The sequence below is a fragment of the Urocampus carinirostris genome, chromosome 11 (genome assembly GCF_059441175.1).
Source record: "Urocampus carinirostris isolate Australia breed hairy pipefish chromosome 11, RoL_Ucar_1.0, whole genome shotgun sequence".
Classification (NCBI taxonomy): Eukaryota; Metazoa; Chordata; class Actinopteri; order Syngnathiformes; family Syngnathidae; genus Urocampus; species Urocampus carinirostris.
In genome coordinates, this window is record NC_142359.1 from 34840952 (window position 1) to 34985130 (window position 144179).

The 144179-nt window shown below is 39.7% G+C and overlaps 5 protein-coding genes and 1 pseudogene across 10 annotated transcripts; 4 read left to right on the top strand and 2 right to left on the bottom strand.

The window, feature by feature from the left end:
- Positions 1–7041: 7041 nt before the first annotated feature.
- Positions 7042–45561, top strand: prickle1b (prickle homolog 1b). Its single transcript, XM_088348576.1, has 8 exons — positions 7042–7231; positions 38020–38202; positions 38948–39061; positions 40649–40786; positions 42341–42544; positions 42629–42815; positions 42904–43875; positions 43955–45561. Exons 2-8 carry the CDS (start codon positions 38032–38034, stop codon positions 44881–44883), a joined length of 2715 nt encoding a protein of 904 aa, XP_088204702.1. The 5' UTR covers positions 7042–7231; positions 38020–38031; the 3' UTR covers positions 44884–45561.
- Positions 11001–77826, bottom strand: pphln1 (periphilin 1). 5 transcript variants are annotated; one of them, XM_088348582.1, is made up of 11 exons: positions 77719–77826; positions 77287–77327; positions 74499–74569; positions 74226–74417; positions 73143–73204; positions 72725–72832; positions 70574–70719; positions 70225–70308; positions 66725–66780; positions 63516–63656; positions 11001–11250 (listed from the first exon to the last, which is right to left on the bottom strand). In XM_088348582.1, coding segments are annotated over exons 2-11 (867 nt in total). In that variant the 5' UTR covers positions 77288–77327; positions 77719–77826; the 3' UTR covers positions 11001–11244. The 5 variants fall into 5 exon arrangements, with proteins under 5 accessions (XP_088204708.1, XP_088204706.1, XP_088204703.1 ...); XM_088348580.1 differs by lacking the exon at positions 11001–11250 and adding an exon at positions 31432–32009; XM_088348577.1 differs by lacking the exon at positions 11001–11250 and adding an exon at positions 49180–49704.
- On the bottom strand, positions 59111–59323 carry LOC148357188 (U2 spliceosomal RNA; annotated as a pseudogene).
- On the top strand, positions 77824–80234 carry zcrb1 (zinc finger CCHC-type and RNA binding motif 1). Of its 2 annotated transcripts, XM_088348583.1 has the most exons (7): positions 77824–78123; positions 78216–78244; positions 79206–79317; positions 79386–79493; positions 79564–79673; positions 79739–79814; positions 79895–80234. In XM_088348583.1, the coding sequence occupies exons 1-7, from the start codon at positions 78040–78042 to the stop codon at positions 80042–80044; spliced, it is 669 nt and encodes a 222-aa protein (XP_088204709.1). In that variant the 5' UTR covers positions 77824–78039; the 3' UTR covers positions 80045–80234. The 2 variants fall into 2 exon arrangements, with proteins under 2 accessions (XP_088204709.1, XP_088204710.1); XM_088348584.1 differs by lacking the exon at positions 78216–78244.
- A 3487-nt stretch (positions 80235–83721) lies between these two features.
- Positions 83722–115226, top strand: yaf2 (YY1 associated factor 2). Its single transcript, XM_088347166.1, has 4 exons — positions 83722–83942; positions 84266–84391; positions 104366–104521; positions 109219–115226. The coding sequence occupies exons 1-4, from the start codon at positions 83917–83919 to the stop codon at positions 109469–109471; spliced, it is 561 nt and encodes a 186-aa protein (XP_088203292.1). The 5' UTR covers positions 83722–83916; the 3' UTR covers positions 109472–115226.
- A 3822-nt stretch (positions 115227–119048) lies between these two features.
- gxylt1b (glucoside xylosyltransferase 1b) lies at positions 119049–133198 on the top strand. The gene is made up of 7 exons (XM_088347146.1): positions 119049–119242; positions 121673–121874; positions 121961–122092; positions 123397–123648; positions 124515–124638; positions 125973–126145; positions 131472–133198. Exons 1-7 carry the CDS (start codon positions 119061–119063, stop codon positions 131646–131648), a joined length of 1242 nt encoding a protein of 413 aa, XP_088203272.1. The 5' UTR covers positions 119049–119060; the 3' UTR covers positions 131649–133198.
- The last annotated feature ends 10981 nt before the right edge of the window (positions 133199–144179 follow it).

The window sequence follows — 144179 nt, forward strand, 5'->3', positions numbered from 1 at the left end:
GCAGTGTATCCTGTGGAGAATGATGCACTGCATGACTTCTCTATTGTAGGATACATGCTCAAGTTTAAAGTCATTACAATATTGATGAATTACAGGATGTTTCTTTCTTTGATAAAATTCAAAAATGCAATACGGAAATCTAATTTTAGATGTCATTTTCATTTTGAGGATCAAAAAAACAACAACAAAATTGAACGTGCATCACTAACAGGAGAAACTAGAGAAAATAATAATCAGGACCAAAATAGACGGAAATAAAACTGCAACCCGAAATAAAACAGGACAAAAATAAACAATACCGGACTGAAGAAATCAACAGGAAATCAGGACCGAGTCAGAACCCACGTCTTGTGGGGCAGAAGTTCGTTTGACGGGCTGACACTGAAGCAAGAGAGCGCTGAGCTTTATATAAACAGAAAGTCAATCTCTCAACGAGCCGCAGCTGGCACCACAGGGGCCAATTGGGCACCATGGCAACCGTGACACACACTGGCGCGGCCAATTGGGCGCCATGGCAACCCTGACAGTGACGCTGCTGCTTTAAAAGAGGAGGAGCTTCGGTCTGCACATCTCTAACAGGAAAGACCAGAGAGAGGAGAACACTCAAGGACCTGATTTCCCTCTCATCTTATAGTCACGTAGTAACACCTGGAGTTGAAATGTAATATTTATTCTACACATTTTTACAGCATTGGAAAACGTTATCTTTTGTCATGTTTGTCTTACTAGAGAAACTATATTAAAAGAAAAAATATTTCCTTCCTCCTTTTTTTATCAATTTGTACAGACACTCCCATACTTACGAACATTCGAGTTAAGAACAACGGTACGTACAAACATTTTTTTCGGGATGTCGAAAAATATCCGGACATTGCTTTGAGTTAGATTTTGTATTGTGTGCACCTTTTTCCATGTAGAGGACAGTGTTGTGGTGCTTCTTTCCGCTGCATGGCTCTGTGAGAGGTCACCCAGCATCTACCCCGAAGAAGAAATCCGGTTTCTACTTCCTGGTTCGTGTGTAATGTAAACACACTGTACTGTTTCTCTATCCTGCTAAGAACTTTGACAGTTTTATAGTTTAATATCTAGTGCATCCATTCGATATGGTTGTTGTAAAGTGTAAAGAAGAGGCGAGCCGTATCTTTTGAAATGAAAGTGGAGTAAGAAAGCTTTATGCGGTTGAGAGAATAGTTGGATCACTTTATTTCTTCCACTTTTTACCACGGAGGAGGAAGTCATCTAACTATTCCAAAAGTAAGTTAAACTTAACTTCATCTTTATAGTCAAGTCAAGTCATGTTTATTTGTGACGCCCTCAATCACAAGGAGTCTCAAAGGGCTTCACAGACCACAGAATGTCAACGCCTATTGTGTAGCTTTGTTTTTCAGTACTATGTTTTATCATTCAGCCTGCTTTGTAACCTTATAGAGCATATTATTTTACGAAACGTTTATTTTTCAGTTTCAAAGCAATACAGGTTACTTACAGGGTTGGGTAGGGTTACTTTAACTTAATTACTTTCAATTACTTTTGGATTACTCCAATACCAAATATGCTAATAAAAGACAAAAGAAACTAAATATGAATAAGATTACTAAATTTTGTGCAGGCTTGGGGAGTAACGGAATACATGGAACGGCAAAAATGGAGTTTGGCAAGCTGTTTGGATTTATTTTCATTTTGTTTCTGTCGCATTTTATGTTAGTTTTGCCGGAGATCAAAGCCAGGAGAGAAAGCTTACCACGTGTTGTGAGTCATAATTTTATTCATATTTAGTTTCTTTTGTCTTTTATTAGCATATTTGGTATTGGAGTAATCCAAAAGTACCGTATTTTCCGCACTATAAGGCGCACATAAAATCTGATTATTTTTTTTAAAAGCTGACTATGCGCTTTATAATCCGGTGTGCCTTATATATGGATCAATATTGAATTGCAAGGTCTCGCAACTAAGAGAAGCAGCCACCGACTCCATTTTTCGTGTAGAAGAAGTGCGCTGTGCATACTGGGAAATATTAAACAACGATTCTCTTTTATTTGTGCGTTTGTATAAAGACCCTGAAATGGCTCCTATTAAGAGACACGCTTACAACGCAGAGTTTAAACTCAAGGCGATCAGTCACGCAGTAGAACACGGAAATAGAGCAGCAACAAGTGGAGGAAGCATGAGGATAAGCTGCGCCAAGTAAGGAAGACTAAACAAAGTTTCTGTGGCAATAAAAACGAGATGGCCACAGTTAGAGGACACACTTGAACAGTGGGTTGTTGAACAAAGAGCAGCAAGTAGAAGTGTCAGTACAATAACTATTCGAATGAAGGCAACAGCGCTGGCACGGGAACTTAACATTAAAGAATTCAGAGGTGGTCCTACTTGGTGTGTGTTTACGTTTTACATTTTACAGTTATTAAGTTATTGCTTTATTGTTATTGTTTTGCACTTGTTGTTTTTGCACATTACGAGTGTCACTTTATTGCGATTGCGTTTAATTTAATTTACCATAACAGTATCACTTTTTTTTGCGTGTTGACTAAATGGAGGAAAAGTAAAATGTTATGCCTTGCTGTTGTTCAAAGATGTTAAAGATGTGTCACGAAAATGCTTTACCTCAGAGAAAATAATAAAACAGCTGTTTATTTATTTTGGGAGTGAATGAAGATTGTGGAAAGCTTGTTTGTTATCTTTTAATAAAGTTTGACTGACCTATCTGACTGTTTTGTTGACGTTCCCTTTAGCGCGGCACCATCTAATGGTTGCATAACGTAACTACATCCTCTACTGTAGCCAAGTCAAGTTAAGTCACATTTATTTATATAGCCCTTAATCACAAAAATGTCTCCAAGGACTGCACAGGATTATAATTACAAAATTGCACAATTACCTGATCTTAAACCAGCATGCACTCATAGCGCCTTATAATGCTTTGCGCCTTATGTATGGAAAAAGTTTAAAAATATATAATTCATTGAAGGTGCGCCCTATAACACGGTGCGCCTTATAGTGCGGAAAATACGGTAATTGAAAGTAATCAAGTTAAAGTAACCCTACCCAACCCTGGTTACTTATACAAGCCTTAAACATTCTTATATAAACCTTAAACATACATTCCATACAAAATATAGCACTGGAGCAACTTACGAACAAATTCAACTTATGAACTATCATCCGGATCATTCGTAAGTAAGGCAGCGTCTGTACACATATTTGGAAAAGCACCAGAGAGCCACTCGGCAGCATGTTGCTCCTGAGCCGCGGGTTGCCGCCCCCGGGGCTAAACAAATAAATGTGACTTGACATGATTTACAAACATTTGGAGGTAGTTAAATCAGGTAGCGTGTGTTTAATTTTTTATTTTTAGGTTTCTGGCATTTTTCAGACCAGGCCCCTGTCTGAAAAAAAAAAAAAATACAGATCTCCAAGAGTTCACACGTCCTTTCCACAGTGACGAATGACGACAGCCTGCGCTGACTAACCGGTCGGCGGCGTGACAGGAGAGCCTGGCGAGGCTCAGAGATAAGATCAACAGCGTCGTCTCTTGCTATGAGCCGATCAAAAAGGTATCCTTCTATTGCTCGTGACATCCAACCCGGCCCACATTAACTTGGTTTTGTTTTCAGAGCAGAGTCCCAATAAAGCGGTGACGAAAGCATGTAGGGAAGTGCGGTGCAGTGGCATGCCCGACTATTACCGGGCCTTGTTTTCACTGGCAGGATTTACTGACCCGGGGCCCCTCATTTTGTTGTAGCCATGCCGCACTGATCCTCGCTTCCGCTCCGACTGCATGCGTAGGCCTACGGGGCTTACCTTTTATATCCCTTTCCCTCTCTGTCTGCTGTAAATAGGCTTAATGTTACAGTTTTCTGTGGGGGCACAAAAGAGGCGCTGGGCGCGTTCTGTTCTGCAATGGTCCCGGTTGGGAAATGAGAGAAATGGCCAAACAAAAGCCGATCAAATTTCCCCCTTTTGATAAAAGCTCGGCGTAAGATGTTAAACGGCGCGGCACGAAAGTGAGAGGTTGACAAGCTCGGCGATCAAGTTTGGAATCGTGCAAAGAAGTTTTCGTGGGCGGAAATTAGTTTTTACAACAATGCCACTTTGAGCTCACCCCACAGAGATAGCGCCCATGCTAAGCTTAAAAAAAAATTGATACTCCATGATACTGGCAAGATATAGTTAATGCGATATGAATGTATATATCATTTTGATGTTTTACGCTAATTTTTCTAATCATTAGGTCTGGTGCGTCATCTCAGGTGTCCTTAAAAAGTTGAAAGTAGAATGTTTTCTCCATTGAGTATGTGTTAACAATGCCCAACTAAGTTCAAAGAGCCCTTATAAAAAAAAAATTACGGAGCCTATCTGCTTTAATCTTACTTTTATCAGAGCTGTTCGGAATGCGCAATACATTAGGAATCCGGATAATGAGGCGGGAAGGAGGGGGCTGAAGTAATACCATGCTTGTCATTAGTTTTTTGTTAGTGTAGGATAAAAATGGCAAAAGAAGGAAAATGCTTGTTTTAAAAAAAGTCCAAATGCTGAACCAAACCCCTAAAAAAATGAAAAAAAGGAGTTTATTTGAGCAAGTCTACGTACTTGCACGTAGCTGCACTCAGGGACTTTGACAGAGGCTGCAATGATGACTTAAGACAGAAGATGGCTTCAGCGAGTAGAACCTTTTCAAATTCCGGACAGCACCTTCAATAAGATAATTTATTTTTTTTTCAAATTAAACTATAAACAAGCACAATGCATTCTTCATTAATGCAGTACTGAGAATAGCAATGCTAAACCTCATTCTTCTTTACAATATGCATAATACATGGCCCGAACATTTATCATTCATCATCATTTGTCATTGAAAATGCCTACGTTTTTTAGAGATGACACTTTTTGAGATGTATTCGATTTTCCAGTTTGACAGCCCAATATAATATTAATAACACAGACAGCAGGAACCATTGTTGCATATCACTTTCCTCTAAAAAAAAATAAAGATATTTTCCTTAATATTGAGTTAACCTAATGTAAATTCAATATTCTTCTAATTCTTAGATCAGGATTGTGTCACAAGACAAGAACGGGGACAGGATCCAATAGCGTTCGTTTTACTCAGTTTTTATTAAGAAAGAGAGCAGTGCTTGCATCCACGATCAGATGATCGTCGGTCACGGGTAGCAGATGGCAGGAACGCGGAAGTGGCACTTCCGTGTCGAGCGAAGGTAGTCGTTGACAGCGAGAAAACAGGTCGATGGCCAGGACGGGGGAGCAAAACAGAAACGGGTCCAAAAAAGAGGTCGGCAACAGGTATCAGGCAGGAAACAGGGCAAAACAGGTCGATGGCCGGGACGGAGGAGCAAAATCAGAAACGGTCCAGAAACAGGTCGGCAACAGGTATCAGGCAGGAAAACAGGGCAGGATAATGTCGGAGAGTACAAAGCTTGCCTAGCTGAGAGCATAGGTTTCCTTTCGAAAGACGGGAGTTTAAAAAGAGTCCAACAGTCAATCAGGTCCCGTGGCTGTTGGCGCCAACGGGGCAGCCGCAAATGCCCCGAATCAGTAATCATGACAGATTGTTAAACAGCCTTGAGAGAGCGGCTGACACGGTGTCAGGCAATGTTGCGCATACCTTATCGCCACCAATATCTAGAATCTGTACTCACCAGTTCCTATTTTTTCCATTAGTCAAGTTACATTTACTTGTCTAACTCTGAATCACAAAGTCTCAAAGGGCTGCCAAGGCCTACAATTATGGTAGTTACGACATCCCCTGATCTCAAAACTACCTGAGGGCAAGGAAAAACTCAAGAAACCCACCAAGGGGGAAAAATGAGAAACCTTGAGAATGGACCCCACCTGAGGTTATCCCCCTTCCAAGACAAGCAGGTTCCAATGACTGTTGATTGGGCACCAATAGAAATAACATAGTCAACATCAACAATAAAAATAAGTAATAACTGAAATTGTGTTCAAGTCCAAGACAGCAACAAGGAAGGTTCCCATCTCAAACACCCGGTCAATGCAAAAGGCTCCAGGTGTTGCAGGTATATGATTAAACCATCTTGTTCCAGGCAAAAGTCTTGATGCAGCATTTGATGATAGACAACGGGAGAACAGGAGCCATATATTACAGTAATCAATATGAGTGTTAAAAATCGAACGAGTTATAATCTCAGCATCAGATTGACACAACATCGAGCAAATCCTTGCCAAAATGCGTAGATAGAAAAAGTTTTTATAGTAATACTTTTCACATATAATTCAAACAACAAATTCATTATAACACCTACATTTCTATTGAAGTCACTCTGGTTGATATTTGATTTGTCAAGGTTCAGAACAGTGTTCAAGAACACGTCACACCAATGAGCTCTACCAAGATATAAAAAATTAGGTGACATCGATATTTTTTTCTCAGTGAAGCAAGCCTCCAATTTTCCACAACAAAATGTAGTACTTGTCGTCAATGGCATAGTAATGAGAACTAATATTACACTTGCAGCCCTTTTAGACTCTTTGTGATTAAGGGCTATACAAATAAAAATGACTTGAAATGACTTAATATTATACTTGTGAATAATATTACCAAGCTGAAGCATATAAATACTTAAAAGAAGGGGACCAAGAAGTGAACCCTGTGGAACACCACGACACCAAAAGCCTGAGGTCACATTGCCATAATAAAGATATAGATCTTATACCAGGTTGAATCAGATTGTTATTTTTTAACTCAAAACTTAAAAAAATGAAAACTGATGACATGTCAGTGAATTGTGCTCAATAAAAAAAACTTCTCTCAGGACTTTCTGTGCTTTGGACACTTAAATGACCTTTTCGTATTTTGGTATATCCATGATATTCTAATGCAGACCATTATTATGATTCAATATATGCCCCAACGTTTTGTTTATTGGGCGGAATCGAAAATACTGCGTGTGTCGCTTGACCCAAGTGAGGAGAGAGTGCACGTATTAGAAGCAGAGGAGAGGAGGAGAAAAAGGAAGGGAGGGGGTATTTTCTTCTAAGCCAATGGACATCCAGTACTGCTAATATCATTCCTCGACTCGCTCAGAGGTTGCCAGAACTGCGCAAACTGCTCAGTCTTGGTCAATTGACTCGAGTCAGGGATGATCCTCCAGAAAGTCTGCAGTTACTTTTAGTGGCTGGTGCACGGATACCCCCAAGGTGAAGTCTTCCCCAAGGAATATTCAAGCTACGTCAACTATTGCCCTCTTGGGTGAGTTCTTTTGCTTTTTTTCCTGCGGTTTCTATGTGCCATAACATGGTTTTAATAATTGTAATGAAAGAAATGAGGTTGAAAGCAAGAGAAGGAACAAAATAAGAGCTGCCAAGTGTGTGTTTCTTTTAAAAAGTGGAAAGACGCACTGAGTTGGGCAGGAGAGGTGAATGAGATCTGCTTTCCAGGTGTGTGGACTCAGCTTTTGCCTTTCACTCAGGTTTACAATAGCTGAACCGAGCATACTAAAACACACACACTCATAATAAGGTCGTGCCGCTTTCAGTCCATCAATGAACATGAAGTCATCTGAGAAAATGAGAACACTATTCACCGGTCAGTATGATGAAGCAAGCTATGCCCTCTAGTGGAAGTTTTGGAAAAGCAGCCCGGCAGGAGCATTTAATTCCACTTTCCCAGGGGTCAGCAACCTGAAGGTCCAGGGCCGCATGTGGGATTGTAGCGCTGCCGTGGTGGCTCCCAATATGTTTTTCAGAAATGTTTGAAAATGGAAAAAGACGGGGGAAGGAAATTTATACAGTACACTATTGTTCAAAAGTTTGGGGTTAATATTAATAAATGAGACAGCAGGATCGGATATCATTAATACATATCACTTTCCTCTACAAAACCCCCCTGATATTTTTCCTTTAATACAGAGGTAACTTAATATAAATTCAATATTCTTCTGATTACTAGATCAGGATTATTAAACAGCCTTGAGGGAGTGTTGAATACTGGTGTCAGCCACTGTTGCGAGTAAAATCTAGAATCTGTATTCAACAGTTTCTATTTTTTTCCCAATATTCAAGCTCCATCTACTTGTATAGCCCTTAGTCACAGAGTCCCAAACGGCTGCCAAGGCCCACAAACTGTGGTGGTTACAACATCCCCTAATCTCAAACCTACCAAAGAGCAGGGGAATACTCAAAAATACAGCAAGGGGGTAACATGGGAAACCTTAAAAATGGACCACACCGGAGGCTATCCACTTTCCAGGAAAAATTGGGCTCCATTGGGCGCAGTTGTTTCGGATTTTGGTAAAAAAAAAAAAAAAAAACCTCAAATTTCTACTTGACCTGGAACGGGCAGCCCTCACATTCAACTTTCTTTTTTATTTACAGTTGCCATGTCAGAAACTGGGTGGGCTGAAATTCTCACAGAAATGCAAGGGCAAGGTGGCTAAAGGGCTACTGCCATCACCTGGTACTTTATTTGTTGTTGCAATGAAAAGTAAATATTTGAAATTGACATTTTGTGTTACGCAGGGATTCCAGTTGCTTGACTTTAAATTTGTTGGCATAATAGATTAAAAATATGTTGATTCATTTTGAGCAGAATGTTAAATTATTATTATTCTATACGGATCAAAGGGAACCCCATAAACCCTGTCTTTTTCTCTTGTTCTTTATTTCTTTGCTTATGTCTTCTTTTTTTCGTTTTCTTGCATTTTCCCCTTCTTTTCTGGCCTTATGCTTCTTTTTCCACTTTTTTTTCTTTTGTTTTATTTTCCTTAGGCTTGTATTACTTTTTTCGTGTTCTTTGATCTTTTCTTATTTTTCCTGCTTTTCTCTTTTACCTCTGTTCTTTTCTTTTATTCTTGTTTTTTTTCCTGACTTGTTTTTTTCCCTTTTTTTTGCTTTGTTTGTAGGCAAGGTCATGTTTCATGGGGACTGGGCAGACAGTGTGTGCTGTATGATGTGGCAGAGTCCACTCTAGTGTCTGCTGACATACACAATACTACAATATTATATAAATCGAGTTATACTATTGGGATGGTATACGCATGGACTGCCCTCATTACTACATCCAATTTTCTTTGGTTGGGCAGAGTATGTACCTGGGTGGGCAATTCCCCTTTTCTATTAACTCATTGACTTCCAGCCCAGTTTCTCATATACAACTTAATTGATGTCTAAATCCGTCTAAGGATTTAATTCAGGAAATATACTTAGTCGTTATTGGTAGTGAATGGGTAGAAATAAAAAAAAATGTGATGAATTGTCAAGAAAATTGAACTTAACTTAATCAATTGACTTCCAGCACAATTAATCAATAGCCTGCCAATTTAAACAAATATTTGACATGCGAAACTGTCAATTTCACTAAACTCAGGACAGATTGAAGAATTTAGTATACATTGGTAGCAAATGAGACGATAAGGAGCAAAATGTGAACCTTTTGTGGTGCCACTAAAGTATGAATTCAACCTACCTAAATAGAAAAACGAGAATTGACATCTGAAGCAGTCAATGGCATCTTGTCGTCCTTGGTAGTGAATGAGTTCAATTAAAATGGGTCTTTATACGTTTTTTTTATGTTGTTGCGGCTCCAGATACGTTTTTATTTTTTTGGTCCCTTACGGCTCTTTGCAAATTTTGGGTTGCCGACCCCTGCACTTGTAGCATTTATTTGGGACTGAGCAGGCCTTGTGCAAAGTTGGAAGGGTTGGGGAGTGGGTGTGGGGTGCATTTAATACCAGCTGATACTCCGAGCAGCGTTTTCATTGCTGATTCGGGTTTAGAGCAGTCAAGGTTGAGGATCAGGTGACAAAAGCAGTGTGTAACCTCCCTCCGACGTGGGGGGGCTGTTCTTTGCCAAGGGTAAGGGGGCGCTAAGCCTTTGTTAATGAGTATGTATCTGTGTGTATTTTCTTGCCCGTGTGTGGCGCTGGAGCGTCCCGTCCGAGCGTGCAGAAAGGTTCTTTGGATCCAGTTAAGCTCCAGTTAATTGGTCAGCCATTTTTTGATGCAGTGAAGCTTAGCATGCATACACAAAGGTCCACCAAAGCAGAAGGTGGCGCTACAAACATGGACCGTTGTAGGCGTGAAAAAATAAGAGTACAAATAAAGATAAAACTTTAATTCATTCAATGCCAGACATCTGTCAAATGGGAAGTGCTGGCGCCAGCCAATTATTTTGCCATTTTGAGACATTTTTAAAGCCCTACAGGAAATGTAGTTCTGTAGCTTTAAGGGCATAGGAAATATCAAAAGAAAGATTCGACCCTGATCTTTCATTTGAAAAAATAGTATGTTTCTAGCTTACCATTGTTTAGTAAATCACAGTTGAACATAGCTAAGTTACCAAATAATCCATAGTATTTAAGAAAACTTCTGAGAAGAAAAGGGCTGAAAGGATGCATTTCAAGCAGATCTTTAACTTCGTTCTTTCTCTGCATTTGTGATACTTCCTATATCCAAACAATGCTCCCCATAAACACGAGGGCACCTTTCTTGCAAAATAATATTTTTTTGCAAGAACACTACACTGATGCATGAACTATGCATGAACGATGTATGAACTGTCGGTCACCATGGCGATCGTATTCCCTCGGCCGATCAACGCGATCGACAAAAGGTGTCACAGCTTGTAGCTTGGGTTTTACCAGCTTTGAAATAAACTAACAGAAATAACAAACCAGAAAAAAGGAGCCTGAGCGCACTGGAGCAAAGAAAGGAGTTCAACACAAGGTAAGGGTGTAACAAAGAGTTACACATACATTGAGTAACTAAAGTAAAGTAACAAAATTTATTCAAAACTCACAAAAAAAGGCCAAGGGACAACCAAAAGTATGCCAAACAAAAGAACCTAACAGAACGACTAAAAAAGGGAAGCAGATGTACTGTCCAACTAACTTCCCCCCAGTAGCAACAAGCTACTGACTGTACTTCTCTAAACAATAAGGTACAAGGTTGGCACACCTCCTCAAACCTGATGTGCCTAAGAATAAAATCCTACATGTTTCATGTGTAGAGTCCTCTTTTTGACCTGCCCCAGGGCCTGGCTGTACTTAGGTACTAGTCGGTAAATGTGTGCATCTGATGTCTGCAAAATAAGGAGTAAACAAAAGAGTCAACAAAAGAGAATTGACAAAAGACAGAAAAGAGTAAACAGCAAAAAACAGGGTGCTTTTATACTAATGCTGATTGGCTTTAGGTGATAGGCAGCAAGTTGTTATCCGTAGGCAGAACCAGGAAGTGAGGTAACCGATTGGCAGGAAACTGAAGTCTTCAGATCTGAAAAACAAAGACAGTGCCACCCACAGTTACAAAGGGATGTGCATGAAACATCATTCCTCTCTGACCTGAAGATGCCAATGAAACATCGTCATCTTTCCTTTAAAGGAATAAGCTCTATTGAGGAGTTACAGCTGCCTATTACTATTTGTCTGTTTCTTCGCTACTTTTACAGTACTGCTTCAGTATGCTTAGTCGCTACGCCCATACACTCTCATTCGCCGGCAAAAGGAAGGAACATGAGAAAGTGGGGGCTTCCTAGTGCGGATGAAGTTTTGACGAAAGCCACTCCTGCCATCTAATGGTGATTTATCATGCTGAAATCATTCCCAGAGGCTAGATACTTACTGGTGAGCAGAGCCGAACCCTTTAAAATAGTGTTTTTAAACTAAAACAAGAAAAACCTTTTTTAACGTTTTGGCACTTGGACGATGCTCCTGAAAACATATTTTTGAATGAGTTAAAAGATCATTTGCTTGAATTTCCATCTACAAAAATCACTATAATTCACATTATGACAGGGATGTCGAACTCAGTTTGGCTCTGTGGCTGGATCCAGGCTATTGGTGGTGAGGCAAGCCGCAACGATAGTTTTTCACTATGATGATTTATTATTCAGCCTACTTTAGTAGCCTACCCTACATATTAACATCATGGATGACAAGGGATCCTTTCAAACTACTACACATTTATTCTCATTAATGGAAAAACATATTTTCATATTTGGCATTAAATGCGTCAACTGGTTTATTTTAAAAAGTTAATGAATGTAGTTTTACACCTGAACCAACTCAACACGCTAAATTAAGTCAAGTAGGAGCTATGAAAACAAAAGATTTCGACCTGGTTGAACTCTAGTAAAAATACGTACTATTGAAGTCTAGTAGAAATTCTTAAATTCTTAAAAAATAAATACAAAATAAAAGTTTTAGCATCGTAAGGGCAATAAGATTAGACTACATCAGTTCGAACTACTAGGCTGGGCCAACTGAAGCTGAGACACTTTAACTGCCAGATGGTGCATTTGGTTTGCATTGATCAAAAAAACAATAAATTTTGATAAAAATGACCCAGAGACGCACTTCTTCTTTTGACATACAATCTATGGCTAGCCGCATAGGCCAAGTACAGCCCGCGGGACGCACATTCAATATGGTTGCATCCAACTGCTCGGATCCTAGTCATCCCTGCAACTGTTATCAACCGGCCTCCTTCAAAAACACATTCTAGGATCGCTACTTGAATGAGAGTTTTCTTATGTGTGCAATGATTTCCCCAGTCGTCCGATGCTTGATTAATAACAGCATAGGGCGGCACAAATAAGGCAGTGTGTACACATCTTGGTCTTAAATTCGAGATTGACAGATGCACGCACAGTGGGGACAGTGTGGCGCAGGGATGGGAAGGTCTCACTCACACGCACAGACGCACAAAGACACATATAGCTCACATTCATGTTTGTGTTTCTTATTAGCTCAATTTGTATGATCTAATTTCAGTCTGTGTCCAATGAAAACATCTGACTGCCTCGTCCCTTAAATCCTTAAGACAGCCAGCTGTGCAACCCCTGAAATGTTAATCACTAACATACAAGTCAACTTCCAAATGTTTGGATGCAATCATATTGAGATGATTTGGGCAGGTTTCCACGCTCTTAAACATGCTGTGCCTTAAGAAGCAACTTGATGATGTCACTGCTGTTTCCTTTAAAAACATGCGAATTGTTCAGTCTGGCGAAAGCCGTGACACGAATATCACAGAATGTCTCTGACTCCTTGCTTTATCTTTTTTTGTTGCGCGTAATCGACTCTGCACGTACGCTAGTTTTTCATCTCATAGTTCAGCATAAATGAGAGTCTTGAAAAAAAATGAATTTCTGCCTTTCCTTTGTTAACAGCCTAAGTTTGGATTTGTTAGTATTTAGGGAGCTCTTGTGGAAATTCTCCGTAAAAGGTCCTTGCAGATATAATTAAGCCCAGTTTAAGGGTCGGAAACCTATGGATCACTAGCCATATATGCTCTTATTCATGAATCCATCTGACTCGGAGAAAAATCCGGGGATAAATCTGTGACAATTTAATTTTGAGTCAAGCTAACCAACCTTTACCGATGTAACACAAATATCAGGTTCAGTCCAGTATATATTGGTTATAGTCTTGATTACAATTTAGGGTTAAAAAAAACTATCTGGCTCAGACTTCCTTTTGGGCAGTACGTCTCGAAAAAATCCTTTATATAGAAGCTCATTATTGAACAATGTATGTTCACTGTTGGGACACTTTAGAAGGAAAACCTACAGAACAAACCATAAACACGCAAAAAGACAGTAAAGCACACAGAGTAATTCGATTGTGTGAGCGGTAGGGGTGGATGGAGCAGTATTGCAGTATTTTGTGACATTTTGCCAAAACTACTTTGCTTGCACCTTGTTTTGAAATCATTATTTAGGACAAAAATGAGACTCATCATTCTTAAATAACTGAGGAAGGGGGAGACAAACTTTCAATGTTATTTTTATGGTATTTATAATCAAAGTTTATATTCAAAATGTATATATTGATATAGGACACAGGCTCTGGCGTTATTATTATATCAAAAATTCATCAAATCATTAAACTTCACATTGTGAAATAAAATGTGTTGAAGAATTAGCTCTTGTCTTAGAAGCGCGTTATGGTGATTTCGTTGAATTTTGCCTTCAAATGTGTGTATGGTTTGGGTCTCTCTCTAATATATAAAATAAATATTTTTGCTTTCATGTTTCTTTCGGTCAAATAGGTTCCCGACCCCTGACCTAGTTGATTAAAACATGACTGTGAACAATACTCTCTGCCACTTTTTAAGTGTACTTTGAATATCTTACATTTTTGATCAGATCCATTCTTTATTGGGTTGTATTGTAAGTAATTGGTATACTTTTTATTTCCTACAGTGAACAGCACGCACGCATACAAACAAACCTAAAAGTGCTGCTTCATAGTATTACCGCTTTTCTTCTCCTAAAAATGGCTACCGATTATTTTTTATTTAAAATGAACTGATTTTTAAAATTTGAATGACAAAAAAACATCTTGACTTAAGGCTAGTATTTTAGTCTAGAGCTGATTTATTTTGAAGCTAGTAATTATCAAGTCTCTGTGCATGAATAAACCGCTCCAACGATCCCATTGGATTTCAGTTTTGGTAAATGTTTGCAACTTCCGGTTTTAAACTAACACACGTTTAGTTTTGTTTTCAATATTCTGGAGACTGATTTTCTTTCATGCGTAAAAATAGAGTAAGCGATACATCTACCGCTTTTTAGTGTCAAAAGGTTAGCATGTAGGATATAGTGCAGTCCCTAAACAACAATACAATAGAGAAAGAGAGAAACAAATACAAAACAAGTCCTGGTGTACGATACAGTAATGAATCAGGGGCCGACAAAAACCTTCTTGGAGGCCAGATGAAGCTCGTGGGCCTTGACTTTGACCTACTTAGCATTTTTGGTAAATCTGTTATTGTCAGGACCAGGACAGGAAACAGGAAGTAGAACCCACTCGCGTAACGTTACTCACAGTTTATTAGGGGGAAGAGGAATGAGCGCACACTCGATCCGGGGATCGTTGGTCGCGGAAGTAGACTGATCGGAACGAGGAAGTGGTCAAAATCAAACAGATCGCGGCGAGAACAAAACAGGAGCAAAACACGGGCAAAAACGGAGATTCACAGGGCTTGGCAAAACAAGAGCAAAAACACAGGCAGAACGGGGATTCACATGGCCTGACGTATCACAAGAGAGTTTAGCAGGGGTTTCGCAGACGCTTTGACACCAGGCGACTCATAAGACAGCGTTCAAGTAGTCAGGGAGCAATCTGTCAAAGCGTTTCAGCTGGCGTCCATGGGGGGGGCCAATTGGGTGCCATGGCAACCGTGACAGAAGCCCCCCACCTTCTAATGCCCTTTTGAAATGTTGATTCAAATATTAAGGCACAAAAAAATAAAAAAAAACTATCTGGCTCTACGTGAAAAAGTAATTGCCCCCCCTTGTTGAATCACAAAGTAATCGTGACTAAAATGCTCAGTTCAGTTTCACAGGCCACGCCCAAAATTGATTTTCACCGCCTGCGTTGAATCGAGAAATCATAAATAGACAAAGTGAAGCAGGCTACAAAAGCTCAAGCACACAATTGACATGCCATGATCTAGAAATTCCAAAACATATTGGAAAAAAATGCTTAAAATCCATCAAACCACTGTCAGAGCCATTATACACATATAAAGAAAACTGTAAACGGTGGCAAACCTTCCCAGGGGTGGTTGACCAACTATGATTACTCCAAGTGTGTGAGTAATCCAGGAGGTTACAAAAGTACCTTGAAAAACATCTAAGGAACTGCAGGCCTCACTGACTTCAATTAAGGTCAGTGTTCATGACTTCACTATAAGAAAGACACTGGCCAAAATTGGCATCCATGGGAGAATTCCCGGGCAAAAACCAGTGCTGTCACGAAAGAACAAAGACTCGTCTCACATTTGCCAAACAACATCTTGATTATCCTTAGGACTTTCCGAGAAACATCCTGTGGAGTGATGAGTCCAAAATTGAAGATTTTGGAAGGTGTGCAGCCTGAAGTAGCCAATTCAAAGTCTAGATTCAAATCCAATTTAGATGCTATCGTTCATGCTAGAAAATCCTCCAATATGGCAGATTTGAAATAGTGGACAAAATTCCTCCACTGCGTTATTACCAATTATCGGAAATGTTTGATTTCTGTCATCGCCATCAGGATCGGGGGCAATTACTTTTTCACACAAGGCCAGGCTTTGATTTTTTTTGTGCCTTAATAAATGGAATCAACATTTCAAAAGTGCGTTTTTTAGTTGTTCGGGTAGTCTCTGTGTGATATTAAAATTGGTTTGATGATCTGAAACCTTTGAGTGATAAATGTTCCAAAAACACAGGAAAGGGGTACTGCACTCTACATGGAGGTCATGCAGGCCACTGTGGCTGCACAAGGCTGGCATTATGGTCAGTTTGCAGCCAGACGTTGAATAAATGCTCTACACGGATTGCGTGACCGCAGCATGAAGACTCCTGACTCTAAGGGAGTCCTTTCGGCACCGACTTAATTACCTGTACACACAAGTCTATTTGATGAGGATTAAAGCCCACCTCCCCTAAAGAACACACACGTACGCTCCCAAAAGTAGACAGTTGCGTCTCCAGCCGTGCAGACATAAAAAGGTGATGATTATTAGGTGATAATAATTAAAAGGTTTGTTAGTCGTTGAGTCTAGAGAATATCTCATTTAAGATGTTGGCGTGACAAGCGTGTAATTATTCCCAGTTACCACCCAGACCAACAGCATAAAGATAACTTTGGAGTTTGGGTTGGTGTCAAAGTCAAAATACGGAGGATGCCGATTTTAGCGACGCTTTCGGAGGACTTAAGTCTCGATAGAAGTGAAGAGACAGGGTTCGAACACCTCTTTTGTGGGCAAATTCAAGCACTTTTTGAAGACTTCCAAAGCCGATTTTCCAATTTATCCAGTACCATTAGAACAGGGCTGTCAAACATGTGGCCCGCAGCCCCGCCAACCGATTGAATCCGGCCAGCGAGAAAACTTTTAAAGCAGTGTAAGAGAAAAATGAGCTGCAGTTTTGAATATATCCAATTGATGTCGCCAAAGCCAGGCACCACTCACAAACACAGGGTTGCTGTATTTGTTTCTCTCTTTTTCTATGTTTTCTCTCTCTCTCTTTCTCTCTCTCTTGTACTCTCTATCACTCTCATCCCCTCTCTCTCTCTCCTTCTCTCCCTCTCTCTCTCCCTCTCTCTCTTCCTTGCTCTCTTTCTTTTTCTTTATTTTATCTGATATCTTTCCCTGTTTTATCTTTCTCACTCTTTCCCTCTCTTGTACTCTCTCTGTCTCTCTTTTAATCTCTTTTAAGCTCTCTTTTTTCTCTCTCCCTCTCTCTCTCTTCTTTTGTCTCTCTTTGTCTCTCACTCTCTCTCTCTTTGTGTTTCTTTCGCTCTTTGTCACTGTGTCTCTCCTTTCTCTCTCATTATCTCTCGCTTGTCTTTTTCATTCTCTATATCTTCCTTTTCATTCTATCTCTCTTTGTCTTTCTCTTTATCACTCTCTTTTTTCTCACACACTATTTCTCTCTCACTTTGTTTCCCTGACCCCTCTCTTAGTCTGTTGCTCTCTATCTCTTCCCCTTGCTCTTTCCTTCTCTTTATTTTTTTATGTAACTATTGTTCCCTCTCTTTTTCTCTCTTTTGACCTCTCTTTCTTTCTCTTTATTCCACTAGTTTGGACCCCCTGATAGTTTTCATTCTACTGTGGGGCCCCTGATCTCAAATGAGTATGACGCCCCTGCATTAGAAGAAGAAATTCGGTGTGAATTGTTTATTTTGTAGAGCAACAAATATATCTGTGATTTACACATACCATTTTTAATCTTACCTGTGCAATTATCAAGACATATAACTTTTAGATCTTTAGTAAATTGCAAATATATTTGTAGATCTGAACAATATGTGTGTAAATATTTTTGAGGCAAATCTCCCCTCCTGTAGGCATTGGGTGAAAATGGGTAATATGTAGCTTGCATTTTCTGCTTCAAGAAGTTCTTCCAGCTACAATTTACCATTTGGAAAGGCTACCTTAACTTTTTGCATTGACCATTATAAATGTCCATAATTGTTACGCAATCGGATGCACCTGTCCTCTTGGGCGCGACCTAAAGGTGCGATGACGCTTCGTAGGACAATGCGATAGAAACTAATGCCAGCAGCCGTTAATAACGAGGGAAGAAAAAGGGCAATGGCAAAGCGTCATTTTCAAGAAGACTTGTTGAGAAACATGACAATCTCAAGCATTTACAAGCACTTCAGTCAAAATTCAAGCACTTTTCAATCCTCGAAAACCCAACAAGAATTTTCAAGGTTCTTAAGTACCCGTACAAACCCTGAAGATAACACGCCAGCCTCACAGCTGTTGAGTGACTTCAGACATGCGTCGCCATGGAAGCAAAAAAAACAATGTCACTCGAATTACTACACTATTTACGGCTTGTCTGTTTGGCTATATGCAATCAAAAACATGAGGTTTGCTGAGGTTTGGTATGTTTCCCTCGTAACCATTTTTCCACAAAACTAAGACGAAGGCTCCATCATAACAAGCTAACAACTGTCACACCAGAGAGAAAAACATGTGCAAGGGTTAAACGGACAGCGTATAGTACGTAGTGTCTCCTAGTGGTATAAACCCATTTATTAAAGACAAAACAATCTTAATTTGATTAACAAGCAATACTTCATGAACTATCATATAAATGTGTATTTTTTTAATTAATTTACAGTTGGCGAGGGGTCTGGAACCCTTTTTACCCAAACAGCCGGAAAAGCAAAAATATTTTGATTTTCCTTTTGAGAGAGCAAAACCATATGTTTTAAGACAAAATTCAACAAATCCGCCAAACCTGATCTACAGACAATAGCTAATTCTTCAACACATTTTATTTCCCGGTTTGACATTAGATGATTTGATCAAATCTATGAAATGATAATAATGCCAAATCATGTGTACATCATCAATAAAAATATACCAATTGAAAATGTTCGCCCTCCCACAGTTACTCAGAGTCTTGAGGCTCATTTTGGCTGTCATTTCTGTCCTGAATAATAGTTTCAAAACAAAGTGCCCGCAAAGTTCTTTTGCAATAACCTGTGCAGCCCTTTGAGACTCTTTGTGATTAAGGGCTATACAAATAAAAATGAAGCGAAATGAAATGATCTGCATTTATATAGCGCTTTTCAAGTCAATGACTTCCCATAGCGCTTTACAATGTGCTCCACCAATAGCGGCCTTGCAGCCATGTAAGGCGCTAACCTGCTTATTGGGGGTATTAGGGGTTCAGTGTCTTACCCAAGGACACTTCGACATGTGACACGGACGAGCCGGGATTCGAACTGGGATCCCTTGATCTGCGCTCTACCTCCTGAGCTACTGCCTCCCCAAAATGACTTGAGTTGACTTAAAACTATCACAAAAATACTGTAAACGTGTTTACCTTCAGTGCAGAAGGCCCCGGGAGAGGGGGAGAGAGAAAGTGTGTGCGTTGTGTGTATAGCTCCGCCCACTCCCTTTTGGGGTCCTTTGAGTTTTTGTGTGTTTACTGTTTGTTCTGTGGGTTTTAATCATAAAGTGTCTCAAAATATAGTGTTCAATGAGCTTTCATATAAATTATTTTTTAGCTATTTACAGCCAAAATAGGGTCTGTTGCTGTGACACCTTGATTGAATTCCCTAGCCTGTGTTGTCTTGGCTTCGCACGTGCTACAATTGGCCTTGCATATAACAATACAGTAAACATTTTGCGCAAGTTCTATTTTATCCCCGAGCCAGGCGTACTCAAAAAAGAGCCATAAATGGCTCGCGAGGCATTGGCTGCTTTACGCAAAAAAAAAAAATGTTGAATGAAAGGAATATTTTCCCAAAAAGTTGTGTCAAATACAACTAGACAGCTATACAAGCAAACATAATAATCATGAAATCTTTGAACGCTGGGTGGTCATCACTGTCTGCAGACTGTATCTTATAGTCGCCCCACACGGTCCCGTAGGATAGAACCCGGAGGGTAAATTGTTTCATCCCAATCTGATAATACTCAGAGTCAGGAAGTGAAAAAAATTAGGAGAGCGAGGGTATGGGGAAGCACTTTTAAGACTGGATTTATTCATCTCATTTTTTGATATGACATGAAACAGGTTCAACCCTAATCGACACACATCATAAGTGTATACATATATATATATATATATATATATATATATATATATATATATATATATATATATATATATATATATATATATATATATATATATATATATATATATATATATATATATATATATATATATATATATCCTGCGACTGGCTGGGTGTCCCCTGCCCACTGCCCGAAGATGGCTGGGATGGGACCCTACTGAGGATAAGCGGTGCAGATAATGGATATATATATATATAGTTTTAAGCAGCAATATTTGATATTTATTATCTTTATATATTATATATATATATATATATATATATATATATATATATATATATATATAATATAGGGCAGCACGGCGGCGCAGTGGTTGGCGCGTGTGCGGCACAGTTCTGAGGTCGTGGGAACCTCCTGCGTGGATTCAAATCCAGCTACCGGCCTTACTGTGCGGAGTTTGTATGTTCTCCCCGTGCTTGCGTGGGTTTCCTCCGGGCACTCCGGTTTCCTCCCATATTCCAAAGACATGCATTTCAGGTGAATTGGCCGGTCCAAATTGTCCCTAGGTGTGACTGAGCGAGTGAGTTGTCTTTCCCCGTGTGCCCTGCGATTGGCTGGCAACCAGTTCAGGGTGTCCCCTGCTCACTGCCCGGAGATGGTTGAGATGGGCTCCAGCCCCCCCGCGACCCTAATAAGGATAAGCAGTACAGCTGATGAGATGAGATGAGATATATAATATATATTATCATTCGACCTATAAAATTAAGTTCCGACATCAGCAATAAAGAAATTTTGATTACACACAAAGATAATCTTATATTATGAAAGAATATATACTCAGCGTAAAATTACAGCTGATAAAGTGAAATTTTTATGAGGGTTAGGGTTAGGGTTAGGGTTTGGGTTAGGGTTAGGGTTAGGGTTAGGTTAATAATTTTCGATCTTAGTATGAAAACAATTATTTTATCAGGAAAAGTTGTAGATATTATTGTTATTATGATTTCCATCCACAGTTAATTATCGTTTAATCGACGTAGTTGCAATTTAATCCTCTTCTGTTTAATGATGAATACAATTTCTAGCAAGTTTCCTGTTACTAAGAAAACAATTTAGAAACTTTAGAGCAGGGGTCGGGAACCTATGGCTCGCGAGCCATATATGGCTCTTTCTATGAGTATCTGTGGCTCAGAGACCAATTTGATTGCATGCAAAATTTCTCCATCTTGTTCAAAACCGGAGTTGTCTATCCTATCCAAATACACGTAAAGCCAAACCAAAGCCTAAAACAAGGGTAACACTTCGCAGTATATATACGGCACGTTTTTCACTACAATTTACAGTCAAGGTGTCACACAAAAAAAGGGGGAAAAAAACTCGTTTTGGCTGTACAACGCTAAAGAATCCTTTATTTAAAAGTTCACTATATAATCTGTGTTCAGTGTTCAGATACTTTATGATGTATCCACAGAACTGTAAATACGCCAAAACACCGGAAGAGAACTTAGTCATTTGATTGGGTGAGTGGGAGGGATGGGTGGAGCTATGCAAAAAGCACAAGCATTCCCTCCCATCTCTCGCCAAAGGTAAGCACATAAGGCTCCCTATTCTCAGAATGTTGTGACGTTTTTACAAAATAAATGCTTGCATCTGGTTTTGAAACCAATATGTATGAAAAAAAGGGTCAAAAGGAGTTTAACCGATCTTGAGTAATTGCAAGAAAGAGACAAGTTTAAAGTGGTATGTTTGTTGAATTTGGGACAGGGGCTCTGGCATTCTCTTTTCATAATTTTTATCAAATCATCAAAAATAAATGTGCTGAAGACTAAGCTTTTGTCTGGGGCGCCGGTTTAGCAATTTAGTAAATTTGTCTCATAATATATGGTGTGGCTCTTTCCCAAAATAAAATTAATATTTTTTGCTTTTATGGCTCTTTGAGTCAAAAAGGTTCCCGACCCCTGCTTTAGAGGAAGATTGGACAGACCGTCAAAACTGTCGGGCAATTGCTGCCAAACAGCTATTTTGTTTTTCATAGTATCCAACTGAAAAACAGGACGGTGGATAAAAGGGTGTGAATGAGATATGTTTCAGTCCAATCTACAACCCAACCAAATATTAAGTTTTTTATTTCCTTGGCTGAATTTAGCCGCAAGTCACATACATGAAAACAGGTTCAATTTAGCTTTGCTCAGTCACTGAGGTCATTTATGCTCTAGTCTACAGCTAGTCACGAATGGCAGCCACTCCAGCAGCTCCCATGTTATTTTCGATTGTTCTCGATTGTTCTCAGCTCAGGGATGCTGGAAATGTGAATTTCCCTTCGGGGATGAACAAAGTATCTATCTATCTATCTAGTTAGCTCCTGGACAGGCTAACAACTAGAGTAAGACTATCCCCAAAGATACATCTGGAAGTTCTACAGTCTATCGTTTGAAAAATGATTGGTGTTTATAACTGCCCCTACCTCCCTCAAATATTTTCTCATTGGATCTCCACAATTCACTTAGGTTACCCTTGTGACTTCAAAAAGGTGAATTTCTCCCAAAGGTGAGAGATTTTAATGACTGCAATTACCCAAGGCGCTGCGGCAGTAGCTCAAGAGGTAGAGTGCTCGATTTTAAAACGAGAGGTCTGAGGTTCGATTCCCAACTCCTCCAAGTTGAATGTCAAAGACAAGCAAGAAACTGAATCCCATTAAGCAGGCAGGCGGCTGTGTGTGCGAGTGAGAGAGAGAGCCTGGGTAAGGTTGAAGCACATTGTAGAGTGCGCTGCAGTGACTAAAAAAGCGCTATATAAATGCAGACCATTTACTACGAAGAAAAACATGTAACACTCAGAGTTAACAAACAAAATAAAGCTTAATTTTTCTGGAAAACTCTACAAAGCACCTGTTGGAGTAGTCTTTGTACTATTTATTGTAATTAGAACAGCCATAGCGATTAAATTGGTCCCACCCAACCTTTGAAGGATTGTCTACCGGCATGATGAAAGCTTGGGGCTTTCCAAGTGACTGGCCCAAGTGCTGCAAACAGCAATTTGACTGTTGTCTGTGTCACAGTATAGGAAGGTCTGCGTCTTGCTTTGTCGATGAGAGCTTTAAATTACCCTTGCATTAAAAATTCCGTGTTTACACAGTTGACTTGAAAAAAAAAGGAAAGATGCCAAACTGTAAGCGCGGGCATTCATTATCCCCAACGTGTAGGGACTCATATGACTTCTTATGATACATACGTCCTTGGTTATTTAGGCAGATTCGTAATTAAATATCAAACGTCAAAATGGAATAATCTCCAGGGTCCTCTCAGACATGTGCTTAGAGATGCAACAACTAATCAATAAAATCGAATAAAATCGATTATTATAATTGTTGGCAACAAATTTCAACATGAATTGATTTTCGTTGAAAAGTTGGGGGTTAGAGTACAATTTTGGTCCAGCAGAGGATTTCTCGAGACTGTTTTTATAAATAAATAAGGACCCTTAAATTGTTTTAAAATCTTTTGTTATTGAACATTGCATCATTACGAAAAAAATTGGCATTAAACAGTCAAACACTACCGAACAATTTTCAAGGGAACAGAAAGAGCAGCAGAATTACAGAGGGGAAACAAATCTGAAAACAAATTGATAAAATAAATAAAGTTAAAAAAAAATAATAATAATAATGATGACATGTGGTTAGCGCGTGTGCGGCACGGTTCTGAAGTCATGAGATCAAACCTTCCTGTGTGGAGTTTGCAGGTTCTCCCCGTGCTTGGGTGGCACTCCGGTTTCCTGCTACATTCCAAAAACATGTGTGTCAGGATAATTGGCCGGTCCAAATTGTGCCTAGGTGTGAATGTGCGAGTGAATTGTCTGTCTGCCATGCGACTGGCTGGCAACCGTTTCAGGGTGTCCCCTGCCCACTGGCCGAAGATAGCTGGAATGGGCTCCAGCATCCCCCACGACCCTACTGAGGATAAGCAGTACAGATAATGGATAGATGGATGATGACATGTTTAACTCAAAAACAAGGGACACATTTTCTTTGTTATTTGACATCACTTGGATTTTTTATATTGTTGTATATTAAGTAATTCTGCTGTTTTGATCACTATCTTACTATCTGTTCAAAAATTAAACATATAAAAGAGGTGGAAATTAAAAAAAAAAAGATTAAATGATCAATCAAAAAAAATAATCGACGGATTAATCGATTGATAAAATGATTGTTAGTTTCAGTCCTACTCATGTGTTTATCAACTTTCACTTTGTAAGTCATTATACGTCCAACGGTTCCCCTGGGGCAAAATTTACAGACCATGTTACGTTGCCTGAAACCATCATTTGTTTCCAAGAGCTTCAAATATGTTCTTGTCTTTAAACGACTTCCTCTTGCCTAGCCTCTTCCATCTGTTGCAGATTAGAGTTGAACGGGTTGTGAGGGGATCTTAATAAACCCAGAGGAGGGTTTTTAGTTGAAACAATCAACTTCAGTCTAAATTAGGAGAGAGGCCATCTAAGGATATTTCATGGTGGGTTGAAAGAGAAAGGCCATCTAAGGATATTTCAGGACAGGTTGAGACAATTTAAAAACTATAAAATATTACACAGGGAATGCTTTTGGTTCGTGTTGCATTATCTGTAAGAACTGCATCCAATGTATCCTGAAATATAAAACCTGTTTTGTTTAAACTCATTCAACACCGCATGTTTTTCTCAAATTTTGTGAGCCTTTGGCAGGCAATTTTTGCTTTATTCACTTATTTTTAAAGGTGCACAGAAAAGTTCATCTTGTAGCTACAGAGCAGTGAAAATGTATTTTCCCCCTTACCATTTTTTTTTTGTCTTTTGCCTATTTAGGTTTCAGGCCATCAAACCAATTTCAATATCACACAGAGACAACGTAAAGAAATACAAAATGCAGTTTTGAAATTCCATTTATCAAGAAAGAAAAAAAAAAATCTGACCCAACGTGAATAAGAACAGTAATTTCCCCCTGAACCTAATAGCGAGTAGGGCCACCTTTGGCAGATTACAGAAAATCAAGCCAAGTCAAGTCACGTTTCTTGATCACAACATTTCTCAAAGGACTGCCTAAAACTCACTTCTACTCCATAGCATATGAATAACCTACTCTTCTTGTCGGCTGAAAAATAGTCTGTGTAATATAGTGTAATAATCTGTGAAGCCCTTTGAGACTCTTCTTGATTTGGGGCTATACAAATAAAAATGACTTGATTTGACTTGACTTGCAGTTATACCATCCCCTGATCTTAAACCCACATTTGGGCAAGGAAAAACTCAAAACCTGAACACGAGGAAAATAAAAGACCTTGAGAAGGGGTCTTAGAAGTTGTCATCCCCCTTCCAGGATGACCAGGCCGCAATAGATTTAGCAATATATTTACCATTGGTTAACAGTACATGAAGCATGGTGAACATCAATAAAATAAAATAATAGGTAATCTGTAGAAATTTGTCCAGAAAGTCCCTGACGGCATCGAAACCTCGAATCCGTAAAATTGTCTAAAAAGTCCATAGCAGCAACGACGCAGATTCCCATCTCCGTTGGCTGGTCGATGCAGATGTTGACATGTTTCGGGTCCAGACGCTGGTCTGTTGACTCATCCCGAATCGTCCCTTTCCCTCGTATCACCGCCAGCCAGGCAGTCAGAAATCATAGCATTTGAATAGAAGTCGGTCTTAAGTCTAGATTTTAAAACTTATCTCCGAAGGCAGAGCATTCCACAGCACTGGAGAATGCTCTCGGGCCTGACTTCTTCTTGGTGCTAGGAGTCACAAGTAGACCAGCAAAAGTAATTGCCCCCTGAACCTAATCATGAGTAGGGCCACCTTTGTTAGATTACAGAAATCAAACGTTTACTATAGTTAGTAATTAGTCTTTCACAACGCTGTGGAGGATTTTTGGTCCTCTCTTCCTTTCAAAAGTGTTTAAAATATGCCACATTTGAAGGTTTTCCAGCAGCAACTGCCCAGTGGAGGTCACACCATAGCATCTCAATTGGATTTAAATCTAGACTTTGTTTTGGCCACACCCGGACCCTTCATTTTGTGTGTTCCTCAATGAGTGGACAAAAGTCTGATCAAATTTATCATACTGAAACCATTCCCAGAGGCTTGATACTTAGTAATGAGCAGTGCCAAACCCTATAAAGTAGTTTTTTTTTTAAATCAAACAATAAAAACATTACATTTTGGCACTAAGGGACAATGCTTTTGCAGATGTATTTATAAATTATAGGATTAAATGAATTAAGGAATAATCTAGTTTGACACAAAGGCTAAAAAGACCATAGAGGACCTGATTCAAATGCTAACCAAAAAATAAACACCTACATTGGAAGTTGTATGTCTTCCAGCTACGAATATTCGCAAGCAAATGCTGTGAAAACACATATAGGTAATCTAACTAATGGCCGGCGTCAGAAACAGATTCCAAGAGAAGCTAACTGTTCAGAGACTACAGGATAACTCAAGCACTTCACGTCCCCTTACAGTTGCTTACCATTTTCTTGACAATTTCCTGCATTTTACGACACTTTTTACGACCGCCCCGATTGCCCCAAAGCCGTTTCAGTAACACCCAGCGGTGGTTAGCATATCTCAACGCTGGCTTTTATGGTGACGAGCCTAAATCAGACATAGCCGAGGAGTGTCAGGGTATATTAACACCGAATTAGCAATAGGGCGAGACTTCCACCAAGCTGCTGGCAAGGGCTAGTTTTGCTAGCATTGAAAGTGAAACGTTGGAGGTCTGGTAGATGAACAGCAGCTGTGCACCAGGCCTGAGGTTGAGGTTTATGGTGTATGAAATAGATGTGGCAGATATACTTAGCTTTGATCGTAAATCGGGATTGTGTAGTGATTTAGAAGTTGAGGCTTGTCAACATAAAAGAGACGGGGCCAAGTGTTTCTAGGTTGTACCGTTGATAGCAAAACCAATTTAGGCATAAATATGGTTCATTTCCGAGTTTAGGGTTACTGTTGATTGTTGTGCAAATTCTGACTTTTTGCGTCAATATTTCATCATGCTTTCCAAACCACTAAAACAGATAAGTTACTTCTCCTGGCTGATAAATGACATACCATAAATCCTTTATTTCCGTTACTTGTTCGGTCTTTGTTTTATTGTTTAAAGCTGAATGTTTAACGCAGATCTTGTGTTAAATCCATCATCCAAGGCAGGGGTAGGCAACCCAAAATGTTAAAAGAGCCATATTGGACATAAAAAGAAAGAAAAAAAAACAACATTTGTGCTGAGCAACAAAAAAATCAAAAGCCTTTTATAAGCTTTATAACGAATGCAGCGCATGCTGTATGTACTGTATCTATTTTTAACTATGTTAGCCTACAATCAAAATGACTACATTGGATGCATCCTGTGGATAATGATGCACCACGTGACTACTCTGTTACAGGATACCGCCCCAAGTTGACTACAATACAATAATAATGTATTACAGTATGTCTCACTGCTTAGACAAAATTAAAGAAATACAATAAAGAAATTGATAACACCACACGACTCATCTAAGGCAGTTGAGTATTCTGAAGCTGAAAGTCCTTGATATGTCTTTGATTTTCTGCGTTATTTCACTTTTGTACTTGAAGTCTGCAAAAATGAGTTCGCATATCTTTATGAACGACTCCTTCATTTAGTCACCATATGGCGGCAGGAGTGTAGTTTGGAGATGCAATCCACTTCTTGAATCTATTTTTGCCCTCATCTAACGTTTCCAGAAATTGCACTTTTCCTCTTACTTCCAACCAGGTACCCTATTGCAAATACAGTATAGCATGCTTTCCCTGGAAAGTTTTTTCCACTTTACTCTTTTTGTTATTTGACCATTTCTCTCTACAGAACAAACATCCGGCAATCCATGCACATTGCAATGAAGCCAACTAATTTGATCCAAGAAACGTTGACCCCTCTGTTCTCCTCAGTTATATTTCTCTTTCTAACATCTACCCACAGCAATTTTTCTCAAAATGGCCCCCAGAGATGGTCAGAAACAGCGGATATTGATTCTTAACTTATATTCTACAAACAAAAAAAATCTCTGTCGAGGTTTATAGATCCATAATACAGTATTATTAGGACATCCTTAAGCTTAACTACCAATTTAACCGGCACTTAATTAAAACACAATTTCTGAGTCTGGTCGCAAACTGCTTTTTGGTATAAATCCAAAGCACTTCACTTTAGTTTTTTTGCTACACTAGTGTCAGATACAAGCCTCTGTCATTTGCTTTTTATGACACTGCAACAAGTTGAGACTCCTCACCGCTGCCCTTGTAATTTCAGAGAAAGCTGGGGGTTGGGGGCTGCTTGCGATATTTACATTCTAAGGGCATTTAACTGTCGTCATCCCTCCTGGGGATGTAGTGCTGAGGTGAGAATGACTATAACAGATCAAGATTGAGCACTTTGTTTCGGAAAATGGAGCACTTTAGGCTTTGCAAAGCCTCCCCGCAGGCTTGGAACAGGTCCAATTAATTATTATCTGTATCAAGTCCAATTTTGAATTTCATTTAGATAGTGAAAGTGTGAAGCCATACTGAATTGTGCAAGAGGTCAAAGGTAAATGCATACAACTTCCATAAGTTATGTCTGTGCTCATGAGTAGACATGCAAATTAAACCAGAGAGTAATCTATTCATCACTTGTCACTCAGTGGAACGCTTCTGCTCAATGCTCTTATCATTGGGTAGGAATTTCCACAGGTAATTCAAAATATTGACGGGAAAAAAATACCTGCTTTTTGAAACAGATTTGGTCGTTTTTAGCATTGTCCCAAAAGATTCTCAGGGGTGGGATTCTTAGTATACTTACAATTAGAATAGAATAGAATAGAATATACCTTTATTGTCATTGTTACAAATGGGCTAACATATTGTGACAACGAAATTGGGCATGACACTCCAGTTTTACACATAGTGAGGGTATGAGCAAGAAGATAAAGGAACAGAGAAGATAATGTTATAAAACAAGGGGAATAAGGCTATAGTTATAATTTACATGGTATTTACACAACAATGTCAGCATGTGGGATGTTACATACAGGGTTGTCGTGATAACGTTGTATCGTAACGGTTGTGCAATATTGCATTTGGTGCAAAGTCATCATGGTGCAAAAATAGTCCGCATATACATTGGTGCAATTCAGGTTGAGGTTGCGATTCAGATTACAAAATAATGAATTAAGTATTTTATTATTATTTTTTTATACTCACAAAGATTCAAGCATATGTTGTTTTAAATAACTGTGAATTAGCAAAACAAGGACTAAATTGATTTTTGCCAGTTTATGCAAACTGCAAACTCAAAAACAAGCAGACCAACACATATTCAAGTCTAAATGACAATTTCAAGAATGTGTCTTGCTGCTTTTTTTTTCTGTTTCCCAGAGTTTAATTAGCTTGTTCAAATTTCTGTGCCCCGGCTGTTATTTTTTATTGTTTAATCTGGATGCAAACATTCAGTTTTTAATCGCCAGTTACAGTAATAAATGACCTGTTGAATTTAAATTAAAGGAAACTGCCTACCATCTCATCTCATTGAATGTGATTGTGGTTGCCTGAAACAGCGCGTCCATTACCCGTACTAGAAGTAAAATAATTTTCTGTTGTATTAACTACCTGATATCACGAGGTTTGACCAAGCTGCCGGTTTTCTGGTTAATGAATAAGTCGATGAGTAACCAAAAGTTTTACTCAGGTAAAAGTACTGTTACTTCAGAATAATATGACTCGAAGAATTAAAAAAAAACACTCATACAAAAAATTAAAATAGTACTTAGTGAAAAAATACTCAAGTACTTAGTAACTGTAGCAACATCTTATGTGTTAGTTTTTTTTCCAAACAACCATCAAATAAGATCATCAGGTATTTAAATCATCAAACTCCATCAAATCAACAATAAATTATGTTTTATTTAAAAGTAGATTATAATAATCAATTTAAATTTAATAACTTTAATAAACTTTAAACTAATCATGTTATAAATCAAAGAAATAGATCAAGCACAAGTAGCCTGTTTAAAGCCCCAGTAATTTCTTAACAGGGTCGGCAGGCAGAACAAAAAGCTAGCCCGGGTGTCGGCAACCCAAAATGTTGAAAGAGCCATATCGGACACCAAAAAAAAAAGACTCCGTCAGGAGCCGCGATAAATAGAAATAATTGTATAAGCATTATACTGAACACAACGCATGCTGTATGTATCTATATTAGCCTACTATCAAAATAACTACCGTACATTCACAAACACATCAAAGTCTAAGATTTTCTCCAAATTGTGCGGCACGCCCTATAGTGCAGTGCACCCTGTGTCACGTGCAGAGCGGTGGACATAGACCAGCTCGGTGCCCTTAGGATTCGAACCTTAGCAAAGTCAAGACTTATAACACTTTTGGGTGAAATCCGATGTTTTTTGTGAGATTGTTCACATTTCCAACTAAATGCTATCTCCTGTGACTTCTATACGTCTTTTCTGTAAACACCAGCTCGTCCCACTTGCACGAAAAAGGACATGTGACATCAAGACAGACTGAATTGTTGGCGCAGGCACTCTGGATACAAAGTGTATCTGTCAATTTAGAAGTTATTGTTATCGTCTCTGTGCTTTTCGTTTCATGAGACGGTGTCATTTTTCCACCCAGACTACGGTGCCGCAGAAACTTCCAGTGGATTATAATGAAAAGAATGAATTGTTCTCGCTCATCACTCAAATAACAAAAGGGAAAAACACCATCATGGAACTATGAATCCTTCAAAAAAAAAACACACACACACACACAATCACACTACGTCACTTCGCTATAGTGATTAGATTTCTGTTAATCGAAGAGCCCTAGCGGAAACACAAGATCACTTCTAAGTTCCGCTTTAACTATAACAGTTTGTTTTTTCCAAGTTAAATGACACATATTAAATCATCAAAACTTGGACGTTTACAAATTGATTTAGATTCCTTTACGTCAGAATCATGATGCATTTGAGAATCAGAAATTTCCCCAAACCCTAATTCCCAAATCCATACCCGGTCGGTGTAAGACTTATTGTCTCGACTCTGTTGTGCAAGACAAGAACACATGCTCTATTTAGCTCATAGTATTCTCACTTTTCTATCATTGTAGCTTTTTATATTGAACTGAATTTTCTTTATTGTCATTGATATCAACTTAGTGAAACATCGTATATAACAAGATTTGACATGGCATCCCGGGCTAAACATGTAAACCACTTTAAAGAGAGTAAAAAATAGAAAAGACTATCAGGCTAAAAGCCCAACAAATATTCAAAACATCGTGTAATGATAGTGCAATGTTTGTGAATGATAAAAACAATAGTGCATCGTAACAATAGTGCAATAAAAAGAAGTACAATAACATTTAGTAGCAACAAAAAAAACAAACAAATAAGTCATAAGCTATATATTTTTACAGTTTAGTGCGGTAACATTTAGTAGCAACAAAAACAAAAAAAAGTCTCAAGATATGTTTTCACAGTTTTGTGCACTCCTTTAGGGTGGTGAGGGCCCTGGGGAAGGAGCTGTCTCCGAGCCTGTCCTTATAGAGCACACATGGAAATGCTTGGACATTTCACTTAGCAACGTACAGCTGAAATATGACTATTTTGGTGATATATCTTGAGGGCATTTCCATTAATTTTACAAACAAGAAAAATAATGCATTCTACCTTACAGCAAGATCTCGTTTATGAAGACGTATATAATTGCCAAAGCATTCCCCATAAGTGAGTTAGCAAAAAAATCGAGTCATCCCTCAGCTTTGGCAGCAAATTTGACATGTGACAAACAGCCCCAGCGTCCCCTCTGTTAAGTCGGTTGTCAGGGAGGAGAGGAGGGGCGTCTTTGTCCCGCCAGACAATTGAGTAAACTCATTTTTCATCCGGGAGCGTTTTCAGTGATTCCCGCTTTGCAGGCCTTTCACCATGACGGATGGTCGCGACCTTGTCCAAATGAGTCACCTCAGAGCTGCGCCAGGACGACAAGAAGTCACAAATATTTATTATTGCTTGAGTCTGGGATCAAGTAGATGTGCCCTCATTAGCTAGCGAATCTTTACTCCATGTGAGAATGCTCAAAACTATTTAAAAATTGATAACAGAGATTTCATGTGATAGCACTGACAAATCAAATTTATTTGTAAAGAACTTTTTAGGCAATAAATTGCCATTTAAAGTGCTGTATAAAAACATGTAGTGTACAATAAGACAATAAAATCTCCCGCCCCCGTAATCCTTGCCCAACAACTCAAAACAAATAATCCAGAAACACACAACGGTTAAAATACAATAAAAACAAAATAAACGGTAATAGAAATAAAATGTGATTATGGCAAGGCACGAACTAATCATGTGAGGAAAGGGACCTAAGGCAGGGTTATCCACACTGATAGGGATGGAAGCAGACGGTCTCAGGATTACAGCCTTTGAACCACACCCTACAAGGGTCTTGAGCCTCCTCTTAAAAATATCAAGGGTCCCTGCAGAACTGATGTCCTCCGGCCGACTGTTTGGTCCTCACTCTAAGAACAGTCAACAAATCCCTGCCAGAGGACCTCAGGGCTGATACAATAAAAGCAAATCAGACAGACTGCTGCTCTTATGCTTTTTGTTTTACGTATTTTAACTATATTTTCTAGTGTGTTTTTCAGAGGATCTGCGTCCAAATTAGTTGAAATAGAATTTTGAATAGTCATTTTTTTGCATTTTATTTACATTTCCTTTATATTTATTTAGAGCACGAAGAGTTAACATTTGTACTTTTTTAATTTATCAGTTTTTAATTTTCAGGGATTTCGTGTAATTGTTCGACTTTAAATTGGTTCGGTGAGTAAAAAGCTAAAATTGTTATGTATTTTATTTTTTTTTGTAGATCTGTGAATATTTTAATCTATATTTAATGTGTTTTGCAAGTTTCCCCTTAAAAAACATCAAAATACTAATTACTAAATAAATCAGTGAAAAATGTTTTATTATTATTATTGATTACGTAGACATATAATAAGAAATAGAAAAACAAAAGTTTTGAGCTGAGCCAAATAAGCTGGTTTTCTATATAGAGCTGTCCTCTTGGGTTCAACCAATAGGGGGCAGTGACAATTCACATGACAACACCAACCACCAGAGCAGGCATGGCAACATCATTTAGTTGCACTTTTAAAAACATTTTTTTCATTTATTGCGTAGTCTATAGATAGAGTCTGTCGGGAAACTTGGTAGTGGCAGCACTTTCAAGTATTTCGATGCACTTCAGCCAAATTTCAAGCATTTTGCGGAACTGGAAACCACATCATTAAAATGCAAGCCTTTTTAAGGATTTCAAACACCCGTTCAAATTAGGGATACATGAGCAGGACTGCTTGTGCACAGATGTCAAAATTAGAGTCAATATCTAATCTTTTGGATGAAATCTCATTCTGGTTTTGGCTGATATCAGACCGATCCAATATCAATATTGGATCGGGGCATCTCTAATCTGAATGATTTTCTAATTTGTGGATTTAAATCTACCATTGAGAAAAGTGTTGGGAATAATGCAGTTAATGACGCCGTTGTTTTTTCAGTAACGTGGTAATCTAACTCAGCTTTTTTCAACCAGTGTGCCAGGAAGACTTGTCTAGTGTACCGCAGAAATTTTCCCAATTTTATCTTTGCAGAAAAAAAAGCATGCCGTTGTTTTTTTACTTCAAATGACCAGCTAAATAAGATTACTATTTTGATATAGTACTGTCATTATAATCTGCTCAAGAAGCAGTACAATTAAAACAATTTATATTGTTTAAAGAGGTTTGTTATTTATAAGATAACAATGCAAAAAAAAACAAAAACAATAAATGAATACAAGTAAACATTTTGCACATCATTTACTGATTATAAAAATGTCCTTATACTAAAAATTTCAAACATCAACAAAATTTAAACAAAAAGGAAAGATAGATTGTTGTAAAATAAAAAATAAAAATCCACTTGGCAGATAATTCTTGTTAATTTTAAGTATAATTTGGAATGTTTTTCTAGAAAGACGAGATAAAAATGGCAACTGTAAGAAAGTATGATTCCACTGCATAGATGGTCAAGTCAAAGATCTTGTACATAATTTTGATGATGTAGTTATTCTTAAATTACAAAAAAAATTGAAAAGAAAGTCGTAAAAAAATGTTTGTTCCCCTTGCAGATAGTATGTTTCCCATTTTAAGTTTTTTTTTGTCTTTTTTGTTTTGTTTTTCTAGAAAAACAAGATAAAAATGTGTAACATGAAAAAAACACAAATATAGTAAAACCCAAAATTACAGTAAAATTGTGAACCAAAATTAGGTGACATTATTTAAGCTTAAAAAAACAAAAAATGCCGGGAATTAATTTTCAAACCTCAAGAATTTTCAACAAAATAAATCCCTGATCGAACACATATTTTTTCCGGCGTTACTGTTCGTGACGGTTCAAAAGTGGCGCAATACTTAAATATAACAGTTTTCTGCTCTCCTTCGAGTTGTTTATGTCACTTATTTTTGGATCACGTCACCATACAAAATAGCGACAACTATATCGTTAGATTGCGATTACCAATATAGTATTTACTAATGGTCAGGAGCTGCAGTCCCCTATTTGGCCGCTAGAGGGCTTATAAGGCGGCACGGCGGCTGGATGGTGAGCGTACAGCCCCACGGTGGGAGGACCAGGGTTTTGATTCCAGCTACCACATCATCCTAGTATGGAGTTTGCACATTCTCCCTGTGCCTGCGTGGGTTTCCTCCAGGAACTTGGGTTTCCTCCCACACCCAAATACATGCAATTCGGATTGATTGGCTCGTTCATATTGTCCCTAGGTGTGAATGAGCGAGCGAGTGTTCTGTCTCTGTGTCCCCTGCGACTGGTGGACAACCAGTACAGGGTGTCCCCTGCCCACTGTCAGAACAAAGCTGGGATGGGCTCTGTCTAGCACGACCCTAGTTAGGATAAGCGACGCAGAGAATGGATGAAGGGCATTAGAGACCTCATGATAAGAGACCACACAAAAGCAGATCATTTTTTGGGGTACTTATTGGCGGTTGCCTTGGCACAAAACATAGCCAAAGACACAGAGTACAGTACAACTCTTTACATGACTGTTGTAATATTGGAATGTGTCACTGCATTTGAGTTATTCATTACAATCTTTTTATAATATCAGTCATTTATATCTCCTAATAATGGTAGTCTGTGAAGCCTATTGAGACTTTCTGTGATTAAGGGCTATACAAATAAACGTGACTTGACTTGACTTAATGCGCCGAAAGAAAAGGAAAATGAGGGCCGACTTGCAAAAAATGTGAGCTCTATATTTGACAGCAATCGACTCGTATCATTCACGGAACAGCTGAACCAAGGGAGCCGGCTGGTTCCTTCCGAGAGGCCTTTTTTCTCTATGCTTGGTCAATGAGCATTCTATTGGGATTCCGTGTTGTTGACTATAAATTTGTTGAGCATAAAAAGTTTAAAAAATTTCAAACCACAATGTTGGAAGTTCAATAGTTTTTGGAAACAGAGGGGACATGTCAACTAGTACTCCAGAAAGCTGGGGGAAGGTGTGTGTGTGTCCCTTGTAAGTCTAGTTGAGGAAAGGGTGTGAATGATTGAAGTGCAGTGCTGGTGAGGGGAGGAATGAGGGAGGGGCCCGCAAGTGCGACCTGCCCACACGCATGCATTATCACTATTCACTCGGGATCTTGAGACACTCCAGATAGAGACATCACCTCTCATGGACCTCGTCTCAAGGATTTCTGGATCCCTAAATGAGTTGTTCAAAAAGGCTCTCATCTGACTTTGAGACATTTGAAGCTTGGAGGAGTGGGTGAGGGAGTAGTTGGGGCCACTTCCTGACCAAGATCTGGAACTGATTAAAGCAAAGACGCTCCAGCCTTGGCGCTGCAGATATGTAGAACAAGTGCTGTGTGGCTGAGGGCAAGAGAATTAACGTTTGGATCCGATGGGAAGAAAGATTCTTTTTCTGCAGGTAAGGACCAAATGGGAACATATTGTTTCTATTGTTATATGAACAGGGCCTCAGTCCTTTAAACACTTTGTGGACCCTGTGACACCCATTTGGCCCTGAAAAAACAAACTCCCTCGAAGAGTGAGATGACTTCACCTTTGAACTTCACTATTTAATGTTTCCCCCAACCATTTTGTGAATGTCTAATCATAAGCAAACCTAACAATTCTATGTGTTCCCCCAAAACTAAATATCTTCAGTCCAAGATCATCAGTTAAAAACCTTCTTAAAGTGTCAGTCAAGCGGGGGAGGAGTATGCAGTTAACCGTTAGCCGACTACATCTGGCCTGTGTTTACACAGGCCCCAATGTTGTGACTCCTAAAATGCATTTTTTTAAGTGCAAGAAGGAAGACTGGGTGGTGATTTCTGTTTGTGTTCCCACCCCTACAAAGACAACCATTGTGTCATTAACTAGAGGTAACGTGAGTTGACCGTGTGTGTTGCACAGAGAATACTGCAACCTCAGGGATGCAGGACGAGGCACGAGGTTATAAAGTGTTGTGGAAATTGGTTCAATTAAGTGTTTTCAATAGAGATTAAATGGTGATCTTGGGAATTTCCTCTTTTCAATATTTTGGTCAATTTAAGACCTCAATCCCAAAACTGTATGATGCAATAAATGCAAAGATGTGTCACAAAATTACGTCATGTAATTGTGCTGATAACAAGGTTACACAAAGACTTGTGAGGAGTGGGTTGAATAAGAATTCACAGTGATAAGATTATCTATTCGACCATAAAACCTGATAGATTAGCCTACGAAGAACAAAGCGGCATTCAAATACTCCTTTGTCTCGCAGCAGCACTTTTGGTTCGGCCTTTAACAGTATTTCTGACGTGCAAATTTGGTGTTTTGAGGCCTTGGGGTTTCACAGAACTGTATGCTAATAGGGAATATGCTAATGCTTGCTCATGCTTGGGTTGAATGGATAGCCTGGAGAGCTACAGACATTCGCAATGAATGGAAAACAAACAATCTGTTGCCGTTTCTGTCTGATGCAAATCCACATTTTCCAATCAAGATTGTACTTAAAAACAGTCAGCAAGAGTACTTGGCTTTTAGGGTTTCACACAACTAACCACTGGCGGCAATCAAGATCTTAACAACTGAGACCTCAGACAATGCATGTGAAAAGAGCAGGCCGACGCTCGTTCTGGTTTGCATGTCAAAGTTGATCAAAAATCAGGTCACCCCTTGGAATGTCCTGGGAATCAAGCTCCTCGCAAAATCTGATTCAAGCTTTTCCCTAAATGCTCTTCCCTGCACCAGTTATGCAATCACCAGTTAATGGTCTTATGTTTTACACATAATATTGTTGTTATAGGGTGAGGAGGAGAATGATATGAAAAGAATAATTTTTCCGAAACTAAAATACTGCATACATCGAGATTCAATAATGTGGTCTTTTTTAATGGACTAAAAAATGATTGTTAGAATGATGTAAGATACGTTCTTTTGTTTATATGATTGATTGAAGAAGCGTCCAAAGTTATTTGGGGAACGGGTCTCTTAAAAGCCTCTGTCACTCCTTTTTACTTTTCAGATGATTTGTTCATTTTGTAATGTGAAGTTTGTTGCAACATGGCTGGAAAGAAAGAATAAACAAAATACAGTACAATATGTATATTATAAAGACACTGGGCTTCCAGGCCATGGTGGACATGGATGTGTTCTTACACAACAAATGTTCATTCCATGGCAGCATCTGCTTTTAAAGCAAATCATGTGCAGATTTATGGAAGCGCAAAGCTTTCTCATTGATCGAAACATCCTCGGTTTCACATAAAGAGCCCCGCACTGCAATGCGACCCCAATGGAAAAGTCTTGGTGGATTTTCCATAACCAGTCATCTGAAGAGTGTCTTAAGTACAATGTTTTTATTTCTCATCAAGCAGAAAGAGATTACGAACTGACCGAGAATGTGACGTTGCCTTTTTTACCCACAGCCGCTCCGCACGATGAATTCGGAGCGCAGTGAACCTCACCGAGGCCAGGAGATGGAGCCTCTTCCTGTGGGGAGGAATGGCAAGGTGTCCATGAGCTTCCAGAGGAGCTCTACGTCCGACGACGATTCTGGCTGCGCCCTGGAGGAGTACGCGTGGGTGCCACCAGGACTTCGGCCAGAGCAGGTACAGGCCTCTTTGTTAACTTTTTCACTGGTTTAAGGAGACGTGTTTCCATCACACCCATTTTGTGCAAAATCTAATTCCTGCTAAAGTGTTTTCTTCGATATTTGCATCTTCTTCCTCTGTCGGTAAACAACATGCGCTAATTACTCTTTCGTGATACGGGATGCAAATGTCTCGTCAATGAAAACACTGACAAGTGCAAAATTTTCTTTATCAAAATCATGCAAAACTCATACCTCTTTTGGAAAAAAATAAACTACTGCTGCGACTTAAGTTTACTAGCTGTACAGCAAAGGATTTAGCATTCATCCTTATTTGTGACAGTTAAGCATGAACATTGATCAAAATGGATCAAATCATTCACTTCCTTATTAAATTTGGCCGTGTTTGCAGGTAAATTGGGAGCAGTGTCGAGCCCTAAAAGTTTACTCGCGGTTTGTTGTGGAAAGTAGGCATCTGACTTGTACCTTGTTTCATACTTTCCACCGTAAATGCTCAGAACTCGCAAACATTGTAGAGGGAATTGGTTCAAACAAACATTATTTACATGTCCAGAGAATTTTCACAGTCGTTGCCTTTGACAGGATTGAGATTGACATTTTGGCTTGATAAATTAGGGGGGAAAGGGAACACAGTGGCTGCTATTCTTCATTTACACCATATTTGCACTCTGTGCCCAGCTTTATCACAAACTAAATACTAAACCCATCTCTAATTTTAAGTATGTATTGATTTTCACCTGCAGGTGCAGCTGTACTTCTCCTGTCTGCCAGAGGAGAAGGTGCCGTACGTAAACAGCACCGGTGAGAAACACCGGATCAGACAGCTCCTTTACCAGCTGCCGCCTCATGACAACGAGGTAAACGGGGCGAAACCTTTTACCGTATTTTCCGCACTATAAGGCGCACCTAAAAGTCCTAATTCTTTTCAAAAGCTGACCATGCGCCTTATAATACAGTGCGCCTTATATATGGCTCAATATTAAATCGCAAGGTCTCGCAACTTACGCAACAGGCGTCGACTCGATTTTCCCCCGAACGTGGAGTAGTCCGCGGTGTATGCTGGGATTTATATACCGGCGTTTCATTGGCTAACCAATGTGTCAATCATCATTTGAATCGATCGCTATTGGCTAAAGTTATTCGGAGCCTCGGATAGGCTTGAGGGCCGAAACAAACCCTGCAATTGGCCGAAAAAGATGTGTCAATCATCAGTTAAATCGATCGCTATTGGCTGAAGTTATTCGGAGCCTCGGATAGGGAAGAGGGCCAAAACAAACCCTGCAATTGGCCGAAAAAGATGACTGACTAGCAAGCTTGCTAAACTACGCCATAAAGAAACATGTTTCATTAGTCAGTATTTGTAAATATTTTACTCTCCTGGATTTACTACACTCACGGTTGTAAGAAGACCATGGTTGCGTATCATTATTGAACGTGAGAACTTAGGTGAGCTATGCGGCTTTATATTTTCTCGGTATCTTGTTTGAGAACAATCTTGATGTTGCTGTGATGAGTTGAGTGAATTAAACTCAATTCCAAGTGTTTATTGTCATATGCACAGTAAAGTTGCGAGCGAAAAAGAAAATAGAAACTAAGGAATGGTTGGCATTTCTTGAATCCCAAGACTTTAACCTTCCAAATGATCTTTGAAATGACGCATTTGAGTGACATCCTACGGACACCGCATCCGCACTTGTCAACGACACGTATTTGCTTCTTTGCAAGCTTTGGGAATGTTAAGGGGGAAATAAGTTTGACTGATCTATCTGACTGTTTTGTCCACGTTCCCATTGTAGCGCCTTATAATCCGGTGCGTCTTATCTATGGAAGATATAGGACCAAAAACTATTTTATGGGGGTGCGCCCTATAGTGCGGAAAATACGGTACATGCAAAACTTTAACATTGTAATAAACCAGGGCCTTACACCTCAATATGAATCAAAATCTGATCGTGAGGACAGAGAAAGCTGTTGATTCTCTTGGCCATAAAACAGCCAAGTTAAAGCATCAAGTAACACAAACAGAACAATGGCTACATTCCCGCGCCCGAACAGGTTTATGGTGCGTAAACCAGCACCCCTTTCACATCTGTGCAGATAAGAGTTTACATTGGGAGATACGGTGCGGAGCTTTATCAACCCACGTGAGGGCTGACTGAGGTGGTCTGTATAAACACTCAGCGGATACACAATAAGTCGAGTCAACAGAGTATTTGATGGGGAGGTTTTATAATGTTTGCTAGAATTCCAAGAGTTACTGCGGTTTGTGAGGTAGAGTGTGCAGTGTGTCGTTAAGAGATCTCCTCAGCCTGTTATCTGTTAATCGACAGTATTTCTAAACACAGGCTAAGACAAACAGAAAAGTTTTGAATTAAAAAAATGTGCAGACTGTGATACGCCATCTCAAAGTTGTTCTCTTTTTGCAACTACTTTGTCTCCGCTAGGTTCGTTATTGCCAGTCCTTAACGGAGGAGGAGAACAGGGAGCTTCATATGTTCAGCGCCCAGCGGAAGAGAGAGGCGCTTGGGAGGGGAACGCCCAAGATTCTGCCCCGAGCTCTGCAACACACTCGTTGTGAAAACGTAGGTGGCACGCATGGTAGCCTTAAAGAATGCACACATAGAGGGATCATTTGCAGCTCACACAGCTATAAAGTAAGTTTATACTTTGACCAAAACCAACTAGTGGGACTCACACTATTTATATCTTAAGCTGGACTGATTGGCTGATTAGATAGGTTCACCTATAAATCCAGTCCTCAATATTAGGGGAAGTGGTAAAGTCAGCTCTTCAATAGGAGGTGGACCATTTTTTCTTTACCAATCAAAATCTTTATAGGGAGGACTGAAAGTGCACGTGCAGGTTTTAAGACTGAAACTAAAACTAAGAACTAAAATATTCATTAATTAGTCGCATAATATTTAGATGTTTTTATCAAAGTGTAACTTCATTGCACAGGCTAATGTGAACAATCCTTATTTGGGTGAACAATTTAATAGGTTGTAAAAAATAGTTTTGTGGTAAAAACCCTTACTGTGAAGTCCTATTCATAATCAAATAAGTTCTAACAATTGAAAACATCTGCTTGATGTAAACCGACCACAGCATGATGGTTTTTCAAATGACCCTTCCCTAAGCTCAGAAAACTCAACTAAAGTAACAATCTCCATAAGCGTTTGTTTGAATGTGGCAGCTGTTTTCAAAGCACTCAGGATGTCCTGAATCAAACTCCTTGGAAACTTCATTTCAACATTCACTTCAATAAAACAAATTAAAGCCTTAACCAATGAGGAAACCACATCCTTTGCCCGACTATGTTAGCTATGTTACTTTGGGTTGAGAGCTTGTCAGTGCCCAAACAGAGACGAACAAACACATCAAGCAACTAGCAACACATGCTGACACACACTCTAATCCACAGTGGAAATGTGACCCTGTCACATATTTATTAAGTCATAACTCACATTCTCATGTAGGCGAAGGCGCATGCCATTGTTGTGTACGCTCCCGCAGATGAACACACATGTTTTAAGACAATTCATAAGGCTCTAGTTTCTGTCATTCTCAGGGACAGACAAGAGCCAAGGCCTCCAATTCCTTACTCGGAATAATAGCAAACAGCTGGGCATGCAATCCTATCGATGTCCATTTGCATCCTCACCTCCATTGGGTTCAATAGAGACGTGCCATAAGGCAAGTCAGGCACACTTGGACAAGCTGTGTGGGGTCCTATCTGGTTTGGTGACCAAGGACGACTGGCCACAACCTGTTATTAAATTAATAAGTTTTATGGTAGTGCATGGCAAATTGAAATACAATTCTGGTTTAAATGAGTGGACGTCAAATACAAGACTTGCTAATCCTGAATCAAAAAAGAAAGACAGGCTAATTTGAAAGAGGTGTAACACAATCAGGGGTTTTGTTTGTAAAGCTTTACACTGGTTTTAGTAGTAGTTCTGGTTTCACGGATGTGTCGTAATTGAATATCCTCCCAGAATCTTAAAAGGGATCAACATGTCTATTTAAAATGTGTACATCTCTCTCCAATTTAAACATACTTAACAGTAGACTAGCAGCATTAACAAGATAGCTAAGATATGACGTTAATGTATGCATTATTTGTCACTGTTTGACAGTGTGGAGGCGGCATTAACGGAGGTGAGATGGCAATCTTTGCTTCGAGGGCTGGACCGAACCCATGCTGGCACCCATCATGCTTCGTGTGTGATACATGTCAAGAGCTGCTTGTGGATTTGATTTATTTCTACCAAAACGGCAAGATCCTCTGTGGGAGACACCATGCAGAAATTATGAAACCGCGATGCTCCTCATGTGATGAGGTAAGTATCAGGACCACTGTCGAAGATCACAAAAGTTGTGCTTTAATCCAATTTGCTAAGCATTTCCATGCAATTCCATTTCAGATCATCTTTGCAGATGAGTGCACAGAGGCAGAAGGCCGACATTGGCATATGAAGCACTTTGCTTGCTTTGAGTGCGGGACAATGCTCGGAGGGCAACGCTACATCATGAAAGATGGCCGTCCCTACTGCTGCGGATGTTTTGAATCACTGTATGCAGAGTACTGTGAGGCCTGTGGCAAGAATATTGGTAAGCCAAACCTTTGGATTCGACATCTTTGAATACCAAAATCTAGATTCTCGTTCCAAAACGTTTTCTCAATCCGGCTGTCTGATAGGTGTGGACCATGCTCAAATGACTTACGAAGGAGGACATTGGCATGCCACAGATGAGTGCTTCTGCTGTGATCAGTGCAAGACGTCATTACTGGGCTGTCCCTTCCTGCCGAAACAAGGACGAATCTACTGTTCAAAGGCCTGCAGCCAAGGAGAGGACATCCATACCTCAGATTCATCTGACTCAGCCTTTCAGTCTGCACGTTCACGCGAATCCCGTCGCAGTGTTCGTATGTCTAAGAGTAGCAGGCCTGCTGAACAGTGGAGACAGTCTCAAGTCCTAAACCCTTCCACCATCACTTCTACAAGTGATTACAAGTTAATTGAAGGTGATGCTGACAAGGATTTAGATGTCGTTGGGCAGAAGATCTCCCATTTAGACCTGGATGAAGAAAGGTTCTGGAGGGATCGTGAGGAGCAGGATGCTGGGGGAGAAGAGGACCCAGAGAAATGGGCTCAGCATGAGGACTATATGACTCAGCTCTTGCTCAAGTTTGGTGAGCAAGGAATGTTGCACCAGATTCAGCAGCCATCCCTAAAATGCCCCAGTCCCAGTAATGTCAGAGACCATATAAGAGTTTCAGATCCTTGGCTAAGACCAGAACCCCTCGGAATCACCGCCTCTTCACCTACTCCAGCCAGCCCCACCCAGAGCCAAACTTCCGATCAATCCAGGGGCAATGACCTAGGCCCTGGGCTTATAAACAAGCAGCATCTTCCTGAAATGTACTGGGCTCAGTCTCAAGATGGGTTGGGAGACTCAGCTTATGGAAGTCATCCAGGGTCTGCAAGTGCTAGAAAGATTCAAGATCTGGAGCAAGACCAGGACCAGTCCAGTACAGGTAAACATTCTTTGTGGCAAGAGGACAGGCAGTGGTACCAGGATACACTGGAATGTATAGCTGATGAGCTGAGGAAGGCAGGGCAGTGTGTAGGCGACTCCATGGACTCATTGGCTCTTTGCAACATCGCTGGTAAGATGCTGACTGTTTGGTTTTGATGTTGACCAATTCCATCTTAAAATGTCTAACAACAGTTTTTTGACTTCTTTAGGTACTTCTGTTGGTGGAGATAACAGGGATAGGCCTATGGTCTATTCCCTTCATACAATACAGGAACCTTTGGTGGCAGAGGACTGTGAAAAAATGAGCAACATGGGGACCTTTAACTCATCTCATCTTCACCACAGTAACACCTCTCTCAACCTAAATTTGGAGAAAGGTGGGCAGGAGACTGCACAACTGGGAGATCCAGAAACTAGGGTTGGACGTCTGTCTCTGTACCCACATTTAGAATCACCACCTTCTCCATTTGTCCATGCACCAGCTCTGAGGAGGACTAAGTCACAGTCTAGGCCTCCCCAAATGGTGAAGTTCACTGATGACACAGTGGATAATGGCTATAACGATAGATTTGGTGTCAATATTAGAAAACATCCTTTGAGCGAAAGACCACAACGGAGGGCTTATGCGCACAATGAAGCGGCCCAGGAAAGGAGTGGTCCATCCAGTCACCATGGTCGCAACAGACCAAACCTGCACCATAGAAGGCACAGCAGGAGTCGCAAAACCCACTCGGACATTGCCCTGAACATGGTGCCTTTGGAAAAGGCGCAGAGACCATTTCGACATCACCGACAGCATTTAGCAAACCCTCGTCAAAGGTGTCCAAGTCAACCGTTGGCATATTCTCAGAGTCGGTCTGACTACATGATTCAGGGTCCATCCAACGGAGATTGTCAGGTTGGGAGTTTCATGGGTCTCTATAAAGACGAGGATGAATGGTGTTCCACTTGCTCTTCATCGTCATCGGACTCTGAGGAGGAGGGATACTTCCTAGGCCAGCCTATTCCCCAGCCAAGACCTGTTGGGCGCTACTATGCTGAGGACTACCCCAGGGTTGTCGCCCTATCATCCCAAAGTCATGGTACAAAGACTGCCCGGAGAAAGAGCCATCGCTCCAAAAATTGTATTATATCGTAGAAGTCTTGAAACACTAACCTTCCAAAGGCAAGAAAAGTATTTTCCCTGTCAAACACTCCAATAATCAAATGTTTTAATACAGTATTCAAGATTACCACATATATTGTTGAGTTTTATTTAGGTTTACCCACTTGAGAACTTGTAAAGGAGTTTTAAACGTGTAAATGTATTTGAAATTGAGCGTTTTGCGGCTGCAGAGTAACCATTTTTGCAGAAAAAAAAATATGTAAGGCTTGTATAAAAACATGCAATCGTGAGTTGTCACAATTATGTGTACAGTGCGTTGACAAATTAGCGTTGGATGCCAAATGTAGAGAAAGAAACTTAAGTTATTTAATACAAAACATTCGCATAAAATGTAATGTAAATATTTAGGTTTTAATACTAGCATCTTTATATTTTTGGTTTAAATTAATTTCTATAATGTGAGATTTTATCAAAATACCATTTGTAAATTTAAGCAAAGACTTCCATATTTTACAGGGAAAAATGAAGGTTTTATAAACTATTGTCTCCAGTTAATTGCCGGAAAACAATGTCTATTTTAAGATGAACCACAATCTGTAATTTCTATATTCAGTTCAAATATTTCCTGTTGTGTGATAAGCAGTTGTATACACATAATATTGTAAAGATGCTTGGAATAAAATATTTTTGCAAAGCTGCAGAAAAAGTTGATGTTTGCTCTTTGTTCTTTTTTGGCTTTCTGACAAGCTGTCTGCTTGTAACTTATAAAAACAGTATTCTATTCAAAATAAATAAATAACAGGGTTTGTACACCTGTAACATGGCCAAATTCAAGCACTTTTTAGGCACTTTCGAGGCCAAATTTCCAGCACAGACGCTCCCCTACTTACGCCGATTCGACTTACGTAAAAGGGTAGATATGAACATTTTTTTCGGGATGTCGAAAAATAACCGTGCATTGCTGTAAGTTACATTTTGTATTGTGTGCACCTTTTTCCGAGTACAGGACAGCACTAGTGATTCTTTTGGCCCGTAACCGGCGTGCGGCGTTGTTTGAGGTCACCCAGCATCCACCAGGAAGTGAATAAATCTGCTTCCTCTTTCTAATTCGTGTGTAGACATCTCTCCTTCACCTGCTCGTAATCTCAACAACGTAGCGTGTCGTTTTGTGTGGGTAATGGATTGCTTCTTGTTCATTAAAAAATACTCAGAAACACTTATGGTCTCTTTGTAACACACCGAACTCTCTCCAAAACTACACTCTCGCACCAACTCTCGCGACATTCGTCGCCCTACAGACATCATTTATGCACACCTCACATTCTACCCCTACACTATCTCCAGGGCGCAAAGAACTTTGACATTTTTATTGTTTAATATTTCGTGCATCCATTCAATATGATTGGTGTAAAGTGTAGAGAAGAGCCGAGCCGTTCCTTTTAAAATGAAAGTGGAATAAGAAAGCTTGATGCGGTTGTGGAAAAGGGTTGGATCGCCTTTTTTCGGCCACTTTTTACCACGGAGGAGGATCTTTTGAAGTTTATCTTCCAAAAGTAAGATACACCTAACTCTACATTTATAGAGCATTTTATTTCATGAAATGTTTATTTTTTTAGTACAAAACAATACAGGTTACTTATACATGCCTTAAACATACTTATATAAACATTAAACATACAAAACATAGCAATAAAGCAACTTACGAACAAATTCAACTTACTAACGATCGTCCTTAGCCTACCTCATTCTTAAGTCGGGCAGGGTCTGTACCATTAAAAGAGGAAATAATGTGTGAATGGTTTATTTTGTAGTTTTACAAATATATCTGCAATTTGTGTGATTTTTAATATTGCGCGTGCATTTTTCAAGACATATGATTTTCAGATCCCGAGTAAATCGCAAATATATTTGTGGATCCTAACAATACGTGTGTAAATATTTTTGAAACAAATAAAAACTTCTATTTGAATAGCTCTTATAAAAAACCTTAAGAAGTCTCAAAAGGCTGTACAGACAAGTATTACACCATTCCCTGATCTAAAACCTACATGAGGCAAGGAAAAACTAAATATTCTCAGACTCAAATGAAGAAACCTTGAGAACGAACCGCACATGAGGTAACCCTTCCAGGATGACCAGGCTGCAATGGATGTTGCAAGGGCATCAACATGAAATGTAGGGGAAAACAAAATGTGCTGTTGACAGCCTCCTGAGGCCCACATCATTCCTAAACTATTGAATAGAAGTGTGTTTTAAGCCTAGATTTAAACACTTCCATTGAGCCTTTGCTCAGAAAACACTGGTTCATTAGTGAACCCAAGAGACAAGAAGAAATACGCAGGTTTTGCTAAGGGTAGGTCTAGGTCATTTGGAGACACCAGTTTACAGCATTTAAACCTATACAACTGTGTACTTTTATTTGGGTAGTTTTTTGGACATCTTGAAAGGGTTGTACATGTTTGAGCTCTCTTCCCGCATCTCTATCACTATTCTGCACACTTGCGCGTAATATTGCTGCATAATAATGATTTACGTAGTCCATCTCATTAGCGGACTACCAGAGGACTTATTGGTGAGCTATGCCGTCGTTTTAGTTTTCGGGTATCTTGTTTCAGACTGATGATGATGGTTCTGTTTTGAGTACATTTTGAAAGGGTCAGCATATCTAGATTCCAAGAGTTCAAGCCATGTGTGTTCAAACTTTTCAGATAGCGGGCCAGATTTGGTGAGCTGAAATAGTGCAAGGGCCGACTATTCAGCCTTGCATTCTTTTAACGGGCTTTAATAAATTCATCCTTTGTGAAAGGTTTGTAGTACTTGGCGATCAGCGTCATGACCTCGTAGCTCGCCTCTGTTGAATTTTAATTTGACTTGCAGGGTCTCGTGAATAAGTGCTGCTTTGCCGTTAAAACAGCCTCCTTTTGCATAACCTTTTCACAGCGTTAGTTTACAGTTAGTTTTTTTTCGTAGTTAGCCTGTTCCGTCTGGCAGTGCCTCTTGATAGTTTATTCTTTGAGAACAGCCACAGTCTCTTGAAAAATTAGGCGGATGCAGTAGTTTCGGATCAAGGGGAAAAATACTCCAATTTCAGTTGTCCTGGAAGAAGCAGCCCTCATCGTCAACTTTTTATTTATTAATTTTTTACAGTCGCCGTGTCGGAAACAGGGTCGGCTAATTTTTCACAGAAAGACAAGGGCAAGGTGGCCAAAGGACCACTACCATTATCTAGTCAAATGTTATTTTTTGTTGTACCAATTTATTTTGTACTGCGGTCAACCATTACTGGCAAGCCACAAGATTAATTTTATGGCAAAAGCTGCGGGCCAGCAAAAATTTGATCACGGGCCGTAATTGAATCCTGGCCAGGACTGCCTGGTTTAAGGTTTCCAAGGATTTGTGGCATGATGTATTTCAGTGACTGGTGAAATCTTAGAGACACATATTTGCCTCTCAACAACGTCGGAACGTTAAGGGGGTTAAAGTAGCAGAACAAACTCTCACCTTAATACACCAGAGCCTCCACAGACTCCGCTGCAAGTGACACTATCAGAGCGATGGTAGAGCAAGGAGGGGGAAGGGTGAGTGCGGTGCTAGAAATCCAATGCATACCTGTTAGCCTGTACGTTTTTTATGCATTTTAAGACAAGTACGACATACAAGGAAATCTGTACGGAAAAACACAAATTTGTCAATAATGGGTACCATCCGGTATACACTGACTATCCCGAAACGGCAAATCAATCAAGTCAAAGGAGTTCGCCGCGGAAGCCTCTATCTCGGTATGTTTTTTTTTTGTTACAAACAAAGCGAGCAGTTTGATGCTACTGTGCGCATCAGTCTGCCGCCTGAGGATTTCCCATCATGCATCATTCCAGAAAAAAAAAAATGGTGTACGATTATTTTGTATTTTGTACGGGAAAATACGACAGTTTGTACGGGCATGGAGCCGTGGAGGTTAACAGGTATGCAAATGGACTCAACCATTTTAAAGCGGTGGAGAATTTCTGATGATGTGTTGTTTACATTTTTGTTTTGCTGTACTTTTTTGGGTTTATGTAGTGTTTTTCATCCTATTTAAGCCTATGCTGTCTTTATTAAGGTAAAGAGAGTTTCAAAAATGCTATAAATTTTGGCCATGCTTGGATTGGGTTGGTTACGCCCATGCTCTCGAGTCACACTGCTGAAAAACATGGGAAGAATTTCTAGCATTTTCAAGCACTCGACCTTAAGCTGAAGTATTTTTCTGACCTTGAAAACACGTTAAAATTTATGCGTCTTCCCGGATTTCAAGCACCTGTATAAACCCTGAAATAAACAACCTCAAGAGGGTGTGCTTATAATGCAAAACAGAAAACATTTTTATTAGAAAAAGATGATGACACAGCACCAGTTAACTATTTTAAACTTTAGGTTTTAAAAGACAACACAAAAAGAACCGTTTTGCCCTCCTCCATGATCACCTTTACTGTCTGTGCTGAAAAGGTAACTCCGGTACAACATTTTTCCAGGGAGTCGAACAAATCCATGTTAACTGCCACTGTGGAGGGTGAAACCCCCCCAAAAATTCCATCGGAAAACTGTTCAGAAAATTGAGCTGTGATTACTGCCAGTCTTGGAATTTTTTTGGCTGCTTGAAGTTGCAGAATGGGTGGTAGAGTCACAAATGGAGACTTCTGGCTGTCTCGTTGCCTCGTCCAGTTCGTTTATGAAGTGTTTGAGATCCTCGAGGCATCGTTCGCGGATCTCTCCGAGGTTCTCTCTAAGTGGGACTTGTAGGTGCTTCTCCAGATTGGGATCTTTTGCCACCAGCATCTTCACCACCGTACCAAATGTTTCACAGTCCTGGCGGTACACCTGAGTGTGGACATGGCAACAACAAAAGTGAGATGCTTTGCTTCGAGTGGCATCATCCAAGTGTTTTTCATGAAGGTTTATAAAGCAGGGTGACGGAAAAAAACTATCAGGTCTTGCCTTGAGAACAATGTCTTTTTCTGGTTTACGTGTGAATATAATTTGTCTTCTCAATTTCCATCAACAAAGACGTGACATGACTTGAAAGTGTGCGGTGGCAGTTTGAAGAGGGGCTCACGTCCATCATCATAAATTGCTGTTGTAATATGACCCAAAGTGACTGGGTCAAAAATCTAGGTGTTAAATTTGATCCTAATCTGTCATTTCAGTTACATGTGGAAAATATTACTAGAATAGCTTTCTTCCATAATATTGCTAAGCTCCGCCCGATGCTGTCGCAAACAGATGCTGAGATTATACTTCATGCGCTTTGGGAGGTCTTCATTGACATGAAAAGCGCTATATAAACGCAGACCATTTACCATTTATTACTTCTCGGCTTATTTACTGTAATGTCTTCTTTTCTGGTTTCCAATGTCTAGGATTAAAAGTTTGCAGCTGGTTTAAATTGGCGGCAGCGAGACTTTACTAAGGCAAAAATGTTTGACCACATCACTCGAATATTAGCTCACTTGCACTGGCTCCCAGTGCGCTTAAGATCTGACTTTATGGTTCGCTTACTAACATATGAATGTTTGCATGAACTTGCTCCCTCTTATCTCACGGATTTAATTTGTCCCCATGTTCCTGCAAGGAGCCTCTACTCCAAAAATGCTGGTCTACTTGTGACTCCAAGAGGCAAGAAGAAATCTGCAGGTGGTGTGGTATGCTATGCCTCCCGAGAAAATATATGCAACCTCAGTGGAAGTTTATAAATCTAGACACACTTCTATTTCATAGCTTATGACTGATGCCGAGCTCATACTTTTCTTTTCCTGCCCTTTCTGACTGCCTGGTTGGTGGTGAAATGAAGGAGAAGGACTTATCGAGATAAGTCAGTGGACCAGCACCTTGACCTAACGCACGTCAACATTTGCATCGAACAGTCAGCTGAGATGGGAAGCTGTGTCGTTGTGGCCATGAACATATGAACATCTAGGACAATTTTACATATTGCCTATGTTTTTTTATTTATGTTCACTACGTTTTGTGTATTGTTACCGAATGCAACATCTATTTCTGTCTGGTCATCCTGGAAGGTGGATTACAACTTGTGATGCCCCTTCTCAACGTTTTTTATTTTTCTCATGTTGAGGTTTTGAGTTTATCTTTGGCCGCATTTCAGTTTCAGATCAGGGGATGGTGCAATTGAGGCCTGTGTAGTTCTTTGAGACATTTAGTGAGTAAGGGCTATACAAATAAATGGGACTTTTTTCAAGCACTAAAATGGATTAGGGATTAAAAAGGTGAAAAGGGTGCTAAGGAGATACGATCCAGTACACTGTACAATACAACAATTATTTACAGGTTCCTTACTCCTTTTTCATGGCCAAATTTAAGCACCTTTTGAATGCCGAACGAACTATGTCAGCTGCAGTTAATCACAAAGGAAGAAGAAATGCAAAGGCAAACCGAAACCACCAGAGCGCAACCCAATTGTTAAGAAACATGGCAACAATTCCAAGCATTTACAAACACTTCACCCTAAATACAAGCACTTTTTGATCCTCAAGAAAGCCACAACCAAATTCAAGCATTTAAGGATTTTACGCACCCATACAACACTGTATTTAGCAGTCGACCTGGACTGTGTTAATAATGCTTTTGAAACGGCCGTCTGAGCTCTAATATGTATGCAGCTCTTTGAGATTCTACAAAGTGACAAAAACTGGTATCAAGTAAAAAGATGGTATCAATGAAGTCTTTTTCAAGGGTAACAGGCAGAGTAAGTATGGGTCCAATTCTTGTTAAGTCGTCCAATGGAAAAAAATAGGTTCTTGATAAAGGATCAATAACATAAAACCAAATAACAGGTTACTACTCCTGCCCGCGCAAACTACACTGATTAGAATTGAAAAGCACTGCCTCAAACGCTCAGTTCACTTTCAAGTTCACTCTCTCGATTCAAATTCTCAGGAACCCTCTGTTGCACATTAAAAAAAATGTTCTCCTCATATCTACACAATTACCACAGGTCACTCCTTTTTACATAAAACCACTAATTTCGACGAAATGTCTTATCAAGCACATGACGAATACACTCCCTGGATTAGAAATGACTTCCCCTGTTATCCAAACAGGAAGGAAAAGGACTTTGTTTGAATGGGTGGGTCAGCCTTTCAAACCTTCCTAGAGTACTTGGATAAAAGCATGCTAATTGCACTCACCGTTAAATTGGAGCAGTTACACAAGAGTGGTTGACTTGTGCGCATATGCCCAATTTGGGTGACACAACCAAAGCAACAAAAACAAAACAGTCAACAAATGAGGATTAATAATTTCTGTGGGTGATTCCCGTTACTCGGTGCCATTTAAACTCCAGTGACATAAAATAGAATATTTTGTGAAAAAGTGGGCTTATACTTATTTCCAAAAGATTTTCTTGTGTGCTCAACTACCCTCTACGATAGGACACACTGACATGTAGGTTTTAGATCAGGGGATGGTGTAATAACAGTCTGTAGTTTGCTATAGTATGTGGTCTGTGCAGCACTTTGAGACTTCTTGTGATTAAGGTCTACACAAATAAACATGACTTGACATGTACGCAGGATAAATCAATTTTACATAAATTACTCAGATTGTAATACAAGTACACTAAAATGTACCCAGTCATGTTTGATCGACTTCTGTAAGTAAGAAAAATCCAATAATAAATTCATGTGTTTTCATAATTTCTGTGTTGCCTAATTATAACGTTTTGGTAGATTGGTTATTGTGGTCACACACTGTTGTCACAAAAGTAAAACGGCGAATTATTAAAAAAGACAACTGATTATTGTTACAAAATGGTTTTAGTGGAAACACATATGTAGGTATGTATATACCACAGGCAAATCCCCCTAGTGGGAGGTGGCTGTGGTATATACTTCATTCGTTAGTTGGGCAGCGTCTGTATTCTTTTCATGTGCCGAGTACCAGTGTTTGGGGTATGTTATGGATATGTTATACACAATGCCATTATAAATAATGCAATTAAATATCGGCATTATTTTTTCAGTAATGAGGTAATCTAACCAATTATTTTTTCAGCCGTTAGAACACCATTTCCGTTACGGACTGTCAAAAGCGGTGCGTTTTGTACGTTTTTCTGCATGTTTATGCAAATTTCATTTTTTTTATAGAGTTGACTGTTTATTTTTGTTGCACTGCAAGTGTAGGATAAATCTGTTGCAGGTGAGGTGCAAAATAGAGACGCTGCCCTACTTAGAACAAGTTAGGTTCCGGACGATCTTTCGTAAGTTGAATTTGTTCGTAAGTTGCTTCAGTGCTGTATTTTGTATGTTTATGGTGTATATAAGTATGTAAGTATGTTTAAGGCTTGTATAAGTAACCTGTTGTTTTGTACTAAAAAATACACATTTCATAAAATAGTATGCTCTATTAAGATAAATAAAGGAAATCAACGACTTTAGGCCAGTCGCCCTGACATCATATGTGATGAAGACCATGGAGCGGTTGCTGCTACACCACCTGAGGCCACAGGTCCGCCACGCCATCGACCCTCTGTTATCTCCGTTCCTATACACCCTAAATATGTCGGACTTTCAGACTTTCAGTCTTGCCACCTGCAGAGGTTTGCTGATTACACTGCTATCGTGGGATGTATCAGAAGTGGGTGGGAGGAAAAGTACAGGAACTTGATTCAAGACTTTGTCCAATGGAGCGACGCTAACCACCTTCACCTGAACACCACTAAGACCAGGGAGATGGTGGTGGACTTCAGGAGAACTAGAACTCACCCGGTTCCTGTAACTATCAAAGGAGAATGTGTAGAATTTGTGCAGACCTACAAATACCTGGGTGTGCAGCTGGACAATAAACTGGACTGGACTGCCAACACAGAAGTTCTATGCAGGAAAGGTCAAAGCCGACTGCATACCTGCCAAGTACTACGGTTTTGCCGTAATGAGTGCGGTTTTCTTGAACCCACAACGGTGTTACGGTTGGGTAAAAAAAAAAAAAAAAAAAAAAATAGTTTTTTTTTTTTTTTTAATAAGTCATCGGTGCCGTCCGTACACTTTGGATTACTTTCTATCATATCGTTATGGGTTTTAACGCACAAAAATGCGTTTATCCGAGGAATCAACTCCTTGCGCTGAAGAATTCTCGCGCCGGCGTGATGAGGGGGCAGTGCCGGAGCTAAGGCTAAGCGGCTAGCGCCGTTATAAGTCTTCTGTACCGTTCGTAATCATGGTAAATGTGAACTCTCTACCAAATAAGACAGACGAACAACGACAAAGCGTACAGGGAGTGCAGTTATGCTGTTTACGGAAAACGTGGCTCACGTCCAATGTTCCCTGTAATTTTCCACGGGTCTGAGCATTCACACATAGTCGGTAAGCAACGCTTGAAACAACAGTGAGCAACAGCAATCCCAAGTGTGGCAAGATAATTAATTATCAAACATGTCCAAAACTTGAAATCAAGTTACATTTTGCTGAGTTTCCGGCAATGCAAGAAAATGTTTCTCTTTTGAATGAATTGACTCATGTAGTATTGCAAAGGTTGTACGGCCCACAAACGTCGTTTGTTCTTACAATTCTTTCACAAGATATCCATTTCTTTTTATTTCCTGACATATTTTGTCGCATAATATTAACATTTTTGGGGGCTTATTTAGTCGGTTGTAAGATACAGAACTGTACTTAATCACATTTTTTAGTGGAAGTACAAAGTTGGCAAGAAGATGCACTTGATATAATTGGAAATTATTTGAATGCAACACAAACTTTTTCTTTTTTCTCCTGTGTTTTTTTTCTATTTTTTTAAAACCTTTAAAAAAAATCTCATTGTGTTTACTTTTTCCGAGCTGTTACTTTTTTCTTTTTGTTATCTATTTACTTTTTTCCTACATTTCTTTTTCTTTTTTTCTGGCTTTTTTTTCTAAATTTTTCCTAAAATGGGAACACGCTAGACTTGATTCTGACTCGAGGAGTTTTAACCTCAAACATTATGGTGCTACCGTGTACTACTGTTATCTCTGATCATTATTTAGTGACATTTGAGGTGCTAACTAAATGTAGAGTTAATAAAGCTGAGGGATCTAGCGGACGCAATATAAGCACTGGCACAGTTTCTGAGCTCTTTGAACTCCTTCCTGGAGCAGTTGCGTCCTTTCCTAAATACAATGGCTCGATTGACTCACTCATGAATGAGTTCAATACCACCCTGACTAGTGTGCTGGATTCAATAGCGACCATAAAACTAAAATCACGTCCTAAAAGACGCACACCTTGGTTTACTGATGAAACTAGAACCCTTAAAAAAGAATGCAGGAAATGGGAGAGAAAATGGCGCGCTACCAAGCTTGAGGTTTTCCATCAAACCTGGTGTGACAGCTTGTTAAAGTATAAAGCGGCCCTTGCCTCTGCAAAATCGGCCTACCTTTCGAAGGTGATTGCGTCTCAAAAGAACAACCCCAAAGCCCTTTTTGACACTGTAGCATCGCTTACAAGGCAACAGCCTATCGCAGACAGTTCGACACACTCTGCTCAGGACTTAATGGTCTTCTTCACTAAGAAGATTCAATGCATACAGGAAGAAATTGCAAAAAGATATTGTTAGTACCACACGTATTAAAGGACTGAAATTTACAGATGCACGACAGGGTGGCTGCCCTGGGAAAATGGCCGGTTTTAGTGAACTGTCACTTGATGATCTCAAACAAGTGGTGAATGCGGCCAAACCGACAACTTGCCAGTTCGACCCGCTCCCAGGTTCACTTATTAAAAGTCTTTTTAGCGTCCTTGGGCCTTCAGTTCTAAATATTATAAATACATCACTCTCCTCAGGTGTAGTTCCAGCAGCTTTTAAGTCCGCCGTTATTAAACCCACACTGAAACGACCCAACCTTGATCCAGAAATATTAAGTAATTACAGACCTGTGTCAAACCTACCTTTCCTCTCTAAAGTACTCGAAAGAGTAGTGGCACAGCAGCTGAATGCTTTCATATCGGAGAATAACCTTTTTGAATCCATGCAATCAGGATTCAGGGCTAACCACTCTACTGAGACAGCTCTGATCAAGGTAACAAATGATCTCCTAATGTCAATGGATTCTGGCGCTTCATCACTTTTGCTGCTGCTGGATCTTAGTGCTGCTTTTGACACAGTGCGCCACAATATCCTACTAGAACGGTTGGAAAAATGGATTGGTCTCTCAGGAGCTGTCCTCTCGTGGTTCAAATCCTACCTCTCAGATAGGACACACTGTGTTAAATATGGTGAAACGACATCTGAGCCCTTTAATGTTACCTGCGGTGTTCCGCAGGGTTCAGTGCTCGGCCCCCTACTTTTCAACATTTACATGCTTCCGTTAGGTGATATTATGCGCAAGTACAATATCAGCTTCCATTGCTATGCAGACGACACTCAACTATATCTTCCGTTGGAGGAATCTTCCACACTAAACTGTGGAAATTTGGAGGCCTGTCTCACTGAGATAAAAGAGTGGATGTCACTCAACTTCTTGCGTCTTAACTCTGAAAAGACTGAAATGTTAGTCATTGGTCCTTCTAAATGCCGGGACTTATTCTCAAAAACTGCTGTGAACATTGACAAATGTCACATCACACAGAGTGACTCAGTTAAAAATTTAGGTGTCATATTTGACCCTGAACTATCCTTTGAGATGCATGTAAAACAAATTACTAGAACTGCCTTCTTCCATCTTCGCAACATTGCTAAAATCCGTTCAATACTGTCTCAGTCTGATGCGGAAACAATAATTCATGCATTTGTTACCTCCCGTCTCGATTACTGCAATGCACTACTCTCCGGTCTCCCGAAGTCCAGAATCAAGTCTCTTCAGCTAGTACAAAATGCCGCAGCGAGGCTCTTAACCAGGACAAAAAAGTACGATCACATAACACCGATTTTGGCTAACCTGCATTGGCTCCCAGTTAGCCAAAGATGTGACTTCAAAGTTCTCTTAGTATTGTACAAAATCATACATGGACTTGCTCCCTCTTATCTTTCAGATCTGATCTGCCACTATGTCCCGGGCCGAAGCCTACGATCTGAGAGTGCTGGTCTTCTGATGATCCCGAGAGCAAAGAAGTCTTCTGCTGGTTCGAGAGCGTTCTCCATCCGGGCACCGGTGCTGTGGAATGCTCTTCCCCCTGAGATTCGATCTGCAACCTCAGTGGAAATGTTTAAATCTAAACTTAAAACTCACTTCTACTCCATTGCATACGAATAACCTACTCCTCTTGTCGGTTGAAAATAGTTTGTGTAATATAGTGTAACAATCTGTGAAGCCCTTTGAGACTCTTCGTGATTTAGGGCTATACAAATAAAAATGACTTGACTTGACTTGACTTCTTTTTTTCTCTTCCTTTTGTTTCTTTTTTTTACTCAGCTTTTCACTACTTTTTCATTTTGGTATTTTTTTTTCTTCTTTTGTTCTATTCCATTCCTTTGAGTCATTTTGTGCATATTTTTACATAATATTTGGTCATGTTGGGATTAAAGAAGCAAAAACAACCTGAAGAGCCGTTTAGGATCCGAAAGAGCCGGTTCCTTTTAGTGAGCCGAGCCGAAGAAGCCGGTTCTCGACAAACTCTACTGACTTTACTTTTCAACTTTGTTCGACATTGACTTCAAAATACTGCATTTAGGACACAACGTCAGGGGAACCCGTGTATTTTTACCTTCATGCACTGTAACTTTAACTTAAGTCGCTTCCTAATTGGTAATGTTGAGCCCTCATTTTTGTGCGCTGGCTAGATTTTCTTGTGCGCCGAGCATGTGCAAGCAGTGCGCAATTGTGCAAGCAGTGCGCAATTGTGCAAGCAGTGCGCAATTGTGTAAGCAGTGCGCAATTGCGCACGCGCGCAGCTTAGAAGGAACACTGCTCACGTCTAGCATTGGTAACGTGTATCTGGAGCAACTGGTAGCTACCGGAGCTAACCTCTCTGTGACGTCATCCTCTCCCCTAAACGGAACTCCAGAAAACGAAAAATCTCCATCGCCATACATCGCAGGTAATTGACAATGCAATCTATTGAAAATTATTATTGTTTCATATCGAAACTGATCAAAATTATATAATTATTCACTCACAAATATATTGGAATATCTAAAAAAAAAAAGGTTTCCAAATTAAACTGAAAACCAACACTAAATAATGTTATTTCAATGATAAAAAATTAAATGTTTCTTATTGTATCAAATATTGAAAAAAAAACTATGAGGGTTTTCTATGAAATTGTTATCTCATCTCATCTCATTAGCCGTACCGCTTATCCTCATTAGGGTCGCGGGGGGGCTGGAGCCCATCCCAGCCATTTCCGGGCAGTGGGCAGGGGACACCCTGAACTGGTTGCCAGCCAATCGCAGGGCACACAGGGACAGACAACTCATTCGCTCATTCACACCTAGGGACAATTTTGGACCGGCCAATTCACCTGAAATGCATGTTTATGGAACGTGGGAGGAATGTTATATTAAATTAATTATTAAATACATTATTGAGCGTTAAAGAACGTTCTTTCGATTATTCAAGCGCAATACCCCCCCCACCCAGTATAGAATGTTTACACACGAACTAGGAAGATGAAGCGAATTTTTTTTCTTCCGGGTGGATGCTGGGTGACCTCTCACAGCGCCACACGCCGGTAGCAGCGGAAAGTAGCATTACAGTACAGTCCTGTAATCGGAAAAAGGGTCACACAATACAAAATCTAACTTACAGCAATGTCCGAATATTTTTTTGACATCCCGAATTTCTGTTTCGTATCTATCATTTATCATAAGTTGAATGGTCGTAAATATGGGAGCGTCTGTATTACACGTGTATCAAACTCCCGGCTCGCGGGCCACATCCGGCCCGCAAGACCATTTTACATTATTGTTATTAATGGCCCGTCAATATGAACAACGCCGTCTCATCCCTGGACATCATATTCTGACGTTTTAGTCACTGTACCTATTCCTACATACAGTATATGACGTATACTATACTATATACCAGGTGTTGGGAACCTATGGCTCGCGAGCTATGAGTACCTATGGCTCAGAAACAAATATAATTGCGTGCAAATTTTCTCCATCAAGTTCAAATCTTGAGCCATTAATCCTAATGGGGGGGATTTTGTAGAGGTTTATTGTTCTATATTCTTTATCAATTATCCATTATACGTTATCGGTCAAATCATAATACACTACAAAGCCAAAAGGCCGAGACACTTGCTCCCAGCCAAGAGGCTGAGTCAAGGTCCTAGCCACAGGGCCAAGCAGTGATCAGTGTAAATGCACCGTTCCCGGAGGTACTGCAATACCGGGCCGATGCGTGGACTGGACAGAGCAAGCTCTTATTCCATTTCCCAATTGCAAAAATCAAACGGTATGTTTTAAACAGTCCAAAAAGACACGCAAAGCCAAACCACAGCTGAGATGCAATGCAGTACTTTTCAGAATATATAGGGCACGTTTTCACTACGATTTACAGTGAAGGTGTCACACACAAAAAAACTTGTTTTGGCTGTACAACGCTAAAGAATCCTTTATATAAAAGCTCACTATATAATCTGTGTTCAGTGTTCAGATACTTTTTGATGAATCCATGGAACAAATTGTAAATACGCCAAAACACCGGAAGGAGAATTTAAAGTTATTTGATTGGGTGAGTGGGAGGGATGGGTGGAGCTATGCAAAAAGTGCAAGCACTTCCTCCCATCTCTCGCCCTACTCCGTCTGCGCACATCAGGCTCCCTGTTCGCAGAATGTTGTGACGTTTATACAAAATAATTTGTGTAGCATTTTCATATTTCTACTGTTGACATGAGATATATTAAGGAGAGCAAAATCTTTTGGGATATTTAAGTTTTTTTTAATATATACATTGACATAGGAGCAAAGGAATTTGAATGTTAATTTAATGTTAAGTTGTTTAAGTTAAGTTCTAAGTTGTATAATTTAACAAGATATCTTTATTTAGAGCAAAATAATAAATACTGTATAAGTGATTTAAGGTTTAACTTTAATATTCTTGTCTGTTTTTATTCATATTTATGTTCCAGAAACATTCAGTTTAAGTGAGTTCAATAAATGTTTATCCTGGTTGGCCCGCGACCTTAAGTGTGTTTTGAATTTTGGCCCCTTGTGCAATTGAGTTTGACATCCCTGGTGTATTACAAGGTTCTATAAGACAACTAGCTGTCTGTTCCTCTCTATTTAACTGACATGAATACTGCTAAAAAAAAATCAAATTCTTTGACAAACAGGGTTTTTTTAAGTAACAGAAATATTTTCTTTCCCTTGTAACTAGTTACTTTTACTCTAGACTAATTCACTTACTAAATCAGATACTTTGTGGAAGAAGTAGTGAGTAACTATAACTTATTACTTTCTTAAAGTAACATGCCCAGCACTGCAGAGTACACAGACTGATAATCACTTTCCAAGGGGAGCATAAAACAAGTAGTTAGGGGGTTAAACCCAGACGGGCTCCAATGAAGACCTGCAATAAAACCGATTCTGCCATGTCAGCTAGCGACGAAACAAGCGCCCGCAGGCTTTGGGCGCCGTGTATGCCCCAAGGCAGAGCTGCTTCAGCTTTAATGGTCCCAGTAAAGCAGCAGTAGTGCTGTTATAGCAGGAAAAAACCCTCATTAGATGAGCAAGCAGAGCCTGACCTTCCACCCTGGGGTGGTTTGAACTTGGCTGACCTCAATTTCTCGAGCGAAACAAAGCGATATATCCTTTTATAAGTTACTGGGCTTGGGCTAAGTGTTTCCAGAAACACTGCAGGGAAGACATAACTGTAGAGTTATTGTTTGGCAAAATGAACATTTGTTGTCATTACTTCATGCGGGGGTCGGTATTGTTCGAGATTTATGAGTGCTGCTAAAAAAATCCAGGGAAATAATTACCGTATTTTCCGGACTGTAAATCAGTTCGGATTCTAAATGCACTAGCCAAACAATGCGTAAGGAAAAAACACAAGTTGCACCGAAGAATAAGTCGCACAAACGGCCAAACTATAAAAAAAAAAACAAACTGCGATTTATCGTCCGGAAAATACGGATACAAGACTTTCAGGATAAATAGACAACAAATAGATAAATAAATAAGCACCAAAGGTTGTGCTTCGAAAACTGGCCCAAAGAATAATAATAATGCAATGAAAAACAATAGTGCATCGTAACAATATTGCAACAAAAAGAAGTGCAAAAACATTGAGCAGCAACAATTAAAAAAATAATAAAATAAGTCACAAGGTACCGTATTTTTCCTGACAATAAATCACTCTGGATTATAAATGGCACCAGCCCCAAAAATGCATAATTAATAAGGAGAAAAAAAAAGTCGACCAAAATTATAAGTCGCACCCCCTGGCTTAACTGTGAAAAATAAATGGCATTTTATAGTCTAGATACGGTAGGAAACTTGAAGAAGGATGAATGCCGTTCAACATTAAATATCAGAGAGCGTAAGTGTTTTGTGGAGGTGGGCTGAATCTCATTTGTCTCATTAAACCTTTGAATTTTGTCTCTTCTGCAATGTATATATGTATATATTTAGATTCCAAACACAGATTGGCTTTGTGCAAAGGATCAGAATTATTGCTTCAAACGCACTGTCCTCCCTGGAACGACACGAAAGGCATTTTTTAAGTGTGGAAATGTGCCCTGGGAAATGCTCCAAGCATGTTTGAGCTGCACGTCGCATTACAATTATATGTGTTATTAGAGATGGGAGAGTACTAATATTAAAGGCGGCGTGCTGGTGCTGAACTTAGCTTGTTTTAAGGCAGGTTTCCAATTGTGGGTAAGGTGAAGGCACTCAAAGGGGAAGGTGAGATTTTACAATCGATTTGAAAATAATTGTCAGCTTTTGCGAATCTGTCATATTTGATACTTCTTTCAGCTAAAATATTTCAATACGATAGTAATCGGAAATGGATACTATTTGCATTTACTGTACGATTTTTGCCTACTGTGCAAATATCCCTACTTTCAAACATGATGTACCTTTAAGAAAAAAGTATATGTCACTGCTGTTCCTCTAGAAATGCGCATTTTTCAGTTTAGTAGACGCCATGCCACAGCATGTCTCAAACCATCCACTCTTAGTTGTGTGTAATTAAATAGGGAAGCACACCAGTGTTTAATCCCATGGTTTTGTGCAAATTATTTTCTTAAGAAAAAAAAAAGAAAAAAAAAAAGGAATTCCTGCCTTTGAATGTTTACCATGTCTCTATAGATCTTAGTGTTTAGCGTGCCCTTGTGGACATTCTTTATAAAAGCTTTTTTATTTCTGGTAGATCTAATTTGGCACAGTTGATTTAAAGGTTAGACCCTTATTGACACACTTATTTCATGGTTGTAAACCCTTTTCAAAGCAAACATTCAAGCAGTTTTAAGTACTTTAAGGCCAATCTCTCCAGTACCATTAAAAAAGAAAATCTGGTGTAAATTAACCAAAAGCCCTACTGTTTGAGGTGACTGAGCTCTGCCTGCAGGAAAGAACCGGAAAAGTTGACAAATCATTAGCTAACAATAAACCAGCAATTGAATGAGGCATAGAAAATTAAACGGTGCCCCATTTTATTAGTGTTTGCTGCTGTCTGTTTGGTTCATGTTGCATCAAACATTCCTGTTATCTTCACCACAGTCAGTGCTTGATGTTGACATCTAGTTCTAATGCAAGTGTCCTAATGCACCTGTAAGGGGGGTGATGATGCTTCACATGACAGACTGGAATTGCAGCTGCCGGTATTTTGCCAAGAATTTGTGTCCCCGCTGAGAATTGTCCCCCCTAGTGGGAGCGTTCACGGTATCTATTCAAGTATTGCTATGTCTCATTTGATGCGGACAAGAAATCAGACACATTCGTCTCCTGTTTTATCAGTCGATAATTTGACAGTTCATTTCAGAGTAATAAGCTTTATGATAGAGCACATAACATTCTCAATACCAGTGAAAATAAACATGCTACTTGCTAAAATATATGTTAATGTTGTAACGCATTCCCAACAAATGCGAGACGAAATTATTTTAGTGACATTTTCGCAATTAGATTCCTAAAAAGTGAGATAAAAGTGAGATAAAAGTGAGATAAAAGTGAGATAAAAGTGAGATAAAAGTGAGATAAAAGTGAGATAAAAGTGAGATAAAAGTGAGATAAAAGTGAGATAAAAGTGAGATAAAAGTGAGATAAAAGTGAGATAAAAGTGAGATAAAAGTGAGATAAAAGTGAGATAAAAGTGAGATAAAAGTGAGATAAAAGTGAGATAAAAGTGAGATAAAAGTGAGATAAAAGTGAGATAAAAGTGAGATAAAAGTGAGATAAAAGTGAGATAGGCACAACACCGGGTCAGCATAATTTAAAAGCCAATTTGAGTATTTTTTTTCCTTCTTCGTTTAATGCATGGTCTGTCGAGTCAGACTGCCAAGAAACATGGCAAGAGTTTCACGCATTTTAAAGCGTTCCACCCAAAATTCAAGCATTTTTCTGACCTTGAAAACAAAACATGAAAATTCAAGGCTTTTCCAGATTTCAAGCACCAGTACGAACCCAGTTATGTAAAAAATTGATTTGGTTATAAATGTATCAGTCTGAAATCAATAAAGGAACATTATAACAGAAATATCCATAAAAAATCCATAAAAATAATTGAGAAAAGAAGACCAAACACAAAAGGGTACCTTTTCAATCTCCCGGGCCTTAGCTGCAATTGCAAGCGATCGCCGTTCAGAGAAGTTGTCTGGAATTGTCTTTGGACTCTCCTTCATGACAAGACCTGTCAATGGTTCTTCTTTTTCACCTTCAGGTGCATTGTTCTCCTCCTAAAAGAGAGCTGGACGTGATTTTGCGATTCGGTGAGGTTTACCTTCTGAGTGTTGCACTCCATAAGCTAATTCAGTACACCGTAAAAACAAGGAAAATGTTTAGCCTTTTAACTAATAAATAAAGGAGTGCTATTTTTGATCCCCTCTTTTTGTTTATATTGGGACCTTGTGAGCTGACATGCTGTCTACAAGATTGAGAAAATGGGATAACGCTGGGTTCAGTTGGTCACAGCTTTGTTGAAGGCCAGAGTGGGGCAATCCATCCACGAAATTACTCGACTTAAAGAAAAGGAGCCAGGCCATGGACAGAGCTTGTTCTCAAAACGGCGGATTCTACATCACAAAGGCATGTGCAGGCAGTGCTAAACACTAGCTTCACCCTCTAGCCAGTTACCTGCCAGCATGCATGATAAGTGTTTCATAGCTTGCTTGTCCCGAGTAGAATAATAAAATTCACCTGATTGGGCACAAGCTGACATGAAAGGCAAAGCTTGCTCCATACAAGAATACAGTGATCCCTTGCTACTTCGCATTTCAGTTATTGCTGATTCACTGCTTTGCAGATTTTGAACTGAATTGTCTTTTTTTGTCATTGATATCATCGCATCGACTGTTTTGTTCTGAGCAGAAAGCACACAGCAAATGCAATAAAGAGGGCAGGTTAGGGAGGTCTTTGTGCGTTAGGTGGGTGTGACTGTGTGCGTGACTGTGATAGGCTGATGTATGCTGTCAGTCAAACAGCGGGACGGGCGCACAAGTCAACGTGTCCGACACCTAAAACAAACCGCCAAGCATGGCGACAGCTAGCTTTTAGCAGACTGTTACAATGGAAATAAATACAAGGAAATTGTATTTTGAGAAAAGTCAGAAGAGTGTAAAGCCAAGCCCACAAGTGGGTGCTTGGTGGATTGCTATCGCATTCGGGAAGGAACTGAGGCTGTGTCGGGAAAGCAGGCAAGAGCGATGATTCAGGTCGGGCTTCCTTCTACGGCTAACCTATGTTATAAACCCTTCAAAAGCTCCCCACTGCAATTCGGTGTACTGTGTTTATATCTTTAGATCTTATTTTGTTACAGTCGTATACTCGCAGGCGGAAAATACGTCATCTTGAGGTAAGTTTGAACCTTGGGAGCTTTTATGAAGGTGCAACGCGACAGATTTTCATTCATCACAAGAAGTGTGAGGCCCCATTAATCACAATAACTGAGGGATTACTGTAATTCAAAATTAAAGCAGACTTAGATTTGATATTTAGGTCAAAGACTGCTTTATTGCAAATCTTTACAGTGATCGAGCGGTTCCCAATGTTATCCCAAAATAATATCAAATTTGTTGTCACATGTTGAAGTAGTTTTTTTTCATCACCAAACTTTTCTTTGCCTGCGGGACACTCATCGATTAATTCGTTAACCCTCCACTGCACACAGCGGCTGCTTTTCATCTTGGAAACGGATATGGGTTTGTGCCTCCCCCACAACTTAAAGTAGCAATGCACTTGGTCCGAGATCAAACACTGGCATGTTTGAAAAAGCAGATAGATGACAGAACCAGTTCTACACAAGCTGCCCAAAGTTTTTATCCGTTCACTTTAGTTTTAATGTGCTTCCACCTAACAGAATACTGAAAATAGAGAAATGTTCTTCTAAAAAGCGGACCAGGTTTTATTCCATAGGGAGGCTCGCTTAGCTTTGCTGCAAAGATTCTACGATAAAATTTAGCGCTTAGACGTTTCGCTTCTGGGTGGCCGCTACCTAGCACGGCTCGTCACATCTGACTCTATTTAACCTGCAGCTGAAATGCTAGCGAAGGAACATATCAGCAAAACTATTATTTACAAAGCTGCTATAGTCAATATACACAGCGGTAAAGAGACGTGATGTTGTAAAAATAGAATGAAAAAAAAAAAACCCCGACTCAGACTCTTAGCGACACTTGAGCTCTTCTATACGGCTGTCATCACAAGTTCACGTGACTCAAGTCTGCTTACACGGCAGGTAAACAAAAGCATTGGGCCACTTTCAAAGCAATTACTGGACTTTTAGGGATGAAACGCTTAATTAAGAAGATAGAAATAAAGAAGTTTGCTGTCTGTATTGTTTTTTTTTTTTCATTTCAAGAACGAGGTTTGAAAACTGTCCAGCAGAAACAGAATTATCATGTTTGAATTATTTTGTGTAAGTTTTGTGGAAAACGTTTGATGGTTATAATGATATTGTAAGTATAATCTATTTAAGCTAGCAATTAAGCAATCCAATCCGGCACGCTATTTTCTTTTGTCCTTTATCATTACAGATATGCCATTTATTATAAAAATTGTTTTGTTATAAGCAAATCAAAACTTATTTCCATAACGCTTTTCAGACAGTGAATAGCAACTCAAAGTTCGGTATGCAGTACAGGGTTCGTACACTTTTTAATCTCTAAATTCTCTTGTTAAGGACTTTCAAGGCCAATTTTCCAATGTCTCCAGTACCATTACAACAATATATTTGATGTGAGTCATGAATTTTGCAGAGCCACAAATATATCTGCTGTTTACATTCGCGATTTTTAATCTTGTATGTGCATTTTTTATGGTAAAATGAAAATATTTTTGTTTTTAAGACAAATCTCTCCCTGTATAGGTGTTGGGTAAAAAATGAGTCAAACGTGGCTTATATTTTCAGCAATGGAAAATTGTCCATTATTGATGCATAATCTTTGCAATGTTTAGGTGTAACATGCTCCAGTTATCTTTTACACGACCCTTAGGGGGCAATGATGGTTCACAAAACATACAGATAAATGCCAGCTGCTGTTAATCACAAGGGATGAACAAATGCAATGGCAAAGCGAATCCAAGAGAGCAGTGTCATCATTCTTAAGCAGACTTGCACAGAAACATGGCAACACTTTCAAGCATTTACAGGCACTTCCCCCAAAATTCAAGAACTTTTCAATCCTTGAAAACAAAACATTAAAATTCAAGCATTTCCAAGGATTTCAAGCACCCATACAAAACGTGTGTATAAAAACATTCAATGTACAATAACTAAATAAAATCCCCCCCCAATCAATACCCTCACCTTTTTTGAGGTGGCACTGCTCGGGGAGCCTTCTCCTGATAGACCTTGGATCTTTTCTGAAGAAAATAAAATAGGAAAGCCGAGGTTTAAAAAGCAAATATTCAGATTCAGATCTACTTTATTGTCATTCTAGTACACGTGTATACAGAATGAAATGTCGATACATCCGACCCGCACAGTTTCCTTGAATGTACAGATATAAATAAAATGTTGTATTGAGTACTAATAATATACTAAATAATTGTGGCTATGTATAGTATTTTACAGTAGTGCAAAGAGTGCAAGAGGAGCAGCTAACCAGATGTGCAAAATGGGCAGTCAGGTAAACAGTAACAATAACACTGTAGTACGAATAGTGCAGAGGAGAACAGATGTGCAAGGAGTGGCTAGCTATAAAGAACTGCCAGTAGTGCAAAAAAGTCAAACAAAACCAACAGATGTACAGATTAGCAGCAGTTTAGATTTACTATGTGTTTGATTAACCATTTAACAGTTTAATGGCCAGGGGGACAAGACTATTGTGGAACCTGGTGGTCCTGCACCGCACACTGCAGTACCTCTTCCCAGAGGATAGCAGAGAGAACAGTCCATGATGGGGGTGAGAGGGGTCCCTGATAATGTTCTTGGCTTGGGATAAGGATAATATGACACATTTGAAAAAGAAAAAAGTAATGGGGTTTAGGTGTCGGCTAGCACGTAGATAAAAACAAGGTTCCAGAAACCAGACTGTAAAGATGACTTCAAAAACAGAGGAAGCACATTGTTCTTTTCCCACTTTACACATGTGAACTTTTAAAAACATTTGATCCAACTAGACACCCTCCACATTAAAGGTTTTTCTCCAACCAGCAGAGATGAAGACCATCGCTCTTTTGTAGGTTTTTAATAGAAGTTGGCTGATTATGGGCACCAATATTTGGGAAGTTGACGGATATCGGTAACACCAGTTCTTATTTATTTCACAGGCTGTTTTATTTAGGCTCTGATGCAGCCGGGCCTCTCTATCCCCCTCCCCCGCCTTCTGTCTTTGTCTCACTACCCACCTGTGACATAGCGTAAAAAGTTTAGTTTAGAGGCACGTTCAGGTAGTCTTATCATGAAATTCGTTCATATACTAGCTCTTATCATAACGTTAGTTTGTCAATGAAGCATGTGTGTTTTCAAGAGAGGGCATAAAAGCACGCCAAAAAGGAAGGCTGAATCATTATTTGTTACTGTAACATTAGTTCATTAACGTGGCTCTGAAACACAAGAGCCCACACTTTTCAATTCGCGAGGTCTGATGAAATTTGGTTGGACTTTTTGTTTCAAGTTAATTTAAGTCATGATGGTTGTATAAACATTTTTATTTATTTATCGTAACAAAAAAATTAGGAAGCTATTCAAGTTCTTATATACCTTTCTACGATTTGCTGATAAGCCTAATTTTATTTCCTACACTGTTAAGTGTTTGATTTAAGTGAAAGATAAGTCTAAATCTAATTTGTTTACTTTAAAAATGTTTCAGAGAAGTTTGAAATTTTATTTGATTTAAAAAATATAGATATTTTTTGCATTATTAAACATTTCTTAGGCTAACTTTTAAGCTTTTTACAGCAAATTAATATCTGCTCCAATTATCAGTTATTGGCTTCCTTTTAATACTACTAATCGGTATCATACCGGCCCTGAAATACCCATAGGGGTACTTTAGTTTTTACTCCAGGTATAACCATCAGACATTTAAGAACTCCTTTTCCCTCACGCACATACTGATGGGCATGTATACGAGCCTGGGAAAATAAAAGCTGCCGGATGCATTAGAAATGCTTTGTCTAACTCCGGTTACCTCAAAGCTTACTTTTAACAATGGTGACCTTGACATACTTCCGAACAAAGTTATCTGTCAGCTCCATTCCAATGTGGTTCAATCAAAATGCACAAAAATCTTCTTAGGTCTTAGTTTGAGCACTCTTTTTGTACACTAACTGTGCATTGTCTAATTTATTTTTAAAGCGCATCAAAGAAGTGAAATTAGGATCAACAAAGTTTGGAAAGGAATTTTCCGCCAAGTTGGCAATATTCTAAAAATCACTCATTGCGAATTTGGGAGTATTAGTATTCTTTTCTGGATTATTAAAATATGTACTTACAAGTGTGTAAAGGACCTTTGGAAACTGTGGGATTAAAACATAGTTTCTCAATTATTTTTGTACTTACTTACACAGGGTTTCCCCGGGACTTTTCCAATCAAATTTAGTACTTTTTAAAACCTCTTTAAGACCATATCCAATGAAATTTAAGACCAATCTTGCACGTATTCTGGCATACAAAATGGTCGACCCACCCTGCGCCAAAGGAGCGAGGAAGGTATTGCAGGGGCAGCCGGACCACGCTCGGCACTGAGGGGGAACTGGCCCCCAACCCGGAGGAAGTCAGGTACGAACCGACCTAGGCCCCGAGGAGACTCATGAGCCGCAGCTGCCGAGAGGATGCGACTTTTCACTTAACATTTCTTTGGTATAGATTAGCTGATAAGGTTTCATACTAAATTGAATATTACGGTAATATATTTTCTTAGCATGATGCTGCAACATCACCCAGGTCAATACTTGTTTCAAAGCGGTGTTTTTCAAGCAGTGTGAGACCTTGTCTAATGCACCGTGAGAAATTAGCCAATTCTATCTCTGTAAAAAAGCAGGCCATTGTTCAGTATCTTTGACTTGATAGTCATCTTGTTACAAAGAATGACAATACAAAGGAAATTATTATTATTATTATCATTATCAGCCGAGTAATTGTAACATTTATCTTTATCAGCAGATGGCAGCAAAATACTATTTTTTCATTCCTTTTATATAATAATCATATACTCATGACGCAGTAAAGGGAAATATATTTACAGGGTAATAACTTATTCTAATTTAAATAAATATGATAGGTTTAAACTTCAGTAGAAACTCAAAATAAGGAGAGAAGACATCAATGGATTTTAAACTTGCAAGAACAGAGAAAGAAGCCTTCAAATTAGGACGTCCGACCTGCTTTAAAGGACTTCACTGAGCCCTTTTCTTTTTATTAAATGTTTAAAAGTTTGCACAGAAATATATCAATAATATATCAAATAATGCAAAAACCTTGATTTTCCTGATTTATTTTATTTCATTATTTTTTAACATATTGAAAGATAGAAAAAATCTATTATTAAGAAAATCTTCTAATAGTTTTTATTCATTTGAAGTATTATTTTTGTTATGTTTCGGAAAGAAAATGACAGCATAAATATACACCATAAAAAATAACTCGTTACCTCCTGAGCCACGGGAACCACAAAAGATTTTTTTAACTATACTGTCAATTAAAGCAACATAAGAATTTAAGCTAAAAGAAACAACAACATGAAACTAGTGCCAGGGATTAATCTATAAACAGGTTCGATTGATGATGTGCTTTGAGATTTTTTGATGAAAACAAGTGTGCCTTAGTTAAAAAAACACCGTTTTAAAGAATCATGTACAGACCAGCAAAATCATGTCCACCGTCAGGAAAGAGTGCCCCCAAAAGACGCTCAAACGAAACCGAGTGACCCTCCGCACCATCCCCACCTGAAAAACCAGTGAGCCAGATTATCAGACAATAACAAAGAGCTGAAAAACAAATCATAATTTTAAAATATTTTTTTTCTAGCAAGGGCATTTTGAAAAACGTTACTTGAATGTATTTGGGACACACTTTTTGTGCTATATTTGGACAACACTTAATGATTACATCTGATTATAGAGCTAATTATACAGTATCTTTACCCAATACGAAAAGATGCTGTGTGGCGGGTCAATCACTATTAGATGTCATCATCAAACAAACTCTTGCCTTGCTGTGAGGGAAAAGATAGATTTTTAGTGCGATCCGGAGAGTAGCTCCTGCTGCTCACGCTGGAACCCGAGCGACTGTGGGGGGAGCGCTCTCTAGGAGGTGGGAATGGAGGCGCCTTTCTCCTGTAGTCCTGTCTGTCATCCCTGAGGTAAAACAAGTCATAAAATGGGTCCAGAGACGCAATTATGTAAATATGCCTTCAAATAATGTAATACAATGTCATCTTGCGTTCTCTGAAGTATCTGCAAGGGACTACAGTGGCTGACTCAAGGCTCTTCGATAGTGTTTGCGTTGATCCTCGTCAAACAGTCTGACTTGCACATGGCCAAATTGTTCAGCATGTGGCGGCCTACATGCGCGGTATATTTTAGTATTAATATTTCTATGTGTCCAATGCATATATGTTTATCCAATACAAAATAGGCTGCAACCACTCTTGAAACGGCAAAAAAGGGGAATGAAAAGAGTATACAGTGACTCGCCTAAGTATTGGCCCCCCAATAAACTTTTTGTCATATTGCCTCATTTCAGGCTTCAAACCCAAATCTAAAAAACTGAAAAGATGTTCGAAAAATCAATAACATGTGACACACAATCATGAAGTGAAACCAAATTATTTCAACGTTTTATACTATATAAACGACGGATATAAAAACAACTGGAAAATGTATGTTGCAAAAATATTGGCCCTCTGATCTCCCAGTTCAGCCAACTGACTCCAGAAGTAACCTGATGACTTCTGAATGGTCCAATGTCAACCTAAATTACTAAAAATGACAGAGTGCATTGAGTCTCAGTTTAAAAGCACCGGATATATGATGGGCTCAGAATTCTTTGAAATCATTATGAAGACTAAAGAGCACAACGGGGATGTCTGGAATAAAGTTGTGAAAAAGTTCAAATAAGGAATGGGATACAAAAAGATTTTGCAACATTTACAGCAGTGTGTGAGGAATAATATTTAAATTGAGCGAGCATAAAACCATGCAAACCTAACAAGACCTGGCCTTCCCTCTAAACTTTTAGCCCAAACAAGGACAAAAACTAATCAGTGAAGCAACTAAGAGACCCATGATCACACTGGATGACCTGCAGGAATATACAGCTGAGGTGGGACAATCTGTGTAACAGACAGCTTATAGTTATACTCTTGCATAAAACTAGCCCTTTATGGAAGAGTGGCAAAAAGAAAGCACTTTCCGAACAAATATCATAAAGAGGCCCTATAGGCGTTTGCAAGACGCCACATGGAAGACACAAAAACATGTGGAGCAAGGTACTCAGGTCAGATGAGACCAAAATTGCACTTTTAGGGCTGAATGTTTGGCTAAGAATAACACTGCACATCACCCTGAAAACGCGATCCTCATTGTCAAACGTGATGTTGGCAGCATCACGCTCTGGGGTTGCTTATTTTCAGCAGGGAATGAGAAGATAGAGATGATGGGAAGATGGATGGAACCAAATATTATGGCAGAAAATTTTCTTAATGAGAATGAGGCACAAGTTCACCTTCCAACAGGACAATAACCTTAAACATAAAGGGATATCTACAATGGAATGGTTTAAAACTAAAATATATGGCGTGAGAAAGACCAAGCCAAAGTCCAGGCTTCAATCCCATAGAGCACCTGTGGAGACCTCTGAAAATGCTGCTCACAAATAATCACCATCAAACCTTAAGGAACTTTAGGTGTTTTGAAACCGAGAATTGGCCAATCTTTTTGTTTCAAGGTGTGCAAAACTTAGAGACATACTCCAAAAAACTTGTGGCTGTGATTGTAGCAATGCCTAACAAGCAATTTTGCATTTGTTAGCACAACATAAAATTTTGAATACATTTGGTTGCACTTGACGATCGGGTCACATGTTGATTCTTTGAAAATCTTTGGAGTTTTTATCTATACGTTTGTAGCCTGAAATATGGCAATATGTCAAAAGGTTCTTGGCGGAAAAGGCACTGTAACAATAAATCACAACCATATGGCAAGGCTTTGCACATTTAAGTTTGGGGCACTATGAGTAAAATAAGAACATTTGGAAGTAATTGACACAGACAAAGCAGGAAGAAAAATTAAAAAGGGATGGGCCACATAACTACATAACAATTTATGATTTAAAACATTTTTTTATAGATTGTAGTCATACCCTCGGTCCAGATTAAGGATGGCTTGCACTAGCGTGTCATCCCCACTCTCTGGCAATGATCTGGGCGCTGGGTATGTTCCCTGGTTCCTAGGTGTTGGTGCACGGTTGCTGAAGTTATAATTGAAAAATAATGTTATGTTAATAATATTATTGCTACATAAATGTAGTCACACGCAGATACGAACATTGGCATTCTAAAATCGAGCAAGGATGTTCAAAACATATATAATAAATGCATTTAAATCGAAATGGAACTGGACTTAAGACACAGCAGCACAAAAGTAGATTCATTTGTATCATGCCCAGATCGTCCATATTAATTCAACGTAGCCACTGCTTACCCTAATTTAACACCCCAAATGTTAAACTGCTGTGTGGACAGATTCCATTTTGACTGCACAGTGTATGCAAAATTTACCCATATTCCGCGGGCCGTCCTCCATGTGTCTCCTCCCTCTGTCCTCTGTACGAATACTCCTCCTGCTCAAGTTACAGGAAATCATTAACTATTTCCACTTCATAAATGCTTGAAATATTACTTGTATAATAGGGCTGCACGATTTTCGGGAGGAAAAAAAAAACAAAACAAAAAAAAACCCTAATAGCGATTTTTCAGTCCAACACTGCAAGATTTTCGAAGAGTGCATTTTCTGTGCTAATTTTGTCTTTTTGTGAGTACTTAACTTTTATGTGCCTCACCTTCCAGAACATACAATCTTCCATGAGTAAGGTCAAAAATTAGTGTGAGGGAAAAGAAAAATACTAATTGCATCATGTCATAAACATTTTTTATGAGAAGTACCTGGAATATGAAAGCATTACAACTTTTTTTTATTTTTAAAACAATTTGAAAAATAACAACTCATGGAGTAATATTTGCATCCAAAGGTTAATACTTGCGACATGATGTTCAGACGGCGGACCGTTAGATTTATAAAATGCAGATATGTGTCTGAATGTCACCTGTCACTGGTCCTTTTGGAGTATTCAAATGACCACTTTTGGAAACGCTTAAACATACCCTTATATAAATGTGTAAAATACTAATGTTTAGATTTTCAGATAGGAATCAACTTTGCCCTGGGACCAGGTAAGGCTTCATGCTATTTTGCTAGATGTTTTGCAGATTCCTGTACTACACTCATCTGCAGAAATCTGATTGCAAAAAGAAAATGCAGGAGAGAATAACTGTTCCAACATAGATTATTCAAAGTTAGTACTACTTAGTGATTATTTCAGATGGGGACAAAGCTTCAGAGTTTTACCTTTCAAAAGAGACCAAAACCGTAATGATTCTCCAAACCGTTCAAAAACATCATTCATTTTACTTGGTATTCTAAAGGAATTTGACATGACCGCTAAAAGGTTACACTTGGGAAAACAGCGCCATCTCCTGGCGTGCTTAGTTAGGGTTGCCGTCTATAAGTCCTTAAAAAACATCACAATATAGATTAGATTTCAGTTAATCATGCAGCCCTGTGTATGGTATCAATGCCTTTACCCTTCTCGATGTGGGACCACCTCTACGTTCTGGCGGGAAATTCCCGGCATCACCGTGATAGCTTCGCTGTTCATCCCCATGGTAACTCCGCGAGCTTCCTCCATTAGGAAAAAAGCGAGAACCTCCTTCATATTCAAAACTTTCGGGCCTGCTAGAGTGGGCTCGCCTCTCCTCGCCCCGAGAGTACTGACCCTGGTGGCAATGAAGAGGTGATGCTTTACAATTGTTGGTTAAATGATGTGTACATTTAGTATGAAGAATAGAGAAACATACCCTTCCCGCTCTGTCAGACAAAAAACGCTCTTCATACGAGTCTCGTAGATTCCTCTCCCTCCTGTAACTCACTACACAAAAAAAACCCACAATGTTTTCGGCCCATTGTCAGCATCTTAGTCACTTTATAAATTTGGAATTTATCAAATATGAGGCAAAAAATATTTTGCAGTGACTTTCTGCTAGTGTGGAGGTCATCAACAAGTGGCTCTGGCGCTCCCTAGTGGCTCTCATGGTTCCCCCAGGATTTTCCCATTTAGATTTAAGACTTTTTAATGCCTTTTCAAAACCACATCCAATTAAGTTCAAGATAAAACTTGCACCTACTCTGGCATATAGACACAGAAGGCGGGCATTGAGTCATGACGGATCCCGTCGACGGCCGGGACTTTAAAAGCCCGCCCCGTGCTGATGGAGCGGGGAAGATATTGTGTACCTGAGCGGCTAGGGTTTTGTTTGCAGGGGCGGCCTGCGCTGGCACCAAGGGGAGGACTGTCCCCTGACCAGGCCGTGGCCTGGACTAAGGTTGGGACTGTAGCGCCCATTAGCAAGACCGCACGGGGCTCGGGGATGGGTACAGACCGAACCAGGCGCCACTGCTGTCAAGAGGATGAGACCGAATCGTGGGCCCCAGCCCTCTCCTCCGGAAACACAGCAAATTGCGCTGCACCCGTGGAGGGATGCAGTGAGCGTGTGGTGGAACCAAACACCCGGGGACGACCCTTCTGCACCAGTGCAACCACTCGTCTTGACTAGTAAAGCCCCCACGTGCTCCCGGTCCTATTAGGCTCCCGGGCGGGTGTGAGCGGAGACGGGCGACTGTGTGGGGACACGTCACCACGATGGGTTCAACACGTTAGCCGGACGACCCCGTGATAGAGGTTCGCATCCGACTGCCGCCGTTAGCCTGCCCTGCTCATCACCTCTGCCGTCGTTACACAGCTGCAGAGAAGGGTCAGCTCGATGACTCCTCCCACTTCATTTCCTGGTATAGCCAGAACCCAGTTATACTTGAAAACATTTGACCACAATGGGTTAAACCTACACTTTCTCATCCTAAGGTTACTCTGATGACGACAGCAGGTTAGAGACTGACTGTATCTAAAACTTCAACGTAACGCTGCATTTTCAAAAACACAGAAATCTGGATTTTCCAGCGGACACATTGCCTTTATCGGTCAGAGATCAATAAAGTGGAAGAAATTGAAATTTTATTTTACAACACAACATTTAGGGCTGTCACAATTATACAAATTCTTCTGACCGTGAATATTTTTCCATTGCATTTTTTCTCCACCCTTCTTTGTGACCACCCTTGACTGAAATGAATAGACATCAACGTGCAGTTATACACATGTAGAAGCAGACACTTTGTGGTTGGTAATCATGGAAGGATAATTTTTTGTGTCAATACCACGCAACACTTAATTATTCCTGACATTTTGGGTTAACACTTAGCGATAGCATAAATTCCCCAAACCCAGAAGCGGTCAAACTTTGTCACAAAAAGGTTCTGGCGAAAAGAGCAAACACAAAAAATCTCAAGCGGCATTACGAATTCAGAAACCAAGTATAATTTGCAGAGCTCGTCGTCAAAGGAAGAAGGGTAAACAATGCAGGGGGTTGCAGCCTGTCAATTGGTTTTAATAAAAAGGAACAGAATGTTAAGTTAAAAAGGATTTTTTGGTTATTTCTTGACTTGATTTTCTGACCATTAAATTGATCCTCTTTATTAATGTGTACAGTATATGTAATAGTAGGTCTTATATTATCATGGTTGGTTGGTTGGTTGGTTGGTTCCCCTAACCACTAGGGTTGTAGGGGCACCATTTACTTTTGTATGGCTTGAGCAAGTACAGCCTGATGGCACCCATCCCTCTCTTGGGCCAACATAAGTTTAAACCCGGTCTTGAACCATGGACGTTTTCGTGTGTCGGGCATATTATCATATGATGCAGATAGGAAAAAATTTGACAGTATATTCGTCAATCGTGACTTTTTTTCTGGAACAATTAATCGTCTCCAGAAATCCCTAATTGTGACAGCCCTGACAACATTACATACTTTGCGCTTTTTCAAAAATGTTTGATAATGGAACATGATATGGTTTGTGTAGGACAAACATGACACAAACATTGTGTATCTGTAATACTGAGCAAAGCCATAAACATTATAAAACACTGTTCTCACCACAGCCACCACCCCTTAGACCTGTTGCCCTCTGGTACCAACTACAGGTCCCTTAAAAAAGGACTAACATTCCCAGTGACAATTTCTTCCCCATGGCCATAACCACCCTAAATAAGTGGGCAAAATTGTGAAAATAAAGATCTTGCAACAATTTTGGGTTTATTTTGCCTTTGTTGTTGCCAAATAAAACTGAAAAATGTATACTAGCGTACGAAACGTTGAAATACATAAATATATATACCTTGTGAATTACACCAGGTTTTTAAATTACTGCTGCCAATTGTTATTGCACTAATTCATTGCACTATTGTTACAATACACTATTCTTTTTCATTGCATTATTTTTACAACTTAAGCACTACGCTGTAATTATTTTTTGCCTATTTCATCCTGACAGTCACTTATCTTTTATGTCTTCAAAGTATTTATCTAACATGTTTTACCCTGGAGTGCCATGTCCAGTTTTGTTGCATACAATGTTACACAAGGTTAATATCAATGAGGATAAAAATAATCAATTCTAATTCTTAATGACACTAGTTGTCGAGTTGCCGACAAAAATAACAACTTCATATGATTAATCAATCATTCAACTCACTCTCAGGTCCTGACGTCTGCTCTTGGTGAATTTCTGGAAACCTGTAGAGGGTTTAGAGAGGGTAACGTTGAACGTACACGAAGTGTGGGTATGTTTCAACAGTTATGAGCTATTCAACTTAAGCACCATGACAGTTAAACGAATGGAGGTCATAAAGCCTTAAATAAATCATGGCTGCACGGACTATACAAAAAAATCCCAAAGGCAGAAATGTTTAATTTAAACTGGAAGCTTATCATTTCAAATCATCAAGGCAGAACTGTACATAAAAGCATTGTACTAGCAGGCTAACGGTTGTCAACAGACGGCACTTGAATTCACATTTGTTGCCACTTGGGAGACTAGAATATACATATCCAGTAGTGTGCCTTACACACTGGACAACATGTCAATCCAAACAAAGCATCTTAGATTTGGTTTATTTAGACTCACGCTAGCCTTTGGCAGATGCTTCCCTTGAGACGTATGCTATGCCGCCATCTTGGCCCTCCTTCTTCACAAGAGCGTCTATTCTATTGGTTAGGGGGGTGACGTCATTGATCGGCGACAAAGAAACTGTGTTTACTTCTGCTCCCTACACAAATGCAGAAAATAAAACGTGTTGTTGAGTAATTTGACTCCCCCAGTCTCTGAAACAATTAAAACTGTGTTGATAAGTGATATTTACTTCAAGCACTGAAGTTTGTGCTTTATTATTTTTCTTGAGCTGGTACTCATTGAATTTTGCATTTTCAGGTTTCTGACGCATTCAACATGAGCGGTGGCTTAGCACCAAGCAAAAGCACTGTTTATGTGTCGAATCTGCCCTTCTCTCTCACCAACAATGACCTCCACAAGGTAATTTACCATCCATTGCGTTTTCCACTTTTAATATATACGCATTGTTAAAAAATAACATGAAATTAACAGAATACTTGTAACGATTTCAGCTGTTAACCAAGTACGGGAAAGTGGTTAAGTGAGTGTTCTTTGTTTCACTTTTATAATTCATTACACTATCATTAACTCATTCAATTCCATTCGTTTCTCTCAAATTCAAAAAGCCGGAGCCAGCCATTATTTTGCCATTTTGTCTTATTTTGTAAGGTCTACAAAAATAGTTCTGTAGCTATATAGGCATAGGACATATCGCACTAAAGCTTCTAGCGTTTACTCTTATTAAGTGGACAACAAATGAACGTTGCTATGTTTCTTGAATATAATTCTGAGGAAAAACGGCTATTTTGTGAAAGGATTCATTTCAAGCATCATTTTTACTCTGGTGCTTTTCATTTTATTTTTTATGAAACCTCCAACATCTAAACAATGCTTTCCAAAAACACAAGGGCATTTTGCTAGCAAAATTACAATTTATTGCATGAACACTTATACATGAGCAATGCAATAACTTTGCAAGAATCTTTCAGAGCTCGATGTTTCCGAAGATGTGATCACACGATATCGGTCAACATGGCGATCACGTTACTGTGGATCATGTGCATGAAACGTCATCCCTCTCTTCCCCAACGATGAGGAAGGGACTTGATCTTCTTTTTTTTAAGAGAAAAAGCTTTGAAGCGTTAGCTGTCTGTACTTATCTAGATCTTCCCTTTTCTTGCCACACTCCTTCACTGCAACTACACGCCATATGGGGCCGCCTACACACTTCAATTATTAGCTTCTGGAAGCAACACACTAAGTGGGGGCTTCCTTGATGTGTGGAAAATGCTCGGAGCAGCTCATACTGACATTCTCAGAGGCTTGATAATTACTGATGAGCTGCGCCAAACGTTTTATAATGTATTTTTTAAAATAAAACTAAAATGTGTTATTGTGTTCTGTCACTCTGGGACAATACTTCTGTAAGTGTATTTATACATAATGGCATTGAATGAGGTAATAACTCTGTGGCAATATTGTGATGGCTGCCTGTCTCTCAGGGTTACAATTGTAAAAGATAAAGACACCCACAAAAGCAAAGGTGTGGCATTCGTTCTATTTTTGGACAGAGAGTCAGCACATACCTGTGCAAGAGCATTAAATAACAAGCAAGTAAGTAACCGCTTATCAAAGGTATTTTATTATTATTGCTTGCAAGTTCTAATGTGCTTTCCTTGCAGTTGTTTGGCAGAACTGTAAAAGCAAGTATTGCAATCGACAATGGCCGAGCGACGGAGTTCATCAGGAGGCGGAACTACACTGACAAAACCAGGTGTTACGAATGTGGGGTCAGTACAACTTTGAATGTGCGTAAGTATCTATCAGCAGTTGATAAGTTTATTTGCTAATACATACCAGAACTCAGGACACATGAGCTACGCATGCCCCCAAAATATGCTTGGAGAGCGAGAGCCGCCAAAGAAAAAGGAAAAGAAAAAGAAGAAAAAAGATCAGGCTCTCGAACACGTGTACGTAAAAATACATCTGCTCTAAAATCTAGGACATTTTGATTCAAACCACCTCAATTTTTTAGTGAAGAAGAACTGGAAAGTGAGGAAGAAGGAGAGGATCCATTACTCGACAGTCTGAGCCAAGCCATAGCTTTTCAGGTTATGTGCTCTCAGAAAGTGACTTTAATCGGCAACATTGATAAGTGACTAAATGAATTACTTTACATGCATCCTTACAGCAAGCACGCATTGATGAAGAAGAAAAGCAACGAAAAAGCACAGCTATGTCCCAGGACGATAGCGTTCATCCTTCGACATCCTCAGACTCCAAGAAACATCGGATCAAAAAGAGCTCATACTTCAGTGATGAGGAAGAGCTCAGCGACTAAACTGAAGTTTTGCACGTCTTAATGTTTTTAAATAAAATTACATTCACAAATATTTGTTTGTATTCATCAATCCATTTTATATAGTGCTTGTCCTCCTAGTCGTTGGACAAGAGTTCACTGTAAATTGCAGGATCTAGGTGCCCTGTACATATATTTGACTTTTTGTAAATAAACATTTTTGGAGGTTGTACTTCTCTATGCTATGCTTTTTTTTGAGTCCATTTGGGTATCTGTACAACTTGCTGTGGTTCATTGAATAATGAATTCTGGTGTTCACCAGAAGATCCTGAAGGAGAACTCGGGCTATCAGTTGGTGCTCTTAAACTCAAGCGCTCTTGGATCATGCAGCGATGGTAAATGGACTGCATTTCATATAGCGCTTTTTCAAGTCACAGAAGACCTTACAAAGCGCTTTACAATATTTTCCCCACACACCCCTTCTTGAACACTTAAACTGATTGTAAGTCAGCCATGCATGGCGCTTACCTGCATATTGAGGGACACTTGGACTCGGAGGAGCTGGGAATCAAACTTGCCACCTCTTGGTCGCAAGACCATCACTCTACCTCCATGAGGCTCTGCAGCGGGACAATGATTTAAAACACACTGGCAAGTCCACCTCTGAATGGCTCAAAAAAAGAGGGTTCTGGAGTCGCCAAGCAAAAGTTGGGATTAAAACCTAATTGAGATACGTTGGTGCCTTGCTGGCTGTCAACCAATTCAGCATGTCCCCTGCCCACTGCGTGAAGATAGCTGGGATGAGCTCCAGCATCCCCTGCAATAGATTTTGCAAGGGCATCAACAAACAAACTGATATTGTCAACATGAAATATAGGTCATTCATAAGATATAGAATACAGTATAAGTGTGTTTTAAGCCTGGATTTAAACAGATCCACTGAGTTTGCAGATTGAATCTCAGAGGGCAGTCCATTCCACAGCACGGGGCCCGAATGGAGAACGCTCTGGAAACTGGATCTCTTCTTGGTTCTTGGGATCACTAGTAGACCAGCATTTATAGAGTGAAGGCTACGAGCAAGAACATAGAACATAGAGGGAAATTGAATCGAAAATATATGAGGGGCCAAGTCCATGCATAATTTTGCATAGTATCAACTGAACCTTAAAATCACATTTTAAACCGAAAAGCAGCCAATGCAGGTCAGCCAAAATCGGGCTAATGTGATCAAACTTTCTATTCTTGGTTAAAAGTCTTGCTATAGTATTTTGTACCAGCTGCTGGCTTTTGATGCTAGACTTTGGGATACCAATGAGTAGTACATTACGGTAATCGAGACAGGAAGTAACAAACGCGTGAATTATAATCTTAGCATCAGATTGGGACAGCATAGGGCAAATCTTTGCAATACTACGAAGACTGAAACAGGATCTTTTAGTAATATTCTTAGCAAGTAGGTGGAACGACAGAATAGGATCAAATGTGACTCCTAAATTTTTGACACTCACTCTGGGTAATAATCCATTTCTCAATGTTCAGAGCAGTGTTTAAGAACAAGTCACAACATCCGTATGGACCAATAATTAGGATTTCAATCTTTTCAGGGTTGAGGCGCAATAAGTTACATGTTTTGCATCTTTTTATCTCTGTGAGGCAGGCTTCCAAATTTCCACAATTTAGTGAGGCAGAATCACCCATTGGAAGATACAGTTAAGTGTAATCTGCAAAGCAATGGAAACTGATATTATAGTTGCAAATGATATCACTTAACGGAAGCATATAAATGCTAAAAATCAGGTGACCAAGTACTGAGCCCTGTGGAACACCACAGGTAATATTAAGGGATCAGAGGTCAAATCGCTGTATCTTAGACAATGATAAATAGATAGATATATACTTTGTTCATCCCCGTAGAGAAATTCACATTTCCAGCAGTATCCTTGAGTTAAATAAGACAAGAGATATAGAATACAAAAATACCCAATAAAACGTGTGGAATAAAGACATTTAAATAGTGTTCTGAAAAATAGACACTGCAATGCCTCCTATCTGAGAGGTAGAATCTGAACCATTGGCAAATCTTCAGTGGAGGCACAGGGGGGCACTGGCTCCCCCTGTGACCCAGTTGGCCAGCCCATGTACCCCAACCCCTTCACCTAAAAATTCTGTTGGAAACACTGAAACCCCGATTCCCGTAGCTTCTGAACACAACGTCGTTCGAGTGTCCCCGAAAATGCGTTAAGAAGACCGCGTGGTCGTTTCTCAGTTGCTGCCCATACTTGCGCTCCCACGCACCCATTAACATCATCATCGAGACTTCATTGGACCTGGCCACTTGCGCACCACCATGAGCAATGTTTGGCTGAGTGACCTTGTGGTGCTTAGTGAGGAGTCCAACAGAACCTAAGCTTTAGATGTTAAGTAGCAAACACGGAAATCGCGAAACCGAGTTGTTCTGATGTGGTTTTGCATCTTAAAAAAGAGAATGAGACCAATAGCTTTGCACAGCATTTAAACGTTTAAGGACCAGAGCTGAGCAATAGATACTTAAGAGTAAAAATTACTCGCTATGAGCAGCTTTTTCCGATTCGTATGAAGAACAGTGATTCATTTTTGCTGAGCTGGTAAATGACTTAAGAAGTGGAGTACTGTTTACATACCTGTCAACCTCCACGGCTCCATGCCCTTACAAACTGTCGTATTTTCCCTTACGAAATACAAAATAATCTTACACCATATTTTTTTAAAAAACATGTTTATTTATGTAGTTTAACATGTTATATTGTACATGTGTTTCGTTATAACATATATATTGTTAATTAACATTTTGTTGTGAGATACTGAGTTGCCCGACATGACTGAGGTTTATTATAAAAAAGTTAAAAAATTAAGTAGCTTGGACGTTCACTGTAGAGGCATAAAATACATGCAAATATAATTAAGGAAAATAATACATTTTCTTATTCAAATTATGACCGTAATTCATTTTCTGTATTAAATTATTGTTGGTAATATACTGATTAAAGGGATAACCACAAACTTGTCTTTTTTCATTTTCTCCTTTTGCACTACCTTTTTTTCTTAACTTCTTTATACAACATAATAATTCAGAATACAATGCATCAAAGCAAGTGAGCCGTTTGAAGGCCGGCTCTCTTTAATGAGTTGAGCCGAAAAAGCCGGTTCTCTAAAAAGACGGACTTCCTTTCACTACACAACTCGAACTCGTTTGACTTGATTGATTTGCCGTTTCGTGATAGTCAGTGTATACCGGATGGTACAAATTTGCGTTTTCTGTACAGATTTTCTTGTACGTCGTACATGTCTTAAAATGCAGAATAAACGTACTTTGTACGGCAAAAACGTACAGGTTGACAGGTTTGTGTTTACCATTGTTTCGGGTTTACTGTTAAATGCATTGAGTGCTCCTAAGTGAATTTGATAAAAAAATATGATTACCGTTGATATTGGTAACTGGTTACTTTTACTCTGAAGTAATTTAGTTACTAACTCAGTAACTTTTTGGAAGAAGTAGTGGGTAACTATAATTAATTATTTTCTAAAGTTACGTGCCCTAAACGTGTTATTACTGATATTAAATATAAGAGAACAAAAGCTTAAGTAAAAAAATATATGATTGTGGTCCCTGACGCGGACAATGTGAGGCTCACATTGTGAGCTAATGACGGCGCTGTGGAGCCATCATGAGGAATGTCAGGCACCGGAAGCTGCGCCGTCCTGATTGGCAGAGGCGCGTCACGTGACAGGCTCCCCAAGCGGAGTTTCCACGACAGCTGGAAGCCGAAACGGCAGCGGGCGCATCGCCTCTTCTCAAAAACAATCGGGACGAAAAAAAACACAAAACAGGCTTCTGCTCGTCACGGCAACCCCTTCCACAGACAACCTGGTCTGGCATGGGCGACAAGCGGAGTCCCACAAGGTACCGACTGCGGGGAAATTGGCCTGTAAACCCGAGTGTTTAGGAGGGGGGAGCAGACAGAGGCGATCGCGCGGACGGACGAAAAAAAAACGAAGCTTTTTCTCGACGGTTTCCCCCCCCCCCCCTTTTAGCCTGCTTGTGTTTGTACAAGCGCGTCCGTGGGCGCGCGACTGTTTAAACCTCATTCAACCTCATTACTGCTTTCACACGATCCCCTTCTGTAATCCCCGAGCCAGATGTGTGGCATCGCTAGCTGTCGCTGGGTGCAAAGGGGCCGCCCTCTCTCGTCTTCATGCTTTTTTGCTTGTGTTTTTGTTTTCAAGGCCGAAGCGTCAACCCAAGCCCTCCTCCGACGAGTGGTTTTGGGACTGCAGCGTGTGCACATACAAGAACACGGCAGAGGCTTTTAAGTGCATGATGTGTGATGTCAGGAAAGGGACATCAACAAGGTAAGACCTTAGTCAACTGCCGCTAGTTTTTTTGAACGTTTTTTGACGCAATATGGGTGCTTGAAATCCTCGAAAATGCTTTTGATTTTAATGTTTTTTTCAAGTTGGAACAGTGATTGAATTTTAGGTGAAGTAGAATTTATGCCATGTTTTCTAGATTAGGTTTTCAAATAAGGGTTTTAAACTTATCTGATAACTCCCAAACAAGGATTAGAACTAGAGTTAGAAGCTAGTGCTTGGTTAACACTACAGAGCTTCACGCTCAATTCCGATTTTTTTGAGAAATCCTGTTTTTTTGTGAGATTGTTCATATTTCACACTAAATGTCCGTTGTATGCGATTTGGTCCTCCTGTGTGAATGCCTCAACTGTCACACGCAATGCACTCATGTTTGCAGAAGTACTCATGGATGTTAACAGCGGAGAGTTATTTTCTCAAATGTTGATGAAATCCAAAACATTGCTTACCCCCATTGAATGCTGTCTGTGCTATTGGAATTTAATGTAAATATTGTTAGCTATCACTGGAGGATTCTTCCGCTTTAATATTGAACTTGAGCGATATGTTGGCTGTTCCGTGAGTTATAAAATAAACAAGTGTTCATCTTCCTCGAATGTGTTTGCGACAATCTTTGTTGTTGTCTGTTGTGGTTGTTGATTTCTCCGCTTCCACTGGTGGAGGTGTCTTAGTAGTCTGTACAGCCTGTTGTGATTAAGAGCTATACAAATAAACATGACTTGCCCTTGGACTTTTAATTTTGGTAGACGGGGGGGGTGTTATGTCTTGTCCTACATCATTTTTTGACTCTGTGACTTAGTATGAGTTTTTCTTCAAAGAATATTTGGAACAGAATGTACTGACACTTGGTTGGGTGTGTCGTTTGATGTGTTGTTAAAAAGTTGAAAGTAAAGTATTTTCTCTATTATGTATGTGTTAAGGCGGCACGGCAGCTGAGTGGTAAGCGCATCAGCGGCACTGTTATGAGGTCATGGGTTCAAATGCAGCTACTAGCCTTCCTGTGCGGAGTTTGCATGTTCTCCTTGTGCTTACATGGGTTTCCTCTGGGCACTCCGGTTTCCTACCACAATCCCAAAACATGCATTTCAGGTTAATTGGCCGATCCAAATTGTCCCTAGGTGTGAGTGAGTGAGTCTGTCTCTGTGTGCCCTGCGACTGGCTGGCAACCAGTTCAGGATGTCCCCTGCCCTAGCTGGGATGGATTCGAGCACCCTCGCCGCCCTACTGAGGATAAGCGGTGCAGATAATGTTTGTATGTATGTGTTAACAATGCCGACCTGTGTTCAAAGAGCCAGTATTTTTGATTTGCCATAGTACCTGTCTGCTTTTACCTAACTTTTAGCAGAGCTGTTTAGGGCAGAACACATTCAGTTCGAGAAAAGGAGGCTATGGGGAGTGCTGACTTGAGTTGAAATGAATTGTCTTTATTATCATTGATATCAACATTGTATGCAACAAGACTGTACATGGCACTCCAGGGTAAACATGTAAAAAAGACTTTAAAGAGAAAAAAGAGAAAAGACTATCAGGGTAAAAGGAAAAATAATATTTACAACATAGTGCTCAGAGACTGGCCTACATTATAATAATAGTGCATGATCGAATGAAAAAGAAAAGTTCATCGTAACAATACAGTAGTGCAATAAATAGAAGTTCAATAACATTTAGCTGCTGGTATTTATTTTTGGTTTTGTGTGCTAACATTTAGCAGCATCAAAAAAATAAAAGAAAATAAGCCGCAGGATATGTTTTCACAATTATGTGCGCTCATTTAGGGGGGTGATGTCCCTGGTAAAGAAGCTGTGGCTGAGCCTGCTTGTCTTTGTTTTGGGGAACCTGTAGATTTGACCAGAGGGCCACTGGTCAAAGAGGTGGTGACCCGGAGAGGAAGTGTCTTATATAATGTTAATGCATCTGCTACGGTATTGCAAGCTATCAATGTCCTCTAGACTGAGGAGAGAACAGTCCATGATCTTTTGGGCTTTGTTGATTGCTGGAGAGTCATTTCATCACCGTCCCAGGAGTTGGGTTTTTTTGTCAGTGTATCGTGAAAATGGTGAAAGTAATAAAAGGCCTGCATCTTTTTAAAGTCCAAACGCTAACCCAAAGCCCAAGAAAGAGGAAAAAATAATAGTTTTTTCATGCGCAACAAAGAAATGCACATACTTGCATGCACATCAAAAACTAGATGACTAAGGCTGTAAACATGATTTTGAGCCAGAAAATGGACACAAATAGTGACAAAGTTTCAAATTAGGTGCAGCTCCTTTAAGCAATAGTAAACCTTCCAAACACAACAAAGCACCTATTGACTCAGAGTATGACAAACTAGAGGTAAGATTTCATGTCAATCATGAAATCGTCCTAGGCTGGCGGGGCCTCTCGCTCGCTGATTTTTTAAAATAAATTATCCACTCATCATGTGTTCCATGTTTCTTTTTCCTCGTGGAGGTACTGCACAGCATGCACGGAAGGGGGATTTATGCCGTCTCCAACAAGCCATTCTCTATCGGATACGGCAAATATCACTTTTCTGTGGTAGTCAGGGTCGCGTGAATGCTGTGCACTTTGCAGCTGAAGTGCGCAAATTGGCACCAGACTGTTTATTGTCGGGGACGGCAAAAATCTTGCGTGGTCGTCAGGGTAGCGTGCATGCTGCACACTTCTGTGCCAGGCTTTTCGTTGTTGGAGACGGCCTGAATCACATTTCCCTCCCCATAAATAAAATGTAAAAAAATCTGTTTTTTGTCGCCTCGGTTGCTCAAATCAAGTCGGGCTGAATTTTTTAGGCCCAATCTACCTTACACTATAGAGACATACTACATAGGACAAAGACAATGCTAATGTGTGTAAACAAGTTCATTTTCTTTAGTAACTAAACAACACAAAAAGGTCTTTCAGCATCATTCTTAGTTCTTTACCAACTTCCAGTAAATTTAGAGTTGCTTATCATACGTAGCAGTGCAGGATTTCGCAGACTTCATCAGGGCTATTGATGGTTTAACTTTGTAACAGAAACTGTAATAATTTAGTTTAATTTGCAACAAAAATGATGTTGTCGTCTGCTACCAGTGACTGAGACGATCCGGATAAGAGTCGAAATGGCAAGATGAAGTTGGCCAACAAAAAATGTGTTTGGGAAGCAGAGCCGGAGGACTCTGAGTTGGGCTCTCGCATCTCTGGGGTTGAAGTCAACGAGGTGGTCAAAAAGCTCCTCGGTGGCAGGGCCCCAGGGGTCGATGAGATCCGCCCAGAGTTCATTAAGGCTCTGGATGTTGTGGGCGTGTCATGGTTGACACGCCTCTGAAACATCGCTTGGACATCGGAAACAGTGCCTCTGGACTGACAGACTGGGGTGGTGGTTCCCCTCTTTAAGAAGGGGGACCGGAGAGTGTGTTCCAACAAAAGGGGAATCACACTTCTCGGCCTTCCTGGTAAGGTCTATTCAGGGGTACTGGAGAGGAGGGTCCGCCAGGAGGTCGAATCTCGGATTCAGGAGGAACAGTGTGGTTTTCGTTCCTGTCGTGCAACACTGGACCAGCTCTATACCCTCTGCAGGGTCCTTGAGGGTGCATGGGAGTTTGCCTATCCAGTCTACATGTGTTTTGTGGACTTGGAGAAGGCATTCGACCTTGTTCTTCGGGAGGCCCTGTGGGGGGTGCTTCGGGAGTATGGGGTACCGCACAGTCTTATCTGGGCTGTGCGGTCCCTGTAAGCCCGGTGCCAGAATTTGGTCCGCATTGCCGGCAGTAAGTCAGATTTGTTCCCGGTGAGGGTTGGAATGCGCTAGGGCTGCCCTTAGTCACCGATTCTGTTCATAACTTTTATGGACAGAATTTCTAGGCGCAGCCTTAGTGGGGGTGGAGTCCGGTTTGTGGGCCTCAGCATTGCGTCACTGCTTTTTGCAGATGACGTGGTGTTGTTGGCTTCCTTAGGCCATGATCTTCAGCTCTCGCTGGAGCGATTCGCAGCCGAGTGTGAAGCGGCCGGGGTAAGGATCAGCACCTCCAAGTCCGAGACCATGGTACTCAGCCGGAAAAGAGTGGCATGCTCCCTCCAGGTTGGGGATGAGACCTTGCCCCAAGTGGAGGAGTTCAAGTATCTTGGGGTCTTGTTCAAGAGTGAGGGTAGGATGGACAGACGGGTCGGTGCAGCGTCTGCCGTCATTCGGACCCTGTACCGGTCCGTCATGGTGAAGAGGGAGCTGAGCCGAAAGGCAAAGCTCTCCATCTACCGGTCGATTTACGTTCCTACCCTCACCTATGGTCATGAACTTTGGGTTATGACCGAAAGAACACGATCCCGGATGCAAGTGGCCGAAATGAGTTTCCTCCGCAGGGTGTCTGGGTTTTCCCTTAGAGATAAGATGTGAAGCTCAGTCATCCAGGAGGGACTCTGTGTAGAGCCACTGCTCCTCCGCAGTGAGATGAGCCAGTTGAGGTGGCTCGGGCATCTGATAAGGATGCCTCCTGGACGCCACCTTCGGGAGGTGTTCCAGGCATGTCCCACTGGCTGGAGGCCCCGGGGGCGACCCAGGACACACTGGGGAGACTATGTCTCTCGGCTGACCTGGGAACGCTTTGGGATCCTGTCGGATGAGCTGGAGGAGGTGGCTGGGACGTCTGAACTTCCCTTTTAAGGCTGCTTCCCCCATGACCCGATCCCGGATAAGCAAAAGACAATGGATGGATGGATTCAATATCGATTCATCGGTAACGTATTGGATTTCTATGCTAACATTTTCTGAATACATTTCCCGTGGCCCCACACATTCAACCACCCATCTCACTGTACTGTGTACTATGCAGGGTTCGTACAAGTGCTTAAAATCCTTGAAAATGCTTGGATTTTAATGTTGGGAAAATTGCTTGAAATTTAGGTGAAGTGCTTGTGTATGCTTTAAATTGTTGCAATGTTTCTCAATAAGTATGCTTTAAAATGATGCAGACACTGCTCTCCTGTTGCTTTGCTTTGCCATTGCATTTCTTCTCTCCTCGTGATTAACAACTGCTGGCATTCATTTGTTTGGCTATGAAACGTCATTGCTCCCTACAGTACAGGTGCCTGCTATGAAATGTTAATGAGTGCAAGGTTTATGAATGAATGAAAACTTTATTTCGAACATTAAAATAAAAACAGAACAAAAACAATAACTCATATACATATCAATTATGGAAATTCGTACTGGGCCATGCAAATATTAGGCTACTGTTTTCCAGCGGTAAATTGTAATGGAACGAACTACCTGCAGCTGAAAATATAAGATAAATTTTACCTTATCTTTTTTTTCCATTTTCACCCAACACCTATTTGGGGAGAGATTTGTCTAAAAATAACTCGGTTCGCAATTTACTCATGATAAAACTTCATATTCTTTGAAAACAAATAAAAAATTGTGGCTCTGCAAAATACATGATTTCCACCGGATTTCTTAATTTAATGATATTGGAGTAATTGAAAAATTGTTTTTTAAACTCCTTAAAAGTGCTTGATTTTGGCAATGAAAGATGTGTACATACCCTGAAGATAATGGTACTGGAACTGGGGCAGAAGATTGTAAAAAGGGGGAGTTGGATAGGAAGCTAACGACTTTGTGCCCAGTCTCTGTCCCACTGTTTATGTACGGCAGCAGCTCAGGAGGTAGAGCGGTCGGTCGTCAAGGGACCAAAGAGGTTGCAGGTTGAATTCCTGGCTCCAAGTTAAATATCAACGTTTCCTCGGGTGAGACACTGAACCCCTTATGCCCCTGATAAGCAGGTGCCTTGCATGGATGACTTTGCTGTCGGTGTGTGATTGTGGGTGCGAATGGGTAAAGTGTGAATTGTATTGTGGCGTGCTCTGGAGGTCCTCAGTGACTTTAAAGCGCTATATAAATGCAGTCCATTTACGATGTGAGTGAACTGATCGAGGACATTAGTATTAGCCCTGCTGGACACTTTGTTGGCTGTGCAATTTAGGCACAACAGGAAAATAAAAATGAGTGGGTTTGTGGGAGTGCTCGCTGTTAAAGAGTTTGTCACTGCAGCTGCCAGACAGACAACCACAGCTTATTACTATGTAACAGCTTAATCAGCCTGCTGTCATCAGACACACTCTCACGCTCAGATGCACTCAACACGCACATTTTGCACTTGGCTGCACATGCATACGCATTCAAGTTTATGTGTGTAGTCAGGACGGTAGGTTCTCATTTTTTTCTTTTGTAGGCATTTATTTTCAATCAGATCTAGATTCAAATACAGTAGTTCGGGGTGTTGAAACTTTTAAAAAAGCGGACTGGATTTAGTAGGCTGAAAATGTGTGAGGGCCGACTATTCAGCCTGGCATTCATTGAACAGTCTTTTATAAATTCATCCCCTGTAAAAAGTTTACAGTGTTTGATGATCAGCCTCGCATCCTCCTAGCTCACCTTTTGTAGGATTGTCACTTGACTCCTAGGGTCTTGTGAATAAGCGCTGCTGTGCTGTTAAATCAGCTTCCTTTTGCATCACCTTTTCACAGTTTTAGTTTACAGTTCTTTTTTTTGTAGTCAGCCTGTTTTGTCTGGCAGTGCCTTTTGATAGTTTATTCTTTGAGAACAGCCACGGTCTCCTGTCAAATTAGGCAGACACAGTTGCTTAGTCATAGAGGTGGCAGCCCTCACAGTCAACTTATCTTTTTTTTGTTTACAGTCGCAAATGTGGTGGGCTGAAATTCTTACAGAAAGCCAAGGGCAAAGTTGCCGAAGGGCTACTTACTGCCTTTCCCTAGTGAAATGGTGATGTAGTTTTTTTGGTACAAATGTATTTTATACAACAGTTAACATTACTGGCAGGCCACATATTATTAAATTTATGAAAGAGGCCGCTGGCAAGTAAAAATTAAATCACAGGCTTTACCTGGCCCCTGGGACGTACTTTAGACTTTTTTTGATATTTCCCAGAGTAAATAGGGCATTTGACGTTGTGGGTTTGAATTAAAATGAGTGTAGTTAGCACAGGCATGAGTACTGTATGTACAGTGCATCCGGAAAGTATTCACAGCGCTTCACTTTTTCCACATTTTGTTTAGTTACAGCCTCATTCCATATTGTATTAATTTAATCTCTTATCTCAAAATTCTACACAAAATACTCCATTATGACAATGTGAAAACTTTTTTTTTTTTACTTTTTTTGAATTTATTAAAAATAGAAAACTAAGAAATCACATTTACATAAGTATTCACAGCCTTTGCTTAATACTTTGTTGATCCACCTTTGGCAGCAAATACAGCCTCAAGTCTTTTTGAATATGATCCCACAAGTTTAGCACACCAATCTTTAGGCAGTTTTGCCCATTCTCCTTTGCAATTAGTCTCAAGCTCAATCAGGTTGGATGGGAGACGTTTGTGCACAGCCATTTTCAGATCTCTCCAGAGATGTTCGATCGGATTCAAGTCTGGACTCTGGCTGGGCCACTCCAGGACATTCACGGAGTGGTTCTGAAGCCAATCTTTTGAGATCTTGGCTGTGTGCTTTGGGTCGTTGTCCTGCTGAAAAATGAATCTTCGCCCCAGCCTGAGGTCAAGAGCGCTCTGGAGCAGGTTTTCATCCAAGATATCTCTATATATTGCTGCATTCATTTTTCCTTCTATCCTGACTAGTCTGCCAGTTCCTGCTGCTGAAAAACATCCCCACAGCATGATGCTGCCACCACCATGCTTCATTGTAGGGATGGTATTGGCCTGGTGATGAGCGGTGCCTGGTTTCCTCCAAACATGGCGCCTGGCATTCACACCAAAGAGTTCACTCTTTGTCTCATCAGACCAGAGAATTTTATTTCTCATGGTCTGAGAGTCATTCAGGTGCTTTTTGGCAAATTACAGACGGGCTTTCGTCTGGCCACTCTATCATACAGGCCTGATTGGTGGATTGCTGCAGAGATGGTTGTCCTTCTGGAAGGCTCTCCTCTCTCCACAGAGGAACGCTGGAGCTCTGACAGAGTGACCATCGGGTTCTTGGTCACCTCCCTGACTAAGGCCCTTCTTCCCCGATCGCTCAGTTTAGAAGGCAGGCCAGCTCTAGGAAGAGTCCTGGTGGTTCCAAATGTCTTCCATTTACGAATAATGGAGGCCACTGTGCTCATTAGGACCTTCAAAGCAGCAGAAATTTTTCTGTATCCTTCCCCAGATTTGTGCCTCAAGACAATCCTGTCTCGCAGGTCTACAGACAATTATTTTGACTTCATGCTTGGTGTTTGTGCTCTGACATGCACACTCAACTGTGGGACCTTATATAGACAGATGTGTGCCTTTCCAAATCATGTCCAATCAACTGAATTTACCGCAGGTGAACTCCAATTAAGCTGTAGAAAGATCTCAAGGATGATCAGTGGAAAAAAGATGGACCTGAGCTCAATTTTGAGCTTCATGGCAAGGGCTGTGAATACTTATGTAAATGTGATTTCTTAGTTTTTTATTTTTAATAAATTCAAAACAAGTAAAAAAAAACTTTTTCACATTGTCATAATGGAGTATTTTGTGTAGAATTATGAGATAAGAGATTAAATTAATACAATTTGGAATGAGGCTGTAACATAACAAAATGTGGAAAAAGTGAAGCGCTGTGAATACTTTCCGGATGCACTGTATATGTGTGTAACGCTCATTCGATTACATCTCTTATCACACTATTTTTCCTCACGGTACCAGAGATGAAGGTTAGAGAATGGAGAAAACAGAAACGTGTCCTGAAAGATTTCAGGCTTCAGGCTGTACCAGGGGATGAGTGGGAGCGGTTGCCCAGCTGACCACCAACACAGTTCACCCCCACACAGTCACCTGCCTCCGAGCCCGCCCGCTCTGAGCCCAAAAATACCGGGTGCACGTTCGGGCTTTAGGGGTCGAAGGGAGCAATCGCTCAGACTTACTGGTGTAGCCAGGTTATCGCCACATGGTTATGTACCACCGCGTGGTTAACGCGTCCCCCACAAGGTGCACCACCTTTTGAGGTGTTGCCAAGCTTGGCCACGGCCAGGTGAAGGGCCGGTTCCCCATCGGTCCCAGCGCGGTCAGGCCGCCCTTGCAAAACTAACTTCAGCCGCCGGGTACACAATGCCTGCCAGCACAGGGCAGGGCTTTAAAGTCGCCCGCCATCGCGCCCAGGCTGCGCCAGAGGTGGTCACGGATCGGATCGAATAGGTGATAGATTGCTCTTACATTTCATTAAAAGGGTCTTAAAAAGTCTTAAATCTGAATGGATTTGAATGAGGGAACCCTGTGATAAAATGGCTATAGTAATTGTTTCAATATAGTAATCGTAATCCCTTATTTGTAATCGAATCGTCAGGTACCCATAGATTCCCACCCCTAGTGTTTGTTCACTCCTGTCTCGCAGGTCAAACAGACTTGGTGTGGGGGTCGTGTTTGTTTTGCCGCTTTCTTTCCTGATCACGGCTTTCATTGAACAAGCCGATTACAAATAGTGAAGGTATACCGGGATTGGGGGCTTTGGGGTGCACAACGAAGCGTGCCGTCGGCATGTCACCAAGGCTCAAGATTACGGATACGTGATAAGCCTGTAATTACGGCGCTGACACTGATGCATGACATTCAGCTCCTAGCAGGAATCAGGAGGAGAGAATGTGGCGGTGTGGCTAGCGGGATGTCTAAAAGGTGTCATAAACCACGGGACGCGACAAGCCATCTGTGCCCAACACACACACAACGCTAGCATGTAGAGGCGGGAAAGGACATTAATCATCAGTTTGGATGGGCTCCCAGAAGCCAGCCTCACTACCTGCTGTTAGAAAACGCATGAGCGGGTCCTGACACGGACACCTACGCCCGAACGGAGAATGTGCAACGGAGCAAAAAATAAGCTATTTCGCAATGATCATCACAGAGCTCAGATGAATGTCGTAGTATCAGTCATGTGGGTTGTTTGTTCGTTGCACAAAGCCCATTTTGGAACACAATGAAGTCATTTGTAGACTCTAAGATGGGAGGTCAACCATAAAATATACTTTAAAATGACTAGAGGTGGAAATGTTTATGAACCAGAAAATAAAATACGCAACTCGATACACAGGGAAAAATACAATTATTCGATTTGATATCACGTGATATTTTACAAAAATAAACATTAGGGATTTTGTTTTTCTGGCATTAGTTGAACATTTGACAAAGTTAAAATGTGCCTTAAATAGTCAAAGAAGGTTTGCTTAAAGATTGCAACATAATCTAAGTGCTAGACTAGGGATGGATGATATGACGATATTAGATTTGGGATTGGGATTGTTGTTTTGCACCGTAGCATGCTTCACAAGCGGTCTGCAGTCAGCACACGAGAGCCACGAGTTTTTCTCTTTCGGCAGGGGGTTTTGCGCTGCTTTTGGCTGTAACAATTGCACCACCAATAATTAATGTAAAGAAAGGGGGATACGTTTTCATTCCTTTCCACTAAAAAAGCCAAAAGTGTTGGAAGTTTGGAAATAACAAATTGGTTAATAGATGATAGATAGATAGATAGATAGATACTTTATTCATCCCCGTAGGGAAATTCACACTTCCAGCAGTCTACCCCGTTGTTTATTAACAGATTAACATGATGCCCTAGGGGTGCTTGTAGCGGAGTGGATGACGTCACGCCAGTCCAAAAGTTCGACATCCCTGCGGCAGATGGAAATCTTTTCTTTGTGAAAATCCAGGGATACACCACCTCGTGTTAGCAAGTCCGCCTCCTCTCCGATTCCCCCCGGCTTTCGTGTCCCTGTTTAGCGGCGTTGAAGCCGGAAAGCTCCGGGTAGCTCTGGGTGGCTACACGTTAGCGTCCGGAATGCTAAACGTGAGCCACGTTTCCGCAAAACACAGCAACTGCGCTCCCTGTGCGCTTCGATGTTTTCCACCAGCACTCAATGATCTTATTTGGTCGTGAGTTCGCATTTACCATGATTACGGATGGTACCGAAGACTTATAACGCCGCTAGCCGCTTAGCTAGCTCCGGCTCTTCTTCCATGATAGGCCCCTTCATCACGCCGGCACGAGAATTCTTCAGGGCAAGGAGTTGATTCCTTGATCAGACGTATTTTTATGCGCTAAAACCCATGTCCATAGGATAGAAGTAATCCATAGTGTAGTTGTCAAAACGGGAAGAAAAAACACCGAAGATAGGAGCAGACAATAAAACAATAGGGCAGCTGCTGGAAAAGGCAGCCGCTCGTGGCAGCGCCGCTTTGTGTTAATGTTCGATTGCGAGCGGTATCTCCAATAGGGTGCTAAAAATGGCGGAGATTTGACTCTGTAGCCCACGTTTTTTTACGAAAGTGCTGATGTCGTTTTTGTTTGTTAGTTTAATAGTTTGACTGTGGCCTTGGGGAATGGGGGCGGGATGATGTTCACTTGGTTGCTTATTAATGCTGTAATGCTGTAGGCCAAATGGCATAGCTTTCCTTACATAAGTATTGAGACATCTTTGCTTATGATGTCTGTACTAATAACCACCCATTGTTATTCATGGCAGAAGACAGTTGAAACCAGGCACTGTTCCAAGCACATTTTGTCACCAAGCTCCACCAAGCAAAGGAAAAAGAACTTCATATGAAAAAGGGTATTAATGCATGATTGTATTGTTATCCATTTGGAGATACAATTATATATGACCTAGTTTTTAAAAGGTAAACAAATGACACACAGTACTTCATTTCATCAGTGTCATCTTTTTTTTGTTTTTTTTAAAAAACAAATTATGGGATTAAAGGTGTAATGCATTGCCAGTGCAAACTTAGAATTGAACACTTTTGGTGATATCGTAAAGTGGGTCAACACAGTTCTATTTTAGAACTCCCAAATACTTTATTACACTTCTAAAGCTCACATTTTTTAAGGCTACAAATTAATTGTAAATTTCTTATTGTGATTTGCAGTGCCTGTGTCACTTCAGAACCACAATATACAGAACCTGCTACAAAAGATGTTCAATGTCAAGCTGAAACTATCAACATAGAAAATCTACACTCAACACTCAATCACAAGTCAGAAAACATACACCAGTTACAACAGAACGTAGCAAAACATGAATTTGGTCTAAACAACCAACCTTGAAGAAAAATAAATCAACTTTGACAGGGTTTTCCAGTCAATCTTTCTTAACCATTTTTCAGTTTTTGTACCTACAAGTTGGTTTAAACACAAAGAGTAAACTTAAATCAGTTTTTATTGTTTATGATAAGGATTAGACAAGGTCTCAGTGAAGCAGGCCATCACAAAAACAAATTAAAGCCCATGTGCCCCTTTTCTTTCAAATTAATTTTCCAGCATGCCGGTAATAATACACTACACAGAATTCTTTTGGCAGCAATCAAAAAATCCCTATCGTCAGCAATTTAGTTTTTCTAATTATAAAAAACATAACACATTAAAGTCACTGATTGGAATGGCCCCATATGACTCAATTACCTTTGTTTCAAATTTATGGCTAGGGGGTATTTCTGACCTTGAATTGACCTGGCCCAGTGATTGCTTGAAAAACTAGAACCCGGTGAAGTTGTTTTAGCGGATAGGGGCTTTACTAGAATGCAACCAGACTTTGAGAAGAAAAATGAAAGATAAATTGATGAGCGAGGAGAAAATAAAATGGTTTCCAGACACTAGTGTCATGTTGAAAGAGCCATTGGTAGAATAAAGAATTTTAGAATACTTGATGGGATAGTTCCAATGTCATTGATAAATGTAGAATAAATATATTACATATGCTGCTTTCTGTGCAATTTTAGTGATCATCCATTAATAACTTCAACATCATCATAACTTTAATTTTCAACATTTGTAAAAATGTTCTTTGAATCCCTAAGTGTCACCATTGTTGTGCAATAAGACATTGTTCAATCAATTGATGTTAGGCCTAAATTCGTATTGAACACACAAGGAACTGCAAAACAAATAACAAGGAACAGTCTTTAACTACAAAATGTTATATACACATGATTTCATGAAAAGTCTTCAAGATAAAATAAAAACTCAACTAAACTATGATTTTTTTCTTTGTACATGTCCAGATTCTCTGAGAATCTTTGCAGATTTCCCAAGTTTGTATATTTGGTTGCAAATAAACTGTCAAGGCAAATAGCCAAGTAAAAGCAAAACTACATAGAAAGTTTACCTAGTTCAAAGATTGTCAATTGTCTTGCATAGAATATCAAATTTTCTCAGCTTATTTTTGTTTTTCTGTCATTTTTCGAATGAAATGATATTACAATTTTAAAGAACATAGATGTGGCAAGTAATATTTGAAGTAAAACAACAAAAGCTTGGAAAGGGACCGACCACAAAAACTGGCATCAAAATCAATCATCTCGAGAATGAGTGGCTTTACATAGTCATAGAATACAGCTAAAAGACACCTAGTCAAATTTGAGCAAAAAAGCTCCATTTGAATTTGAGAATAATTTTACCAGCTCGGTAGCCTAGATGGTAGGGCGCCCACTCCAAGATTGAAAGGTCGCTGGTTCAAGCCTCGGCCGAGTCATACCTAAGACTTACAACATTGGTACTCATTGCCTCCCTGCTTGACGCTCGGCATCAAGGGTTGGAATTGGGGGGTTTGGTCACCTAATGACTCCCAACACAGCAGTTGGGTCTAAAATGGCAGCGCCCTGTTTGGCTGGGGCTGCATCGGTTCGCTACAGTTTAATTGTACGGGTCAGGTGTATCGACATTTCGTTCTGTGTGCATGGTTACAAAGAATTACAATAAAAGTAAATCAGAATATTTATGGGTCTTTTTTAGTTCAAACAAACCATCATTCTTTTGCAAACAAAAATATTTTCCCTTTTCCATGATTTCTTTAATTGAAATACGGTTTGGATTAAAAATGCACTTGACCTCGAACAAGAAGGTATGATCTTTGTTATACAACAAACCATCTGGAGATGCCCCCAACAAGGAATAGATGGGGTGAATAACAAAGCCAGTGTTTTGGAATGTGTGATTTTAAAATTTATTTCTGATAATGTTATTTGCCATTGGTTCCAGTTGAGGTCCAAATTGAATAGGCCGAATTCCAGTTAAATCCTTTGCAAAAGAATCATACAAGGTTTGAGAAAAAGGGGAAAGGTTTTTAGAATGACAGACAGTGTGAGCATTAGATGCAGTCACCCGGATCTTTCTTTCTCCTAACCAGCTATCAGAAATTTGAGACATGTTGTCTTTCTTGAATTCAACTATTTCTTCATATGTTTTAAAAACTCTCTGGTGGTTAAAGAGGAGAAGATCAATCTCAACATCCTCAGGAATATAGTTATAACTAGAATAGAATAGAATAGAATAGAATAGAAGAACTAGGATTGGTTACAGGAAAAGCAGGAAGGGGCCTGTATGTGGATAAAAGACTGTATTGGAAAAAAGAAGAGGATAATTTGTACTTAAAGCACCAAATATCGGACAAGAAGAATTTAAATTACTCAGCCGTTGTAGAATTCTGTTTTAGATTTGTTTTTGAATCGTCACACATCCTTTCAGATGACACAGCCTTTGGTCGCGGTTGATGCCAGGTAGTTAGTAGTTACCCAAAAATGTTAATATTTCCCGGATTATCCAAAACAAAAAAAATCATAATCAAAATTATGGTGTAAAACCTCTTTTATCACTTGCCACTCCTTCTTTGGAAATGACAGCTTGGGTATTATAGACAGTGGTCTTCTTCATCTCTGCTATCACCGGAGCCCGCACTGTCCACCGCCTCTTCCGAAAAGTTTAAGCCGGTAACAAAACGAGTATTGTACATCTCTCTTCCTTTCATCATCACAAAATTATAATTGTTGTCACATATATGAGCAACATTTAATACTTCCGAGTACTTTAATATGTTAACGCAAGTAACATCTTTAAAAAAAAAAAGAGAATAATCAGCGATGGAAAAGAACGGTTCGCTATGCTTGGCAGCCATTTTTAATTCCAGAGTGGTGCCAGGAAACAGCAGGATCACGTGACTTTGAGACTGGATTGCGGCCGCGGTGCATTGACCCCATTGGTGTGGCATGAGGTAGAGCCGTCCCCTTGGGACCAAAGTGGTTTCATGTTCTATTCCTGGCTCCTCAGAGTTAAATGTAGAGACACTGAGCCCTTAATGCCCCTTATATGCAAAAAGGGGCTTCTCATTTAATTTTTTAAAAACTGATAACTTCCAATCCCTGGGTTTAAAAAAGCGTAGTTCAGTAGTAAATGTTGCGGTTAGGAGACACATCCAGTATGACAAAAAATGTTATCACGACAAAACATTTCTTATTTGTTGATATCGATAAATATTACGATAATTATCTCATCTTTTTTTCTTTCACATTTCAGGACCAATTTTTGCCCCTGAGTGGAAGTTGACGAAACCAGGTGCTGCTTTTAGCAATATTTGATGTCATAACAAAGACTTCTCTGTTTTTTTATTTTATTTATCAAACTTGTAAATAACCCAAACAACTGAAGATAAGGAGCTATGACTCTTTCGGCCAGGTTTGAGTGGGTTTGCTTGGTATTATCCTTCATCACTTTATCTCTCATTTTGACCAGGTTTTAGTCCTTTCGCTTTCCCTGTGCGAGCCGCTCTTTTGCTATTGCTGTGAAATGATTGACTGTTCCTCGTCACCTTCTTCAGCTCTTGAATTTTGGTCGAGAACTTGCATTTTCATTGCATTAGCACCCCCATTGACTCTGGTGTTTGGGTGATGTAGAGACAGTTTAAATTATTGACTTTTATTGAATGTTTTTATTAGTTATTCCAGGAAAAAGATTATGACGAAAATTATCCGTATTGTTTTATCGCCCACGGCTACATTCAAGCACCACATGAGAAATTCGTATTGCCTTAAACAGCGGATCTGGGACTTCTATTTGTTTCCTCTAAGGTTTTTTGGTTGATAAATGGTCGTAAGCAAATACAGTTACAGTGGGTGGGTTATTTCGGAGGTGGTGTCTGGCTTTGGCGACATCCAGTGGATATATTTGAAACTGCAGGTCACTATTTGACGTGATCTGGCCTAATTTTCTGTTAGGCTTGCGATTCTAAGGCTTTAGTGCAATGATCGTTTGATGGAGTTAACAAACTCCTGTATTCAGACCCCTGTGCAAATATTGGTCGGCCATCTGCTCTTTCATCTCGAGGTTATTGGAGGGAGCAAAACGGGCGAGGTTATGTTTCATAGCAAAAATATATATTTAGGGGAGGAGAATACAAACCATGTTTGTTGTATTTTAGTCTGGCAGAGAATCTTTTAATTCAGTTTAAAGTGTCTTTGCCCTCCTAGATCGTTTAGATCACTGGTTCTCAACTGGTTTGACTTCAGGACCCAACATTCCACCCTAATTATAAGCTGTGACCCAAAATAATAGATTTGCTCAAATGTATTCAATAAAAAGATTGTGCACTTGGTAGCAGACATCGTGGAATATAGTCACCCTTTTTCAAAAACCAAAACGACCATCAAAACCAGAATGACTTCAAGCACCGCATATACTTGCATATAGGCACCAGTCAAATCACGTTTATTTGTATAGCCCCTAATCAAAAGAAGTCTGCTAGGGCTGTATAGATTACAATTACACCATCCCCTTGTTTAAAACCTACACGAGGGTAAGGAAAAACTCAAAAACCTCAACATGAGGTAATCCCCATTCCAGAATGATTTGGCTGCTCTGGATGTTGCAAGGGCATCAACAGACAATACAAAGACATGAAAGATCGATAATAACAGAATTTCCAGTTGTCAACTTCCTGAGGTTAGCATCATTCATAAGCTATTGAATATAAGTGTGTTTTAAGCTTGGATTTTTGGCTGAAACTCGTACACCATTTTCGTATTTCGCAATGGTTTCATTCTTTGACTCAATCGTTCTTGTCAATGTTTTTAATTTTCCTTCCTCTAATCACTAACTTTCCTGGGACTTTCCTGGCAGAAAATGGAATAAAAACCAATAAAATCGCAATAAAATGAGATGTGGTCCATCTCAAACTCTCCGATTGACTGAACAGGTAGAAGAGATCGAGCAGGGCATTGTCGCCATCTACTGTTAAGGAGTGTAATTAAAACTTGTCTTTTTTTTCCCTCTCAGCATTATTTTGTCAGGTGAAAAGGTCCGTGACACATTGAAAATGGTCCTGTGACCCATTTTTTGGTCCCCGCCTTCTAGTTGAGAAACTTTGGTTTAGATCCAAGTGAGAAAGCGCCGTTTAGCCTGAGGTCAGTGAAAACAATGTGTGTTTTGTGAGCGGTACAAAACAAGCTTTGTCACTTCAGGAGGAGGATCAGGTTTGTCAAGGAGAGCCGCAAATGGCTTCAATCAGGACTCCGGAGGGTTAAGGTTGCGTTTTGGAGTGGAAGGCTGGTGCAGGTGTTGGTGGGGCTGTGTGTTCTGCGTGTCTTCATTTAAAAGGTGTCAGCAGTTCCGCTGAACGGCGCTGACAGGATGGATATATTAGAGGACGACTGCATCTCCTCTCCATCACGGTTATGTAGGCCAGAAAATCCATTTGCATTGCTTGAGTCTGCGGCATCTCTGCATGCTTTTTGACAGTCAAGATTACGGTTCATGGATCCCTTAACCCAGGGAACCTATAGCCCGCGAGCCAGATATGACTCTTTTTTTCGAGTACATATGGCTTAGAAATTAAATCATCCTCACGTAAATGGATATAAAGGATGGTTCGGTCCAGTATGTAAAAGGAATATACTCCCTTCTACAGTTTACAGTCCAGGTGTCAGTCACCCCTTTATAATGAAAACCCACACAGAAGAAACGGTAAACGTATTTTTCATTTTGACATTTTTTAATAGAAGTCTGTTTGCAACCTGTTTTCAAACTATTGTTTTTGAAAAAAATGAAGGACTAAGTTAGCCTCAATGGTCTTAAGAAGTATTTGTTGAAATGGGACACAGGCATTATTTTTATTTCAAGTTTTATCTGTGAAATAAAATGCAGTGATTTTTTTTTATTTTTGTCTAGAGAGCGGGTTTGGCTGTTTTGCTGAAATTTGTCTTAAAATATATGGTTCGTCTCTCTCTCAAAAATAAAAAAGTCATGCTATTATGGCTCTTTGGGTCAAAAAGATTCCCGACCCCTGCTCTAACGCCCAGGGTTGTTGGGGCACCAATTCTGGTGGTGTGTCTTGGGCAAGTACAGCCTGGCAGCACACATCCCTCTCCAGGACAGTTGTTGGGGGGTTGGGGTTTGCTCCTCTCATGAAACAGATAGTAGTTGTTTCTTTGGTTACCAGCAGCAGAAGACTCCTCCCAATCTGACTCAGATACACCACCTTTAGCTGTTGTTTTTTGGTGTTGGGCGTTATCTCGGTCTTCAGAGATGAGCCAGTCCTCAGCATTGACAGGCAGCAGCCTGTAACAACACTGATACTGGAGAAAGCTATTTGTTCCAAAATAATGAGTATCACATAGTACAATACATATTGCATCACTCGTGGCTTTCATTTTTCTGTTGAAAAACAAACTTTGTGGTGTGGCGATGATGTTTTGTCCTTTGCTTTTGTGACATATTAAAGGCTATTTGTCCTGTAAAGGACATTGCATTTCATGTATTTTTGTACTTAAGGCAATAAATCCATGGCTCACTGCTCACATATCCCTTTACCTTTTTCAAAAACTCACGATTAACAGTGTAACTAAAAAGCTAACCACAATTATGGTCCAATGATGTTTTGTCCTTTGCTTTTGTGACATATTAAAGGCTATTTGTCCTGTAGAGGACATTGCAATTCATGTATTTTTGTATTTAAGGCAGTAAATCCATGGCTCACTGCTCACATATCCCTTTACCTTTTTCAAAAACTCACTATTAACAGTGTAACTAAAAAGCTAACCGCAATTTTGGTCCTGGAGTTGTGCACTATTGGGATTCAAACTGTATCGGCATGTGGCCGCCAAAGGTGTCTTTTAGAGCTGTTTAATCTCAGTCAGCATTCATTTTTGAAACTGCACAGACTGCATACACGCCATGTTGGATTTTCAGGACCCTTCTTGAGCATTTTGTGTGCACACAAGCGGGAACAAAATGTATGTCGGGCAGTCTCAGCAGATGGTCCTTTCATCCCACTTGCCTCTTGGCTTGGGTTTCTGTTTGTACGTTCATTTTTTACAGAGATGGGCCCACATTGTGTTCCAGCATGAACTACAACTGGTCGACTTCCAATCGTAGGGATTTTACACAGTATTTATTAAAGTGACCAATATTGTTTTTTCAGGGTCGATAACCATTTTTAATGTTAATAGGAGACCGATAAAGATATTTGGAGCCGATATAAGTTTGCTGTAAAAGCCTGAAAATTGGAATTGGAGATTGAAAGATTTTTTGTTTTGAATTCAAAGACAACTTCAATAGCTCTCTGAAACCTTATTTTAGTAAATAAATTAGAATTTCAACACAACTAACAAGTCTAATGTTTCACTTAAACCAAAAACTAACAGTGCAGGAAAAAAATTATATATATATATATATATATATATATATATATGTAAAATATAATCGTCATTATAATTTATATATATGTATACATATATGTAAAATCTAATCGTCATTATTATTTGAAAATTTTCGTTTTGCGGGCTGGGTGAAAAAGCCCGGGAGACCACATGTCGGCCTCGTGCCGTTGTTTGCCCACCTCTGGTTCATATGTATCTTCCATGCTCTGCGTTTCAAAAGATGAATAAGATTTAGGCTCATTTATTTGTAAATCTAACTGTGCCTTACTAGACACAAACCTCAACGCATGTCACTGTAATGAATGTACTGAAAAGCATTGTATAAAAGGTTTTAATGGCTAAGTCTTTATTCCACATTGACCATGTGTCACCAACTGTCACTTTGACGACTACATTGTGTCCAACCCCCCTAACCGGCCCCAGCTGCTATAATTGATGTGCTCACTATGATTTTCCTTCTCATTAATCTGCCTCGCATATTTTTGTTTCCTTTGTGTTCCCTCGAACCCGACCCTGCAGGAAACCACGTCCAGTCTCCCAGCTCGTGTCGCAGCAGCAGGCCACTCAGCAATTCGTGTTACCTTTGCAGCCCAAGAAGGAGAAGAAGGAGCGCGTGGAGAGGGAGAAGGGCGATAAGGAGCCTGCCCTCAAAAAGAACAGCCACAAAAAGATGAGGTGAGCCAGCTGGTGTCAAAGAAGAGATACAATAATCTCTCGGTTACGCGGTTAATGGGGACCAGAAAGTGAAAGTTCGCGAGGTAGCGACACCCCTTCATAAAAGACAGCATACAGTAGCGGCCTATCGCAGTTGCGCACACAGTCACGCCCACAGTCACGCCCACCCAACACCAACAAACACAAACACACACACACACACACACACAAAATCTGCCCCTTGATAGCATTTGCTGTGTGTTCTCTGCTGCAGAGGACAATGCACGATACGTTGATAACAATTACAATCAAGACAGTTAAATTAAAAATCCGAGAAGAAATGAACCAGCAATACCCAAAATGCGAAGTAGCAAGGGGTCTCTGTATATACCTCTACGTATGAGCTGAATTTGTTCCAGGATGGTGCAGTGGTAGGAGGGGCGAGGTGCGGGACTTTAATTACTTATTGTACACTTAAAATGGAAGCTACTTTGAAGTTACTGTATATTTGCAGAATGTGACCACACAAACTGTTTTTACGGCGCAATTTACCGTATTTTCCGCACTATAAGGCGCACCTAAAAGTCTTAATTTTTTTCAAAAGCTGACCATGCGCCTTATAACACAGTGCGCCTTATATATGGCTCAATATTAAATTCCCAAGGTTTCGCAACTTACTCAACGGCCGCCGACTTGATTTTACCCCGAACAAGGAGTAGTCCGCGGTGTATGCTGGCATTTATATACCGGCGTTTCATTGGCTAACCAATGTGTCAATCATCATTTGAATCGATCACTGTTGGCTTAAGTTATTCGGAGCCTCGGATTGGCTGGATGCCCAAAACTAACCTTTCAATTGGATGAGTTTAGCAATGGCGTAGCAAGTCCGCGGTGTATGCTGGGATTTATATACCGGCGTTTCATTGGCTAACCAATGTGTCAATCATCATTTGAATCGATCACTGTTGGCTTAAGTTATTCGGAGCCTCGGATTGGCTAGATGCCCAAAACTAACCCTTCAATCGGACGAGTTTAGCAATGGCGTAGCAAGTCCGCGGTGTATGCTGGGATTTATATACCGGCGTTTCATTGGCTAACCAATGTGTCAATCATCATTTGAATCGATCACTGTTGGCTTAAGTTATTCGGAGCCTCGGATTGGCTAGATGCCCAAAACAAACCCTTCAATCGGACGAGTTTAGCAATGGCGTAGCAAGTCCGCGGTGTATGCTGGGATTTATATACCGGCGTTTCATTGGCTAACCAATGTGTCAATCATCATTTGAATCGATCACTGTTGGCTTAAGTTATTCGGAGCCTCGGATTGGCTAGATGCCCAAAACAAACCCTTCAATCGGACGAGTTTAGCAATGGCGTAGCAAGCTTGCTACAGTACGCCATAAAGAAACATGTTTCATTAGTCTGTATTTGTAAATATTCTACTCTCCTGGATTTACTTCACTCACGGTTGTAAGAAGACCATGATTGCGTATCATTATTGAACGTGAGAACTTGGGTGAGTTATGCGGCTTTATATTTTCCCAGTATCTTGTTTTAGAACTATCTTGATGTTGCTGTGATGAGTTGAGTGAATTAAACTCAATTCCAAGTGTTTATTGTCATATGCACAGTAAAGTTGTGAGCGAAAATAGAAACATAGAAATGTTTGGCATTTCTTGAATCCCAAGACTTCAACCTTCCGAATGATATTTGAAATGACGCATTTAAGTGACATCGTACGGACACCGCATCCGCACGTGTCTACGACACGTATTTGCTTCTTTGCAAGCTTTGGGAATGTTAAGGGGGTAATCAGTTTGACTGAATCATCTGACTGTTTTGTCGACGTTCTCATTGTAGCGCCTTATAATCTGGTGCGCCTTATCTATGGAAGATATAGGACCAAAAACTATTTTTTGGGGGTGCGCCCTATAACACGGTGCGCCCTATAGTGCGGAAAATACGGTATTTATTCTTCATTGTCTCCAGTTTTCATTTATCACTTTCTTTTGCCCTTTTAGCTGGATTCGCAACACTATCATTTATATGGGTCTTTAAAAATAAACTCAACCAAGGATTTGTCCTTGCCTCGCCTTGAATATATTAGGAAAATGCGTAAGGCAAGTAAAAAAATCTTTTGCATGACCAGTTGACACTTTCTGGATGTTTTTTTATTTTTAGACAAAAGCGGCAACTTCCTCCGTCTTGGCCTGCACTTTCCTAATCTTCTTCGTAGACACCAGCTTCTCTGGTTCGTTCTCCTCTTCGCTGTTTTTTTGCAACAGGAATTTAACCTACCCTAGAAATTATTGCAGCGAAACGCTGGGTAAAATCTTCTGTGGCTTAGTGATCTGCACTTGCTGCTTCCCGATTGTACTTCTTTGCTTGGTCACTCAGACAAACACCGTGTTTGTTTTTTTATCTTACTTCTTCATTGGTTGTAGTTCTCACCATTCTCATTTACTGTTTCCTTTTCTGGACACATGGGTTAGGTCACAAAAAGGGAGATGCCATAAAATGTGATTAAAGAGATGCGATCAGAAGGAACTTGCAGCGGAATACAGCTAGAATCAGGGATCAGAATCGGATTTCCGCTGTTTTTGAACCCCAAAGGTCATTCCCGTAAATCGTCTAAATTTGATGAGAAAATATTTTGGGGGGGTGAGGTATGATACGTGACTGTTTCATCACCCCAAGTTAGCAGTTAGAGATCGCGAGAAAAATCGGCAAAAAGAAGCGCAGCGCATTAGATCTATAACACACAACGTGGTTTAGCTAACAAATAGAACGACTCCTACCATTGGTCGATAGGTTCGCTGATAACCAATCAGCGGAGCTTTTGTTCAGAGCATTGGCTTTCTCAAACATGGCGCTCCTTCCGGTCTTTTCAAACGGTGAAATGAGTGTTTGAAAAAGTAAATATGAAAATACTAAGAAAAGAAGACGAGGCTTTTGTCTCCGAGATTGATAAAGGAATCAAGAATAAATTTAAGTGGTCATCGCTGGAGAAGACTGTCACAGTAAACGTTAAAATCGGCGCAAAGATCGAGGAAGTTACAGAAACTTTGAGCCAGTTCATCGCAAAGTGTGATGTTCCAGGGAAAGCAAAGTGTCTATACTGTGTCGATCTGATCAATTATGGTACGCGAGGTTGTGTGGCACTGATCGATCATGCTAAAATGAACAAGCACAAAGCAAAAATAGCTTGCCGGCGATCAAATTATGCACTCGGATCCGCATTTAAAATCGGCAGTGAAACTAACAGTAACACCACCGGTTCAACATTATTGGCCGTTCCAAATCTTCCACTTCAAATACTAGCAGCAGTCAACCGCTGGTTCCCCTGTGTGACAGAAAATCCCAATCTGAGGTATTTATAAATCTATTTATTTATGAAATGATTTTATCTTTTGTGTTTATACAATATTTAGAACAGGATAAACAAAATTTATGACATGTATTTTCTTTAAGCATGTTCAGTTTGTGCATTCTATTTTCAAATTAATGATGAATGGTTATTAATGTATATATTTTCATATATATTTTTGATTAGTAGCTAAATACAAGGTCCATCTTCATCATCAAAACACAACAACAATGGTGATGGTTGTAACATTGTAATCCCCCAATTGTTTTAAACATCTTAAAAATGAAAAAAATACATGGTTTCTGTTTTGTTGGATTTAATTCATTCTAGTGCAATTTTCACATAGCAAATAAGATAAATGCTGTTGGCTTCAGGCCCCCCACCGGGCTCCGCCCTGGACCTGGCCGGGGCCTGCGGCCCCTGGACCACGGCTATTTCTGCTGAAAATGTAAATCTCCATTCTGATCCCTGTAGTGAGGGCACGAATCAGGTGCCTGATGGTAGGAGGTGCATGCGTAAACTGGACCAAGCTGATTCGCGGCCTCTAGTGGTCACTAGTGGCAGCCTCTAGGACTGCTAGTGAACTGGATTTTCCTTTGTTTATTGAGCAAGATTTTTGTTTCGTTATGTTACAAATAGATGCATATTTCTCTCCAACAATCTGACAATAATTTGCCTTAAATACTATGTTAACTTACCCTTGAACAGATGTAGACATCCTTATTAACTTCATCCACGTTGAGTTGCTGGTGTGGCTTTGAAAAGGGTAAAAATACACTCCATCGCCCAGCCTTTCAGGATACCTTGTATCTGAATGGATGTACCCCATGCGCACCGTTTGACCATTTTCGATGTTTAAAGTGTAAGAATACAGGAGACCCAATTCATTGACAAATGGAAAAAATGGATGGACAATAGGAAAAATAACGACACCACTTACAAACAATGAAGACTGAACTTTAAAGAACGATTTGAAAATGGAAGATATTCCCCAACCCTGCATTATTTTGGTTGTTTTGGTTTTCTGTTTTTGTTCTTGTATAGTTTTTTGTTTTGTTTTTGTGTTGGCTATGCACACTGCAATTGGCTCCTCGTGTTTGAGGGTGGGGCTTGGTCATAAGTCAATTCTGTGTTCTGTATTTTAATTTGTAGATCTATAGTTATTCTGTTACAGTCGTATACTCTGTCAGTAAGGACGCCATCTTGGGGGCTTTAACGAAGGTGCCTCTAATTTTTGGATTACCGCAGGGGGTTTTGGTCCCCATTAACCGCGATAACCGAGGGATTACTATATACTTAAATTCTTGTGTTTAATGCTCATACAAAGATGATTTTGTATTTTTATTTTTAGACCCAGGTTAAAAAATATCGACCGCAGCAGCGCCCAGCACCTGGAAGTGACGGTGGGTGACCTGACAGTCATCATCACAGACTTTAAGGAGAAGGCCAGGCCCTCGTCCGCTTCGGCGGCGTCCTCCAGCGCAGCTTCGTCCGCCGACCACCACGGCCAGAACGGCTCTGGCTCGGAAACGGCCGAGAAGGGGCTTTCCCGCTCGTCCTCGCCCCGGGGGGAATGCAGCTCGGTTAACGGCGAATCCCACTGAGTCCTCGCTCTCCTCCCATACGTTGAAGTGATAACCATTTAACCAGCGTCTCACACACACACGACACTGGCTTTTGCCAGCAGGAAGCTTTTCTTTGGGTGATTCGGCTGAACTGGAAAGAATCCTATGCATTAGGCAAGGCATCCTCACAGACAGCTCTGATATTAGAACAGCCTTTTTTCCAGAACATTGCTCAAACAAGCTTCGGAAAGTATGGAGTTTTCCATGGATTGCTATTTCTTGGATGGGGGAGCCTTATAGTTGTTACATGTCACAACCTCCAACCTGATACTTGTACCATATTTTCTGGACTATAAGGCACACCTAGAAGCCCTAACTTGGCCAGAAATGTGAAGGTGCACCTTAAAACCCGTTGTATCCCGCAGAATACGACAGATAAGGTTAAAAATGCATCCAGCAAATTTGGTATGGGTTACCACACCTATTTACGGCCATAGCACACTGAGAATTCTCAATCTTTGGAAGCTAAGCACGTTTGGGCCTGGTTAGTACTCGGATGGGGGACTGCCTGGGAATACCGGGTGCTTTAAATGGGTAACTTGGCGCACGCTCTGCTACTACAGCACTGACTGTAACCTCCCCCCAAAATATATTTTATTATTAATATTATACAAGGTTTACACAAATACCCTATTTGAGCGATAATTGTGCAATGATCATATTGATCAACATCGCTGACCTAAGTAGTGGCAACAAGAGTACCAACACATTACCACCAAACTCTTATTTGCGTAGTGCAGTCCCTCCACTTTTTACCAACGAATCTTAGAGAATGGAGATAACAAAGTATTTGAACAAAATACTTTACAACCTCTTTTACGTGCACATAATTATTAAACAGAGGTTATTGACTCATAGGTACCTATCAGAATGCACTTGGCAAATCAGTGTTGTGTCTCCGTAATAATAGTGTGATGATGAGGTCAATGTCTTTATGTTTATTATCTCCACCGCAAGTGGTGTAATGGTAATGTGTTGGCGCACTCACCGCTTCTACTTGGGTTCGATTTCCGTTGCATACATTGTTGCATTGCATTATTATGTACCCACACACATAGAAGCTCTTACTGTTGTCTCAATTCATTGCACCTTATAGTCATTATTTATGAGATATATATGATGAATTACGATTTCTTGGGTGTTTGCCTTATAGTACAGACAATATGGTGTTTACAGTGACTTGTGAAATTACTCTCACTTGAACTACTTAGCTTGTTGCAACATTTCAGACTTCAAACATAAGAATTATTATTTCTTTTGTCAAGAATCTACAACAATTGGGGTAACGAGAAGTTCAATGAAAAGCATTTCATCATTTTTAAAGGGACCGTGTGTATTATTTTGTGGAATATATTTGTAAACCTATCATATAAACATTGTATTTTTGAAATGCTGTTATGTCGGGAAATTTACATTAATTTGATATAACATGAGCCTAGGAGTTGACATGATTATCTGCCATCTTGATGCTACGGGTACCTAAAAAAAACTCGGGAAGGGCACTTAGAGGATACTTTGAGTCTCCGTAGTTTGTATTTTTTCTCGTGCTTTTTTTTAAGCACTTGTTTTCGGTTGCACTACACTGTACAGCAACATCTGGTGGTCAAATAATACACACAGTCCTTTTAACAGATATAAAACACATATAGGCGCTGCAATATTTTTGGCCTCTTTACATTCAGTGGACCAAACTTGCTAAAGATCTCTAAATGATTAAATATTCTCCTGATTATGTTAAATGGAATCCTGTGTGAAATACATTCTCCTTATGAATGCAGGTTCCAGGGTTGTGTTTAAAGTGGAGGGAAAATCATGAAGACTGAAGAACACACCTGGCAGGTCCAAGATACTCTTGCGGAGAAATATATAGATTAAAACATGTTTTTGTTGTCCAACATGGTTCATTCAACATTTCGGGTTCTAAACTTTCACTTCAAATAAAGAGAAGGCCCATGATCTCTCTGGATTACCTGCAGAGCTCTTCAGATGAGTAAAAGGTTTTCCAGAAGAAACTTGGGAGACACACAAACAAAGAAAATGCTCTAGTCCCTTAAAACCAAAATTGAACTTTTTGGTCACAATGCAAACTATATGTTTTGCCTCAAAGCAACACAGCCATCCAGAATAATTTCACAAGGCACTGTATTATGAACCTTTACTGTAGAATTTACAAATATGTTTTTGGGAGCTTCTAAGAGAATATGCTTGTTCGGTCGCATTTTTCATTTTAAAGCTCACATTCAGGAAATCTTTAGTATATATCGTCATACTGTCATCTTTGGAGTTTTTGTCAGTGCGTGCGATTGGTGTAGATTTAAAGCCAAGAAGAACTGCACAGGGTTCGTATGAGTGCTTGCAATCTTTAAAAAATGTTTGAATTTTAATGTGTTTTCAAGGATTGAAAAGTGCTTGTAAATGCTTGAAATTGTTGCCAGGTTTCTCAACAAGTCTCCTTAAAATGACACTGCTCTCTGGTAGCTTTCCCTTGTGATTTACGGCTGCTGGCAGGAGGTTTGACTGGCATTTCCCTATGAAGCATCACCGCCCCCTAAGGGTTGCGCATGAGAGGACTGGTGAAACTAAACAGGGCACTATGAAATGTGTATTAGTACAAGGATTATGTATCAATTATGGACATTTATTATGGGTCATGGAACAAATTAAGGTAGTATTTCCCTGTGGTAAATTGTCATGGGAAGAAGTTCTTGCAACTGAAAATGTAAGCCACATATTAGACATTTTTACCTATTTGGGGAGAGATTTGTCTCAAAAACAAATATATTCGCGATTTACTCAAGATTTAAAAGTCACATGTCTTGATCGGTGATGTAACTTTAAAAAGTAATTAGTTATAGTTACTCACTACAGTACTTCTTCTAAAAAGAGTAAATAGTTACCAGGGAAAGTATCTTTTTCTGTTAGTTTAAAAAGAGTTGTATTTCAAAGAATTTGAAATTTTCTCAGCAAAGACGAAACAACGCAAGGACGTCTTCAAATGGAATTTACCTTCAGTGGTGAGAACGCCGACTCTTTTTAGAGAACCGTCTTTTTTTGGCCTGGCTCACTAAAAGAGCTGGCTCTTTCGTGTTTTTGTTGCTTTAATCCCTACATTACCGATAACTATGTAACATTATGAACGAAATGACTTAAAAAGAAGGGAAATCAACGAAAAGGTCAAAAACAGAAACAAAAGAAAAAAATATAACAAAAGGAAAACGGTAAAAGAACATAACATAATAAACTTTACACTATATATAATCCCATTATCACTGAAAAACACTGGAAATATAATTAAAACATTAATAAATCTACAAAATAACCATAAAACAAAAAAAACTTAACACAGAATCTCTGAGAAAAATGCATATTGACCGAATATATAGCTCACATTTTTGGTGACTCAGCCCTCAATTCTTTCGGCACATTAGTAAATACTCTTTTCGTCATCACTTTTGGTAGTGGCTATTTTTATGCTGACATTATCTGAAAAATCGTGATGCAAACAACTTGGTAGAGAGCGGAAAACCACACTACTAAAAATGGCGGTAAGTGTAAGGGGGCATGCTACCGTTGGTGTTCGGCAGCCACACTAAATCACTGCTTTTGATCATCAGCAAAGGTAACGACGTTGTAACAGAGGAATAAAATATTAGATGATTAATTTGTTGCTGAAAAAACACCGTTACATAACTGCTTTATTTATAACAGCGTTATTCTCAACATTGGTCTTAAAATCGCATATGTAGATCGCAGATATATTTTTGGATCTGCAAAATACAATATTCACACACGATTTCTTCTTGAAACGGTGCTGGAGAAAATTGACTGTGAAGGTCCTATAAAAGTTGTTGAATTTGGCCATGAAAAAGATGTACAAACCCCGATTGCAACCATTTCTGAACGTGTTTTCTCAATAGGTTCTACAGGCCGACTTGAAAAGTACTCTCATGATGGCCCACAGAACAAAAACAATGTAGTACCGTGGACCTTATTGTTGGAAAGGCACCATTCAAGATTTGAAGACTTTCGACATTTATTGTGCGATAGATTTCTAAATATATTTATACTCCATTGGTTTCATGTGACCAACTGGGAGACCTTAAAGGGACAGTGTGTCATATTTAGTGTTTCCTAGTGGTACAAAAATACTTTCATTTGGTGTTTGTATGATTTTTATCCTGGAAGGGGGATTACCTCATATGAGGTTCCCTTTTCAAGGTTTCTTCATTTTGCTCATGTTGAGGTTTTTGAGTTTTTCTATGCCCTCGTGTAGGTTTTAGATCAGGGGATGGTGTTATAATGGTCTGTAGTTTGCAATAGTCTGTGGTCTGTGCAGCCCTTTGAGACTCCTTGTGATTAAGGGCTATACAAATTAACATGACTTGACATTACTTAAAAAAAACATTAATTTTGATACTAAGCAAAAATACTTGAACTATCATAATGTTAATGTTCATACCAAAATCCAAGGTACAGAAATTTGTATTTCTTTTACATAGAGGAATCCCTGCCTATAAGTTACCGCCATTTTGCCTGGCATCTTGCTGCTATTCAATGCTCTGTGACCCTGGCCCTTGTTTGCACCAGACAACACAGTGTCATCTTTTGGTCATATATTACACACTGGGGGCTTTACTAATGTAATAAAGTACATTGCAATGCAAAGTTAAAACCACTGACGACTCTTAAGTACATTATTAAAGCCCCAGTGTGCAATATCTGACCACTAAATGGCATTGTATTGCCTAATGCGAACGAAAACCAGTGCCAGAGAGCACAGCATGGCGGCTCAATGCCGGACAAACATGGCGGTGACCTAAGTTGGATTCTACTGTGTTAAATGAACACAAATTTCCTGACCTATGATTATTTTATAAAAATGAACACGGCGGATTGGTGGTTAGCGCACAGCCCCACGGTGCAGAAGTTCAGGGTTCAAGTCCAGCTACCGCAGCCACCCCTTGTGGAGTTTTGCTTGTTCTCCTCGTGCTTGCGTGGGTTTCCTTCGGGCACTCTGGTTTCCTCCCACATTCCCAAAAACATGCAAGTCAGGTTAATTGTAAAGTCCAAATTCTCCCTAGGTGTGAATGTGCAAGTATTTGGCTGGCAACCAGTTCTGGATGTCCCCTGCCCACTGCCCGAAGATAGCTGCGATGGGCTCCAGCACCCCCGCGACCCTACTGAGGATAAGCGGTACAGATGGATGGATGGATGAATGATAGTTCATGTATTTTTGCCCAGTATTCATTCCCCCCCCCCCCCATTTTTTTTACTGAATGAAAGCTTTCTGTACCACTCGAAAAAAATTGTAACTTTGTCATATTCCAGGTATTCCTCATAAAACATGTTTATGACATTGTCCCTTTAACATGTAGGCTACTAAACTCCGATCTTAGCAATGAATACTAATGACACACAAACTTTGAGATTCACACAGATTTACAAAAATCAATAATTGTTCATATTGTATGTGTCTGTATTATCCACCGTCAGTGTTATTGCCATTTTTAAATTTTATTTTATTGTCGATTTCAAATGTCACGGCATGAAAACGTATTAAAATGTGGGTCAAACTACTGTATAATTGTTTAGAAGTAATGCTCACATCACTAGCTGGGACTAAGTGTGCGGAATTCTCAAAACTGCTTAGAAATATGTTACTTTCTTTTAGAATAATTTCCTTTTTTAAAAAAAATGTTTTGATTTGTTAATACAATGACTTTTACTTTGCTCAGTTGTTATGAAATGTGTGTTTACTACATGTCTATATTAGAGTAAGAAAACATAAAAACACAGTACAATTTTACTCTCGCTCTTATTATTTTTTTTTTTTACAATTTTAGCCTCACCTAATGCTTCATTAAGGTATTACTTCTATGTTCGAGTTAAACAATTCCCCTCTTCCCTGAAACGCCACCTATTAATTAGCATGTCGTTTCCCAATATTTTGAGCCAAATGCACACTATTTTACATCAAAGGAATTGTAAATGATCACGTTGCTTAAATTGACATAATAAAGGGACAATGTGTGATATTTAGCGCGTCCTAGTAGTGAAAAAACGTAATTTAAAAAAACAAAAACAAATGTGATATGAATAGTAAGATAAAATCATGAAATATATAAACACTTTAAAAAATCTTCAGATATTAATGAATTTGTATTTATTTTACATAACATGGGGATCACCAAGAGCAGGTGTGGCTCTGGGGTCAGATCTAAAACTTTCTGATATGAGGCAGGCAAGAACAGTAAAAGAATGTAAATTCCAAGTTTTTAGCTTTGATTTTCAGTTTTATGTTTCATCATTCAGTCTACAATAGTAACCCACCCGATTATAGATCTTCATGTTTGGCACAGAATGTGTTACCCGATTTATTTTAACAGTTGTGTGAACGCAGTTACTGTATACACTTGAACAAACTCATCACAATATCCAAACTCAACACTGCCCTCTAGAGGCCGAAGAGAGCATTTCATTAGCGGGCCATATGTTTGAAAGGGCTTACATAACGTGATTTTCGGCCGTCATGCAGCTTTGGGTACCCCACAAAAACTTATGAAAGGTAAAAAATGAGAAGCCAAATGGTGCAGTTTGGTCACTTTCAGTCTTCGTAGTTCGTATTCTTCCTTGTGTTTGCATCACACCATCATTTAGGGGTCAAATATTACACACTGTCCCTCTAAGGTCTTGTGATCACAATGGCACAGGAGGAAACACAAATTATTCAGTTTGGTTTAATTCGGGATTTAACTACATTTTTAGCCTGTTTTCAACTACTACTACGATGCTATATTTTCAACTTGTTTTTTTTCCTGGAAAAATAACAAAACAACACATAATATGGAAGTATGCCAATGGAACCACAAACTGATTTTACTAGGTTCAATTTTTGTTTAGTAAAATGAGAAAATAATTGGGATCAATAAATCTTTTGCCAGATTTTGCTTGTTTTTATGTATTACTTTAGACTTCAATCTTAAACAGCTGCATGAAAAAACAACCTTTTTAATATACAGTATTTCTCTCTAGTGCCTCATGAGCAGATAATTAGTATATACAAAGAAATAATTGTGTTCTGCTGTCACCTACTGATATGGATGAATGTTAGTTACTCAGCTGATCAATGCAAAAAAGCAAAGATACCTAAACGATGGCATGATTTTTTGGGCATTTTCCTGCAGCACACTAGACATTGTTTCCTAGCACACTGGTTGAAAAACAATATATTGGTTGGCATTTTCAGATTTCGACCACGTAATATTCCTATTCATAAATGTTTTAAAGGAGCTGTATGTAATTTGTTACTCTCTACCGCCATTACCTGGCTTAAAATCACAAATGAACCCTTAGTCAGCTTATTCATCACGTGCGTGACAGTATGCTTTTCTCTGAAGCACTCAGAAAAACACTTTCACTTTTCTCTGGGTTTGAGTTGGGACTGTACTTGAAGAAGGCCTCTTATTACTTTCACCATTTTCATGGTACACTCACAAAAAAAGAAACAAAAAACAAGCATCCTGGCATTCCCCAGAACCCCTCCTACCTAATTTGTTCTGTCCCGGACAGGCTCTGAAAGAAAGATGAATGTCTTGATGATGAGGTGGACCCAAGCGCAGGAAGCAGGAAAAGGTTTGGTGCTTAAAAACAGATGGCAAAAAAAGAAATCAACTAAAGTAACTATCAAATGGTCAAAACAACACTAAAACCAAAACAAACCTCACAAAGCTGGATGGACTGGCAAAAGGTGATGGTGATATTGATAGTGGAAAACGAAAATCACCCAATATGGGTTCTGTCCAAAATGTCCTTATGACAGGTGAGGCAAGTTAGTGACAGGTGTGGGCCTATTATACACACCATTACCAATTACAAACAGATTAGGGGTCCCCTGGTGGACAGATGCACAACATAGCCTCTCCCTCAAGGGCAGGGCTGAAGCCTCCCCGCAGAGCCCCGGGAGCCAAAGCAGCCGGGGACTCTCCCTGTAGCCGGGGCAGGGAGCTGAAGCGGTTGGGGACTCTCCTTGCAGCTGGGGGCTCTGTTTGCAGACGGGGCAGGGAGCTGAAGCGGTCGGGGACTCTGTGCAGCGGGTGCAGGGAGCCGAAGTGACTAGGGCAGGGGCCCGAAGCGGGAGGAGCCATGTGGGGACTCTCCCTCGTACCCAGGGCAGTAAGCCAAAGTGGCAGGAGCCCTCTTTGCAGCCGGGGCAGGGAGCCAAAGTGGTTGAAAACACTCATTACAGCCAGGGCAGGGAGCTGAAGCGGTCGAGGACACTCCTCACAGGGAGCAGAAGCGTCCGGGAGCCAGAAACTCTCCTCATAGCTGCGGCAGGTGTTGTTTCCTGCTCGGTCCTTTCATGTTCGGAAGACTATGTTGCAATTTTGCGGTGGGCCCAAGGACAGGAAGCAGGAAACAGGGGTAAGGTGCTAAAACGTGATGGCGTTTAATCACAAACTCATCCATAAATTAAGAAGCATTTGAAAAAGGTGATAATAGAAAATGTCCTTATGAAGTGTGAGGCTAACCAGGGACAGGCTTGGGATTATTGGATACACCTGTCCCAATAACAAACTGGTTAGGCGCCCTCAGGTGGATGGAGGCACGCCAGACCCTAACAATAAAATCAGATAAGCGCAATGGAGTAGCACAGCTGCGCGGTGGTTAGCGCGTGTGCGGCACAGTTCTGAGGTCATGGGTTCAAATCCAGCTACCAACCTTCCTGTGCGGAGTTTGCATGTTCTCCCCGTGCTAGCGTTGGTTTCCTCCGGGCACTCCGGTGTCCTCTCACATTCCAAAAAACATGCATGTCAGGTTAATTGTCCAGTCCAAATTATCCGTAATGGTGAATGAGCGAGCGAATTGTCTGTCTCTCTTTGCCAAGCGACTGGCTGGCAACCAGTTCAGGGTGTCTCCTACCCACTGCCCGAAGATAGCTGGGATGGGCTCCAGCATCCCTGCGACCCTACTGAAGATAAGCGGTGCAGATAATGGATGGATGAATGGCGCAGTGGAAAAAAAAGCATAAGGGCTTTTTGAACATAGATGTGCAATGTTCACACATATTTAATGGAGAAAACTTTCAACTCTTCAAGAACACATCAAATGATGCCACCTAAAAAGTAAGGGTGACTTTCCTAAAAGCACTGCAGCCATTGTCACGAGTGGTTCTTTTCAGTGGTAAATTCAAATAAAAGCTGACTGAGGGGGGTGCATCAGCTTCACTTTGGTAAAACCACCCTTCCCCCGTTTAGGATTTTGACCTCTTGAAACTGTTGGGGACCCTCATAAATTACGAATAGCGGTCAAAACCCGGAAACAAGTTTACCCTAAAAAAATAAAGTTTTAAACAATTTGAGGCATAAATATTTCAAAGGTGAAAGTGTTCTGTAGCTTACCACAAATGTCTTCAAAATTACTGTTTTGGCACACAGTGTATCTTTCTTTTATCAAAGTTTTAAGCAATATAAAACAACACAATATTTATTCATGTAAATCAAACCGGAAATAACTAAACGGTTACCGCTAGCTTTATAAGATCACAGCCCCGGTACCAAGTAAGTGCACAATGCAGGGGTTTTTTCGTGCTTTGTTAATGTGCATGGTGATTGTAGTGTTTTGTGCATTTTACGTTTCTAAAACACTCTTTAACACGAATATAAAGAGCGTTTACGTCGCACCAAAGGCTCCAGAACCAAGAAAAGGGGACACGGACAAACTGGAGCCACAGACATCACGCCGGAAAAACAGGTGATGAATTGATGTGTTTCAACCTTTTTTGAGCCAAGGCACACTTCTTTTTATTAAAAATCTTAAAGCCCACAGTCCTTCGAATATTTAATAATAGTAATAGTAATAATATCAATATGTCATTGTTGTCTTTAGTTTTTGACTAAATTGACAGTATAGTTTTATTAATGTATTGTGCTTACCATGGCTCAGGAGGTAAAACAGGTTATTATTCATTGCGGTGTATACTATGCTGGAATTTTCGTTTTGTTTTTTAGAAACTCATAACAAACACAACAAAACTAATCGACCAGATGACTTATTTTACTACAATCTTTGATTCATTTTAAATGATAGAATAAAACAAATCCGCAAAATTTCAATTATTTAATGTATTTTTGTAAATTTTCTGTCCAAACTTACACATTTATCAAAAAGAAGAAAGGGCTTAGTGGAAGGGATTTAGAGCAGGTTGGACTTCCTTATTTTAAAGCTCCTCTTCTTCTTTTATTTGCAAATTCAAAATCAATTGATGTCTCCTCTCCCTATTTTGAATGTCTACTAAAGTTTTAACTTATCATATTTATTTCAAATGTATTTCCCTGTACTGCCTCATGAGCATATGATTAGTATACAAAAGGAATGGAAAATAGTAATCGGCTGCTACCTACTAATATGGATGAATGTTACTCGGTTAATGACTGCAAAGATAAAATTAAGCAATTTCTCACAGCACACTACACTAGTTCTCACAAGACGCTTAGTGGGCCCCGGCACACAGGTTGATAAAACACTTAATAATTATTCGATCACGTGAGATTTGGGTGTAACATTATTTGGTTGATAAATTCCTGCATAGTAAAACTTGGCACAGCTGTCAACCTCAAATGTTTAAAAATTCCAAAAGTTGACTTAAAAAAACTATTTTTACCCCCAAGATCCTATTTTTGTGGGGAGGATTGTTTAGAAATAATTGTCAACACAACAGTCTTACCTTAAAAAGTCAGACGCTTGAATGTCATTCTGCAAAAAAAAATAAAAAAAAATAAAAATAAGGTACAGTACGAAATAAATGCACACTTTTGTCTTCGGTCTATTTGATTATTAAAAATTATTAAAAAATACAAATATTGCAACATCAGCCAATAAAACAGGTGTATCCAACATGGTGCCTGCAGGTTCTGAAAATCTTTGTGGGTCATTGTGAATTTTCTGTGAAATTTGATTTCTAACCGGGCTGATATTTAGTGGTTTGACTGAGCCCATTTTGACCTCTAAGAATTGAAACCTTGGGTTGCATAATCATACCATTGTCGTAACATGTTTTCGGAATGCATATAGATAGATAGCTACTCTATTCATCCCTATTGGGAAAATCACATTTCCAGCAGTATTCTTGTGTTAAAAAATAAAATAAGAGATATAGAATACAAAAATACCCAATATAACGTGTGGAATAAAGAGCATTTAAGTAGTGTTGCGGAAAATAGACACTGTAAAAAAAATAGGGTTACATGCAAATGTGGGGTTGGGGTTTAATGTTGGCTTTTACTCTCCCGGGTCGAGTTAAAGAGCCTCATGGCATGAGGGAGAAATGATCTCCTCACTCTGTCCGTGGACCAGGTCTTTGACAGCAGTCTGTCGCTGAAGCTGCTCTTCTGTCTGGAGATGATGCTGTGTAGTGGATGTAGGGATTCGTCCATGATTGACAGCAGCTTGTTCAGTGCCCATCCCTCAGCTACAGTTGTCAGGCTGTCCAGCTCTGTGTCCACAAGAGAGCCCGCCTTCCTCACCAGTTTAATAAGACGAGAGGCATTCTTATTCTTAGTGCTTCCTCCCCAACACAATGCATATCAACCTGGTAGCCCTTCGTGTAGCTATCAGCTTCAAAAGTGTTGGAGACCCCTGCAATAAAACATGGATCTAAACAAGAATACAAAATATCCTAAACAAACTTAAAAGATGAATCAGTGGCAGATGTTTTTACAGTTGGATTTTAATCACCAAGGTCAAATTTATATCCGCAAGGACCTTTTGCAGACACTGCCCACAAAAGTGTGTGAAACACTAACAAATCCAAAGTGAAGGCAGACTTTCTTTTGAATAAAATATTCACCCAGAACCAATGAGATGAAGAACTAACATCCGTACAGATTTAATTTACACAATAAAAGAGTTAAAGCTGAAAGTCAGAGACATGCTGTGGCACTCGTCTCAAGTTCTGAAGGACTGAACAATGCGTATGTCTTAAGTAACAGCAGTAACATCATCAAGTTGTCTCTTAAAGGCACAGCATGTTTGAGAGCAGGGATATCCACATTAGACAAATATTGTATGCTACATGAAAATGTTATATCTTATTTTGAAATTTTTTAGCAAAAAAACATATAATATATGAAATGGTAGAAGTTGGAAAATATGAGATAAAATAAATGTTTCAATTCCACTCAGGTACATCATGCATGAAAGGACCCAGGCTGAGGCAAGCAACCAAAGCAGTCCTGGACCTCTCATGCACTTAGCAGTGGTGGCCTGCGGTGATAGGCTGGAGGAAGCTGTCACCATGGTGAAGTCTGCAGTGCTTTTTAGCATCAAGTGCCTTCAGCTGCATATTTTTGCTGAAGACCAGCTTCACGCCAGACTCACAAAAGCAGTTAGTTATCACTGTGTCATCTAAACACAACGATAACAAATGGTTTGCTTTCTAGAATGATCAATTATCCATTTTCTGTGTTCTAGTTCGAATCTTGGCCTGCTTTCATTCGCTCCCGTTTCCACTACACAATTTACCCAATACACTTTCCCAACCAAAATGCGGCAGAGTCGGAAAAACTTTTCAAACCCTGTGCGTCTCAAAGACTCTTTCTACCTGTGAGTAACAAATACCTCCACTACCTCAATACAGTCATGCCTCTAAATACGAGCACCTCTAGGCACAATAATGTCTATATGAGAGATGTATTTGGAACAAAAGCCATACATAACAAACAAAGGAAAATCCAAGTTGTGAGCATTTCCAGAGGCTACCACTGGAGACCCCTTGAACCAAATTGTGAGGTATTTTCTGAGACAATTAAGAATGTTTTCAAATGAAACAAACCAGCAAATCATAGAATAACATGAGCATGATGTTTGTGTGAGTGATCTACTTAACCAGTTTGATTGGTCAATATTTTCTATTTGTACACAAATGCATTGTTTTTTAAGCCATGGCACATCTTTCATTGAACAATCCCACAAAACACCGCCATTTGGTGCAGTTTCATCTCCTGTAAAAGTAAATCCAAATGAAATATAGTTTTCACTAGACAGCATGGGCACACAAAAAGGATAGTGTGCCGGGTCACAATGGTTTAAAGATGATGTGCTATTGAAACAGAAATATGTCATCGAGGCTATAAAACCAACCAGGGGCCTAACTTTTCTTCCAAGCGAACCATGATTCATGAGGAGATGGAAATACTTTTGTTATTGCTTTAAGGGAACGGAGCGAGCACAACATATCGTCATGGAAAGCAGGAGTCGCTTTCTATCCACTAAGACCTACAACTTAAGACCGCGTCAGTAAAGGGGGTGTCATCGTTGGATAAAACCAGAATGGACTTCAAGCCCAGCCATGGCTGGTTTGAGAAATTCAAGAGGCAGACTTGCATACAAGCAGTGAAGCAGTGAGTTCAGATAACAAAGTCACACTCTAAATAATAACCAGACATGGAAATCATTCTCCTTCAGGAATATCACTGTTTTGAAGTCAAAAAAGCTGACCTAGGTGAGCTGTAAAGAAGGAAAGGATGTTTTGATTTGAGGGGTAGGGAGATTAGCTATTTTGAGATTTCCCAAAGTGAATTGGGCATTTGAGGTGATGTGTTTTAATTAAAATCAGTGTAGTTTGTGCGCACAGGAGTGCTATATTTATTCGTGTGCAGCGCACACTCAAATGTATCTCATTATCACTTTATTTTTATTCACGGTACCAGAGATGAAAGGGAATGGAGGAAACAAACCCGTTTCAAAAGATATAAGAAAAAACACAAAAACCTTTGGGAGGCCAGAATTTATTAATCTGTTTTTACTTGTTTTATATCAGGAAAATCTGCCTGGAACAAATTAAGCTTGTATGTAGAGGCACTACTGTATTGATACGTTTTAGAATGATTCTTTGTTTTTGTGCGCAGCTTATCCTTAAGGACGTGGAATGTTTAATCTACGTTGATTCAGACGTCCTCTTCCTGCAGCCTGTCGACTACTTGTGGGTTCTTCTTTCTCATTTCAATTCGGTGCAGCTGGCCGCTATGGCCTTAGAGCATGAGGAGCCGCACATTGCTTGGTACAGTCGTTTTGCCCGGCATCCTTTTTATGGGAGTACAGGGATCAACTCGGGGGTCGTCCTAATGAATCTTACAAGAATGAGGAGTGGGTTTTTCAAGGTAAGATTGCATGCTGTTGTAATACTTCTAACGTCCACAAGGTGTCCGTCATGTACCGCATTTGCCTGTAAAGCAGGGGTCCCTCAAACCTTTACCTGTGAGGATCACTTAACTTTTCCGTTGTCTGATGAAGGGGCCAGTATCAATTTGTTTCAGAAAAATTGTTCTACTTTTTCCTGAAAGCCACAATTAAATAATCTTTCTGGATTCTTCACAGAACACAATAAACAATAACACTATTTCTGAAATACCGAAAAATAATCAACTAACACTCTGTGGGTCCATAGGGAAAAAAAGTCCATGAATCATAAAGTCCAAATCAGCTAAGTCACCAGAGCCCTGGACCACCAGTGGTATAGAATAGATTGCTTGCGAAAAGGCAGTTGATTTGATCTCATCGTCACTCTATATTTAGTCATGACAATTTTGTTGTGTGTTTCACATGTTGCAATGACAATTCTGTCCTATACTTCTAAGCATTGCAAATGACAAATTTATCTTCACTGCAACATGTGAAATGCACAACAAAATTAACATTTGTCTCTGGTAATATGGCTTGAGAGAGAGTGATAAAGAGGTATTACCCAATGTTTTTTCATCTGTCATCTGTATCGCTGGTAGTCGAATCCCATTACAGACAAAAAATGCGGACTGGTCTTTGATGTCTTTTTAGCTAATAAAAAAGTGTATCAAAGGAATACAATACATGGTAAAAATAAACAAATTTAAATGCTCTCTGGTATTGTTTAGGGGGCCGGACTAGATGCATAGGTGGGCTGTATCGGGCCCGCGGGCCGTTGTTTGGGGACCTCGACTGTACAATCTGTTTTTTATATTAAAAAAGTATTTATTTTTTTCCCTGACAGAATGATATGACCTCCTCGGGGCTCAAATGGGATGAGCTTTTGATGCCACTTCTGCAAAAATACAAACTTAACATCACCTGGGGAGACCAGGATCTTTTAAATATAATTTTCCACTACAACCCCGGTTAGTATCTAGGCTTACTATACAGTACATTACCTGTTTATAGGAATGCATTTTTCCAAAATGTCCACTAGATAGCACTACGATTTCATTTATTTTACACTGGCCTGAGAACACTCATTTGAATTTTCTACCAGAGGTTAATATTGGGTCTAAAAAATCCAGCCCGTGCCTGACCAATTACCTTGATTTGCAGGACAGAGCCCGATGCGAACCCGTAATCTCATATTTTATTTGTTAGGACTCAGGAGGAGGAGAGGTCATTTAATAAAAATTAAAGCCTGTCTTTTGTAAACAAAATCTAAGTCAAACAATCCTGTATAAACATTTACATGTTTTATGTTTCTGTGTCTGCAGTTTTCTATCATTGATGGATTTTTTTAAAAAGGTTGACAGGAACATTTTAAGGCTGTCAGTCATGTTGACGGGTTGAAAATAGGGCCATAAACGACAGCACCAATTCAAGTGCCCGTCAATCTTTTCCATTCACCTCATTTTTCAAGGCCTGCAGAAAATGTAGAGGTCTGTCGCTTTATAGGCATAGGACACATCAAAATAAAGCTTGAACCATCTTCTTTCATTAAAAAAAGTATGCTTCTAACTTTTACAATTGTGTAGTAAACAGTTGAACATTGCTAAAGTTCTTGAAAATACTCGTTTCCAAGAAAACATCCGAAAGGCTTTTTGTGAAAGGTAGCAAATTCAAGCAGAACTTTGGTGCTTTTTATAAATATAAATTCATAATGCCACCGATATCTACACATTTCTTTACATAAATACAAAAGCCTTTGCTTGCAAAATGACAATTTATCACAAGAACACTAAACTTATACATGAACAATGCATGGACTTTGCAGGAACTTTTCAGCCCCAGATGATTCCAGTGATGTGATCACAAGATTCGGGTGGTCATTCATAGTGGTATCACGCGTGTCGTCGTGATTTTGCATAATTGTAGGATAAATAATGTAAAAGTAGAAAAGGACTGTTTGGAATACAGTCCAAATGCCAACCCAAACCTTAATGACAATGAAAAGGGAAGAGTTTATTCGAGAGCATTGAAGAATTTCCCTTACTTGCTCAAGCAATAAAAGGAGCTGCAATGATGATTTCAGCCAGAAAATTTTATTAGCATGTAGAATATTTTGAAAGTTGAATACACCACCTTTTAAAGTTAAAATAATGTACACATATTTATTTTTAAAAATTCCGCGAGAGAGACGCTCATTCCTCCCCGAACGTAATGAATGACATTCTGGGCCCGACTTAATTTGGTTCAGGCTCCAACTTTAGCTTGGGCGTAAGATCGTACCTCTGCTTTCTATGTTTATGTCCAGAACTTTTACTGGAGATTCCGTGCCACTGGAATTACCGTTCAGATCATTGCATGTACGGCAGCAACTGCGCCTCAGCCGAAGACAACGGGATCTTCATCCTGCATGGAAACAGAGGCGTGTACCACGACCACAAGCAGCCAGCCTTCAGATTAGTCTATGAAGCCATACGAAAGGTGAATGAGTGCCAGTTGGTCCTTTTAATCTTTTGTCGTCATCCCCCCCCCAAAATGGAATTCAATTTTTTTTCTGTAGCAAATACAGAGACTGTGTTTGAGAAGGTAATTTCCTTCCCACATGATGTTTATTGGCTGTTTACCAGCTGTGTAGTAATATTGACAACCGGGCTGGCATTTACTTAATAATGCCATCCCTGCGAATCTCATTAGCTTTCTATTAACCATTGCCTTCTACGACGGAATTTCGAAAATCATCTAATTTGTTTAGAACAGTGCTTTTTCGATACAAGTACCCCAGGGGGTAATTTAGGCAACTTCAAGGGGTACTTGAGATGTTAATATAGATCTTAAAATGCAGCAGCAATGCGAAATCATAGAACTTGTTTTCCCTCTACTTAAAACATACAAAACTAAAACAAATAATGTTGTCTCATTAGCAGATCAATTTGCTCATTTTGGGTTATTTATCAGGGGGATTTAAATTGAACATATTCAGATTCAGATCTACTTTATTGTCATTCTAGTACACGTGTATACAGAACGAAATGTCGATACATCTGACCCGCACAGTTTCCTTGAATGTACAGATATAAATAAAATGTTGTATTGAGTTGGAGTATTGAGTACTAATAATATACTAAATAATTATGGCTATGTATAGTATTTTACAGTAGCGCAAATAGTGCAAGAGGAGCAGCTAACCAGATGTGCAAAATGGGCAGTCAGGTAAACAAGTCAGGTAAACAGTAACAATAACACTGTAACAATAACGCAGGTAAGTACAATAGTGCAGAGAAGAAACAATACAACAGTGGTCTCCAACGTGGTGCCTACAGGCACCAGGTATCCCCATAAGACCACCTGAGTAGCCTGCGAACTAGTTCTAAAAATACACCATGGGTCATTGTGATTTTCTTGGAAGTATGCTAAGCCTTGGTTTTCCGATAATAATTTTGAAAAAAATAACATTTGGGAAAAATTGACAGACAAGCAGTTAAATACACTCAGGAAAGTGAGGGGTAAGAGTGTGTAGATGAAGAAAAGCCAAGTAGACTACTGGGCTTACAATAGTTGGGAACAGTGATGTACGGTGAGCTTTGTATTTGGTAAGGCACACTCATATTTACAGATAAAGAACCATAATTTTATATATGATATATACAGTGTTCTCGTTTTGACCATCTCAGTGAATGGGCCATCCAACACGTCCGGCTCCGTCTCATCAAGGTCGTCATTAATCGAGTCGCTGTTGTTGTATGGCAGTTCGGGGACAATTCCCGTCTTCCTGAAAGCTTGGACCACAGTTGAGACTGAGATTACATCTTTTCATAAACTGAAAGCACCAAGAAGGACCACCTCTGAATTCTTTAATGTTAAGTTCCTGTGCCAGCGCTGTTGCCTTCATTCGAATAGTGATTGTACTGACACTTCTACTTGGTGCTCTTTGTTCAACAACCCACTGTTCAAGTGTGTCCTCTAACTGTGGCCATCTCGCTTTATTGCCACGGAAACTTTGTTTAGTCTTCTTTACTTGGCGCAGCTCATTCTCATGCTTCCTCCACTTCCGCACCATCGATTCATTAATGTTAAACTCTCTTGCTGCTGCTCTATTTCCGTGTTCTACTGCGTGACTGATCGCCTTGAGTTTAAACTGCGTTGTAAGCGTGTCTCTTAATAGGAGCCATTTCAGGGTCTTTATACAAACGCACAAATAAAAGAGAATCGTTGTTTAATATTTCCCAGTATGCACAGCGCACTTCTTCTTCTACGCGAAAAATGAAGTCTGTGGCTGCTTACCGTAAGTTGCGAGACCTGTCGCGGCTCAATATTGATCCATATACCTGTATAAGGCGCACCGGATTGTAAGGCGCAGAGTCAGCTTTTTAAAAAAAAAAAAACAGATTTTAGGTGCGCCTTATAGTGCGGAAAATACGGTATTTCAGCAACATTATTTTGTATAATTTACAAAATTGTTGTGAACTGAAAAATCTTAAAGAGATAACTGATTTGTATTACCAATAAACTGTGATGATTAAAACTGAATGAATATACATATTTATATTACATATTGGTCGCCGATTTACAATTTCAACCTCGATAACACTAAATTTCGGGGACCCATAGATCTCTGTTGGGACCCATAGATTTTTGAGCATGCGAGTCCCCGGGACCCATTACTTTTCAGAGGTAAAATGAACACTGTATATATATATTTATATATATATATATATATATATATATATATATATATATATATATATATGTAGCTTGCTGTCTCAATCAAATTATGATCACACAAACTCCTCAAGCACAAAAAGGTTGCAATGTAATGCGACAATTCAGTGATTTTGAAAAATAAAATCCAAAATGTATCAATTTAAATGAAAAAGACCTCTAGCACTGAATAAAAACATCAGTTTAATATTTTTAATTGTACATTTCCATGATAACAGATGAGGCTGTTGGGGAACCCTTTTAGAGAAATGTATTACAGTGGGACCACACTACTTCGCGGTTCCACTTTCGTGGGTTCAGAGCTTCGCCGGTATAAAAAAAAAATAAAAATAAAATAAAATAATTAAAAAAGAAAAAGTTTTTAAATTTTCTTTTTTTTAAGCATTTTTGAAGGGGCGTCGCTACTTCGCGGATTTTCACTTTTTGCGGGTGGTTTTGGTCCCCATTAACCGCGATAATCGAGGGATTACTGTTTAAGCGTATTAACTAAAAACGGCTAACAGTGATTTAGTGGTTTATGCTTATGTCTATTGGAAACAATCCTGTTTTAAAACATTTCCAAATCATTACAAAATCAACCTTAGCATTAAATGTAGCCATTTCCCCTTCTAGCACAAGTGTGCTTGAGAAGAAAATAAAAAAAAACACACGCTTCTTTCTCTGACGGGTTGTCGAGATGGTGAGTAAATGAGACGACCTCTAATTCCTTTTTTATTTCCTCCGAGCACTGTAAAAGCTCCCTCATTACCCGGAACTTTCTGGAGTCGCTCCTCGTTATCGCAGGACGGCAAATGGGGAGAAGTCTCCCTGCACGCGCCCTGCGGATTAACTTTTTAATTTATCCGTGTGAGAGATATCTGCCACAGCAAAGCTTCCTGAAGCTCCACTTAACACTGCCTTTTGTAGTGCGTGTGGGATTTGCATGGTCTGAGGTCACAATATGTTAAAGAAATTATCCCATAGCAAAGTCATTTAAACATGCACAGGAAGTTAAGATAAATTAATGTATTTTTCCCGCTTTGAACCAAAGCGGTCAATTTTGCGAAATACCGTAAATTACGGAATAAAAGCCACTACTTTTTAGACATTACAAAAACTGGGGCTTACAATACGATGCGGCTTCTTTTATTTTCGCAAGATGGATAGTTGTGCTCTTCCCGCAACCAGGCAGTCAGACTTTTTAATAAAACAAAGCATAATGATTTCTGCCAAGTGCTCTGAATGTCTAAGTGATGCTTTGAATGTCACATTTAATGAAGCTGGGGTATACAGCTGCACTCTTGCACTATTGTATAATACTTTACTTAGCCATAATTATTTAGTATATTATTAGTACTTCAATACTCCAACTCAATACAACATTTATTTATATCATTCAAGGAAACTGTGCGGGTCAGATGTATAGACATTTCGTTCTGTATACACGTGTACTAGAATGACAATAAAGTATATCTGAATCTGAATTATTTATAACTTTGTTCGGAAGCCAAGCACCTCGTCATCTAATTAGTGATGCGTATGAATGGATGAACGAAAATAAAACATTCTTTATATGGAGAAGACTGCAATCTTGACAGAATAGGCGGGGAAATGTCTGATACAAAAAAGTATTGAATTTTGCCGCGATCAAGACACTCGTTTGTAGACTGCGGGCGCAGCTGTCAAGCTACATTATATTTTCTAAATGTAAAGTTATATCTATCTCATCTATCTATCTATCTATCTATCTATCTATCTATCTATCTATCTATCTATCTATCTATCTATCCATCTATCTAATCTAAATGTGTCTATCTTAATCAAATTTATTTAATTCTAATCTACTTTATAAAAATTTATTTGTGTGTGTGTGTTTGTATGTGACTTATAGGCTCAGAAACAGCTGGCCTGATTTTTGTGAAAATTTACACAGTTGTACTTTGAGCCTTTGTGAGTGTCTTTAGCCTCTTTTGGTGTCAAGACACCCAAAGTAAATACCAAAAAAATCCATAAACGTCTGCTCTTATGGAGTCTCTCCAACCTTCTTGTGGCAAAATCAGGTACTGCAGCTCCTGACCGACAATCACTCCAAGCAGCCGAATTCTGTGTTCTTCCGGGCCGGGCCATTTTTATTGTATAAATTAAATTGGCATTAACATATATGCGTGACTGCGCCAAAACATTATCAAAACAATACTCAATGTACTTTACTGACTAAAATGCAGCAGCTCGATTCGATATTTTTAAATAGTAGTATCAATACTTGGTCTTGTCTCTATCACTTTGTCATGTGCCAAAGGGAGGGCTTAAAGAGGTTAAAGGTGCAGTCCGGGATGTGAAATAATAATCTCTGCCGCCATCTTGTGGCTGAAAGTCACGATCACAGCCTCAGTTAGATCATTCATGAGTACATGCATATCTTCAACGCGCTTGAATAAACAATTGTTTTTTTCTCATCTTTTTGTGTTTGGACTGTATTTGAACAGTTCTTTTCTTACTTTCACCATTTTCTTGCTATACTAACAAAAGACTGCAATGACAAGCATACAGTCGCTCCAAAAAATCCCCAGTCCCAACCCTCCTTTTCCTAATGTATTGCGAGTCACGAAACAGCATTGGTAAAAGTAAGATTAAAGCCGGTTGGCGTGATGGAGAAAAATTCTAAAGGCTGTTTGATCTCAGTTGGGCAGTGTTAACACTTCCTTAATAAAGAAATTTTTGTTCTTTCAACTTTTTAAGGAAATCTCAAATGACGCACTCTCCCTTTAAGGTCATGCGACTCATCATGTGACTACATAAAAAAACTCGAATCGGGCTTCTGAATTTTAGTTAGTGCAGCACATCTTTTTTTTTGAGAATGTTTTTTTAGAATTCATGCATAAATACTAATCCCAATTTAATTAATATAGACTGCTGCACTAATCGATTGAGATCGACAGCGACCAACACAGTCTGCAAACGAGAGTCTCAATAGTGGCACAATGTTTTACGTTTCTTTACTAGAAATTTCCCCGCAAATTTTTTTAAATGTAAGAAACTGACATTTTTATAGCTGTATTTTAGATGACCTAATCTGCATAAAAAGTCAGATTTATTCATTTTGTTTCAGTACTCGTTTGCGGCCGACCCTGCGGCATCCCTGTTGGCCCACCTGGAGAAGGAATTGCTGAAGACGACACACACTTATTGTGGAAAATCTCACGCCGTGTTCACCAAGGGGCTGCTGCAAGGCCTCGCCGGCATTCATAGGAAGCATGCCTGCAGACACTGGCAGATCATACATTAAACGGTGTTCGTATGGGAGCTTGAAATCCTTGAAAGGACTTGAATTGATAGTGTTGTGTTTTCAAGGGTTGGAAAGTGCCTGAATTTTAGGTGAGTGCTTGAAATTGTTGCTGTTTGACAACATGTTTGCTCAAAATGACGCCTACACCGCTCTCTGGTGGTTTCACTTTGCCATTGTTTTTCTTCGTCCCTCAGGATTAACGGCAGCATGGCATTGTCCTATGAAGCGTCATCGCCCCTTATGGGCTGCGCCCAAGAGGACATGTACATGCTATGAAATGAGTATTGATGAAAGAATTAAGAACAACTTATAGGCTATACAAAAAATTAAGTTTGCGTTTTCCAGTGGTAAATTGTAATGGGATGAACTTCCTGCTGCTGAAAATGTTAGCTCAGCCATGTCCAGAGTTCGGCCCAGGGGCCAGTTATGGCCCATGATCACATTTTCACTGGCCCGCGGCCTCTGTTATAAAATTACTAATCTGTGGCCTGCCAATAATGTTGACCGCAGTATGAAAACATTTGTACAAAAAAAAATAAAGAATCACCACTTCACCAGATGATAGCAGAAGCCTTTTGGCAACCTTGCCTTAGGCTTTCTGTGAGAATTTTAGTGCATCCCAATTCTGACATTGCGACTGTAAATTGAAAAAGGAAAATTGTACGGCTAATGAGATGAGATGAGATAATATCAAGAGGCACTTCCAGATGAAACATGCTGTTTACAAAAAGCTAACTGGAAATGAATGCTGTAAAAAGGGGAAGCAACTGGAGGCTGTTCTTGTCACTGCAGCGCTTTTTCATAGTAGGCAATTGATAATGTTACAAAGGTGAGCTACAAGGTCGCGGCACTGAACGCCAAGCACCGCAAAAGGGTGAATTTACTAAAGACTGGTAGAAGAATGCCAGGCTGAATGCATGGCCCTCACGCATCTTCAGCTTACTAAATTCGTCCCGCTTCCCCAAAACTCTGGACACCCCTGTGTAATTGACATATTAGTCATTTTAAGATTTTCTCAAAATTATTTACACGTATTGTTCAGATCCACAAATAAAGTCGTGAATAACTCTATAAATCATGTCTTGACAAATGCAAACGCAAGATGTCAAATGCAGATGTATTTGTGGATCTGGAAAATACACGTTTCACACCGGATTTTTAATGCTACTGTAGAAATTAAAATGTTGGCTTTGAAAGTCCTTAAAATTTTCTTGATTATGGCCATGAAAAAGGTGTACGAACCCTGATTAAACTTCTAAAAGATGCATGTCATGAGATTGTTCTCACATTTGTATTCTTATTTTTAACCCGAACTTCTATTTTTTTAATACATCTAACTGGAAAAACCTCAAAGAGGAAGTACTCACTTTCCATATTGGAGATTTTTTTAACTGTATCACGTTTTTTGAATAACGTCACTACTCTCAGTTTTGTCTTTTTGTAATGTGTGTTTTGTAGATTTTTTTCAAGAACATATGTACAATATAGTTGCAATTTTATATTGAACTAATGCTGCACACTCTTTGAACCAAAGTTGAACTGTCATAGATCTTGATATGTGGTCGAAAAATAAAAAAACAACAACTTATACTTGAATGAATAGTGTCTTTTTGGACGTTTTTGACCCTTGAAAGCAGGATCTACCAGTACTTTCCATGAGTGGGGTTGAAAATTAGTGGGGGAAAACACTAATTACATCATGTCATGAACATGTTTTATGAGAAATACCTGCAATATGACAATAGTACATATACTTTTATTCATAAAGATTTTGAAGATTAACAACCCAATGGCTCATTTTTGGCCCCACCTTATCATACAAGGGTTAAATGGACTGGGTGATGGTTTACAAGTACAGTACATGTCAAATAAAGCACAGACACTACAGCTTATCCAAATGATCAAATACATTTTTTGAAATTCCATGAATTCTGTCAGGACCGAAAACAGAAACAGGACCCACTCGGGTAACGTTACTCACAGTTTTATTGGAAAGAAGGGAAAGGATAGCACACACGATCTGGAGATCGCTGGTCCTGGGGAGCAGGTTGCTCAGACGCGGAAGTGGCATTTCCGTGGCGAGCGATGGCGGTGTCGGGAACGGAAAAAAACAGGTCAGCAGCCGAAATAGAAGAGCAAAAACGTGATCGGAAACAAGTCAAAAGCCAGGTGAGAAGAGGAGAGGTGAGGTGGTCAAGAACAAAAACAGGTCCTTATTCGGGACGGTAGAACAGACGTGGTCGAGATCAAAACAGGTCGTAGCGGGAGACAAACAGGTGCAAAAACACGGGATAGGCGAAAAAGGTCTTGCCTTGTAAAAACAGATTCACAGACGGACCGACAAAAGGGGACTGACAGGAGAGAGTTTAAATACCGACAGGGAGCCAATCTGTCAACAAGGGCGCCATGGCAACTGTGATACACACGGGCGCGGCCAATTGGGCGCCATGGCAACCATGAATTCCATATTCATTAATGGTCATTTAAAATGTAGTATTTAAGATTTAAATCGTCATATCGATATCCATATTCAAATCTTGAGAACTAAAATCAATACTGATACCACATATTTATACCTTTAGTACGTACAACTCAGTTCATTCCGCAATAGATATAAAGAATTCTATTTTTTGTTAATTATGCGTTTATAGTATTATATACCAATTGACCTTTCATTTCGGGGTCGGATCGCAGCATTGGTATAGCGGTCGTCTTGGGATCAAGAAGTCGCAGGTTCGATTACTAGCTGTTATATGTTGAAGTGTCCTTAGGCAAGACACCGAATCCCTAATGCCCCCGATATCAGGTAGTTGCCTTCCATGGCTGACGCTGCTACAGGTAAGTTGGTGTGTAAAAGGGAAAGGTGTGAAGCACATGGTGAAGGGCTTTGGGAGGTCTTCATTGACTTGAAAAGCGCTATATAAATGCAGACCAGACCATTTCAGTTTCCGAACTAGCCACCAGAAAGAAAACGATACTGTTATCTGCTATCATTGATAGTACTAATAGTTTAAAATTAGCCGGTATCAGCCTTTACAGGAATTAATACTTGTCCATCCTAAAAAAAAAATACAAAATCTTAGTGATAGGCAGTATTTTTCAAATCCAGATTTCGCTTTTACCCAAAGAATAAATCCTCAATTGATGTCCCTTTAAAAGAACTTTGAAAACTGGTACATTTCACAGCTGATGTCTGTACAATTAGACACATATTTAAATACTTCAAATATTACCACAGCTTGAAGAAAAAAAAATCATATACCTGTCAACAGATAAGATTTGAACTATTTAATGCATATTTTGGGGGTAAAATAATTCATTACAGTCCAATTAAATAATGAAAATGATTTTCAGTGATCATTCAAATTCATAGCCTACTGTCCAATTTTCTTGCTCTTAAACATGTGCCTTTAAAATACAACTTGATAATGTAACTAACTGTTCCTTTAGTACGTTACTAAACTGTTTAGTTTAGACATTGTTCAGTCTTGAGGAAGTCATGACATCAGTGACTTGTGTCTCAGACTATTCGCTTTAAAAAGACATTGTGTATTACCAACTACTTTTGGTAAAAAAACAATACTGATTTGAATAATATCCATCCATTTGTTTTCTGATTGGCTTATCTCACTGCAAATCTTTGTCAAGATGCCTATGGTTAGCTCATCACCATTTTGTATGAGTTCCGATGGGATGTTGTCGTTCCTGGAGACCATTCTTGAGTGAGATTATTGCTGTCTTTAATTCTTCTCTGAGAATAGGGAAGTCGTTACTTACTCCTGGGCAGGAATTCTTGAGGAACACTGGGTATCCCTGTGTCAGGTGGTTATAAAGTTTAAAGCAATATTCTGTCCACCTATTCATGATCTATTTCTCTTCAGTTAGCTAATTCCCTGCCTCATCCTCAATGCTGCTGACTTTTTCCTGCTTGGTATATGTGAGGTCTTTTACAACCTGGAAGGCTTTCTTGTTGAGGCACTCTTCTTACTCCGAGCATTGGTCTCCGATCCATTTCTCCTTTGCCTCTGTGAAGCTTTTTCTAATTTTCTTGTTGGCTGCTTTATACTTGGATGCTCTTCAGGGCTGTTTCTCTTCCCCTTTAGTTCTCTCATCGTGTCACACTGTTGGAGAATTTCATTTGTAACCCACGGCTTTGTCTTCTTCCTGTGTTTTCCTACAGTTTATTTAGCTACTTCAGTCATCCTCTCTGAGAATTTGGTGGTCAGGGTTTCGACATCTTCGTCCAAAGTGAGGGAAGGAGCAACCCTGGAAGCTCTCGGCCACCTGTGGGTCTTTCAATCGCTGAACTCTTAACTTGGAAAAAAAAACGGTGTTCTCCTAGTTCGCTGTGTCAGTTTGAATTTGTTAGCATCTAATGCAATCAGTCCTTGCAGAAATAATTCTGCCAAGTTGACTAAAATATTTTATCTAAAAAAAAATCCTGTTAGAAAAAACCCACATCCCCCAAAATGAGGGTTTAAGCTCAATTTTTCACATTTTATTCACTTAGGGTTGACAGGTACCACAAGCTTCTTTGCCACTTCCCTCCACAAGGCAATAGACCACAGATGTCAAACAAGAAAAGCACAAGAGAAAAATCAGCTGCAAATATGACGACTTAATGTTGACAAATCCAGACAACTCACAAAGTAACTTAAGCTATATTACTTTCTCTCTCTCTCATTTTCACTCTCTCTTTCTGACTCTCTTTCTGCCTTTTTTTCTCTTTCTCTTTTCTCTCTCTCTCTTTGTCTTTTTTACTCTCGATTTATTCCTCTCTCTTTCTGTCTCTCCCTTTCTCTTTCACTTTCCTCTGTTTCACTCTTTCTCTCTGTCACCCTCTCTTCTCTCTTTCACTATCTTTCTCTGTCTCACTTTCTCTCTCTTTCTTTAATTATCTCCCTTGTTTTTCTCTCTCTCTCTCTTTTTGTTCTTTCTCTTTCACTCTTTTGGTCCTTTTTCTCTCTCCTTTTTCCCTTTCTGCCTTTCTTACGTTTTCTATCATTTTTTCTGTCTGATTCTCTCTCTCTTTTACTCTCTCTTGTTCGCTTATCTTGTTCTCTCTTACTATATCTCTTCTTTGTTCTCTTTCTTTCTGCCTTTTCCCCTTTCTCTTGTTATTTCTCTTTCTCTGTTCTCTCCCCTCCTCTCTCTTTCTGTAAAGTCTTCTTTCTGTCTATTGTTTTCCCTTTCTTTCTTTCTCTCTCACTTTCTCTCTCTATCTCTGCTTAATCTAACTGTTTGGCCCCCATGAGAGTTTTTCTCTTACACAATGTGGCCCGCGAGATAAAATGAGTTTGACATCCCTGCAATGGACAGACAAGCATCTAATGGAGACAGATGTGGCGCTCGTGCAACGGATCGATGCGCTTGTCAATAACCCAAAAGCAAACCAGCTTGCGCTGTTTCGCTGTTGTGTAGCCGAGCTTGGAGGTGCTCATAAAGTATAAGTGATGGCCCAATAACACAAGCCGATAGCCACGCTACAGTGTAACAATGACTAGGGGGAATGATTTTATGTTTTTTCCCATTAGGAGCTGGATACAGGCATCTGCGAATGGCTCCCGGGCACGCCGTTGCAATGTTTTAGAAATAGGTGCCATTCATCATCATGTATCTATAAGAAGAGCTTATAAATTAACTGTATTGAGCTGTGCTTTGAAGGGAAGCACAGACAATGGCTTGAATGACAATAAAATTCAATATTATGCACCCTGGCAAGGTTTTTCGTTCGAGATGTAACCCCCTGTTAAAAATCGAGTTCAAAATCTTATTTATAAATCCTGATTTGTGTGTACAGTATTTGTGTTGGATGTGGCTTATAGGCTCCAAAATGGGCTGAACTGATTTTCATGAAAATTCTTAAGGGGTAATTTAGTCCTCTGGAAGTGTTTTAAGCTAGGTTTTGTGTCAAGGTACCCCCAATAAATAGCAACACATTTGGTAAACATGTGCCTTTGTCGTGTAAACCTAAGTTCCCTACAAGGCAGCCTGTACTGGGTTTGCTAACAGGCCCTTTCCTATGAGCGAAGTTGTGAACAACCGTTACTTCCCAGTACACAACCTGCAATCAATTGGCTTTTGGGAATGGTCCTACCTTAAGGCCAATTTGTTAATTACCCAGAGATCTGTATTTAAGGACAGCTGCCAAGAGAGAAGAGGAGATCACCAGGCTGGGAAAGAGAGAGCACCAGTGACACCTAAACTCTGGGATAAGAGGCTAATGGATTCACTTTTTTGACAATTGATCACGATTTTAATAAGCTAGGGTTTCTAAGTGCATTCATTGTGCAGTGCTACATACAGTGCCTAGCAAAAGTATCGGCGCCTCAAGAACTTTATTATTTTGCCACATTTTAGGCTTCAAAGCTAAAAAACTTCAAAATATTTTCTAGAAGTCAACAACAAGTGAGATACAATCGTGTAGTGGAACCAAAATATTTCAACATTTTATAATTTATTTCTAACACAAAAACTCAAAAAGTAGGTGTTGCAAACATATTGTTCTCTCAGCTTAGATAACTCATTCCAGAAGTTCCTTGGTGACTTCTGAATGATCCAATGTTAACCTAAATGACTAATAATGACAGACAGAGTGGTAATTAGTCTCAATTTAAATGCACCTGCTCTGTGATGGGCTCAGATGTCTGTAAAAGAAGGTACCAAAGAACTGAGAGCATTATGAAGACCAAATATCAACCCCAGGCAGGTCCAGCATAAAGTTATGAAAGGTTCAAAGCAGCAATGGACTATGCAACAACCAGACTCAGTATCAGGTCAACAACACTCATAAGCTATTCTATAAAAGTGCGTTATAAGTCTAGATTTAAACGCTTCCACTGAGGTTGCAGATCGAATATCAGACGGCATTGCATTCCACAGCACAAAGGGCATAAACCTGCGGATTTCTTTTTGGCTCTTGGAATTTCTAATAAACCAGTGTTTTCCGAGCGGGAATATAGGGGGACATTACAAAAATAGGAGTGGGTAGGTCCATGCAACTTTTTGTATGATACCAGCAGAACCTTAAAAATCACATCTTAAACTGCCAGGGAGCCAGGGCAGGTCGGCTGAAATTGAGGTAATGTGATCAAACTTTCTTGTAACGGTGGTCTGCGCACCCCTTTGAGACTTTTTCGTATTAAGGGCTGTACAAATAAACATGACTTGAGTTGAGATGATGATTTCGCAACATTTACACATCTTCCCGAAACAGAAAGTGCATAAAACTACTGCAAACCTACACAGACTTGACTGTCCTACTAAACCTTTAGCCCAAATAGGAGAAAACTAATCAGAGAAGCAACCTATAGCAAACTATAAGCACACACAGCTTAGGTGGAACAATCTATGTATATGACAACTATTAGTCGTACGCTGCATAAATCTGCCTTTTATGGAAGAGTGGCAAGAGAAAGCCCTTTCTGAAAGAATACCATAAAAAGGCCAGTTTGGCATCATTAAGAGGCCACTTGGGAAACACAAATAACATGTGGAACAAGGTGCTCTCATCAGATGAGAACAAAATGTAACTTTTTGGGCATAATTCAAAGCCTTATGCTTGGCATAGGAATAAGACTGCACATCACCCTAGAATCACCATCCCCACTGTCAAACATGGTGATGGCAGCATCATGCTTTAGGGTTACTCATCTTCAGGAGGGAATAGAAAAATATTTAGAGTTGATATGAAGATGAATGGAGCCTAATACAGGGCGATACTGGCAGAAAATCTGTTGGAGTCTGCAAGAGACATGAGTATAGGGTGCAGGTTCACCTTCAAACAGGACAACGACCCTAAACATAAAGCATGATCTACAAAGGAATGGTGTAAAACTAACACTACAGAGATTTTAGCATGGCTAAGCCACAGTCCAAACCTCTATCCGATTGAGCATTTGTAGAAAGATTTGAAAAATGCCGTTCGCAAACGATCACATCAAATCTTAAGGAACTTGAACTGTTTTGTAAGGGAGGATGGGCAAATGTTTCTGCTGTGAGACACACCCAAAAAGGAAGGTGGTACAAAGTACTAACTCAAAGGAGGGCAATATTTTTGCAAGGCTTACCTTTCAATTTTTGTGTTTGTTAAATGTTGCATACATTTGGTTCAACTTCACGATTGTGTCTCACATGTTGTTTCCTAGAAAATACAGCATTTGGAGTCTTTATCTTTAAGTTTGAAATCTGAAATATGGCAATATGTCGAAATGTTTTTGGGGGTCCAATACCTTTGCAAGGTACTGTATTCTGTGTTTCAAATCACAGTGAAACTATAAATATTTTCTTGTTCCCCAATATATTGAGAAACCTCAACAGAATACAATCGTGGAGAGAAAATTGAGACAGAAAAACGAAGAGCCTCAAGGTGAAGTTGTTCATTTTCTCGGTATTGAGATGGTTTAAAAAATGGAAAGACAGGCAGAATGAGTGCACTTAGGAAGGACAGTGAAAGGCTCGATCGAGTGTGTTTTGATGGAGGTTGCGGGGGAGCCAAGACAAAGTCTGTCACAAACAGGGCAGCAAATAGGCCATCTTTTAGATGTTGTGCTCGCAAAATGGTTTCATCAAAAGTAAATAGCACTCGAGTTTTTACAGATGGAGACTTGGCCATTTTCTATGAAACACTTGTTTTACGATATATTGGAATATCTCTTCAGTACTATACTACACCAAAGCAATGTATGTTATTTTAGGCATTTAACTATTCCCTCCTTTCATTGCCGGGACAAAGTCGCAACTTGAGTTGATAATTGAAATGAAAACATAAAATAAAGGCAGAGAGGAAAATGACGATGCAAAACCCATCCAGAAATCTTGGACACAAAGAGTACCTTTAAAGCCCCAGTGCGTCGTATTCGACCTCTAGATGGCACTGTATCGTCTAATACGAACGAAAACCAGTCCCACAGAGCTCAATGTAGCAGCAAGTTGCCAGACTAATAAGATGGCAACTTAGGAAGGGATTCCACTATGTAAAAGAAATACAACTTGATATAAAAATGAACATTGGTATGATAGTTCAAGGCAGCACGGCTTCTGAGTGGTTAGCGCGTCGACAGCACAGTTCTGAGATCACGGGATCAAATCCTCCAGTGTGGAGTTTGAATGTTCTCCCCGTGCTTGTGTGGGTTTACTCCGGGGACTCCGGTTTTCCTCCCACAGTCCAAAGTGTCCCTAGGAATGAATGAGCGAGTGATTTGTCTGTCCCTGTGTGCCCTGCGACTGTCTAGCAACCAGTTTAGGGTGTCCCCGGCCCACTGCCCGAAGATGGCTGGGATGGGCTCCAGCAACCCCGTGACCCTACTGAGGATAAGCGGTGCAGATAATGGATGGATGGATGATATTTCGAGTATTTTTCCATCGTGTTTTTTACTGAATGAAAGTTTTTTTGTACTACTTATTGTCACTGTACTTATTACACATTGTCCCTTTAACCCTTGGATGCATAAGCGCGGTCAAAAATGACCCCACGGGTTGTTATTCTTCAAAAGCTGTAACATTGTAATTTTTTTCATAAAACATGTGTATAACATGATGCAATTAGTATTTGTAACCCCCACCCCCTTAATTTACGCCCCACTCATGGAAATGTGTATGTACTGGTAGGTCATAGATAGATAGATAGATAGATAGATACTTTGTTCATCCCCGAAGGGAAATTCACATTTCCAGCAGCATCCCTGAGCTGAGAACAATCGAGAACAATCGAAAATAACACGGGAGCTGCTGGAGTGGCTGCCATTCGTGACGGCGCCGGAAGAAAAGATTCAATTTGAATCATGTACAAACAAACAAACAATTGAATCATGTACAAACAAACAAACAAAATATTCATGTTTCAATAAGTGGAGTGTTAATAAAATGGGGGGAAAATAATTTCATGCATCCACGGGTTGAAGAGAAGCCAAAAAACAACTAAATATCCCACCGAATTGCACTTGGTTTGTATTGTTTAGGTACTTCTAGCCGTAAAACCCCTTAAACAATTATCATTTAAATAATAAGAACAAATACATAAACTAAATAAAATACCTAAACTATCATATGGGGGATTCTGTTTGTGGCAACATTTCATTACAGCATTTTTCTCTGAAGTCTGGAAATTTAGATAAAGAGTACTTCAAATATTCACTTCAAACCTAAATAAAATGCATTTTAAATATTATTTTTTATCCTAAATAACCCTTTGGTGACACGCGTGCTCAATTTTTGTTTGTCCGCAGTGCAATGTAATGAACTTCCCCAAGAGGTGTAGGCCATACAATTATTATTTTTTTTTTTTTAATGATTTATACTGATGTGCTAATGTGGTATGTGATACTGTATTACATTAATTCCCAGCAAAATTGGCAAAAAATGATGGACTAGGAGCGGCATATATATTCACAATATTTTAGAATAAGAAATACAGATTTTCCTTTCTGTTATCGTCCATTCCCCCCTTTTATTCCACCCTTTATTGTCTGTTCACCTGAGTTTGGCCAAATCAAAAAAAAAATAAAAATAAAAAAATAACAAAACAATTTAATACTATTTTTTGCGATGAGGTGAAGTGAGGAACATTAAAGGCTCACATAGATGCACGTTTTAAAAAATACCTGGTTTTTCATGATATCCGTAATTATGGGTTTAAAAAAATATATATATTTTATAACACGGAAGTTTACTAACCTGTACTATAGAGGGCTCCGAGCTTACAAATTACAAAAGTATGGAAGCCTACGACAGATTTGTGTCTGGTTGGGTTCGGGATGTGTCTGTGCACACAGTATTTAACCTAGCCATACTTGAATGGTGTCGACAGATGTACATGAAGTACACATGTTCCATAACCTTTTTAAAATTTATTTCTACATCATAAATAATTCAATTTACCTGTCAGAAAGTGGTCAGAACAAACACGAACACAGTCAAGCTTTGGCAAATTCGACCGGTTGATAGCTGCCAGCCACATTCGTCTTCGCCGTTCACTTTTCTCCTGAGCTTCAATCCCCTGATCGTAAACACACTTCGGAAGTCTAAAGAAGCCCTTCCCACCCTTTTCCCCTCAGCCAAAAATAACGCACGTATTCGGCATTACAATGTAGAATCTAACTGGTTCGCTGAACAATAAGAATGAAGTGAAAAGCTTTGTTGACTTCCAAAATGCCCGCAAGCAATGCATTGTGGGTAATCTTAGGACCTCGAAGCACTCTATACTATACTGTTGAATGTTTCGTTACAGTTACAAAATTAAAACATCTTGTTATCGCTCAAGGGACATACTATTTATTTAAAAAAGTAATTATTAATTAATTTTTACATGTTTAACTAGCAGCACGGCTGCGCAGTGGGTAGCGCGTTTGCGGCACAGTTCTGAGGTCATGAGATCGAACCTTCCTGTGTGGAGTTTGTATGTTCTCCCCATGCTTGCGTGGGTTTCCTACCACATTCCAAAATTATGCAGTCCAGGTTAATTGGCCGGTCCAGATTGTCTCTACGTGTGAATGAGCGAGTGAGTTATCTGTCTCTGTGTACCCTGCGACTGGCTGGCAACCGGCTCAAGGTGTCCCTGCCATCTCCCTGAAGATAGCTGAGATGGGCTCCAGCACCCCCGCAACCCTACTGAGGATATGCGGTGCAGATAATGAATGGATAGATGAATGTTTAACTAATTGTGGTTCACAGTGTAAATGTCCCTAACAGAGTGGAAAACAGTTGAAGAAAACAAGTAATAATTATAGTTGTATCCATCCCTGAGCTCGACCACTATGATTTTCTTTGTGCTAAACATATTAGTGTTGTAATAAAATCATAAAAACATGGAACGTAGGATGTTTTTTTTTTTTTTTTTTTTTTTAAATCATGACACCAAAATGTTGCTGCAAACAAAGAATCACCCTCATTTAAAGAGAAGACAGAAAACAACTGTACACCCAACCGAATCGCAGCTGGTTTGAAGGGACAGTCTGTATTATTTAAAGCCTCCTAGTGGTAAAACTCCTCAAACAATATTGATTTAAACACTAAAAAAAATACCTCAACTAACTAATATATCCAAATTAGGGGTGTCCAAACTTGTGAGGGCATTCTTTAAACAGTCTCTTATAAATTTACCCTTCCCTTCGACATCAGCATCGCCACCTCGTAGCTCCCCTTTGTAGCATTTTCATTTGACTCGCTGTTAAAACAGATTACAGTTGCTTCACCTTTTCACTATGTTCGTTAGCTTTTTGTCGTAAGCATATTCCGTTTGGCAGTGCCTCTTGATATTATATTCTCTGAAAAATAGCAGCTGACCCTTGAAAAATTAATTACGGATTTCGGTTAAAAAGTAATGCACTTTTCACTTGTCCTGCAAGCGCTGACCCTCATAGTCAACTTTCCCTTTTTTATTTTCAGTTGCCATATTGGAAATGGGGTAGGCTAAAATTCTCACAGAGAGCCAAGGGCACGGTTTCAGAAAGACTACTGGTATAATCTGGTGAAATGGTGATTTTTATTGAATACTGCTGTCAACATTACTGGCGGGCCACATACACCCCTCCC

Excerpts from the sequence above, each read along its gene's own strand:
- prickle1b (XM_088348576.1), top strand. The coding sequence starts at position 38,032 with ATGAATTCGGAGCGCAGTGAACCTCACCGAGGCCAGGAGATGGAGCCT. Across the intron at positions 39,062-40,648 it reads TGCCGCCTCATGACAACGAG|GTTCGTTATTGCCAGTCCTT; the intron begins GTAAACGGGGCG and ends TGTCTCCGCTAG. Across the intron at positions 42,816-42,903 it reads GGCCTGTGGCAAGAATATTG|GTGTGGACCATGCTCAAATG; the intron begins GTAAGCCAAACC and ends GCTGTCTGATAG.
- pphln1 (XM_088348577.1), bottom strand. Across the intron at positions 74,418-74,498 it reads TGTCTGACAGAGCGGGAAGG|GGTCAGTACTCTCGGGGCGA; the intron begins GTATGTTTCTCT and ends CATTGCCACCAG. Across the intron at positions 70,720-72,724 it reads ATCCTTAATCTGGACCGAGG|GGATGACAGACAGGACTACA; the intron begins GTATGACTACAA and ends GTTTTACCTCAG.
- zcrb1 (XM_088348583.1), top strand. The coding sequence starts at position 78,040 with ATGAGCGGTGGCTTAGCACCAAGCAAAAGCACTGTTTATGTGTCGAAT. Across the intron at positions 78,124-78,215 it reads CCAACAATGACCTCCACAAG|CTGTTAACCAAGTACGGGAA; the intron begins GTAATTTACCAT and ends TAACGATTTCAG. Across the intron at positions 79,318-79,385 it reads GAGCATTAAATAACAAGCAA|TTGTTTGGCAGAACTGTAAA; the intron begins GTAAGTAACCGC and ends CTTTCCTTGCAG.
- yaf2 (XM_088347166.1), top strand. The coding sequence starts at position 83,917 with ATGGGCGACAAGCGGAGTCCCACAAG. Across the intron at positions 83,943-84,265 it reads GACAAGCGGAGTCCCACAAG|GCCGAAGCGTCAACCCAAGC; the intron begins GTACCGACTGCG and ends TTTGTTTTCAAG. Across the intron at positions 84,392-104,365 it reads AGGAAAGGGACATCAACAAG|GAAACCACGTCCAGTCTCCC; the intron begins GTAAGACCTTAG and ends CCGACCCTGCAG.
- gxylt1b (XM_088347146.1), top strand. The coding sequence starts at position 119,061 with ATGCAGGGGTTTTTTCGTGCTTTGTTAATGTGCATGGTGATTGTAGTG. Across the intron at positions 121,875-121,960 it reads ACGCCAGACTCACAAAAGCA|TTCGAATCTTGGCCTGCTTT; the intron begins GTTAGTTATCAC and ends TCTGTGTTCTAG. Across the intron at positions 122,093-123,396 it reads CTCAAAGACTCTTTCTACCT|CTTATCCTTAAGGACGTGGA; the intron begins GTGAGTAACAAA and ends TTTTGTGCGCAG.